General features: G+C 24.9%; 1 protein-coding gene across 3 annotated transcripts; it reads left to right on the top strand.

The window, feature by feature from the left end:
• Window positions 1-29684: 29684 nt before the first annotated feature.
• LOC129605744 (E3 ubiquitin-protein ligase RNF19A-like) lies at window positions 29685-121343 on the top strand. 3 transcript variants are annotated; one of them, XM_055515659.1, is made up of 7 exons: window positions 29685-29840; window positions 69811-69913; window positions 108805-109914; window positions 114722-114884; window positions 115217-115437; window positions 119767-119976; window positions 120648-121343. In XM_055515659.1, the coding sequence occupies exons 3-7, from the start codon at window positions 108916-108918 to the stop codon at window positions 120903-120905; spliced, it is 1851 nt and encodes a 616-aa protein (XP_055371634.1). In that variant the 5' UTR covers window positions 29685-29840; window positions 69811-69913; window positions 108805-108915; the 3' UTR covers window positions 120906-121343. The 3 variants fall into 3 exon arrangements, with proteins under 3 accessions (XP_055371634.1, XP_055371637.1, XP_055371636.1); XM_055515662.1 differs by having other exon boundaries at window positions 29691-29844; XM_055515661.1 differs by lacking the exons at window positions 29685-29840; window positions 69811-69913 and adding an exon at window positions 89055-89362.
• The last annotated feature ends 22836 nt before the right edge of the window (window positions 121344-144179 follow it).

The raw sequence follows: 144179 nt of genomic DNA, 5'->3' as shown, positions 1-144179 counted from the left end.
CTTTGAGGCTTAACAATTACAGTGCTAATTTAATGTCGTCTCCATGGGGTTATGTCAAGTGCCAAGAATGTCCTTTTAAACCTCGAGTATTTGATCTATCACTATCAGTTATTTTTTAAAACCTTGGAACTAGAAATAATTGTAAAATAATAAAAATGTACAGATGTTACTCAATGTTTTTCTACGTCAAGTATTATTTGTACATTTCTTGGAAAGTTCCAATATATTACCCAATTCTTGCCAGTTTGATCTTTATTTACTACTACATTTCGGACAGTTATTAATACACCAATATTTCAATAGTGATTCCCATTGTTACTCTGTCGCTTTTCCCAGCTTTTGTTCTTTTTTCCACATACCTTTTTTCTGTTCAATTTTCAATAATATTTGTTCATTTTTAATTAATAAAAAAAAATTTTAATTTTATTCAAGCTGCTCTTTAAAAATTTTTAAATTAATTAATTGTAAATCTATTAATAGAACTACTGTAAAAAATATTTATATACTTTACATTCTATACGAGTATAAATTTATGGAAAAATATTATAAAATTATTTGGTAAAATTTAATTAAGTTCATTCTTTTATGAAATTCGAATTTTTATTCCCTCAATGTTACAAATTGTATTAAATTTTCAATAAGAGAATCCCGTAAGGCAATATATTGCATAATATACGTTATTATACATACATACATATTTGTAAATGTATGTCAGATTTGTTTAACAATAAAATATCATTCAATTTTATTGCATATTACTGTTGTAAGAAATAAAAATGATGAAGGCGGAATAGATAGTAAGAAGGAGAGTACTTGTAATATTCAAAATGAAAATCAATTTAAACATTTTTTTTCTTTTTATAATCTGAGAATGTAAATTGAAAGACTTTAAAGTGTGCATATGATGAGAAATTTATTTGTGATAAGTAAATAAGATGTTTTTAGAAAAAGCAATTAAATTATTGATGAATATCCCAATTTAAAATACACATACATCTTAATGGAAATTTCTTCATGCAACTGCAGAACAGATGGATGACTTAATCAAAGGAACGAGTTAAAGGCAGAAAAATTATTCATTAAAAAAATTTTTCTCCTCGAACTGGACTTGAACCAGTGACCTACCGCTTTCTAGGCGGACGCTCTACCAACTGAGCTACAGAGGCATGAAGAAATTGCCGACGAAATGTTCTCTACATTGCTTTATACTGTAATTCACATGATTACTAAGTATTTGTTTTTTGTTTACATTGATTGCTACATACAATCCATTGAAACACACAATAACAAGAACATATATATTTATAGGATAGTGCCTACTCCACTAATTATATTATGAATTTTACTAATACAACATTATAGTTGCGGAATCAATAAGAATGTGCCTATTTCTGCCTTTAACTCGTTCCTTTGATAACGTCATCCATCTGTTCTGCAGTTGCATGAAGAAATTTCCATTAAGATAAATTAGTAGTGTAATAGGCACATTCTTATTGATTCCGCAACTATAATGTTGTATTAGTAAAATTCATAATATATGCATACATATATACAGGATGATTATGAAAGGTATACAACAACATATATCATTAGTTAGAGGATCGAAAATGGGTAAAACTTTTGTTCCGGACTTGGTGCCAAATCTCAAGAGTTTCCGAGGTCCAGGGATTTTAGGAAATTTTCACGAAAGTTCCAGATTTTTTGATTATAACTTCGGTGCTGAAAAAGATATAAACTTTAAACAAACAGTTTCAGAAAGGTCCAGTAAAGGGCTTAAAATAGTTATGCTGTTTGATTTTGTATTTTATGTACCTTCGGAATACCAAGCATTCGAACTTTAGAGAGAATAAAATTTTTCACTTCTTTTATTTTTCAGTTTTTTTTTTAACCAAGAAATTTTAACCTTAATAATAAACCTTGAAATTTTTTTATACAATTTTTCCCAGCCTATAATTTCCTATTTAAGTCCTCATAACATAACTTTATTTAAAGAAGATTTTATAGTACAAAAACCACAAATATTGTGAGCCACAAATTCAAATAAAGTCAAACCAGATGTTGATAATTGACTAAAATTAAATTCAATTTATTAATTTTTTATTCAAAAATTTGGAAAAATACGAATTCCTCATCCAAAATTTTTATAAATTTCTCAAAACAAACACCAAATTCTCCTAGGAAATTCAACTTATTCGACGAAAATTCATGTTTTTCTTCTTTTAAATCTATTTCTATTTAATTGCATATTTTAAATTACATAATTGTTTTACTGGAACATGCAACTAAAAAGTGTCTACCATATACCAATTTTAGTTTTTGTTGAAATTTGTTTGATATTTAATAATCCCATTAAATTATTTATTAACTAGTTAGTAATTTTATAATGTTAATACCATATCATTTACAAACTCCATTTTGTACAAAAAAATTAAATTTTCCTATTGAAAAAAAAAACTTTTTTCTATTAGAATAAGTGTCAATATTTGTATGGCATGTCTTTAAAAATTCGCTCTAGTTGGTTAATTTTAATAACTTCAGATGTCAAATGGTGTCCAGATTCCGAAAATTATTTTTTTAAATTTTTAAATTGCACCCAATTTGAGAAAAATGCATTTAAAAATTTCAAACCATATAGGTACCATTTCTTATAAAAATTGGGAAAAATTAAAAACCTATAATTTTTCTTACCAAGAAAAGTTTCGAAAAAAAATTTTTTGATTGCTAGATTTTTTGTTTGTTTGTTTTTCGAAATACAAAGTTCTGGTTTTTCTTTTCAAAAAATTAAAATTTTTTAAAATAATTTTTTGTATTCCAAATTAAAAGTTTATATAAAATTTCGTTTCAATTTTGTAATTATTTGTTACATTTCAATAAAAAGATTGAAATTCAGATTTTTCACAATGTCAACTGTTTTTACGAATGAGTTTTGTGATCAAAAATTAATAATAGTTGGTAGTTACAGCGCTTTAAATCAATAAGAATCAAAAATAGGGCCTTTAAAATCTTAACATAGAAATGGTTTTTGTGCTATATTTTTCTAAATTCTTTCACAATAATTACAGAGATTCCTTATAATATAAAAGATATGTTAATATAATGTCATCCGAGTTGACAATCATCATAATGTTATTCGAAATTCTAGTGAATTACACGAAAGGATTAAAATATTTTCCTATAATTATTTTAAATTATAATAATAACACGGTATTATTACTGAATTTTAATGTATAAATGGTTTTTTTAGGGCTAAAAAATGTAGTTATGTCCCAATAAAAGTTCTTGGTGCTCAATATGTAATAAATATTCTTTAATTTTTTAAAAATAATGAAAACTCAAACGGGCAACTTACTAAAAGTGATTTTTTTGTGTTTTTGTAAAATTTAAAATTTGGTGCAATTGCAATACCTTATTATTGTGATAACGTGAAAATAATTAAAGCTTGTTATTTTGTTATGTTTCCATACATAAATATTATTTAACAACAGCGATCTTAAAAAGAAAAATATCATACCATTATACATGCATAAAATTTAGCATATTTTTAATACTAAAGTAAAATATTTAAAATAATTAAACTATTTACAATTCAAATTAGTTCTTTGCTAATTATACCTTGTTTACAATAAAATTAAGTACCTACATATTCTTATCATAAATACATAGAGCACACGTCCTAAACAAATTTACAAATAAAAATGGTAAACAATAGATTGTATATAAAAAAGTTTGAAAAGGATGAAAATAGTAAGACATAAAGAAAACTTTTAACAATCAAAATGACTACATAAATAAAAGAAAAAAAAAATATAAGAATTTTAATTCATAAAATGTGTGGAAATTGAAATTTTTAATCAATTTTCATTCTGAAACTTTCTACGAAAAAAATTGGACACGTTATTTAGAATAAAAAATTCAACACCAATAAAATTTGTAGTAATTTGATGTGAGTTATTAAATCAAACTTGTTTTTAAGAATGTTTATTCAGTTAAACCGCATGGAACACGAACTCCCGTAAGACGAGATTTTCTTAACGCGATTTATTTTGTTACATTTTACGTCATAAATTTTTTCTTATTCGTACCGCATAACGCGGTATGAATTCTTTCCAACAAAATCTAATTTTGCTGAATGTCCGACTGCATAAAAATTTTGCATAAATTTTGGGGCTTTGCTGTATTATCTTAAAGTGTAATAATTATGTACATAGTTCTATTAAATTTTCTTTTCAAACAATTTATTAAAGAATTTCTTTTATTCACCAGCAAAATTGTAGTGGGAAGTAATAGGCACAATAAACTCTCTAATATAGGCATATTAGCCAGTTGAAAGTTAGCCGTGCTAAAATTAGGGTAATATTGAACTTTGTTAAAAAATATAAGATGGAGATTTTTTAAATAATTTGCTTAGAAAAACCTTAGCTCTGTATTAATTTTGCAAATTTTCGAATTACCAAATAAATTTATGCTTTTTATAGTTTACAAATTAATTTTATATTTTTAAGCTTTTAATAGAAACTTTAAATTCAAAACACTAATAATCTCATTTATTTTACTAGGCCAACGATTTATTATCGAAAATTTAAAAGTTTATTTTAGAATAATTTTTTTTTTTTACTTTAAGGTAATTTTTTTTCGGAATTTTTCCCAAAGGAAATTTAATATAAAATTTATATTCAAAATATATAATTGGTACATAATTATGTGCATAGTAACATTACAATATATGGGTAATAGGGAAGTAGTTACTAAGGAATAATTATAAAATTTTATTAAATTTCTTGTAATTTTTTGCAATTAAAAAGTTTAACGGTAATTCGTTTACCTAAAATTTAATTAATTTATTGTTTTCATTTTTCCGATAGTTTAGCTTTCAAGAATATTTTAGAGTTTTTATAGTTATAGGACGAATTATTCATTTTTGGAAAAAATTAAAAATGTTAAATTAACTTTTGATCTCTGAAGTAAAACTATTAATTTAATTGAATTTTACATTATTAAATTTAGTGTTCATTTTGATATATATATAGAAGGCGATAGAAACAAACCAAAGATTTGTAAAAAGTTTTTCTCATTTTTTTCTAAAAATTATTTAAAAAATCGCAGGCTCATGTATCTGTTCCACGAGGTTCTGTCCCCCGAAATTCATTACTTTGAATTTCTTTGAATTATTTAATACATCTAATTGTATTAGGAACTCAAAAATTTAATATATTAGATTTTTAATACAGAACAGGAATTTTAGTCGACTGAAACTTTTCCCAACAATAATGTTGTTTTGTCTGTTTTCTGCCTTTAATATTTAATCGTATTTTCTATATACATATGCACATTACATACAAACGCTCATATAAAATCTACATAAATTTTTCTTTGAAGAATATTAGAAAAAATTTTCCTTTTTTTTTTTTTGCCTTTTTACAACGATGAATAACAACGATATGATGATAAAAATATGATGAGAAAATATTTTTTTAATAAATTTTCCAAAACGTATTCTTTGCTCGTATTCCTAAAGAAAATTAAGAATTCCAAACTTTGTGTCTTCTATTTAAACATTTTTATTTAATTTAAAATTGGGTGGAATGGAAAGTAACGCATCCAAGTTGTTATTCTAACAATTTTCTCATATTGTTTATTTGTTTTTATAGAAAACGTAAACAGAATAAAAAAGAAGAATTAAATTTCATAAAATAGAGGAAAAATTTGAAAAGTAAAAAATATTGCCTTAAAAATTGAAAATCAACCTTGTTTTTTTTTGTCAAATATTTTTTATATACTTACATATACATATGTATAAAAAAAAAGTGGCAACAGCAATCAATTAAGTAAATACACAACTGAAAATTACACGCTTTTAGATTTGGTTTTATTTTGCCAACTTCCTCAGACTAAAATAAAATTGGTAATAAAAAATGTCTCAAAAAAAAAAATAAGAAAAAAGGAAAAATTTAGAATGAAAATATTTTTATTATTGTCAAAATATTTCCGCTTGAAGTATTTTGTTTACATTCTTTCCCTCATAAAAATAATAAACCGTATTTATGCGATCTTTATTCGCTCGTATAGTTAAAAATTTCCTTTAATTTTATTAAGTGCCATCAGTATACTTTTGTTATGGTGTCCACTAAGTGTGTATATAAACAATATTGACAATTTTATCACTATTCGTCAAAATTTATGACAAGTTATCATTGTTTTTAGGTCTAATATTACATCTATGGTATCATACTGGTACTGGTTAGATATTTGTAACAGTTGCAAAAAGTTTTCTTAAATATTTACACCAGAAATTCAATAAATCGCAAGTAAAAGTCATTATCTATACCATGTTATGGAGACTATACACGCAAGCTCCAAAGTATTATACAAGTATTTGAATTAAAGAATTGCGACAATTTTGTATACAATACGGGAGGTTATGTGGTGGCACTAAATTTCGCATGTCGATTATTCGGTAGAATTGTGTTTCTCCATGCTAGGGAAGAAGAGTAAATAAATTATTTTTAGTAAGATGTCTGTCTTTCAGTCGGTGTGTTGGTCAAACTATCTGCCTGTGATACTCAAGTTCGGCTGAATCTCAATCAGTATTCCAAACTCAGTTAAACTGGTTTTGACGAAAATTTGTATGTGAGTTTATTTTGGCTATGTTACAGATTGATCAACTTTTGCAATTTGTCAGGCCGAGAACTGCACTTTTTACGAGCCCATTTTACATTTTTGACAATTTTTAACTTGAAATTTCAGGAATTTTTTGAAATTAGATATTTGAATTGCTTTAATCTTATACCTTTTACCTTGTAGCATAACCTTATGCATTACTTTCGCTTAATAAGACAATACACCTTAAATTCGGTTATATGCTAACCACATAAGAAAACTTCCAACCCCGTTTTGTGGTACTGTCTTTTGCCTATAATCTAGCTACTTCTTTTCGACAGTGGGTTGTGTTCGGTTTCTTGTGAGAGCTCTTTGTAATTACAATATAGTAAATCAGTAGCAGCATATGATAGAAATCTGTCGAAGCTATATTTTAGGAGATGCTTGAGAAATTTCTTTTGAGAAATTTTAACCGCGTTTTCTGGCTAAACTACAAAAAATTAAAATTTAAAAAATTTCTCTTATTGTGAGAATGTTATCTGTTATACAATGATAAAATTAATCCAAATCCTACAATAATTAATAATTTATACCAGACGGATTTGAGCACAAAAACAACTCATAAGTCGACTGTTTAGTTTCTTATTTCATCTTTTCCTATACTTTGCTTTTTAAAAGCTATGCAATTGAAAAGTGCTAAATTGAATAAAGCGCAAGATGAAATTTGCTTGTAAAAATTTTATGTTTTCCAAATGCTTAAATTAATTAAAAAAATTGCCCAATTTATTTTTTATACCCTGCACTTCGTGAAGGGTATATTAACTTTGGTATGGAGTTTGTAACTACTTGAAGGAGTCATCTGCAGTATGGACATATATATATATTCTTGCTCAGCGTAAAATTCTGAGTCGATTTAGACATGTCCGTCTGTCCGTCCGTCCGTCCGTCCGTCCGTCCGTCCGTCCGTCCGTCCGTCCGATCGCACGATAACTCAAAAACGAATAATGCAATCGACACCAAACTTTCACAAGTTTTTTCTTTTGTGCCAAGGACGAGCCCTATTGTTATTGGACTAATTCGGACAACGGGTTCGGGTAGCTGCCATACAACTCAAAGAGTTTATTTTAAATATTTCAAAAACTAATAAAGGTATAAATATTAAATTTTGTATACCTGTGTCCAATTATATTCTACACTTGCTCTAAAAATTATAATGGGATAGCTGCACCGCTTCGGGTGGCTGCCATACAACTTCAACAGCAAATTTTTTATATTCGGCAAAATAATAAAGTCAGATTCATGAAACTTGGCAGTCATGTGTCCAATTATAGGTCAAATATATTTTTGAAGTTTTAGAGGAATCGCTTGACAGGTTCGGGTACCTGACATACAACTCCAGAAACTAATTTTAAATATTTGGAAAAATAATATAGTAAGATTCATGAAACTTGGCAATCATGTGTCCAATTATGGCTCAAATATATTTCTGAAGTTTTGGTGGAATTGCTCAACAGGTTCGAGTAGCTCCCATGCAAGTCTAAAAGCTTATTTTAAATATTTGGAAAAATAATAAAGTCAAATTCATGAGACTTGGCAGTTGTGTGTCCGATTATAGATCAGATATATTTGTGAAGTTTTCGTGAAATTGCTTGGCAGGTTCAGGTACTTACCATACAACTCCAAAAGCTAATTTTAAATATTTGGAAAAATTATAAGGTCAGATTCATGAAACTTGGCAGTCGGATGTCCAATTATAGGTCAGACATGTCCGTGAAGTTTCTATAGAATGATTTTAGAGGTTCAAATAATTGCTACACAATAACGAAAGGTGCAGGGTATAATTCAATCGGTTTATACCGACTGAAACGTTTTTACTTGTTAAATTTACATAGGAAATCAAAATTCTTAAAAAAAAATTAAATATTAAAGAGAACAAGATGAAATTTAAGATTTAGTGAAAAAAAAATGTGCGATGAAATGTGATAAAGTGAAAAGATATTTTAATATCCTACAAATTTAAGCCCAAAATTATTGAACGTTATTTTGTATAACCTTATCACATTTTCATTTTATTTAAGGATAAACAGCATTCGTTTAGATATCACTTGAGATTACATTGTCAACAGAAATTTTTCTTTGGTGCAATCAATCACTTTTTTTATTGTTTTTTTTATAAGTAAATGTGTTTGCATACTTGTTTATTAGTGTATATACATGTGTAGATGTATATATATGCTTGTATATATTATAAACAGTTAATTATATAAAAAAAATGGTGAGTAAAAATAAGTGAAATATTTTACACCTCTATTATAAATAAATACAACATTTTTATACATAGAAATCGTTTTCAAGGATAATATCAATTTTACGCTTCTACCAATTTTCAGAAATTAAAGAAATTTTAATATTTAAATTTTTAAAATTTTAAATTCATAATTATAATTTTGCTGATGCTTTGCAATAAGTTTGGCTTACAAAAAAAATTTTTTTTCATACTCCAAAATTCTTAAAAATAATATAGGTTATAATAAATTCGTGAGTTAAGGAATAATTTTCCAGGAAATCAAATTTTTGTACACCAGCTTTATTAAAACATTTCTCATAGATAACTTTGGTGAATCAAAATTTAAAAATCTGTTTTTCTCAAAATAAAAAAGTGTTGCTTAATTCCTTCAAAGTTTAAAATGTTCAATATGTTTATGAAGAGAGTATTTGATTTTGCATTCAAATAAATTAATTTTTTGTTGAATAGCCTTGAAATTTCTTTATAAATTTTCATTTAAACAATGTTAATTACTTTTATTTTTTTAAAAAGGAGAGATCACTTATCATCTCTTGTATATTTATTGTATATTTATTGTATTTATGTGGAAAAATTATAATTAAACTTTTAGTGCTTCTATTGTACTTTTTAATACTTAATTTTTCTATCTCATGTTTACTTCAATTTTACATAAATTTTCAAATGGCTTGGAATAAATTAACATCAACCATCCTAGCTCTCAAATTTTGTATAGTTATATTGCTAAAACTTCATAATCTTAACTAATTGAACATGATTTTTGATTAATAACTTTTGTTCAAATGTTCCATTTCTTCTTGTGACAGTTTTGCTTCTTTCTGAAATAAATTTTTTATTGATATTATTTCCTTTAGATGCTCCTCAAAATGCTCGAGAAAATAACCATAATTTACCTCAAACTGTTATGTGAAGGAAATGTGGTAGAACTGATAGAAAAATCACGTCAATATGTGAAAATGTTGAAAATACTTAAGATTTATTTTTGACAGCGAATAATTTTGAAGTACGAGTATGAGTCGAATGAAATTCTCATTTTTATGTATGATCGTTTTAGACATAAATATTATACTTTAGAGAATCTTTTGCTTCATCATTATAGCACTCAAATTATATTGTTTAAATTTTAATGTAAAATATTGTATATAAAGATAGAATGGGATTATCACCTAATTCAAAATTTCTTAAGAATTAAAAAAATATTCAAAGTTCATAGTGAGTTTGCTATAAAAATATAATGCAAAAATCTTTTTAAAGGCTTGTTTTAATAAAAAAGGTTTCATTTTGGTAATAAAATGTTCTAATATCTTATTAAAATTGAAATTTTTGGGGTTGTCATTTAAAAATAAATATAAAATATTACAATAAATTTTGCTCTAACTCCCGCGAAATGAAAAAGTGATTAACTGGTTAACTGGACTTAGTGATTGACTAGGGGTTTCTATTTAATGAAAGGAATATAGATTCTATGTAAATTATCTGTTATCTCAATTTTTCCGTATGCAAAGAGGGCAGTTTTGAAAACATTGTAGTAGGATTTAAAAAGCTATTTATCTCGGTTTATTCAATGCTCATGGAAATATAGAAAGTTAAGATCGTTCTAAATGTTCTTTAAAGCAATCTAGTGCTTATTTGTGAAAACAATAGCTTGTGTGTTGCCGCTCTTTTACATTCAGAATCATTATACTATCATATATCATTAAATTTAAGGAAGTTGAATGTTTGAGGTTGTTTAAAATAAAATTAAAACTGCAAATTGAAAACGTTTTGATTGAAATTAATATAAACTTTGGGTTTCAATGAAATTCTAATCTTTTAAAAAATTCTTCCTTAACTTACTAGTTGCAATTTTTTGAATTGTTATAAAATGTTCAAATTAACAAGGTTATAACGGGAGTTCCTTCATACAACTTCAGGACAGATGGATGGCGTAACGAAAAGAACGAATCAAGGAAGAAAAATTAAAAATTTTTTTTCCTCGAACTCGATTCGAACCAACGATTAACCGCTTTTGAGACAGATGCTCTATCAACTGAGCTACAGAGGTATGAAAAAATTGCCAGAAAATTGTTCTCCACATTGCTTATACTGTAATCAACAAAATTATCAAGTATTGTTTACATGCGATCACTACATAAAATCGTAATTTTCAAATTAATCTCGGTTTTCCTTATTTCATTTTGAGCACAATAATATTAAAAAAGTTAAAAAATAAAATATTTTCTCTTAATTTCAATTAAAATTAGAATTTTCTACTATTTTAGCGAAAATTTCAAGAATACTTTAAAGTTGTAAGCAACAACGTTGCCATTTCTGTTCAATTGTAATAAATTTTGAATTTTTTTTTTTTTTAAATTTAAAACTAAAAATAATTTTTATATACTTAAGTTCATATATATATCTATATACATATGTAGTTGCTTGTTTGCTTAAAAAAATACTTAGAGTAATAAAAAATACTTTTTAGGGTCCTGTACCAATTTATATAACCCTCTATAATACAGCACTCAAGTTATAGAGTAGGTGCTTGCAATTTGTTTTTATTTTAATACGAGTACTTGTGCAATTACACCACTTTATTTTTGAAATTTTATGTATGAAATTTGTGTTTTCATATTTTCATGTACAAAGTTTTATCATAAAAATTTTGAAAGACGTTGATGTAATACGAGTACTAATAAAAAATTCGATTTAAGTTTATTACTATGTTCTTGGGTTAAATGTGTATGTTGTTATGTAAATAGAGTTTAGTTGTCAGATTTCTTTTTGGATATTTGACGTTTGGGACCAGATTGACAAACGGCGTTTATCACGGTTTACTTATTATTTTTTATTGTTATTGTTAACAAGAACAAGCTATATTTAAAAAAGGTTTTGTATTTTTAGCAAATATTCCCGACATTACTCTTTATTTTACTATAGTTACTTTTCAGAATTCATATCATAAAAATTCGTCATATTACCGATTAAAATTTTATTTTTACGATTGCACTTCGTAATATTCCGAATATTTCATGTTTACTCGTATATTCTAAAATATTATCTAAATTAATCACTTCCAAAAACAAAGCAATTGCTGTTCGCTCATTAAAATTTTTTGATAATAGCAGACATATAATACGAAAAAATATTATTTTCTTTCAAAAATTATTTGTATATTATACGAACACGTGGCCTGATTTAATTTTTTCTTACCTGATGGAAAATTTGAGATGTAATGAGCTCATGTATATGAGTTATGTAATTATATCTAGGTATATGTAATTATTTAAATTTATAAGAAAAAACCAAAAATTGATTTAAGTTGCAATCAGCTTTGTAATACTATACCTAAAAATTTTCTAAATCCGAAAGTTGGTCAGTACAACTCATATCCCTAATCAATTTTAAAAAAGGAAATATTTCAAATAAGTTATTTGTTAGGTCTGTAACACTAAACGCTTCAACAAATTTTCCAAAAAAAAATGAATCACTATTTCTTTTTCATTTTTTTTTGTTGTTTGTTTCATCCTTTCATTTTTATGTTAAATTTTTTTTCTCTTTTTTTTTTGATGTAAATGAAAGATATCCCTACAAGTATACAATAACAAATTAAGAAACAAACAAAAAAGGATTCAATTTTTATGAAGTCTCAAGAAATATCGTAAAATGAAGCTTGTGAATTTAGTACTCATAAAATTCAAAAGGAGAATGCTATAATATGAAGATTTTTTCTTTATTTTTCCGTTTTTGTTAACAATCAGTGGCGTATCATCGATTGAGGATTATTGACCTTTAAAATTCAACTGAGAATTAAAGTGTTAAGGCAGGCGACTGCAGTTTCTTTGCGAAACAAGTTCATTTACACGAAGTTTTTAATTTTTACTTTTCATTCGTAATTTAGTATGATTTTTTCTCAATTGCCATTTTTTTGTTTTATGACTGATTAACAAAAAATTGAAACGTTTCTTTTCACGTTTTCCGTAATAATGAATTCCATTTCTTTCATGGTTTGAGGGAATAATTAAAATTTGAAACCGGAAGCTGCATCTTTTTTACAAATAAAAGAGAGGTCCGCCCATGTTTGTAACTCAATTTTCTTTTCTTGGTACACATCAGTCCATAGCTGTTTTCACTCTTTTTTGGTTGGTTTTTTATTATTGTTTTTTTTATATATTCTTATTTTATGACTGATTTTTATTGATTCCTTTTTGTCGTTTGCATGGTTCGTCTATTTTATGCTTGATACGGACATATATGAAAAGTATGTAAAAATATAAAAATAAGGAGATGAGCAAAGAATTTCCATTGTAGGTTAGTTAAAAAGAGAAATTCGATGTATCTTTATATTGATTTTAAATGGTATGAATGTTAAAAAGAAATTGAAATTGGTATTTCATACTTCCATATACATACATACATACATATATGGGTATATGGTTACCATATTTATATATGGTTACGTGTAGTTTCATCATAATTGATACTGAAATAAGAGATATCTGAATTTTAATGAAAAAGAAATTGCAACTTCTGTTTCACGGTGCCTTGTTGACATTGTTTCAGGGTGCCTTGCTGTCATTGTATGACGGTACTTCATTTTAGAAATAATTTCCGGTCGGCCTTTAATTTCAAATTTTGAGAACTCATCGTCCAATTGAAATTTGCAGTTCAACCAGGAATGTTTTTCAATCAAAATAGTTATGGCATTGTTTTATGGGTTTCCAGTGAAAAAAAGCTGTTATACAGTATTGTTAACAGGTTATATGTTCCTATCTTATGTATGGATTAAAAACTGGATGAAAAACATTTCATATATTAGCATTCTTTTTAATGTAACTAAAAATGTTCGATTTTGACCAATTGAATAAAAATATATTTTTGGAAATCTCGTGAAAAATTTGATGTCCTTTGTTCTAAAAAAATTCCAATTTTATTCGTTTCTTTTAATTAATTTTGTTCACTCTTCAATTCAACGTCATATATTAAAAAGGCATAATATTTTGCAGTATCATCTGACAAAATGAATGTTGATGTGGAGTCTTCAACAAAACAAAAAAAAAATTTAATGTATAAATGGAAACCTTTTTTATATTAAATGATATGAAAAAGACAAAAAACAAAAAAATCAACAAAAAAAAAATGTTTTTCACCTCATTATAGTAATTATTTATTTTTTTTTATTCAAAGAACTGAATATAGTACACAAAACATTAAGTTCTTCTTCAGCTCATGTGTTTGGTTAATGTGTACATTCTTTTTTGTACACATAGATATAAAAAATTTTTGGTTGCCTTTAGTTGCTTATACGTATGCATGTACAATATGTTTGTGAGGTAATTTTGTCTTACCAGATGCGAACAACTAATTTAATGTGGTCCGCACTTTTTATGAAGGAAGGTTTTACAATAATTGTCATTTTGTGAAGGAAGATTTTGCAAGCTTAAATGGAAATATAAATTAAAATTATCAAAAAATGAAAATTATGACATTTTAATCTAAACTGGTAGAACAAATCAAGTCTAATATTGGATAAATCTATTCGCTATTAAACCCAAAATGAGGTCTCTGATTTTCGAAGAAGGCATAAATTTAAGTTGTTTGATATTTCTTCGTACTAATTGCAAAATTATCTTTTTAACAGCCACATATGAATTAAAAATAAGTGACTCGTTTGGTGTTGAAACAATTATTGTTTGAGAGAAAATTTGTCTACTTTAAATATCAAAGAAGTCATTTGGTAATATTTATGTTAAACGTCAAGCCTTTTCGTGCGAAGAAAATTTCATAATTATGTGACTGATTTCGGCCTTAAGTTTCTATTAAGTATATTTATAACTTGAATGAAGTTGAATCAAAAAAGTTTTGCATCAAAATTTATTGAAGTCATAGTTGTAGCATAATGTGTCAAGTAACTAAAAAATTTTAATAAAAATTTTTTCTAAACTTGCTTTATGAGCGGTGATTGAAAATTTAAAATTATCAGAAAAATGCAACCCTGTTGTCTTTGTCTGGCAACCCTGTTAATTTTTTTTATAAAAATAAATATTATTTTATTATAATATTGCTCATTGCATTGCAAATATATTCAAAATGTGTCGATATATATGGAGATATATATACATTTGAACAGCCTTATGTAAACATATGCTTGTATAATGTGTTTGTACGTAGATATACAGTTTTCATCTTTTATTCGTTTTTATATTCTACTAATTGGAATCACATTAAAGTTTTATCCTTTTTTGTAGTTATTTTATCATCTTAATGACTTGCTTCTGTTTCAAAACCATGAACACGTATAAAGTTAGTCTTACATTAAGGATTTTTTTTTTAGTAATTCTTTTATTTCTAACCATGTGTTTTTGTTTCTTTTTGTAATAAATATACTTTTTATTTCCCCTATATACATTTACATGCACATATGCAAATAACTAGATTTTTTTTTAAAAGAATGTCAAATTAGAATTGCTGTAGAATTATTATTAAAAACATATTTTAATTTATAGATTTAACTTATATATGTATGCCAATTGTGGAAGGTAGTTCCATGTATACGTGTATATGCTGTATTGTTGTCTTTGTCGGATTATATCGTAATACCTGAGACAAACTAACGATTTAATGGGAAGTGTAAGAGTTCTATGAGTAATCTTGGTAAAATCTTCATTTCAAATGCATTGTAGTTTTGGTGCAAGGGTTTTATATGGTAAAATATATATGTATGTGTAAAATACAGGCTGAACCTGTACGTAAATTTTAAAACCAGTAAATGCAATTTCCTATTTCAAGAATTTTCCACATAAGAAACATTTTGATTGACTCATGCTTAGAAGTAAAATGGAAAATGGAAAGAAAGAAACATAAAACTCTGACATTATTTCTGAAAGTTCTCCATTATATATGCTTTTTATATACCTGGAAGATAATGCTTTTAATAGGGAGATTCTTTTCTTTTAAAAATTTTTACCCTGAAATGAACGATTTAATTTTGTTGCTCCTTGCAGAAGTAGGATTGAGGATAAATATTTCTGTTTTTTTTTTCTTTTTTGAAAATGTCATTATAAAAAACTTGAATATTTTATTCATTTACTCTGAATGCCCGAAATTCTTTAGAAATTATTATCAAAAAGGGACTTAAGAGAACATTCATCCTTTTTATATAGCAAAAAAAAACAAAGCAATGAACAATAGTTAAATGAAAAAAAAAAGCAAAAAAAATTCTTCAATTTTCAACTTTTTAAGAAAGAAACAATTTATCTTTTATTTTATTGTTGGTTGATCTACATAATGTTTACAGTTGCTCTATATAAATATTGCGGTTAAAATTTAACTAATTTTAATAGAATACGAAAAAAATTTTAATAATCGTACGAACTTCATGTGAAAAATCCTGTTTTTTTGCATTTCTAATTGTAAAATATAGAGAAATAAGAATGTATGGCCTTACATATTGTAAAAAATTCATTGAAGAATCTAGTGTTATTTTTCAGAATTACGAAGAAGTTTTATAGCAGTATAAACCTTTTATCAGACTCTTATCAGACGGCTATAGAAAAGAACGTTCTCATATAAACGATCGATATTAAATCACTTTCTTCGATTAGAGTCGAGAATTGAAGCGAATAAGGCAAAATTATTTTAATTGTTAAAATTTTCATAAGTAAATTATTACAATAACTTTCATATGTCAACGTCTAAACAGTCTTCTTAAATATTTTAGTGTTTTATTTAGAGATTATTCAGAACCAAAAAATAATAATAAATTATATGAGCTCTTACTTATGATATCTTAAACTAGATTATTTGGTTTAAGATTTAAAGTAATTTAAATGATTTTGGACTTGAATGATCCAGAGGAATATATTAGAATTGGCTCCTCAATCAATCGCCCATTTTAAATGAAATTGCATAAAAGAGATTTTTATAAAATGTTTAATTTGAAAAAAATTTATGTTTTACAGCTATTTGTCACTTTTCGAGATAATTAATAATTTTTTTGTGTGAAAATAAATTTCCTAGCAGTGCTATGGTTTCCTAGCAATGCTTCAGGATAATTACAATTTTTTATCGTTTCATACAAAATAAAATGAACCTAAAAACACTATTTTTTCTTTATGCTGTGCAAATGCCAAATGGACGTGGTTTAAGTTTTTAACTATTTTCAATATTTTCGTTGATAAAATTTTAATTTCACACTATGGAAAGCATTCTAGTATAAAAAAGTGGATATTTTTGTCATGGAAATTAAAAAGAAAATTTTAAGTATCCGAAAATAAAAATTATTCACGTACGTGTATTTAAAATGAAAAAAAAAAGAAAATGAAATTTCATAAAACATAAAAGCGAAAATAATTTTTGTTTTTTTTTTAACAACTCAATAAAATTTCCATTTCAATAACACTGTAAGCGCACACTGGAGTTATTGAAATTTTCCTGTAAACGAAATCATGAAATATAAAAAACATAAAAACGATTTTAAAATTGTCGCTATAGTCACTTAGCGTAAAGTGACTAAGATAACTAATGTTTCAGTATATAGCATAAGGAATATTTTATATCTCAAATGAAACTATAAATTAATGATGTGGCATAATGTTAGAAAAAAAGTGAGAAGAAGCAAAAAAAAATTTTTTTGCATATTTTTTCATTAACTTTGCACATTTTTTTTTTGTTTTTTTTTGATGTTCGTCTTATCTTTGGCTTCTGTAATAAAAAAATTTTTATGACGACAATAAAAAGTACTGTCATTAGGAGCATAAGATCATCATCATAAGATAAGGTTTAAGGTTATATATAGAAGTGATTCGTTGTTAAACGGTAAATAGATTTTTACACGTAAAAAGTTTTTCATTTTTATCATTTCATGTAATCAATCCCAGCAGCTGTTATTTTAACATTACCTTTTCTTTTTCTTTAGAGATGAAACAGAGGAATGGATATTAAGTCACTAAAATGTTTTTGAATAACAAATTATATCATTTATTTTGCATAGATTTAAAATGAATATTACTGAAAGTGCATGTTGTAAAATTATTTAATTGAAAAAATAAAAGAATTCACGTAATGCAGGAGTAAATAAATGAATTTGAATTAATTGAGGTCTTGGGAAAGAAATCATCTTTATAATTTATAAACATTTGTGAATATAGTCAATATGAACATGAAAATATGTACACTACGTAAAAAATAAGTCATGAAGTTGACAAGTCCATTATCCAAATAAAGTAAACAGATTTACTGTTACCCAATTACTTCAAATTAACGTCAAAGTCAAAAATCAACTTGTGTATTGAGCTTGTTATAATTTCAAATAAATTGTTTGTTAATTAAAAAATACACACAACAACTGCATTTATTTTTAAAAATAAAATTTTAAATTCTATCCCCCTTCCTTTTTATTAAAAAAGAAAGGTCTTATGAATAAAAAGACCTGTGTTCTTATATATCATGATTGCTATTGCTCTATAGGCTTATTATGTATTGCAAATTCCCACAGAAGTAGCGATAAACTGGTGTTAGTTTTGGTTAATTCACCAAAAAACCTGCCTAATAAAATAAGTTGTGACAAACACGTCAATTTTTCAAAAGTAAACTAAATTTTATTATGATATTTTACTTTAAAATTCTGTCAATATTGTATAAGGTTACAATTATGTAAAAACTTTATCGAATAAGATATAACAGGACTGACAAATTTATTAAAATTAATTAAAAATTTAGAGGATCCAAAAAATATGGTTATTAATTTTGCTCAACTAACAAATTTTTCGTGACATCCGCAAAGTATGCAATTTTTTGTATTTTTACTTGTTCAAATGAAATGAGACATTACACTAAAGCTACATATATGCAAATCATTGATTTTATACGAATAATTTAAACTGTGATTCCATTTATAAATAAAGAAGGTGTTATTTAGCTGCATAGGAATATGAAAAATTTTAATAATCGATAAATGAACTTGATTTATATTTTTCTAACTTAATCACAAAATTAATTTTATTATCGTAAACATTCACTTATAAAATAAATAATTTTATTATCGTAAATATTTTATATCGTAAATTTCTTATAAAATTATTTGATTCTTAAAATTTAAGTTTTTAATTTTCAATTGAACTAACTTAATGTACATTAACTTATTTAGATTTTATTTTCCCAGTATTCATTCTATGAAACGAGACGTAGTAAGGAGGAAAAAAAAAACTTTTAAATTTTTTCATAATAAAAATTTTTTTAAATAAAACTTTTGATATTACGGGCAACACTTCATAAAATTTATAACACTCCTTTGCAAATTAGGTGATTAATATGCGATTCTAAAGTGGGAAATGACTCTTATATTAAAAAATTTTTAATAACTTATTTTGTTGCATGCATGTAAATGTCGTTGTCGTGGGTCTCGTTATGAAATTATTTATGAATACAAAGAAAAAAAAAATTAATAGTTATTTCTTACACCACAAAGAAAATTAAAGAAAAGTTTGTTTTGAAGTTAAAAATAAATTTTACTTTAATAATTTTATAAAACTGGTCATAAGTTTTAAAGTTTATAAAATGAAACTTATGTAATTATATTAAAGTTTGACGTTGAAAAGTTTATATATATACATAGAAATAAATAGAAATCAGTGAACCAGTGTTGGAACCCCAGCAAAATAAATAGATGGCTATTATCTGTTTTTTTTTTAAATATCTTCAACTATGTTTGAAAAATGATCTTAATTTAGTTGAATCTGATGAAATGATCTTAATTTAGTTGAAATGATCTTAATTTATGTTTGAAAAAATGATCTTAAATTAGTTGAAACTGTTAAGGTTAGAGTTTCGAAATTTGAATAAATTGTTTATCACGTAGGGAAGCAAAATTTAAAATGTGTTAAATAATTGCTATTATACAATTTTAACGCACCTAAATTTTATTTGGTACTTGACTAATTTATATTTTAATTTTGAAATATTGAGGGTAAAATGCTAGATATCTTGAATTATTCTTTTATTTTATATTTCTTATCTTATCAATAATTTCGAGGAACACCATTTAACACAGCAAAATGTTATTTAATTTAACAATTAAGTACAATTATTTAATGTTATAAAACGCCCCTGAAAACAAAGTTATTCTCAAATTTCATAATTTCAAATTAAAACTTCTTTCATTTATATAGCGCAAAAATTTATTTTTTTAATAATATTTGTGTACATATATACAAATACCTGTAATTTTTGTTTTTGCACAATATTTAACAAATTGTAAAGTTGTAGTGCGCTATCTAAAACTTTAAAGGATAATTAAATTTTTATAATTTTATATATGTATAGCGTATTAACAGTTAAGAGGAAAAAGTTTTACTTTACATATTTTAAAAAATCTGCTAATCTTTATGTAGATACTAATTTACAGTCATGATAACATAACCTTGACTGGCTTTTTTCTTTGTATCTATATAAACTTATATTATTTTATAACAAATTGTTTGATTTCATATTTCAAATGCTGAGTAGTATGAACTTTCAATTGAGAAATATTATAATGAAGTAAAATATAATTGTACTTTTAAAAAGTTGCTGGTGTTCAAAAAGTTATTCCGGTGTTTTTTATAATAATATACCGTAATTAAATTGTGTTTTAAAAAAATATTTAAACAAAAATTCTTAGCTCAATTTAACTTTATATGAAGCACGGAGATCCCTACATTTTTACTGTTTATATGACCAGTTGGTAAATACGATCATTATTGAATATTATAAAATAATTAGCTATGAATAGTATCGCTTTACATAATTGGTTTATGGTATTTTGAAGAAAAAAATTTTTTATAATATTTTCGTCACCAATACTCATAGAGTGTATATTTGTTTGTAACAACAGGAGCGAAACATTTTCGACCTTATTTGGTGTATATCGCTAGCCCACTGCCGAATTTTAATCGAGAAAGAAGAAATTAAAGAACAGAGTAAATTTTTCATGAATCTTAATCTTAACCAAATCGGCATTGAAATTTGGCAAAAAAATTTACTAACTGGAATATTTCCCATTCGAAAATAACACGGTTCAAAAAATTATTCAAAATTATTATTAATTATTCATTTATTTATACAGGTATTCCAAATTTTTTTTATACTTATTAGGTTGTTTTTGCTACCATTGCTTTCGTATATTAATTTTATAGCAGCAACAGTTTTCTGTTTCCGTTTTACAACACTGACAAATGTGCTTAAACATTACAAATATTTTTGGCTTCTAATTTGTCACTTAAATATTAAAATTCTATTTTTGAATTTGGTAAATTATTTAGTTGATGGTGAGTTTAATAATTTTTTATTAATTGGACTATAATCTAAAATTAGCGTCATAGTGTAAACGAAGTTTATTTTTAATAATTTTATTTTCATAGCTTTTATCTCATAAGAAAGTTTAATTTTAACTGGTTTGTTTTATAAATAAATTTTTAATAGCAACTTGCATAACTAATTATGGAATGTGCCTCGTGACGTTATAAACCTGTAATTTAACTTTTTGACTGCTGATAGCGCACATAAGTAAATCGTAAACTTTAAAAAAAAAAGTTTTCTTCTCTCTTCGTTTTTCGCTCTTTTTTTCAAATAACTCTTTTTCTGTAATAAAACATTTTTTATAAATTTTTGTTTTAAACTACCGTTATACTTTCTCTTAGTAAAAATTTATAATATTTTGTAATGTCCGTGAATCCTTTAACGTGTAAAATGTGTTTATTGTTGTTTTAAGTTTTTTTTGTGATTCCTTCCATAATTTATCGCATAGTTTCCTTTTTTGTTTTATTGTAGAAAAAGTTTAGTTAACCGCTATTTTTTGTTATGTTTTTGATGTTGTTTATATAACTGGTATAAAAAGAAGAGAAAACTCATTAGAAACAATGTTTTTTTTTTATTATGAAAAAGAGACCATAATAAAACTTAATGAATCAGATTTCTAAAATACAAGATCAAGCCACTTAATTTTCTGAATACTTTTAACAGATTTTCAGATTTTCTGTTGCCATTCAAAAAAAAAATCCTAAAGGTTTTTATTAGCATGGTATTTGACGAACGTTGATAAATTATTAGATGTAATAATTATCAAAATTTAATATAGTAGAACAATCAGTAAAGTGGAGGTCTACACTATTCATAACTTTTCACGCCTTCGGGAGAGCATTGCACACTATAAGACAAAAAAGCATATGGAGAACGAGAGTGGGGTAGTACCAAAAAAAGTAATAAATATCATGCCGGATTTATATAGTGACTCAGAAATTAGGGTTCTTCATAATAATGAACTGAGCGAGCAGCTACAAAGAAGAGTTGGTGTGAAGCAAAGATGCCCCCTCTCTTCGTAATAGTCAACCTGGTTCTCGACGAGGTAATACGCAGCGTAACATCTACCCAAAAAGGTATATAATTGACCCTATTGAACCGCTTAGAAGATTTGGAATATGCAGACGACATAGTTCTGCTGGTTCACACATGCAGACATGTAAAATAAGCTTAAGAAAGACCAAGCCGTTCCGCATAAATTCAACAAACTCAGTCCCGTTCAATGTCCCTGCTATGCCAGTAAAAGATGTGGAATGTGTGTGTAGTCTGTGCTAGTACACGGCTCAGGGACATGGCTGGCCGAGAAAGCCGCCACTAGCAAGCTGCATGGCGAAATTTTATAACGGCCGACGTGAAGTAGAAAAGATTTAAAAAATATATAATTTTCAAAAAAACAGTCTCTTACTTAATGATTTTGCAGGATTGTGGACAGCCTGACTATAAGTAAGAAAATATTCATTGGAAACCCTTCTCTTCCAGCATTCAGTATCATGCCGTGATATCACACAAATATCCTGATTTTGCACAATTGTTTGAACTTCAAATTTTCTCTATATACTGAGCTGTACTCTATGGATTGGTAATTCGAAAGATATTTTATTAAAAGAGTAGAAAATATATTTTAAGTTCACCATAAAGTAGTTAAATTCATAATAGTAAATAGATTCAACTTACTAGACTTAAATGGATATTCAAAATCCTAAGCTTATGGTATTTACCTAATACTGGGGAATGATAGTTTCTTTGTCTAGCAGTATTCATTATTTCAATCATAAGAAACTAAAAATTTTGTATTTAATTATAATTTTTGCTTTTATTAACACAACATTCCAGTGAGATTACCATATGTATCATGATTTACATCTGGCTACTCTAAAGGTAAATATTTTTGACTTTAGACTAGCAGCTCAAATAAATCGTTCTTTATTTTATAACTTAATCTTTTGTCAGAAAAATTTAAAAGGCAACGTAAATTTTATTTTTGAAAATAAGTTTATCCCTATAGTCCAAATGAAAGCCCAGTATGGTACTTTTAATTTTTTTTTGTTCTTTGTACAATTATTGCGAACAATAACAGCATAAAATAAAAATTAAATTTGTTTATTAACGTTGCGCGCATTTAAAAATAAAAAAGGTTCGTTTTTTCACAATTTTCTTTTTTAATTTTTCCAAGATCCCAAAATAATAGAATAAGATAACAATAACAAAACACAAAAGAACAAAAAAATGTAAAAATTAAATAGATGAACAGCGAAGGATAATAAGAGTAAAATGGCGAAAAAGTACAAAGATTTTAAAATTTTTTTTTTTTTTTTGGAACAAAGAAAACTCTGTGAATAACAAAAGAATGTGGGCTTCCGAAAAAGGTATGAATTAAATGTGGTCCAATAGAATTAAAAATGTTAAACAATTAAAACATTAAAAGTCTCTGAAAGGCGGGTTTAATTTTCGCCCTTTCTCGGCGTTTTCTTTTTTTTCTCTCCTCGTTTTATGGATTGACGATCCATAATTAGATTGACGATTAACTAGGTGCATACTTCAGATGTGGAATGAAATTAATAAAAATGTCCGGCGTAAAGGATAAATTTTGATGAATTTGTAATCAGAAAACATTCCTGTGGGTCATCAATTTTCTCAATTATAATTAGATGTCAAAAGAAAATGAAATTTGTAAAACTAAGTATATATGAAAAGGATTAGATTCACAAAATATAAAAGATTAAGATTCACAAAAAAAAACAAAAATATAAACAAATTCAATTTAAACCAACGTTTTGTAAAGTAGCAATTTTCTCTAGAAATAATATATCAATACTGTTATGTGTAGTAAAAAATTATTGCATGTCATCGGATGAGGGAGAAAAAATCTAAAAAAGCATTTATTATACTGATCGAATTCGACATGGATGTTCCATTTACGGTTTCGGAAATCTAAGATACCGAAAATTGCGACATGGCTATAACTTGGAAGTGGAGGAAGGTAAAAAAAATTATTTTTAAACGAAATAAGTTATTTGTCAATGTTTAACATTTACCATATCAAAATTAAAACAAAACCGGTTGTGTAGTTGTAAGCAAAGGCACAGTCAGAGAGTACAACAGACTAGCAGAAGGAAACTAAAAATTAATTTCTTACCTAATTTTGTTGAAAACATGCTAAAAATGAAAATTTAATCAAATGCTAACAATAAATTTTGGGTTTTTCATTGTATAGATGCAAAACCTGAATAGAAGGTACTTTTTTTTGTTGCTGCTCGAACAGTTTTCTTTCTCAGACTGAATCTTCTAAGGCGTTAAAGTACAACATCCGTTTGAAGACAGAAAAATTAGCAAAATTTTTTAATATCAACCATGTTCAAATCAATGAATTGTCGCGCTTGGTATATGTAGATGTCCTTTAAATAAATCTTATATGGTATGCCTCACAGTTTCCATTTTATCAGGATCGAAGGGAATTTAGGAGGATTAAATTTATTCAGTATTATCTTATTATTTAAGTCTAACTGTATTTTTACTGAAATTTCGCTTGTAAATTCTAAGTTTCATTTACATTTTAATTAAGAAAATAGTTTTAAAAATTAAATTTCGTACTAAGTTTAAACTTTCTAAGCAATCTTATACGATTTTTTTATTATATTTTCGACTTTAAAATGTAATTAGAATTTTATACTTCATAATCTCCTTCGAAACTGTGCTAATGTTAAGATAATGATTCTTTCATATATAAAAACAGAAGGAAATCCCCTCGAGGTATAGGTTTTTCATATTCCACGAAAAAAATTCAAATTTTTTTTTTTATTTAATTTCTAACAATCCTAATATAAAATTCAATTGAAGCGTGAAAAAATAACAAAGTTTATTTGCAATGGTGAAAAACTAACACGTTTCACAGACGAATAAATAAAATTTTTATGAAAAATTTTTTCATTTTATTTAGGTTGAATTTAATTCTCTTTTGTTTTAGTTTTTTTTTTTGGTTTCTGATTATATTGTATACTTGGGTATTCTTTTCACATCAATTGGTGATTGTTTAATTTCAAATTTATTTTTGGTGTTTAAAATATGCAAAAAATGTTGAAGGTCTACAATATATAAACATTATAATGTTACCATTGCCTCTTATCACTTGAATTCAAAATTTGTTTGAAAATGCCCAAATCGAAATTTAAAATCTATCAAAATCGACGAATCTATTATGATCGACGAATGAATAAAGTTCAATATTAATTATTGAAATTCGTAGGCAAATTCTGAGCTAAAAAAGGAAATTTCTTAAAATCTCCGAAGAAAACTTAAAAAAATTGCTGATTGTTTTCATTCTATGTATAATTTTGTAAATCATGTAATGGTGCTCTATATAAAAAAGGCCAAACGAAATTATGAGCCTACTCTTATTTCGCTCAAAATTAAAAACCATGTAATTTTGTGGCTACCGTTAAAGAAAAATTATTTGGAAATTTATAAATGAAAAAAAAAAATATGTATTTGTATGTGTACACTTATGTATATATAATGTGTATTTATAATTGTAAATTTCATAATAAATCGCAATAAAACTCCTTTGTATATTTTATTGATTTTAGCAAATTTTGAAGGTTGAAAGTGACATAAGAAAATTTCTTTTAGAAAAAAAGAAATGAGTATTGCATGAAAGTATTTATTTTTTTCTCCTTTTTATAAGTGCTACAATCATATGGCATACATAGCACACATGTGCTCGTATATCATCCACCTTCGCGTTTTCTTTTCTTTGAAATTTTTTGTTATTCTTTTGTTTATGCAAATTAGTTGTTTCGTTACAAACAAAAAACTTTGTATGAAAAGTGGAAGATATATGTAAGGGGGCACATTAGCAATTGCTATGCCATAAGTAAAAGATTTTCTCTGCTGACAATGCAAGCTCTATGTTTTATGTACATATATTATTCCATGCCCATACTTATTATTGCATATTATTAATATTAATATCTCATGCCGACTTATAAGATCTTTTGTGATTCCCATCCCCTCCTACATTAGCTCTACTCCTAGGCCCCTGACAAACCGCAGTATGGCAGCCACATCAAGCTGCGATGGAGCACACAATAAGTGCTCCATGGTTTCGTTATCTTCCAGGCATAAACGGCAAACTTCGTCCGCCACCCTACCCATCCTTTTCAGATGGACCTCGAGAGGCAGTGTCCAGTGAGAACCCCCACCAATAGCCTCAAATCTGGACGAACGAGCATGGCCAAACCCCGTAAAGACAAACCCCCTTCCCCGCCTGGGAAGGCACAAATTTCTTAGAGTGCGACAGACCCAGGCGGCCGTTCTGGGGTTCAATTCTGGCCCGCTACTCCCTTCGACTCAAGGCACGCAGTAATTAGTGTTTTAGATTATAAACTAATTTTTTTAAATTTTATTTAATTTCATTTTTTTGTTGGTTTTTATTTTTGTAAGACAAATTTTTTTAATGACAATTCCCAAATTTGCTACAAAGAAGCCTTCCAAAATATTCACAGAATTATGTCTAGTCTAATTTTTTTTAATGTTTATTTGAAAATGTTTCATTAACGTAATTCAAGTTCATTTTATTCGGATTTTAATGTTTTATTTATTATCTTTCTTTACAAAATAAAATCAAAAAAGAAAAAGACCATGGTAATCTCTTAGAAAGAGAGTATGTATATGGTAAGCGATGTGTCAGCGGCATACTTACGTATGTGTATGTAAGTATAAATATAAAAAACAAAAAAAAAATTTTTTAATTTCATTATTATAGGGATAATAATTTAAAATTCAAGCAAATATGATTCTTGGAAAGGTGCCAATTAATTTATGTGTATATAGAAGTAATTCTTGAAATTATTGTGAAGTTTTTGAATTTATTTTTTTGTTTACTAAATTAATTATACAAAAAAAAACTTTTATATAAGAGCTTTCACTAATATTTTTTTGTGTTTAAGGCTCATCAGCTTGTTTTTGTAATGTTTTTGGTATTATCTACTAATTCAAGAAAATTTGAAATTTCTAAATAAAAGAAATAAAGCGAAATAAGTGTTAAGAATTCGACAAAGCGTTTTGAACTATATTGTATACGAGTTCCAAGAATTTGAAAACAGTATAAGTAATGCTGAAGAGGATTGGTAAATTTGTAATTTGCAACTAATTACAATCTTAAAGAAAAAATTCTAGAGGAGCAGAAATTAAATACGAAAATTAAATAACAAAAACCAAATATTGCTAAAATGTATAAATTAGAATTTTATAATGTCGTAAGTTTTAAATTTGTGAACAATGTGAGTGTTAAATATCTTATACTAGTACCTCAAGCGAAGTTGAAGCGAATGGTTGGAAAGTACACCACACTACAACAAATTTCGCACTCGAATTTCCCTATTGTACTTGGGTTATTATTTCTTGACTTGAATTAAAAGAAAAAAACAAGCTAATAACAGGAATTCAAAAATCATCTTATATACCAAACAGCATTTCTTGTTATTTTTTAAGCAATTGTATTAAGAATTTCTTTAAGCAATTATAAACAGCCCACATATTGGCTTATAATGAATTATTCTTCTAATAAAAAAAAAAAGTACTTTTATTAAAAAGTAAAAAATTATTGGTGCATTAAAGACCCCAGAAGTTTACAAAAATATTTTATACATATTCTTTGATATAAAAAAAAAACCCGATTTGAACTATCAAATCCTTTATTCTTTCTTCACGTTTCTAATTCAAATAATTGTATATACATACATAAAAACAATACTAGTACAAGATGAAAATAATATAAAAATTTTAGGATAATTATAAAAATAAAAAAAAAACAACCAAAATTACTCTTTTATATTTTGAAAATTTTGCTAATGCACGTGTGCACATTACGTGATCAACATTAGAGTGCTTCTGTAAAGTGAACTTGAATAACTATAATAACAACTTTCAATGTTAATAATTACTTATCTGCTTCAATTTTCACATTACCGCACTTCTTGTACTTTCGAGAAATTAAAACAAAATAATTTTGTTTTTGTTTTGTTTTTGTTGTAATTTTGTTTTTATTTATATTTTCAGAATGGTCGGTGAAGACAGTCTAAATGGCACCATGAATCACGTTAAACAAAAAAAGTTTTCTTTTAATTTATTTTCACCAAGTTTAGTGGTGGTAACCTTCAATTCCTTTAACAGTGTTGTGATATTTTGATTCTGTAACACAAAAACAAAAAGTAAAAAAAATTTTTGTTTTTTCGTTTTTTAGGAAAAACATGCTTTATTTTCCATTATTTTTATTTTAATTTTCTTTTTTTTTATTTCTGAATTTCTAAATTACATGCGAACAATTAATCGAAATTTCTGGTATGATTGTATGTGTAATCTTATATTAAAAAAATAAAATAATTTTTATATATTTTTCCTATAAAAAACAACAATAATAATAAAAATTAATTTTTTAGTTTTTCTTTGTATTTTTTTAATTTTTCTCACATTCTCTTGTTACTCTTTCTTTCTTCTTTTAATAATAAAAACGTTTCTCTCCGCACATGCGCTCTTCTTATTGTCCAAGAAAAATTTTCTATTTAACATTTTTATCTTAAATCACTTAATATCCTTATACGGTTTTTGTTTGTCTATAAAGGAATACAAAAATAACTGAAAAAAATATCATATATTACCGTTATTTTATATAATACGAATGCGATAAATGCTTATTTTTGTTTTGCCTATGTGTACTTCTTTTCGTTTTTGTTTGGTTTTTTTTATCCTTTTTGGAAAGAATAACTAATGTTAACTTTCTTTTAGTTGTTTAGTTTAATTTTGAATTTTGCAATATAATCACCGCCTTATTGATGCTGCGTCGGACGAAAAATTTGAAAAATTTTTAATATTTGTTTTTTCTTCTTTTGTTTTTTTACGGGTTTTTCATTTTATACGTTTGTTAAAATTGTAAATGCGGGTTATTTTAAATTTTTTTGGATTTGAAATTTATAAGTGAATTTGAATAATTTTTCGAATTTTTTTCAATTTTTACCATTATAAAAAAATTACAATTAGAATAACAATTACCGTTATAAGGAAAATTAACATTTTATAAATAAAACGTTAAAAATATTTCGTTATTGATATTATGCGATTATTTGTAACATTTTAACCGAAAACATAATGAAAGAAGAAATTATAGAATTTTCGCAAATTGAAGTTTATATAAATTAAATATTTATTATTAAATTTTTTTATTAATCTGTTAATATATATATATATATATATTGATAATTCAATGATTAATTGTAATAAAAATGAAATCTGAGGAAAATTTAATTGTTATATTGAAAATTACATAAATGACTGATAGTAAGAAGGCGATTCAAATATCAAAAATTTAACAACATAAAACTTAAATTAATAATAATTAAATAACACTAATAATATAAAATATATTGATAGTTAATGAAATTAATGTTGGTTAATTATAATGTGAATGATTTTATTATATAATAACATTTACGAACATAGTGAGTGTTGCGTCTTTAAAACTAATTTGTTTTAATGAATATTGTTGAAGAAAATCAAGTATAAAGTAAAAGAACAATAAATAATAATAATATTTATAGTATAGAGGAAAGTTGGGAAGAATGCATAAATGGTAAGTAAGATGAACATAATTTTATTAAAAATAAATATTAAAATTGTAGAATTAACAAAGGAAAAGCATTGACTAATAGAGTAGTTCAATTTATGCTCAATTTATGTTAAAAAAATGGTTAATGCTTCCTTTAGAGTCGAAATTAATGCTGATTGAAATTTGTTAGTGCGAGTTAACAATCGTTTAGAGACGAATTAACGTTTGTTAGCAATTCACAAACTTGCATTTTATTAATTTTTTTTTTATTTTTCTTATTTACGCTTTATAATCATAAATAAGTTAGGTTTTGAGCGTTTTTTCTATATTACAATTGAAGCGAACTAAAAATTAAATTATTATTTGTAAAACCATATTCCTGGTCTCCTGAATTTTTTAGTAATATGTAACCTAAACAGTAATTTCATTTCCAAATAAAATTTTTTTGCATTTTTAATCATATTTTTGTAATTCTCCATTCCAATAGAATTTTGTTTTTTTCTATTGGAAAATATTTAATTTTTTGATTTTTCGGTTTGTGCCACTGTTTTACACAATCTGATCTGATAGTAACCATGTATGTAAGAATCAATGTTACCCTCGAAACCAAATAAAAAAGTTGAGAAGCCTCTAAAAAGTAAAGAAACCTCTATATAAAGCAGTTGAAATTGATGTCATCTAAGTTTAGCCGTATTTTGTGTTCTGAGATACAGTAGTATATTTTTTTCGCCGAGGGAAGGAAATCAGAGTAGTTTTGCAGTAATAATTCAAGTTTTTCTTTTAGATTTAATACTAATTTTGTATGAATTTAAAATATACCAAAGTGTTCTTAATAAATTTTCATGTTTTTATTAAAAAATATTTGTAGTATATTTCATGTTGAAAATTAACACATGTTGCAGAAAACGTTGCAAAGAATGCCTCATATAAGAAGTATGCATTGTAAAAACTTTTTATAATATTTAAAAAAGAATACTTGGAACAAATATTTTTGAAAAATTTTTATTACATTTTGGTTATCCTTTCTCATACAATTTCATTTTCATGTATTAAAATTAATTCTCTCATACTTCCTACTTTATTTTTCATTAAAATTTTAAAAATCTTAACATTGCTACATTAAACAAAATTAATATTTATATAATATACCCAATGTATATAGTTATATTTTAGCATAAATTGTGAAGAAAAAGATTCAAAAAATAAAAACACCCCAAAGGAGTTTAAAATAATTCCAAAAAACAAAAAGAAGAAGAAAAACCAGGTTATCTTAAATTTTGGTATATATGTATGTGATATATATGATAATCGATTCACAATATATAACAAATGAATATTTATATAAATGTCTATATACATAAGTATAACGTACAACAGATAATGAAATTTAAATCCTTATTTTATGTGAAAAATTATGGAAAAATGTGAATACATCAAAGAGGAAATGTAAAATAACGTTGATTAAAGATAGGTAACAATAATTTGAAATGTCATACAATCAAAATGCTTCTTTTCGCCTTTACTCTTTTATATAAACAATCGCACATTTGCATACATACACATAAATATCCTGTATAAATATATTTATATATACGCTTATGAAATTTGAACATAAATAACAGGCAATAAAATTGTATTTAAGAATATATTTATGCATTTTATTAGAAAATCATGTATAACAAAAGTAGAAGAAGCAAATGCCTTAAGATATTTTTTTTTTTTTAAATTTCCTTTATTGTATTTTGAATTTTGTATATTAAGTATAACAAAATATCTTTAACATGGAATTGATTTAATTTTGTGTCACTTTTGAATGTTTAGTAAGACCTTAATATAAAGAAAATGTACTTTACGATTAATGAAGATTGATTAGAAGTCTTGAATTAACAATAATTGAAAATTTAATAAAAAACAAAAACAGTTCATATTCTGATTTTATGTATGTATTTTAAATGTAGGAATCCGAGTTTTTATTTTAAATTTTTTATTAAAAATAATTTCATTTGTACTTTTTGAAAAAGAAACTAGAATTTTCTAGCATTTCTAGTATTCAATGGGGTTGGCAATTATTTTAAATTTTCAAAATTTGATTTTATTTGAAAATTTTCTTATTTCTTATTGAAGCAACACTTTTAGTTTTAAAAACTGATTATGTTATAAAATTTCGTGTTGTTAAAAACTGTTTGTCCTCAAAAATTTCGTGTTGTTAGAAAAATATAAACTGTTTGTCTTAAAATTTCATGTTTTTTTAAATATTATATGATTTTGAATTCATTCATTTCATTTTAACTCTCAAACACAACTCTCTTTATTTTTGTATGAAACTATCGATTGCGCAAGATTTTAAAATTATGAAATCTGAATGTTCTGGAGTCTAGATCATCTAATGCTTGTTAAGTGATTGACAATATTGCTATAGCGCGTGGCTCATGAATTTGAAAACTTTTAATCTTTAGTTTAAACTTTGACTTTTTCCATAGTAAAATTTATTAATTTTGTAACTAATTTTTGAAATTATAAAGCACAACAACGTGTAAAAATTTAATTCTAGTTTCATTACAACACAAATTTCTTTTCTCATGTAAACTTTTTGAGGGATATGAGTAATACTTTGGCATACCATCTTCAGATTTGTGATCATTTTTGGCATCAAAAAGAAATTTATTAAAATTTTGCTTCTTTTCTATTTTTTTGCTCCCCTAAAAATATGCAATTTTTCGTTAAAAAATCTATTAAATACCTATTTTTATATAAAAAAATAATCCATAGCAAAAATATAAAAACAAAAGTTTATTCAATATTTATAAGAATTTTTTGAATATGATTGCCATATTATATTAAAAAGTCCTTATTATATTTTTAAATCACTTAAGAAGAAGTGGGTTGTGTTACTTTAAGTGTATTTCAATATAGCAATAAAATAATGTTTTGGAAAATTCACAAAGAAGAATATAGTATGACAAAATACAAAATTTATAATAGAATTGATTTTTCAGAAAAAATTATTAAATATAATAAAAAATATTTTTATAACAATTATTATATAACTTTGCAATGAATGGATTTATGAATGAGGCAAACAGAAATGTCTTTTTTTTTTTAAATTGAGAAAAAAAAGAAAATGAATAATACCTTTAACCTTTTGTTTTACTCTTACGAAATTTAGTTCTATAAAATATATACATATATGTTGGTCTGTCTGTATATATACATATTTGCAAATAAAGATTTGTTATATTTTTAGAGATCTTATAATTTTGTATAGAAATTTCAAGGATTTTTTCGCTTTTGCAAAAAAATGTTCTTAAAAATATTTAACATTTGAAATCAATAAAAAGAATTTTTTTTTGTACATTTTTTGATACGAGTAAAGGATTGAATTTTATAAAGTGTTAAAAATTTTAAATTTTAAAATTCAACATAAATTTGGTAAAATTCTCTTAAAATTTTTTCGTATTTCAGTGATTTCGTATGAGTAAGAATTTATTAGGGGTAAGGCGTTTCTTATTAAAAAGATTAAAATTATTGAAATAGATACGATTCTTATTTGAAACTGAAAGTAATTTTTAAGAATTTTCAAGGGGTTGTAGTGCATTTTAAACTCTTCATATATTGATTTTACTATTTTGAATTGTAATATTTGGACACTGCTCTTTTTTGGGTTTGTTAAAATCTAGTTTATTATAAATGCATATTAAAAAAATTTTATTCTGTCTCAGTTGTGTTAAAGTCTTTTTACACAGAACTTTTAGTTTAACTGATTTTAGTTTTAAGTTCACACTAATGTAATAATTTTATAAAAAAAATAGTTAAACACACCCACAATCTCATTAAATTTTTTCAATACAGAGAAATACAATTACTACATGGAAAATTTTTACAGTACTTCGAGATAAATTAATTTATAATTAGTACCCCATTTTTCTTTGCTTACTATTTCTATGTAATTTTTATATAGAAAATCCCTTTTTTTTGTCGTAGGATGTAAAGGGTTGTTTTAAATATGATAAAAATTTGAGAACTGATAAATTATTTTTTAATTATATAAGAATTTTATTAAAATATATTAAGATATTTTATGTGATTTTTAGTAGATAATTTACTTTAAGACTTTAGCATTTGAAGATAAAACCCACGTATAAATTTAAGTTCAATAAGGTTTATAATTATTTATTTTTCGATTATTGCAATGAGTTATAGAATTATAGATATTTATCTGATTATTTGTGACCCCGAGGCAATTATGTTTTTTAAAATTCTTTTCAGAATATTTTCAGATTTAAAATATAAATAAAAAAATCTTAAGTGATCAGCATATTCTAAGCAGCTATTTCTATTACATAGAAATACTAATTTCTAAAAAACACAGTTCCCGAGGCCTGACATGTCCAAAAGTTGATCAATGCAGGATACAACCAAAATAATAGCATATATATAATTTCATTATTTGAACAAAAATTGGTTCAGTAGAACCACGTTCGCACATACGGGCGGATAGATCGACATCTTGCTAAAAACAATTTATTTACACTTTGCTAAAAATATGGAGAAGTGCGTTCCCACCGAAAACACGATATCGGAAATTTGGTGTAAGAACATAACCTCCCTTATTGGATGCAATGCGGTCACAAATACTTTTAAATTTTTTGTTAGTTTCGTACTGTAAGAACTTAAAAACTCTTTATATTGTATTTTTAGGTTTTTTATTTTAGTTTTAGGCCAACAACTAAGTGGGGGTAATTTTTTTTTTGAAATTATAAATATTTATCGGAATTTCGAACATAAGGTTTGGGTATATAATTTCCGTCTAACCGCATTACAAAAACATTGTAGAAGGAATAAAGGAAGTTGTGCCGCTATGCATTTTGTTGCACGCTCCTCATTGTTCCACGAATTGCAAGAAATCCGTTTATAATTAACTTAACCAAAAATTTAGTTAATTTTTAGATTTTTTAGATAGAAAAATCAAATAATTTTTTTAGCATTTTCATTATAATCTACATTTCAGCTATATATGTACATTTTAGTAAGTAAAAATTTTGACATTTTTCGATTGCTGAAAATGGAAGGATTTTGCATTTTTGTGAAATTAATAAGGAAAATTATTTTCTACATTTTTATTTAATTGATTTTTCCTATTTCTTATTTGGTTGTAACAATAAACTCATATTTAATAATACAATCTTCCCAATATTTTTCACACATATACATACAATTAGTAAAACAACAACAGCTTATCTGATTTTTACCTAAATCTAAAATATTTCTTTAATTAATTAAATGTAATTGACTAAGAATTCTTATACCCTACTGCTTACACTCGAGTTTGTATATGCATTTATTTTAGTATTGAGTTTCATTCCATACTAAAATCAACCAGTTGAAGGAGTCATTAATAGTATGAAAACATGCATGTATAAATTGTATATCCTTCATATCCTGCTTTATATTAGGCATGTTCATCTGTCCGTCCGTCTGTTCGCATGATACCTCGAAAACGAAGAAATCACACACCACCAATTTAGAAATTATTTCTTTTCTGCTATAAACAGCTATTTTTGAATAATTGGATCAATCAATACGAGCTACATGTTCAAAGAGTTGCTTCAAATAAAGATTATTTTAAATATATCCAAAAATTAGAACACTCCGATTCAATCTCGTGTTCTTGTCATGCAAACCATATTTCTAAAAGCTAAATTTAAAATTTTCAAAAGATTATAAAGCTGCATAATATGGCCAATTAAAGCTCATATATACTATAAAAGTTTCTGTGAAATAGCTTGACAGATTCGGGTCGAGTGTCATATCTAAATATGTCAACATTTATTTCATACAACTTCAAGATATTTGGTGCCACATTACAATATATACTTCCCTCAAATATTGTTTTCAGTTAGGTTTTCAAATTTTTTTTTTAAACTAGGTTTTAATTTTATAATCTGATTGTTATGGTGCAGGGTATAATTTAATTGGCTTCTTCACCTACTAAAATGTTTCTAATTGTTCAAACATAAGATTTAGGTTTTCTGGTATGACACTATACGAGTATAATATATAAAATTTTTTATCTATAAATTCTCTAAATTACGTTTCCTTCTCCAAAAATTAAAGAAATTATTTTAAAATTCTGTAACAGCAAAAATAAAATTAATTTCATAGCTTTCAATCATTTATACATATATACATAACCATATGTATATATTTATATATTTTTAATAAATCAAAAGTTCTTATAATAATTATATAAATTTTCAATTTAATCTGATTGAAAATATCATATAAAATTGTTATACTCGTACATATTAATTATTAATATTGAATATAGAAAGTAATGAATGGTTTTTTTTTTGTTCAATTTCTAATACAAAATTAATAATATCTAATTTGGTATAGTATAGAGATCTGCATGGTATAATTATCAATTATTATTAAAACAGAAAGAAAAATAAAATAAATAAAGAATAAATAAAAACAGACTTTCTTTTAATTATATAAATATAATATTACTGTTGATTCATTAATTTGAAATTACTAAAAATAAGGACATGAAATCCTGTGAATAGATTCAGTAATATAGAATTGAAAATTTTATACAATATTATATACAAATATAATAAAAAAGAAATCTTTACAATTTTGTATATGAAAGAATTATTACGCTTTTCATAAGTTTATTTTTTACCTCATTACTCTTAAAATGGGTTACGGTATATAATAGTTAAGTTGATTTAAAATTTATAGTACATATACAATGGTATATTATGTAGTTAACAAGTATGTACATTTATAGGAAATAGAAATATAAGATATGTGATTATTATTTAAGTAAATAGAAAAGTATAAGAAAGAAAATGGAAAAGAAAAATTAATATTTAAGAATTTCACATGAAAAATATCATTTTGTTTCCCTTTAATTACAATATTGATATTTCATATATGTATGATGAAGTATGTAAAATATAGTCAAACAAATATGTGGCTTATACATGAATACGTTATAGTTTACATATGTATATTAACATAATGTTATAATTTAAATAGAGAGTAACCTGATAAGAATCCAATGACACAAATTTAAAGTAAATTTTTCTACTTTATTTTTGTATTTTCATCTTATAGAATAAGGATATTCGCGACCAAGAATAATAAAAACTTTCTGTGAGGATAATAAACTATTCATTGTAAAGAATGTTTTAGTTTTGATTATAGAATAGCGTCTTTTCATATTTATACAATGATTTCAAGTTTTTATACTTCGCAAAAGAAAATATGTATGTAAAATTATTAGAGTTTTATATTTTTAATACTATTAAATAATCAGGAAAATAATTTACATTCAGCAGCGGTTTTTGACTTATTCTTGTATTCTTCTTCTTCAAACCATAATTTTGAGACAATTTATCGTATCAAAATAGTTGCAAGAATAATATAAATTCTTCAAATGCAGTAATTAATTTAAAGTGACTAACTATCAGTAAATTTGTAATTATATTAGGTAAATCTTTTAAACATTATTCACTCTCCCATCCAGTACTTTGAAAATTTGTAAAATATCAATATTTTTTTTCAATAACTCCTTTTAAGTTATAATTTTATCAATTCTTTTTCCCATCGGAAAATTTATTCTTGTTAATTTGATTAATTACCAGTGTAACTTAATTTTATTCATTACAATTTTTAACTTAGTAGTCTGTCTTTTAAGCACACGATAGGGCAATAAAAACATTGTTTTGAAGGCCACATCGTTTTCAAGGTTTAGTTGTGCAGTATGTGGCAAAGATTGGTTTTTGACTTAATTTACACATCATTCAATGATTTTTTGACATAAAACTGAAATGAATTAAACTCACAACTAAAAAGCAATCAAATTTTAAAAACGAATTTGATAATCTGATAGTTATGTTTTTTTTATTTCGTTCTTTAGGTAATATTAAAAGGGATTTTAAAGTTGTCAAATAAAAACGACTTGTTTTTGGATCTATGAATTTATCTATTCACATTTTTTCAAAAGAAAGCAAGAAATTTCAAATGTAGAAGAAAAATTATCACAAGAATTCGTAGTATTCCTTAGGTTTAATATCAAGAATACAAAAACAAAATTAATAAGAAACAGGCGATTTCCAATATTACATTCGTAAAATTAATTTTTCTCGCAAACACCTAGGAATTTTTTGCGCTGTAAGCCTGCTTGGTTTTTCTTCCTTTATGCCAATTATTTTTTTCAAAATTTTCGGTTATATGAAAACTAATGATAATGTATCAAAGCTTACGAAAGCTTACCAATTTACAAATTCACAAAAACTTAAAAATTTGAATATTTCGCATTAAAATTGACAAAAGGATAGCAAATTAATGAAACTTAATTTGTAATATGTGGATTCATCAACATCACATAGCAATTTGAGTGTTTTTTTTTAATGTATAAAAGCTTGTGGTTGCGACGCACTCAACTGTAAGCATCCGCGATCAAACAGTTTCTAATTCAAACTCTAATAGTTTACAAAAAATTTGAAATCCAAAAAATAAAATAGAACAAAAAATTAAAGTTCTAAAACTCTTAAAAATTTTATATAAAAGAATTTAGAACTTTAAATTTGCTCAAGAGAATAATGCACCAACAAGTTTTACTTTTTGAAGAAACTTTTATTTATCGGTATAGTTCGCTATGAAATTTTTGCTCTTTGAATTTTTGAAAAATTTTTTATATTATGGCAAAAAATTCATGACAATTATCGTGTTTTCAACAGCTTTGAACACTAATATGCTTTGCACATATTGCAAAAACTACCATTCCTTAAATTTTAATTATGTATTAAAATTTATAGAAAATCTTCTGCTTTATCCCCATCAATATTAATAATTGCATATTTCATTTTTATATTTACGAATTTTACAAAAATCTTTTTTGTAAAATTTTGAAAAAACTTTAATGATTCTTTTAGAAACGATTCTATTTTTGGAACAATAAAAAAAAAATTTAATTTCCTGCAAGTGACATTTTTAATTTATTTAACAATAGAAATTGTTATACACTAGAATATTGTATTTGTATAACATCACATAGTCAGACATTTTACATACCTTTGATCAAAAATATTTTTTTTTTATAAAATTCATAAAATGTGTTGGTGTACAAATGCATAATTCATATTTTCATTACATTATTTAAATATTTTTAAATATTAAGTCTTGAAAAAAAAGAAAGAAAACAAAAATATAAAAAATTCATAATTTTAATAAAAAATATAACCATTAAATTTTTCCCTACAACATCATTGAAGTATATCAGAAAACAAAAGGAGCTTCTTGGTGGGTTCATTATTGCTATTAGAATAAATTAAGAAAAATAAAAAAAATTTTGTTGTCGTTTTCACTTTTTCATATACATACATGGGTACGGTACGACTACATACTTATATAACAAGTTTATATTAAGAAGCAAAAGAGGACTCTGTTACTTCCGTAATAATTAGTGTTTTTTTTTTTGTTTTTTTTTTTCTTCTTTAATGTATCCCTAGTGTTTAATTTCATTGAATTTTAAATTTCTAGGATATGGAATATTCATTCTATTTTGGATGGCACTGCAAAAACTTATTATAAATGGAAAATATTTTTCATTATTATTATATTTACGTGTTTTAATGAAAAAATATATAGGTACAAGAATATAAAAAACTCAAATAATAATAAGAAAGAAAAAACCAAGAACTTAAGAAAAGGCAACATCAAAAAAAAAAAACATTTTGAAAACTTCATATTTTGTTGAAGTCTAATGAGAAATTTAATGCCGGTGTTGAAAGGAAGAGATTATTGTATACGGTCGGAGTGTACAAATATAATGTATATGGGTGTATGTATGGGTATACTATGCATAAAATAATTGTTATTATGAAAAAGGGAGCAAATATTATGAAATTGGTAGCTTTCCCGGTTATTTGAAATTTTGTAAAGCAAATGATTATTTTGTTATCAATAATTTTTGTGGGAATATTATTAAAATATTCAATTTTCTCAACAATCATAATATTTTTGAAAAAAATTTGTCAAACATATGTATGTATGTATGAGTAAAAAAACTCTTTGAATTCGATTAATTTTATTTGGTTTTAAATTGGGATATTAGATTTTAATTACGTAAGAAAAATTTGAACTTAATTTTATAATGCTTTCGTGTAGTATGAGCTACACTGCACAAACTCTACAAATAATTATGACTATAGGAATCACAATGTAGCTAATGAAATTAAATTTGCCGAAGTGCTTATTCCGTGATATTGCCACAGAGCGGACATTTTTTATTTTTACTGATACATAGTTCACAAAATATATCGAAGTTTCCTATTTGAGTAAACAAATTAGTATGCTTTTAAGTGAAAAATCTTATATCGTAAATTTGTTGTTTGTGTCCGTCTTATTGTATATAAGTGTCATATTATATCTGCACTATATGCCATCAATATATTCATGCTTTCTTTATGGTTATGCATCAGCTATTGTAAATACATACAACAAGTCAAATTCAAGAATTTTTGTAATTAGAAATTAAATATATGTAATATTTTGGTTCTAAATCTCCAATTTAACATTTATTAACAATTTAATTTTCATTCATTAACAATTTAAATTTCAATTCTTCAGTGGTCGGGAAAATAAAATAAAATTTTCAATAAAAAGTAAAAAACAAAAGAAACATTTTTTAAGATTTTTGTTTTGGTCCTTTTTATGTAAATTCTAATTAAGTTTATTTTAGAAAAGAAATGAATATTTTTCTCTGTGGTTTGGTTTTCTATGTATATATACATGAAATAAAACAATACAACAAGTGTAAGAAAAAAAAAAAAGACCATATTTTTTGTGTTTTTTTTCTTTTTGCTGTCCCTATGGTATCCTTGCACCCCAGTTCTTCATAAGGTATAATATTTAATAATCTTATAGGTATTTTAGCATGAAATTCAATATTTTTTTAAGCTAAAATTTCAATAAAATGATAAACAAAAAATTTCATAACCATAACCGGTCGCATTCATTAAAATTTTTTTTCTATGTAAAAAGAAAATACATAGGGTTTTCAGCAGGCGAAAATAATGAAAATCCCAGATTATACGAAACAGAAAATAAAAGGAGAAATAAACCATTAATGAACGGAAATTTTATTCTAAAGTTTTAAACAAAATGAATATTGTGAGTTTATTCTTTAGGAATTTAAAAAAAAAATTCTAAAATTGGAACATATTGTACATATTGCATACACATATTGTACATAGGTGTACAATGTCCTAAATTACATACATATTTGGAACCCTTTAGTTTTATTATTGCTGAATTTGTAATTTATTTTCTTTTTTTTTCGGCCTTTTTCCTGTTTTTGTTCAGCTTTTAAATGAGAAACTTTTTTATTTTTTTTTTTGTTTTAATTTAGGATTTTTTCCAAAATGAATATGCAAAATAATTGTGTACAAAAAATTTTCATGTGTATAATTTTAATTCAAATTATTTTAAATGTAAAAACATTATAAAAACATTTCACACCCAAAATTTAAGACACAAACATATGTAGAAATTTCAATAGATTTTAATTGTAAAAATTTCAGATTTTTTTTTTTGTAGAATTTTGAAATTTTGCTATTGTTGTGTTCTATTGTGTTTAGAAATTCACATAATAAATTAAATTAAAATACTCGTAATGCTTAAGAATAACTTTAAATTTGTTTGAAAGTAACAAATTAATTTGTCAATTTTTCTTCATTTCGACAATATTTGACACATAGTTGAGTTTTTATAATTATGTTTTGTATTATTTTTGCATAATTGTGTTATTTTGTTAATTAAATTGATCAAACATTGTTTCTACAACTTTTATTTATGCTCAGTTTCATTTCTCTTCGATTTTGTCTTTAGATTTCAGGCAACTTAGAACTTTGGAAGAAATTTAAACTTTATCGTTAGGTATAAGCAAGCACATTTTTAATAGTAAATCAGGTGTATGTTATATACAGCGTCGGATCTACCATATATGCAGAGTAAGCATTTGTAATGAGCGACGGAAAACCGACCATTTAAAAATTAAAAAAAAAAATAAATTTTAAAAAATAAAAATTGTTTTCAATTTTTTCCAATACGTGCTTTTAAATTTTTTTTCCTAACAGTGAAATTAGGTTGGGAAAATCTACAAATATAGTAAAGGGCCCCCCCTCCCTCTTTTACTATTTGAAAACCGTGTAAGGTGATCAATAAATCCGACCCGGGCCACCTCAAACCAATAAAAATCCTAAAGTAATATAAAGTGAAACAAACTATACAAAATTAAAAAATATTTTTGCAAAATTGCAACCTTAAAATATGAAACAAAATTTTCATTTACATTTTACATTGTATTGCCCCCTGATATTTCTGTTGGTTTTGTATTTTTTAAACAAAAGTTGGCTAAAACATTTATTTATTTTCCCATTATGTAAATTTTATAGTTCTATGGTCTCTTATTTTTTCTTTTTGCATATGCAATCAATTTTTAGCCTGATAAAGTTTTTTGCATTTTTTCCTTAATTACCTTATGGCATATACAACTCTAGTTAATATAATGGAAATAATTTAGTTTAACGATTCATTTATTTAATTGTTTGTTCACCAGAATCATGTTCTAATTATCATACTAAAGATGTCCTGAACAATAAAATTGTCATAATAAATTCATTTACATATACATATAAAGAAAATGCAATGGAGAATATTTTTCATTTTGTTCGTACGATTTTTAGAATAATTTTTTTTTTAAACTGCCACCATATATAGAATATTCAAATGACTATTGCCATTAAGTGCAGGGAATTATTTTAGTTACTGCAAAAATATTAAAATTATAGAAAATCTTATAGAAATAAAAAAAATATTTTTTGTAGTATAGTTAAATTTGCACCGTGTATAAGAAAATTGTGAGATTAATTTGTTGATATCATGTCTTTTCTAATAATACGAGTATAAATGTTTTTTGAATTCAAGTTTTTAAGTTTCTTAATTATTGAAATGAGTTTTTTCTAAAATGAGGAACCGAAACTTTCTTTTCTATCTTGTCTTTATTGAATTTTTTTGACTGAGAACAAAAAACACAGAAGTGTTATAATTCTTAACAGCTGCTGATTTAATTTTAATTTCAAACATAACTATTGACAAGACGGTGAGTTGCAGAAACCTGAAATATACGGTATTCGGGATGGTTTTTAAAAATATACCATTGGCTAAAATTTTAAAATGAGGGTTCCAAACCTCAAAGATTTCCGAGATACAGAAATTTTAAGAAAAATTCAATACCCGCTGGTTTTTTTTGCTTACAATTTGTGCACCAAAAAAGATGGAGGCTTGAACAAATAGTTTTTAAAGGGATAATAGAGGGCTTCGAAATTAGATAACATAATATTATTTGGTTATTCCTGTATTTCTTTTTCATTTGAAGGACAAACATTTGAAGTTTAGAAAAATTCAAAATTTTCATTTCAAATTTATTTATTCAGTTTGATGCCCTCAAAAAGGTAAGATGTACTGTAGTGGCAACTGCATTTATGTGTATAGAAAAAAATGGACAATAAAATTGTACGAGAAGTTACTGTCAAAGAAAGAAATTGTTAAAGTATTTTCTTAGCATATTTTTTTATCCAATTTCTTTTTTCTCATTTCAAATGAAAGCAATTCCAGATGTTGTCTAAAATTTGACTATGGATAAAATCTGTAAATTAATCGGAAGAATTTGAATTATATTTTTGGTATGGAAAAACTTTTCAAACAAAAATTCAAAATTATGTTATAGAAAACTTTTTTTAAATTGTAAAAAAAAAAAAATAAATTTATTTATCCGTAAACTTTTATAGTAAAAAAATTTAATTCAAAACTATGTAGAAGTTTGACAAAAGTTTATTGTATTTTTTGAAGCTATTGTAAAGTTTATAAATAAAATCTATAAAACCTACTTTCACAGAATTTATTGTAAATGTTTTGAAATGGAAATCTTTGAAATTTTCTGATTGTATAATTCTATGGTATTGTTGGTTTTCTTATACTTATATAAAAAAAAATCATTTTTCATTCGTTTCATTGTATTTTAAAATTTTGTGTATTTATTTTTGATAAATTTTGTATAGATTTTGTTCATTAAATGATATATGTTGGCCAAAAAATATGTATATTATTATGTAATTTAAATTAAAACAAAGTTATTTGGACAAAAACATTTATCATAAACTTTTCAATAAAGTTTACTAAAGTCAACCAATTGAATTTTTAAGTAGCAATCAGTTTGCTTAGATTTTGAAAATTCAATATTCAAACTTTAAAATTTTTAAATTATCATTTTATATTAATGAAATTAAAATAAATTAAAATAAATTTAAAAAGAATTTTTGGAATTTAAACTTTAAAAATAGCACACCTATAGAAATAGGATTACTAGGCTTAATTTCGTAAATTCAACTGAATGATGAAAAATAATTTAATGCTCCACGTTTGGTATTGAAAAATTTTTCTTAAAAATGAAAAAAACCTTAAAGGATTTACGAAAAATTGAATTATAAAAATCCAAATGAAAAATTATTGTACTCGTTAGTTACAAAATTACTCGCACTGCACCATTCACATCGAAATTGTTTTAGGAAATTCTTTTTATCTACCGCATGGAGGAGGGGAGCTACCATTTTCGCACAAGTATGCAAGTATACTGAAAATTTTACAAAATTCCTTTCCTTTTTATAGGGAAAATTGTATCAAAGTTTTGGCAGGATATCGCGTCAATCTTGTATAGTTTGTAAAAAATATATTTCCTAAGTTTGACAAATTTTCCTCAACTAAATTAACTTTTATGTTTCACCAATTTTACTTTTATGTTTTGCCAAATTTATAAAACGTACGTACATATTTTGGAATTTCGAGAAATCTAACGATAAATTTTTTAAATGAAATGTACATACATCTCAACTGAATTCCCTGATAAAAGGAATTGAAAAATTCATCAACAAAGTATTCTATAAGAAATCATTTATTGCTCGTATCAACTTACTCGTTTTCAAGCAAGATTGATAAAAATTTATGTACTTATTTCGCGGTCTATTATATGCCGATCAGATCATCACATTTTTTTCCCTTTAAATTAAAAATAAACTCTTATAATCATTTAAATATTTAGTCTCAAACTAAAATCTTAAGATAAGATAAAAATTATTAATCTGGTAGTTAGGCAGGCAATGATCGTTCCATAATTAGTTACACTAACTTTAAGCGATTATTAACAAATATAGGAATTTAAATATTATTTGGGTATACATTTGAATATCTTTAGAATTTTATGAAATTAGGATAAGAAAAAGGGAACCGAAATCAAATAGACTTATTGAATTTTTGGGGAAAATTTTAATGTATTTAGGAAAAGAAAAAAAGGAGCGAAAAATGTTTTTTTTTTCCACAAGATTTCCTTATTAAAAATTGTACATAATTGCTTTTTAAAATTCCAACCAGAAAAACGTTTGTATTATTCGTTTTCGTTCTTTTAATTTTTTTTTTTTTGTTTTATGTTCAATTATAGAAGCCATCGCTTTCATTAATATAAATAGCGTCGAAATTTTTCAAGAACATAAATAGACCACCAGATTTCCTAAGGGGTTTTGTTGCGTATATTTTTGTCTTTTTTTTTTTTTAATTTTGGAAATATTTAAAAGAAAATTTATTAAGAGATACCATTTTTTAAGGCAATAAAACTTTTGTCCTTTTTTACCCACAAAAATGTAAACATTAACCAAAGGCAAAGCATTCGAAAAAAAAAGAGAAAAATGTGGGAAAATAAGCAAAAAAAAAGAAAAGCAAGTAAAAATGGCAAAAGGGAAATTGGGTGAATTTTTATTTTTTTTTATTTTTTTTTTCTGTTTTTTAATCCTGCTTATGTCTATTGAATATTTTTTGATTTGCAATTTTTATATTTTTTTTTTTGTATTCATTCTATTTCAAAGCCACACTTGTATGTTATGAGAAAATAAAATGAATAATGCAAGAAAAGAAAAAAAAAATTCAAAAGGAGCAAAGAAAAAACCATTTTTTTTTTTGGATTAAAAGGAAAAAATTCCAACAAATTAGTTATGTATTTGAAACCACAATATAAAACCATCCAATTTTAAGTTAAAACGAATGAAATTAAGTCTTTGTGTACAAATTTTTGTTTTTTTTGTATAACGATAATATGACAATGTTGTATACAAGTACATACATACAAATGTTCACATTATTTGTTGTGGTTGCATTCTTTCGAAATCTTTTAGATGTTTTGATAAAATTTTTCATAATATTTTAAAGTTTTGCAATAATTTCTACATATCTACGGACTTTACCTGAATCTCAATGTTATACGATTTTATATGCACACATATATGTGATAAGAAAATCGAAATACTTAAATCATTTGGCTATAAATGTCGGTAAGACGTATTTCAATACAAAGTTTCTAACTTTTGTGGTGAAAATTTGTATAATGTGTAATGGAGCTTTAAGAGTAACCCGATTACTAAATTACATTTAAATTTTTATAAAAAATATCATATTTTGCGTTGCTAAATTTGCAAGTTTCATTTCATTTGAAGCTACACAACCTTCCGACTCATTTCAGGTCTCTTGTTATATCACTTCAGGCCACACCGTTTGATGTTACCTCACGTTTCACATCATGTTACATACCACGTCACAGTCCCCTCAAACTAGACCACGCCCCGATTCATTTCACGTCTTATGTCATATCAATTCACGACGGGCCGTATCGCGTTAATTCTCGTCTCATATCATGTCATGTTAAGTCACGTTACGAACTGTCTAAGGATCCAACACCGGTTTTCTACATTTAACAGTTTACACATTTCAGTCATTCAAAAATTGTGAACTACAGCCAAACAAATAACATTAGGTTGTTATGATAATGAGATTCATCTTTTAAAAAATTTCTAATTTACTAAGTCTAAAATCTAAAATTTATTAAGTGTAGTAAGTTTTGTATGAGAAAAAGGACTAAATAGGATTTTAATATTTACTGATAATATCAGTTTCCATTCAATTTTTTACAAACTCATTATGTCCTAAATATCATGTGTATATTAATTTGCATCCTCATATTTCATTTTTGTCGTTTTTAACGTTGAAATAAACTATTAGAAGTAATGAAAGGATTAGTTACTAAAGCATGAGAAAAATTGTCGATTTTTACAGATTCTTCAAAAATAAATGATATAAATTCAAACTTCAGGGCTTCCGAAATAAATGAAATCATTAAAATTATTTAAAAAATTTCAAATGTAAATGAATTTTTAATACTTGCAAGCTTGTCATATCTAATTAAGTTTGAAATTGAACTGAATTGCAAAACAAATCCAAAAATTTTATACTAGTTCAGAATTGGTTTAGACTTTCAATAGGTACATTAACTAAGTTCAAGTACAAACTATTAAATAAATAGTATTCCTTGCAATAAATATGAAATTAAGGAACTTTAGGTAAGTTTAAATAAAGTTTAATATACTCAATTTGCTTAAACTGTTCTAAGGACGTAAAAATTTGAAAATTTCTGTACCTACACTATATTTATTGGATATTTTGTGCTTTAGGACCAATGTATATATATGCTTTTACATATGTATGTGTGCAGTATAAAAATTTATACTCGATCTCCATTTTCTTCATAAATTTGTTTTAAAAGATATTCTATGCACGAAAGAAAATTGTTGGTTGTGAAAGAAATTTTGCATTACACATTCATTTTTCAAAAATAAATTAAAATTTATTAACGGAATTTTTTTTATTATTCAAAATTTTCAATCGTGTGGAAGAACCTTGAAAGATTATTTAGGAAAATCAATGCTTTATTATCATTTCATATTTAATTTGAAAATTTATCTCAGATATGTATGTACAAGGGTAATATAATTTTCAGATTTCTCTTAAATTACTATTCATAGCTTTTATAAGAATATATTGTATTTGCATAACAATATGTACATATTTATATATTTGGCGACCATCGGCATCACATCACGTAAATTCTTTGCATTTTAAGTAAAAAATTATAAGCATTATTGATATATGTACCTCATCATAAGTGTTATTAAATTTTCGAATAACATTTTTCTAAAATTTTATTGCCAATTTATATAAATTTTCAATAACACCATGGTAATTTTAAATAATATAGAGAATTACGCGCAATATGAAGGGTGTGGATTTTCTGCGAAAAAAATGTCTTAATAATTCAATCACGAGGGAATAAAAAATTTTATAATCATGCATGTATTCTAAAGGGAAAAAATAATTTTAATGAAAATTATGTGAAGGCAACAGTATTGATAAGAATTTTTCAATTAATGTGAGAGCTTAAAATGCTGAGATAAAAGTGAAATGATTTAAAAGTAGTAGATTTAAGAGAAAGAAGAAGCCGAACATTTTAGTATTTTATAATGAGCGACAAAAAATTTTGTAGAGTGAGCGTTAGAAATATCATTTTTTTTATATCGTAAGTTCTAACGTAAGTAACAAATTTTTAAAGCGTATGCTTCAGTTCCATAAAAAATACGTCTTCACTACAAAGTTCAAATATTTTCAAAGTCTTCTACAATGTCAATCGCAAGTTACAAGGAATTTCAAAATTTTTGACTGCTCTTGTTAAACAAATTATTTCAATAGTTTTGTATGTATATATTAAGCTTTTTAGTAAAGTTTAAAGGCGGTATAAAGGATTTAAAACTTTTTACAAACTCTAAAGGTATAATTTTATGCAACAACTTTGGAATCAACCTAAATTTATCATGTCACCCAATAATTTATCCGATTAGCTAAAACGGAGTGCGGCAATTTAATTAAAAATTTATATAGACAAAGTGCAAGTAGAAATTTAAAATTTTTTAAGTCTCAAATATAAGCTTTTTCCTGCTTAATAGCATTTAAAACTTTTTTGAACATTCTGTCGTTTAAAAAAAAGCTATGTACATTTAAAAGTGTATTGCTTCGTATATGTTTTTATGACAAAATAATGAAAATTACAATTTTCATTATTTTGTCAAATTAACATAAATTTTGTATATGAGCATTAAGACATACAATCTCATACTTGTGTATGAATGTATTTCAATCGTATACTTTTCTATATTTCTATATGCAAAAATATTTCAAACCGATTACATATTTGTGTTTAACTTTATAAAACATTGCGGTTATTATTTAAATATAAGTGTGTATTTGCCACACCACAATGTTTTCATGTCAAATTAAATTCTGTTAAATATTTTGTGAATGGAATTAAAATATAAGAAATTTATTTTAAGAAAAATTAGATGCTATGTTAAAGATATTTTACAAAATAATTATTCTTGTTGAATAAATGTTGGGGAGTAATTAATTTGATGCTTACTGCAAATTTATGATATCGCGAAGTAGAAAATTATAGTAAGGAAATGTAATTAAATGTTAGCAAAATTTATTCGATTTTTTTTAAGGCTGGCCTTCAAAGGTTATTATATACATAGGTGGTACAAAATTTTACAAAACATTAATTATATAACATTGCATTTAGATATATAGTCCACGTTCTTTTATTATAAAAAAAGTTTCTGAAAGGTTTTTGCATTAAGAAGACCAATTACTCATTTTTATTGCTAATATTGATTGATTAATTCATTTTGAGAACGTAATTTTTAAATACTTTAAACAAGTAAGAACGTAATTTTTATGTTTTGTAATTAATTTTCAATTTAACAATTTCAAATTTCTTTCATTGGTGAGAGCTATTCTCTCGTTCGACAGAATGTGAATATTTTATATAAGTTTAGCAATTTCCAGTCTTCCAGTTACAATTTCTTTATATATATTTAATACCGATTGTATTGCTTATAATTAGGGAGGTGTCTTCAAATTCAACATTTCTTGTTATTAACAGAAAGGCATAATAGGCCATGATGGTAAAACTTTTATAAAGATATTTATTGACGTGTCTGTCTGCGCACTTACTTCTTTGTTCCTTAACAACCAAAAAACTTAAATTAATTATTAATATATTTATAATTATTAATATATATATTAATATATTTAATAACAGAAATATGTAGGTACATAAATAAAATGTACCCATCCAGCAAATTTTTATAGTGGGTAATAAAGTGGGTAATTGTTAGTTTAAAGATTCTAGGAATGTAAATAATTTGCCTTTATAAGTCTTCGTTAAAAAAACCATCGATCACATCTTTTATGCAATTAATCAATATTTTTTTAAATTCATAATCTCATTTGAACAAATTTCTGTAATTCATTACTTCTGCAAATTTTGAATTATGAACAATTTTTTCCAAAATATAAAATTAAATAAATAAAATTAGTACTGCTTTTATTGTCCCTTTTTATCCTCTTACTGTTCTACTCGTTCTTTTATAAGTGCAATATACAACTATGAAAAATTCGTTTTTCTATTATTTTCATAATACGACACCGAAAAACACGCCTTTCCTTGTTCCTATCGTTTTAACGTTTTTAATCAATTTCTATATAATAAAGCACCTGAATTCCAATTTTTAGGTTATTAAAAAACAAAAAAAAAATTTAATTAATTTTCAATTTTTACGACTAATAAAAAAATTAATTAAGAATTGATTTTATACTTTTCAAAATTACATCCGATCGGAATAGCTGAAAATTGAAGGTACATTCATACTTTATAATATATACCTAACGTAGACCCTTCATTATTTTTATTTTCTTATACGAGTCCATGTATAATTAAAATTTCTATAAAAATAAATATGGAGCACCTGGGTATAATTTTATAATTAAAGTGTCAAAATAACAAGTAAGCCATTTTCAATTTATTTTATTACATTGCAAATTAAAGGATTATTGTATGTCTTTCATATATCCTTGAATATTCAATTACAACACTTGTAGTAATTACATTTATAGTGTCTTATCTGTATAGTATGAAATTTACAAATTTTTAATATATTTAAATTAATTACCTTACATGAAAAAAGCAAATAGGTAGTAAGATAAACTGAAATTATGTGATCGTCTTTTTCACTTACATATCGTAACTAACATAAAAGCAAACATCGCATAAAACCTATGAGGAAAAAATAGACATACTTAACTTTAATGTGTATTGTGCAAATAAATTCAATGAAAACCCGCTGTGCAGTCCTTTTTTCTCACATTCACTACAAGTTTATAATTCGCTTTAAATTACTTTAGTTTTGCTCCTTATTTTTTTTTTTGCTTTGTTTTATTGTGACTGTTCGAAAGCAATAACAAGCCATCAAAAACTCAAAATTTACCTATTATTCTGGTAGTTATTAAATTTAATGGGTACTTTTGTACACTGTTTAATGTATTTTCATTTCTTGGAAATTTTTATTAAAAAGATATTCTAAAGGTATTCAATGTAAAATTTTTCCATTTCTAAACGGTATTTTCATCGTAATCTTTTTTCATCCGTTATAAGAATATTAAATGGGAATACAATTTGAAAAAGTTTTTTTTATGCAATAATTTTTCAGGTAGGCCATCATAAGCAAAAATTAATCCCGCCGTCTTTATGAGTTTTTTTTTTCACTCCATTCACAATTCGTTTTTATTCCATTTTTTCATTTCCTGGCTTTAAAACAAAATGTTGAATAGTATAAAATGGTTAGGGGGTTTGTCTAATATTACGTTTTAATATGAGTAATAACTATAAATGATTTATAAGCATAAAAAGGTATAAAAACAAAATGTCTGCTAAAGTGATATAGAAATAAATGTGAATATTTTTCTAACCTGTCGTGGAAAATCTACAGTCTATTTTGGATATAATGCTATTCAAATGAGGCGATAAATTCAAAGTAAAAGGTTTTTCAAATAAAAATATAAAAAAAAACTTTAATGTGTTGAATCGCTTAACCTGTTAATACTATAAGGTTTGAAGTGATGAAAGTTGATCAAGTAAATTCTTAATCTTTATGTAAGTTTATAAAAATTATGTTATAAAGTTGTTATTAATTGCTTAACTTTGTTACAATGCTGCTTAAAACTTAAAAAGCATAAACGTTTTGAAACACGTGAATTCCGATCTTGGGATAAATAAAACGTTTATTGTAATCTAAATTAGTTTGCAAGACATTTTTCGTAACCCTATATCTTACTTTGCTCAAAAAAATTTATTCAAATTCAAATTACACTACTGTGTCTGTACATTTATGGGAGATATACAACAATGTATTATTAATGGACTTACATATACATATTTATGAACCTTTACATTCTAACAATATAAATATTGGATGTCTATCTATATAATATGTATTTTATGTGTATATGTCTGTATAAATAAATTTTAACACTATAACAACAAATAAAAGCTATAAAAATGTCAATTATGTTAGATTTTTTGTAATTGTAGGGCAGACAAAACTAATTATCTATCATTATTTAGGCGTGTTACATACACATACAATATGAACACACCAATATGTATGCATATGATTTACAGATAAGGGCAAAAATATATTTATCGCTTTGAATTAATGCTATGGGAACTATTTGAATGGTTTAATTATACAATGTAAAAAATTGAAAATGAAAAACTTGTCTGGCAAAGATATTGTAAATGTTTAAAAAGAAATTTTAATAATATGTATATAGCTCATGAAACAAAGCTTACAATAGGTAATTAAATTTTAAAGAACATTGTAACATTTTTCATGTTAATTAAACGTTTTCATATACATACATGTATGCTTTAGAAGCAATTTTAAAAACTATTTAATAAGCTATTCTAAAAAATAAATATTTCTTTGAAAAGAATTGCTTTCATTGCTGATTAATATATGTGTAGATTTGCTTTTCAATAGAATACTTGTCCTGATTCCTGATTACACTTTTAAATTAGCATTGATTTCTAATAAGCACTTACATATGTATATATATATGTGCAATGTATATAAAACATTAGTAAGGGTATATGTGTATTTCGAGCACACAAAAAAGAACCCATATAAGACGTAGTGTTCGTCATTTCTGCGTTTTGAAGAAAGAGCTTAACCAAATTGAAAAAGTAGGTTTTGTATAAATTATTTGCACCTATGTACATATATTAATTTATTAATAAGAAAAGCTCTAGCAGACCATATAAACACTGTGATACCACAACACCTTTAGCCATCCCGGAATTTCGGATAACCACGGTTTTTTTAAATTATGATTTTGTTACTGAATTCGTCTACATTAACAATTTTAAAACATTAAAGCTTCTATAGTTTTTGAGATATTACTAGATTATTTTTGAATTTGTGTTGTTTAGCAAATCCCAGCTTCTCAATTTACTCAAAAATTAATTTAATTAAGCTATTAATTTATTTCAATTTATAGCGATTGAGACCATGGCTCCGATACTTTGACTTAGGCAAAATATTACAAAATTTAATGCACACGATCTTAACGAAATTAAGTCTTGTTACAAAATATGTCAAACTGAAATAATAAGGTAATTAAATGTAAGTTGAAGTGAAAATTGTACCATTACAACAATTTGATTGGTAAATAGGGCCGGATCATTGAACAGGGCTACCACATTGAAAACTTAAAAAAAACTGAATTTTTACAAAATATATTTTTGCTTTCCATTATTTTTCAATATGAGGTGTTTGCAAAAATTTTTTCCTTTTGAGTGTATATATGTACTTGCAGAGATCATATTTTATTACTAAAAATATAAAAAGTCAGCATGAAAACAAAGTGTTAATTATTAAAAAAATGACGATATGGATCTATAATTTCCTTCCAAAAATTCCACAATAATTTCTGCCACTATTCAATGTAATTTCGATTGCACATCTTGAATGTATGTAGCTATATTATTCTTCAATGATTTTATCTCAACTCTTTCGTTTTATATGAACACAACTAATTTCTACAATTCTATCGATTCTTTTTGCCAATATTATTGAATTCATTGCATTATTCGAAATTTTCTATTCTCAAATTTGATAATTTCGTACCAGTATTCGAAATTTTCTATTCTGAAAGCAAAAAATTTGCTTTGTTATATTCAATAATTTTTTCAAAATGTTAAAATTTGTATGATGAAACTTTTAATATTCATTCCTGGCAATTACTTTCAATAATTTTAGATGCCAAATTATGCCTTTTCTTTGAAAATATTTTTTTTGAATTTTTAAATTTTACTCAATCCGAGAAAAATTTATTTGAAAAGATAAAACCATATAGGTACCATTTTTTATGCCAATTGGGAAAAATAAAAAAACTATTCATTTTTTTTACCAGGAAGAGTTTCGAAAAAATAATTTTTGGAATACTAGATTTATTATTTTTTTTTACTAGAAAATTCTAATTTTTTTGTGTAAAAAATAGCTTTGAAAATTCATGAAATTTTTAAAAAATTTCTTAATTTTAAAAATTGAATCTAGTTTGTTTTGTCAAAATTTTATTTGACAAATGTTATTTTAAATAGCATATACGTAATTAAGGAATCAAACTGGAATAATCTTTTTAAATTGTACTCATTCTTTATCGACAAATCGTGAGGCTAAACAGTTGAATGGTGTTAAGATATTAAAAACTTTAAAAAGCTTTGGTTTGCCTTCGGAAACTGCCTAGAGCGGGAAACAAAGTTGGAACCGGGCCTGTTGGTAAATACAGAAAATTTGAATTTATTGTACTTAATAAAATTAATTAATTCATTAAAATTTTTCACAAACATATGTGCATATGGATATTGTGCATAATATTAATATGTTAGTGTATTTACCTATGGATTTTTCAGTATACATATGCAAATATATATGTATGTACCAAAGCAGTGAAAATATCGAAATTGAAAAATCTGTTAAAAATCCTTATAAAATTATCCTTTATTGATAGTAATTAAAAGTGGTATTGTGAATATTTTTTTATTTTAATATTATTATTTTGTTATTATTCTTATTTCATTTTACGAGCATCATTGAGAATGAGTTTCCCATTTCATCTTTTGTGCATAATATAAAAAAAAATACATAAGAGTGAGTATAAGCATAAATTGGTAAATTTTTTTTATTTAATGTTTTATTTTTGCTTTTTGTCACAATGTCTGAAGCATTAACTAATTGGAGGAAACAAAAGGATTGAAATTGAAATGAGAATAAAATAAAATAAATCTTTTAATGATATCTGAAAATGTCATCTTTAAATTCATTTTTTGTAAATTAATGCATTCAATATTCAGATAGGTACGGTACGTAATTGAAATCTATCAAAATATTTTGAAGTATTATAAAGAAGAAAAAAGTCCTTTGTTCCGTCTGGTATTCTTTTGATACATTTTGAATACTTTAATTTCAGAGAACCATATTTCATGGTTACGATACTACCTGATACTATAATGGTTGTATGCTTGTATAAGCTCATACTTATTTATGTGTGTATGAAGTTGGCTTCGATTTAAATTCATGATGGATATAGTATCTCAATAAAATATAAAATTACTTTTCATACATTTTCAGCATATTGTTGTTTTGTTATCTGTTTATTTTATTTTTACATTTTACATATCCTTTTTGGGTTTTTATTCAATGATCAATGAAAATTAATTTTAAATGTAATACATTCAAATGATGGAATAAAAGTTTCATTAGTCATAAGGTAAAGAGTTTAATATTTTGGTTTAATGGTTGGGGTTCAATTGTTTAATATTTGGGGAAGCGTTAAAATCAAAGTAAATCTTGCAATATTATAAATTTTATCAGGTTTTTTAGGGTTCTTCTTCTGATGAGACCGATAAGTTTAAAACGAGAAACAATCTTATAGTTCGAACTAAAAATACTATTTTCTATTAAAATAGTAATTGTTATAATATAGTGGGAGCACCACCACTTGATAGTCTATATACATGCAATATAGAACTAAATTAAATTTTAAAAATTTTTCGGGCCTGAAGTAATGTATTTATTACTTAGTAAACTAGTTTTGATACTGATATACTTATAACAACTTTGTGTTTGTATAAAATATAAAAACATTAAACACCAAAGGTAGGATATATATACATATAAATTATATATGTATACATATAGTTAGAGTATACCAACACTATTACGTATATAGATTTCATATTATTGCAAGAATATTATCACTATATAATTAACTATCGGAATTCATTTCAGATTGTATAATGAACACAAAGGGTATCGAAAGTTGTTGTTTGATGTTGTTTCATAATGGTACCCTTAAACAATAAATCAAAGTTTCTCTATTGTGTCACTGTCATATGCTTAATTTTCGTAAGTATTTAGAAAAAGGATTGACAAGGATTAATATTAAATGAAAATATTAAATTATTATTGAGAGAAAACCCCATAAACGTTTATTTTTAAATGCATGAATTTCACGTTATGACTTAATAATTTTATTTTTCAAATAAAATCACACGACAATAGAGTAGATGGGAAACATGGTCAAACGAAACAAGTCAAGAAGAACAAAAAATTTCAGTTTAAATTAAGCTTGATTTGGTCTGACTAATTGGTCTTTCTAGATGGATTCCTTACTAAATCTACCTAGTTGGTTATAATTGATTTGTAATTTCATATTAAAGCGAAAAACATTTTTCAGTAAGGGGGGGGGGGTGTTGTACTTTTTTAAAATAATTTTTACTTATTCAGAGAAATTTCTTCCTCCCTATGAATAAGAGATAGTAATGTTAATTATTACTTATTCGAGCTAAATCTAAAGAGATGCGAGTGAAATCTACTAAGGCGGAATAGTTTTGTAAATCTAAAAGAACGCAAAATAGTTAGAATAAAAAAACCAGCCTAGGCTAAGTCTACATTTTTCATTCTCGGGTTTAGTCACTCTTTCTAGGAAGTTATCCTTTAAATATGGCTTTAAATATTTTTACTTCATTTACACGACAACACTAGTTCTCAATTCCAAACGCAATTTTGCGTCATTGCCACGGATGCTTGTGATGCTTATTCAAACAAAGGATTATTTTATAGTACATTAATTATTAGTTAACAAGTAAGCTGAAATGCGATTAAGTTTCTAACAAAGCCTTTAATTTGAACAAAGTTAAAGATCATGTCTTTTCTATAATTTAAAGTAAATAAAAATGTACAAGATAACCATTCTTTTATTTTTATATTAAAATAAATTTATGTGTCTACATTAGCTATATTGTAAAACATAAAATGAAAATTGATAATTTCAGAGAAACTTAAAATTTCAACACAAGAAACTTTTTAATAAAATTTGCTTGTTGAAAAGTAGTTTTCATATAACAAAATTGAATTTAAGAATTATGTTGCCGTAAGGATATGCAAGGATTTTTGTTTTCTCCCTAGAATTCTATTCTATTACATAATTTTAAAAAATTATTTTTAGACATATTTTACTTGTATGAACACAAATATCCATTTTTACGTGTACTTGTGTATACTGTGCATTGTGCATTACAGAAACTGTAATGCCTTTATGAATTAGGCTATAATTTGTATTCTAACATTTTGCTTTTCATATGTTTGTAGTTTTTTCTTTCTTATAAGTTTTTTCTTATGAAATTTTCTTTTACAGTGTAAAATTTCATAGTTTAAAAGTTTAGTTAAATTTTATCAAATTTTGTTTTGGGTTTCAAATAATGTTGTTAAGAGCGAGGTTGAATTTTTTCTTTAACATTTCAATTTTTTACTTCTTCTCATTTTATATACGGAAAAAAGAAGGGAAAAATGGTCCTCTTTCAGTATTGTATCTTCATTTTAAGAGTTGAAGGGAACAAAAAAAGGATAAATTTAAGGAATGTTCTTATTTCTTATTTATGAAATTGGGGAAAAGTTACTTTACAAATTGAAATTTAAATTTTTTTTTTGAGATTTGAATAAAGTTTACTTAAAGGAATTTTAGTTTTGGTATAGAAAGAAATAGAAAATTTTAAATTTATTTAGTCTCTCTTCACTTTATACATGTATGAAAGTGTGATGGTCATTATTTTTGAAATTTATGTTTGTAGCTTTAAATACACTATACATTGTTTAAAGCTTAAGCACTTGCTGAAAGTGAAAAATAACAGATGAATGATTGCAGAGAACATTTTTCATTAAAAGCTTTAATAGTCATGAAACGAACATTCATAAAATTTTATTCCATTTATTATTTGAAATTGAAACAGAAGTGAGCAAATCATGTTCGCGACTAATGTGTTATTCGGAAAAGCAATTTTTATGGAAGGGTTCAACTCACGATAGGTCTATATTTTTTTTCTTTATAGTTTGAATTCTATGATTTAAATTAATAGACTTGTTTATATGGAAATATATGGAAAAACAACAGAGCAATTGGAGAAAATTAAAAAAAAAAAATTCTGAAATAAACAATTTTTAAAAAAATGTAGGTATTGAACGTACTCGTAATAGTTGAACATTCTACAAAATTTCTTCAAGAAACTACAATAATTTTCGAGTTTATTAAAACAAACTTTCTTAGAATTTTTTTACTTCAAAATCAGTTCTGTGATCGGTGTAAAATAAAAATTTGTAAGTATTTCAAGCATTGGAATAAAAATATAGTAAGAGTTTTCGAAATTTTCCATAGCATGATTCGACACAGAAACTTTATTGTAATAACTATAGTGTTTGAAATTTAAATATTAAAATATGCACAAACTTGTTTAAAAGAGCGATGATCTTAGAGTATTTGAAATTTTATTTTGATAATCTTAAGAAAAAATGTGATTTCCTCTTGACAATCTAAAGATATCTTGGAAAATATATCATTTCATCTCAGACTATTGATGTATTTATTCTCAATATATTGCATTGGTTAAGAATGTTTTGAATTCATAAAATATTTTGTTAAAAAATTCAGGTAACTCAATTTTTTTTCCCACAGCATTGCAGTGTAAAAAGGAAGATTTTGTATTGTAATGGCATCAGATTTAATTGTGGAGTTTTCAACGGAATTGTATTTCTTCAAATAGTATATTATAGTATTGTAGCGAAATTTCAGACTGGCTGTGAATTTCTTTAACTTAATTTTTAAACCGATTTTAATAAAATTTTCCAGTTAAGACAACCTTTCAGCTTTTGGAGAAAGCTTTGGATAGAATTTGGAAGTAACGAATAAATCTTACATATAATTTAGCTTTTTCCAAAAATAATTATACCAAATTTTCTTTAATTCTTTTATCTGCCTCATTTCTTGTATTTCAAGCTTTTTATTTAAAAACCAGTTGTTAGCATCTAAACCTTTACAAACGCTTAAATTTATACTCCTGCCCTTGTATACTGCTTAGAAAAAAATTTATAAATTTTTCAGAAAAACCGAATGCTAGAGATTGAAGGTATACTTAAAGCCTATATATTTAGTTAGTAACTCCCTTAGAATTAATTAGGTTTTGTTAAAGTTATTCTCAAAGTAAACTATACGATTGGTCAGATGTTGACAATTTTTGATTTATTAATTATTTTTTAAACTTAAATTTAAATTAAAAATGATACTTGTTAGTTGAATTGTTTGAGAACAAGAGGCTTTATATTATTATAGATAGGGAGTTAAGGATTTTCTACTCTTTTTCTCATCGTTATTCAAATTAGATTGAATTTCTTTCTTTATTTATTAAAACTTCGTCTTTTAGAGTCGTTCAAAGTATAGAAATAGGAATTTAAATAGAAATTTTATAAAACTATAATGGGAAGAATTTTTGTAATCCCCTGTTGAGAAAAATTCTGGTATCCCTTTTGTCTTTTTAAATTTTCTTGATTTTATGCCTATTCTTAATTCTCACTCCTTTATTTTTTTTTAATTACTTGAGATTTCGATAGGCTTTTATTTTCGAAAGGGGTTTGTACATATATGCCTTTTTCAACGAACCATTTTCGGTTTTGTTTTCTTTTATGCTTTGTTTTGTGTTTTTATTAAAAGAAAGAATTTACAAAGTTCAACCTGAAAATATGCAAAAGTTTTCCAAGCAAAAAAATGTGTAAAAGAAAAAAAAAATTTGTGTTTTTTTTTATCCTACCATTCGAAGGTGGAAAAAGTATTTGAATATCAAATTTCTTGTTAGGTGGATCGGGTATCAAAAAATAAGATTAAGAAGAAAACTTTTTAAATGCTGTTTTTTTGGTAAATTTGATTGCGTATCACATAAAAAGCTTAAACTTATTTTTGTAAATATTTTTTTGCTGTTTGATTGTTATTAAAAAAGTTTTCCATATATTATTCTTCTTTTTTCTTATTTTTGTTTCTTTATTAGAAAGTTTTTCTAAATGCAATTGTATACATACACATATGTGCGTTTATGGTATATAAGCAACGCCATTTGTCGCAAACAATTAACATAAAATGTGATTGTATTAAAGGATTTGTGGTTAAATGATGATTTAGATTTTGTTTTTAAGCTTTTTATAAGCATTTTGTAGAAATTTTTCATCGTTCAGAAAATTAATTTTATTTTTAGAACAAATTAAATTGTTAGTTTTGTTAAGTGCTTGGAATTTTAATTTCAAATTTCAAAATGATTTGTTTTTAAATTAAAATAACAAGATAAGTGTTATGCTCTGAACAAAACCATAACTAAATATAAAAAAAATATTAAGAACTCTGAATATTCGAAATTTTGAAAAAGGGTATAAAATGTGAGGAAAATATCAAAATAGTTCTTGTAATGTCTTATATGTATCAGTATATCTACTCGTATCAGGTCACCGAGTTGAAATTATTTTCCAAAGTATTCCGAACTAACAAATTCCGAATAACAAATTATTCCGAAGTTATGAGTAAGTATTCTAAATAAGTTTTCAAAAGTCTCTTAAAAATATTTTAATTATTGTTTTTTTTTTTTACCTAATTAGAATTTTTAATTTTTGCGTTCAAATTCGCAAGTTAATTTTGTTTTAAATGCATGTTTCTAGTAAGTTTAACAAAGTTTGTTTTTAAATTTGAATTAACGTTTAATAATTATAAAGCAAATTCAACATATATAAATAAATATGTAGAATCTACTTGATATTCTTAATTTGGAAATATTAGTCAATTTCCTTAAAACAAATATTTTCCAACAGCAGTTGTGTTGTTCATACCAATTAGGAAACTAATTTTGATTTATTCCCTGAGCTTGGTGGCCTGATAAATATACATATGTATATGGCATCATTCCGTGCCTTCAAATTATTTACATTCAGAAATATTTGAATTATGTTTGTACAGAATTTATTAAACGCATATTACCACACCACTCAGAAAAATTTTAATGTAATAGCTTATTCACAATACAACGAATAACATGTTATGCATTGTGTTAAACTGTAAAAGGTCTGTCAGCGGGAAACATGATTTCCTATTGTGAATGTTTTATTTTTGGGATTTTTTTTCAAATCAAAGGAAATTTTGAAACAAACTTCAAAAATTTAAATCCATAATAATCTTACATAAATACATACATACAATATATTAAATTCATTTAAATTTAATTTAAATTTTCTTTAGTGTTGGTCGAAAATAATTCCACATTTATTTTCTCTTATTCATAATTTTTTAGTACCTTTTAATTTTATACAAATTATTTTATGACTATATTGCTAACGCCTTAATATATGATAATTAATTGTACGTGCTTGCATATACATATGAACAACTATAAATTTACATATCTGTATAATAAACATTAATGTGCATGTACATATACGATTATACATGTTTACATAGTATGTGTATAGTACGACCGAAACATTTCATTTAATGTTCGTGTGAATATTTTCCAACTTTTATGTTATTATGTCATAGTAATATTAAAAGTAATTTTTATTTGATTTTTTTTTCTTTTCTTAAATTTCTCTAACATTTTTATCTTTTTGATAAATACAAAAAGCACAAAAAAAAAAGAAAAACAGAAAAGTCAAAATAAAGTTTCTTTTAATATATCTGTTTTGTTTTTAGGCGGTTTCTTTCTCATACCATTAAGGATCAATAAAATAATAAATTTTTTTTCTCATACAGGCTGAGTCAAAATTAATAAGTATGGCATGATTTATGTGAACATTGTTTTTTCCAAATTCTTTTTGAATAAATTTTTGAAAATATTTTGTTTAATAAAAATTTTCAATATTTAACTAAAGTAAGTCAAAAATTATAGAACTATGCTACAAAGTTTCGTGAAGGCAATCCTTGTAAGATATTCAAATTGTTAGGGGCAGAAAATTTCGGGGTTTAAAAATTTGTGTTACAATTTTTTTGCTAAATGAGTACAAACAAGTAAAAACGTTTCAGTCGGTATGAACCGATTGAATTATACCCTGCACCTTTTTTCATTGTTGTATAGCAATTACTCAAACCTGTGAAACCATTCTATAGAAACTTCACGGATATGTCTGACCTATAACTGAACACACAACTACCAAGTTTCATGAATCTGGTTTCAAAATTTCCGAACCTGCCAAGTAATTCCACTAAAATTTCGCTAATATATCTGATCTATAATTGGACACACAACTGCCAAGTTTCATGAATCTAACTTTATTACTTTTCCAAATATTTAAAATAAGGTTTTGGACTTGTATGGGAGCCACTCGAACCTGTCAAGCAATTCCACCAAAACTTCAGACATATCTTTGACGTATAATTGGACACACAACTGCCAAGTTTTATGAATCTGTCTTTATTATTTTTCCAAATATTTAAAATTAACTTTTGGAGTTGTATGGCAGGTACCCGAACCTGCCAAGCAATTCCACTAAAACTTCGCAAATATATCTGATCTTTAATTGGACACACAACTGATAAGCTTCATGAATTTTACTTTATTATTTTTCCAAATATTTAAAATTAGCTTTTGGAGTTGTATGGCAGGTACCCGAACCTGTTAAGCAATTCCACTAAAACTTCGCAAATATATCTGATCTTTAATTGGACACACAACTGCAAAGTTTCATGAATCTAACTTTACTACTTTTCCAAATATTTAAAATAAGGTTTTGGACTTGTATGGGAGCCACTCGAACCTGTCAAGCAATTCCACCAAAACTTCAGACATATCTTTGACGTGTAATTGGACACACAACTGCCAAGTTTTATGAATCTGTCTTTATTATTTTTCCAAATATTTAAAATTAACTTTTGGAGTTGTATGGCAGGTACCCGAACCTGCCAAGCAATTCCACTAAAACTTCGCAAATATATCTGACCTTTAATTGGACACAAAACTGCTAAGTTTCATGAATTTTACTTTATTATTTTTCCAAATATTTAAAATTAGCTTTTGGAGTTGTATGGCAGGTACCCGAACCTGTTAAGCAATTCCACTAAAACTTCGCAGGTATATCTGATCAATAATTGGACACACAACTGCCAAGTTTCATGAATCTAACTTCTTTATTTTTTCAAATATTTAAAGTAAGCTTTTGGACTTGTATGGGAGCTACTCGAACCTGTCAAGCAATTCCACCAAAACTTCAGAAATATCTTTGACCTATAATTGGACACACAACTGCAAAGTTTCATTAATCTGACTTTATTATTTTTCCAAATATTTAAAATAAGCTTTTGGACTTGTATAGGAGCCACTCGAACCTGTCAAGCAATTCCACAAAAACTTCAGAAATATCTTTGACCTACAATTGGACACACGACTGCCAAGTTTCATGAATCTGACTTTATTATTTTGCCGATTATAAAAAATTTGCTTTTGGAGTTGTATGGCAGCCACCCGAACCGGTGCAGCTATCTCATTAGAATTTTTAGAGCATATGTAGAATATAATTGGACACATTTATACAAAATTTTATAATTGTACCTTTATTAGTTTTTGAAATAATTAAAATAAACTCTTTGAGTTGTATGGCAGCTACCCGAACCCGTTGTCCGAATTGGTCCAATAACAATAGGGTTCGTCCTTGGCACAAAAGAAGCAACTTGTGAAAGTTTGGTGTCGATTGCATTATTCGTTTTTGAGTTATCGTGCGATCGGACGGACGGACGGACGGACGGACGGACGGACGGACGGACGGACGGACGGACGGACGGACGGACGGACGGACGGACATGTCTAAATCGACGCAGAATTTTACGCTGAGCAAGAATATATATATATGTCCATACCGCAGGTGACTCCTTCAAGTAGTTACAAACTCCATACCAAAGTTAATATACCCTTCACGAAGTGCAGGGTATAATAATTGCTTTATTCAAGACCTGTAATGTTTAGCATAAAGCGATAAAATAGATTTTTCTCTATCGATTGCGATGCCATTACCGCAAATCCTATTAAAACTAATACAAATTTTCAAATATGATTGAAATTGAATATCCGTAGCTAATCCGGCCTTTAAACATCAAATATGTAATTTTAAATTGGCACCGATAAAAAATTTTTCTGAAGAGTATGCGTCATTTTGTGTTTTATTTTGTGTTTCAGAGAACTTTTGAAATAAAACTAGAAAAAAAATAGAGTTGACCTTGTCAACTCTGTGATACCCGTACGAATTTGTTATCCTATGTGCGAATAACTAATTTGCCATAACTAACTATGGGGCAGAATATAACTTTAAGTTTCCGTATTACCATATTAATTTATCCAAAATTTCAGTACTATGTGTTTTTCAAAATACTGGTTGTGCCAATCTACTATTGAAGTTGTATGGCAGCTACCAGAAAGAGCCAAGAAATTTTTGCGAATTTTGTCAAGCACATCGGCCCTACTAATATATTCGCTTGCGTGAAATTTCAATACCATAGCTTTTAAAATTCCTGAGATATAGCCAAATAACTTTTGAAGGTGTATGGCAGGTACCAGAAGGAGCGAAGTAATTTCAACGACTTTTATGAGACATATTGGCCCTACTAATATATTCGTTTGTGTGAAATTTCAATACCACAGCTTTTATAGTTTCTGAGATATAGCCAAATAAATTTTGAAGTTGTATGGCAGCTACCCGAACCGGTACCCCGATCATGTCCAATTTAAATAGGGTTCTGGCACTTACTACAATAAATAATTTGTGAAAATTTGGTGAACTTTGGCTAAATCAACTCAGAATTTGACGCTGATCAAAAACATACACTTGAGTCTATATCTAACACCGTTATTTCTTAGCGTCACAAACGGTAAGGCAAATTTAGTATACCCTTCGAACATACGTTCGTACGGGTATAAAGATAGTCATAAGAAGTATGGTTAAAAATAATTATAAAAATTTTTGGAACTGAATTTGGAGCTGAAATAAAATATTAAAGAAAAATTAAATAAATTTCCTGAAATCCTTAATTTCCGATCTAAATTTGAGTGAAATGTATCATGAATATTGAAGCATGATCACTATAGGAATTCACAGATTCTGCCAATATATGATAATAGGCTGTAGTAAAAATATTTTTTGAGATATTTAAAAAAATCTTTTGCAAAACTTTAAACACGTTTTCTGGTTAAACTAGAAGAGCCAGAATGATTCTAAGTGTTTTTTGTTTATTATAGATAAGCAATCAAAATAATTCCTTGTCTACGGGAAATCTCACATAATATTTAGGTGATTTTAAATTATTTTACACCCTATAAACGAAATAGTTATGGGATACACTTTCTCTGTGTTATCATGTTTTCTGTCTTGTAGACCGGTTTCTTATCATGTATAAAAATTATATATTTTTTTCCCTTATTCTTATTATTTTGATATTAGAAAGTTTTTCTTTAAAGTAATTTAATTTTGCTTTTGTTTTTGTTATTATAAGGATAATTTTAATAAGAAAACAAAAAAAGAATAAAAGACAAGGAGAAAAAAGGCAGACGAGCAAAAAACAAGAAAAACAAAATATAATTTGAAGGCGGACTAAAGAAACTTTTATTGCTCAGAAAAAAATTGCTTTCATGTAATTGTTTTGTTATTTTTGTTGTTGTTTTCTTTTATTTTCGTAAAAAATTTTGTTTTTCTTGTTTCAAACATCTTCTTTTTTTGTATATTTTTTTTTGTTAATTAATTTTGAATTTCTATTTTGTGATTTATTATTTTGTTGTACAAGTGAAAGAAAATTTTTATGCGGGAAATTTTTGTTAATAAAAACTTTACTCGACATATTCAATCTGCGCCAAACAACTTCATCATACTTTTAACATAAAATTTTATCAATTTTCGTTAGCAGCAAAAAATAACAAGAACAAATTAAGAAAAAAATTGCAGCTTAAAATAAATTTTTTTTTTGGAAAATTAATTTTATATTTTTTGAAAATTTTATTTATATTTTTTATAAAATCCCGTTATATTAAAGATGTTCATCTTAATAAAAACAATAAAAAAAACGAAAAAAAGTTTTGTTTTAAAAATATTTCCGTAACTACCCCAAGTCGTCATCATGTTATCGTCTATATACACAAATTTTAAATGATTTAAACAGGGAAATGGGAGCAACTTTTAGCACGTATTTTTTTTAAATTTTATTTAAAGTTCCAAAAATATGGAACAAAAAAAAATAAATTAAAAAAAGAGAAAAACTTTTTTAACTTATTTCTAAGAAATTCATGGAAGGAAAATTAAATTTAAACTGATATTTTTTGAAACAGAATTGGTTGGGAAGGGGGCAGGGGGAGTAGAAGTTCATAAAACGAAATCAGATCTAAAACATTATTTCTAAGGAAATTTTCTTAATTTAATTGATATTTTTTACATTAACGCTTTCAAAAATTTATTTTTCAATTAAGTTTTTTTTTATAAGGAACCAATAATAAGAAAAATGAAAAAAAATAACAAAAAATTTAAGAGAAAAAAATAAATAAAAAAAAGTAAAGCAATGGCTATTAGTTTGGTCCTTCGTTTTCTCTTTTCCGCTAAATTAATTTTATACAAAGTGTGTAGGTATAGATAGAAAGAGAATTTGCCAAATTAGTTGACAGTTTTTATTTTATTTTTTTAATGTAATTTGTATGAAATTTTTCCAAAATTGTTATGGCTTTTTAAAAGTTTTTTCTTTTTTATGAATTAAAAGCATTGCCATACAATAATTTTGGAATTTTATATTTAGTTTTTGTTTACTGGGAATTTTTTTGAATATATTCAAGTTATACTTTTTTTCTCAAATGTTCTTCATATGGCTTAAATAACCTATAGCTAGAACTTTTTAGAGTAAATCTAGTTTGAAATGTAAAACTAGGATGGAAAATGATTTCACAATGATTAGAGAAAATCTCAAAATTGTAAATAGATACTTATTACACCCTCAAATATACAAACAACCCCTGGTTCATTTAAAATTTTTAGGCGGTGAAGTATACATACTTAAAGTGGAAAGAAGTATTCACTCTTATTCGGCTACTCACCTCACTGACATCATTAAAAAATTTGTCACGTTACTTCACCACAAAAATGCCTTCTTCGTCATTAATAACTAAGCTAGCATAGTGCTGTTTAGTACACGTCTCAAGCATAGTTCTATATAGCGAAATTTCATAAAATTTGAAGAACGAAATGTGTTTGTTATTTGCAATATGTACGTCCTATTTAAACAACTTTTACACCCTCAAAGAAAGGAATCCGAAGCTCAATACCATGGAAATGAATTTTTGCGAAAAAATTTATGTCTATAAATGAAAATTTTTTTAAATACCACGTTTTAACAATTTGTATTTTTAATAGTGTAAATAATAAACAGTTGTCTTCCACAGTAGAAATAGGATACGCTTCTATTACGATACTAAGCCATCACTCCTCAAATTAAACAAAATTTTAATTTTAGATGGTCTATTTTTCGGAAACTCTAAGCTTTCTTCAAATTTTAATTTAAATGTCTTGGAATCACAAAATACCATACCGGAATCATAAAAAGCCTTACCCGTCGAATTACCCGTTGAATTCGACTATTATGTATTAACACTTTTTTTTAAATTTTAGTTTTCACCACCTAAATTTAAAGGATGTCAATGGATAACTAGAAATATCATCCATTAACAATAGTCAATTAATTAATTGATTTATTAATTTCAAGAAAACTAAATACGAAATCATAAATTTAATATATTTTTTGAAAAACCGAATTCCAATGTCCGAGAAATATTCAACAACGAAGATTTAATACTAAAATCGAAAACTTAAATAAATCAAGTCAAAAAATTTAAAGAAAATAAATAATGTCGAAATTCAATAGAAATTCATAAGAATTTCACCATAGTACCAATAAAATATTCGTCACTGTGAAATTGAAATGTCATTTAAAAAACATAGACATGGCAAAAAACGAAAATAGAAAAAAAAGTATAATAAATTAAGTACGTACGGGTTTGTGTACAATTACTTATTGTTGAAAATATGTAAAAAGGACTTTTTTTTTAATTTTCTCTTATTAAATTATTATCCTGTCAGAACCAGCCATAGAACAACTTTGTTCTCAACAAGAAAATTTTTATTTTTCAAGTCTTTGAACTTCTGGTAATAAAATAAAAACCCGAACATTGTGTTTTCTGTTTTTTTCTTAATTTTTTTTTTTATTTTCTACCAAAATTTCAATTCATCTGATGTTGAAGTTGATAAAGTATAAGGCTTTAAAGGAGAAAACATGGAAAAAAATTTTTTTTTTTGGATATTTAACATAATAACTACAACCGCCAGAAAAAAAAAATGCTAAAATGGTAATAAATTGTACTTGTTGTATGATGCCTGCCCCAATATTTTTAATCTATTCATTCATGGTGCCCATTTATTTTATACAAGTAATGTAATGTTAACGAAAAAGGTCAGTATTAAAAGGTAATGGATTGGATTATTTGGGAATGGCATCGGTTTACAATTTATTTATGATTTTTATAAGCAATTATAAATTTTTATGCCAGTAAGGATAACAAAAGGCTTATTTAGCAGAATATTACACAAAATTTTGGTAGGTACAGGTAAGATTTAGGTACATAATATAAAAATTTTTTGAAAATTTTAAGAGTAAACAATTATGTTAGGTGCATTAAAATATCCACTTTTGTTTGTTTTTTATTAAGGACAACATAAGAAGAATACAAAATTTTTGATTTAAGTATGGTGTTAAGAAAAATTTAATTGTAAAAAAAAGTATTTTGTAGCGGTTATGATAATAAATTTATTTTAATTATAATGTAGGAAATTTCTTTGAAAACAAAATGGGTAATAAAGCATTTTATTTTCAGTGAGCGTTTTTTATACCTTTTTAAAAAATATTGTTTCACATTAAATTGAAGAAGGCACAGTTGAATTCAGATCTTATAATGAAATTTATTAAAATATGGAAATTGTAGTAAGTTTAAATTGTTTTGTTTTTCTTGCTATGTTATTTGAACTATTAAACAATTGCGTGCTGTATAAAAACTGTTGCATGATACAATCTAAGAAAATTGTGCTTCCAGAGAAATAGCAGTTTATTATCTCCTGTTATCAAACTTTCTCCCCCATTATGAGTCTTTTTAAAAAAAAAAGTAATTATATATAAGCTACAAATATTTAGAGGACATTCGATAAATTTTAGTAAGGATCGCTCGAAACAATCCATAATTTAGCAATGTTAGGAGTTAGGTTGCGTAGTAGGTCGTTCGAAGTTTGTGATTGCATTTTCGGAGCGGTTTTAAAGAGCACAATATAGGTGCTCAAAAAAAATATTCTTGCAACGAGCTTAACAATACACAATTTACAAGCAAAGCTCGGAACATACTTTAAAATCGATTTAAGATGACGAGGAAGGACTTAAATATTAATAATTATAAAAAGTTGTCGGACAAAGAAATATATAACTTTTTTTAAAATAGTTAAATAAAAAATTTGCGTGCATCATCGCCTTCTCAATAATGAATAAGTCGACTTATTCAAGTAATCACGATTACAATTTATCTATGTCATACGTACATTCAATAAACCAATTATCGTATTTGACTTTTGAGAATTAAATTTAGTCATAATAGAACAAGTGTAGCACTAATTAAAAATTTTTTATCAAATTTTATAAATTCTGTTAAATATTGTTAAATTGCAATTTATATTTTCAGATGCTATTTGGAAAATGAGTTTGTTGATGGATTTTAGGAGAGTTTGTTGATGAATTTGGAGAGCCAAGTTTATTAGTTTTCCATAATCAAATTTCTATAATTGGTAAGTTAAGCAGTTATGATTTGCTATTATTAATTATATACTTACTCAAACCCTGTTCTCGCTTCTTTGGCGACTTCCGCAGTTTCCAAAAAGTGCGCATTTTAATATTAGATTTTAAAATATTTTTCGCACAATTAAATTATTACATTGATTTCAAATTAAAATTTTTTTTGTCGAAATTAACTGCAATTTAGAATTATATTGCATTTATTACTTAGGTCTTAATTTAAGTTTTAATTTAAATAAGGTTTTATTTTTAGAAATTCGAAGAAAGTTGAAAAAAAATTGCACGAGTGTTGCCGGCAGTTTTAATAGTTCCTTCGAAATTTTTGTTTAAATGGTTTTGACTTTACTTAATTCTAAGAAAATTTTGTGTATGTCAACAAAATATTCCAGATCATATTGGTTATTTATTTTTTTGCAAATTTTAAAGACACTATAAAAATTTTATATTTGATTAGGATGAGCTTTATTAGAAATCAAAATTTAATATAATTTTATCCACGTTCTACACATATTTTATAAAATTTTATTTATTTTTTAAAATGCCTTATTTTTTTTTTTTTTTTTAATATTTATTCAGGATTAAAAAGCAGAAGAGAAACTTTTGTTTTCTTTTGAAAATATTTTGATTATATTATGTTAAAAGAACTTATATAAAATGTTTTCATTATACGAGCAATAATTGAATAAGACCGACAAAAGCACTTAATTTTAAACATGTTTTCAAAAAATTTATTAATGGTAAGGAACTATAATGTCTTATATTCTAGCAATTTAATTCTACATAATTTATTATATTTGAATATATAGTTGAAAACTCATGAAGATTTTAAAATGTTGGGTTGTATAATAGTTCTTCGGAATCTTACACAAGAATTAATAATAATAATTTGTTAAACTATTTATGTCTGGAATTTACCATAAATATGAGAAAAAAGGAAAAACCATTCATAAGTTATGAAATAGCAATTAGTCGTAAAGCATCCTATTATTAGGTTAAAAAACCGTTCAATTTTTCCGGACTTCCTCAAGTAAAATAGCTATCATTTACAAACATTTTCATTTTTTAGTTTCGTTTAGTTTACTGTAATGAAGGCTAAGGTTAGTAGTAAAGGCTACTAACTTTGCGTAAATAATGTAGATCCATATTCTATTTTGCTATCATACCTTATTAGGGGAGAGCAAACTCTTTTAATTGCCGTATCGAAAATACCGGACAAGGACCTTGAAATAGCACAGAGATCCATCAAAATATAGTCAAGAACAAATTTACAGAATGCTATTGTCATAAATCTGTTACATAATATGATAAAACTGCGTGTCTTCAACAAAAGTGTTTTGTAATGTATTCAAAAAATAAGTGTGGCATATCGTAACGAAATTCATTCAAAAAGGATATCATTCTTTCATAACGTGTTCCTTTATTTGTCATATTTATTTTTTATTTTTTTGGAAAATTTTTAAAGCAACACATACTCGTACATACATAAGTAAGTTATTTTCCGATTGTTATACAAATAAGTTTTCTTTATTTCTTCTTAAGTATATTTTTGTTTTTTCTTTTTTTTTTAAATATTGTTTTTCATTTAGAATCCCTTTTGAATTAAGTTCTATAAATCATTCATTGAATATTGTATGCACATATATTTACGTATGTGTATGAATGTATGTATTTAAGAATATTTATTAGATGTCAATTTTATATAAAGAAATTTTTTTATTTAAGATTTATTTAGCTATACCAATTTGATTTATGCTTATTTTTCTTGCTCTTAATTCTTATTTTTCTTATTAATATATTATTATGGTCTGATTTAGATTTTTTACAAATATTTCAATTTCAAATGAAATATGTGGGTGGTATTAAATAAAACTAAATTGCTACCACAACGATAAGCTAAAACATTCGATAAAGCTATCGATTTTATTATTTAATTGAAAATTATAATATTCATTTTGAAGAAATGGTTTCTTATTCATCCAACTGCATAAATTATACTATTAAGGAGCATTCATGTATAACATAGAAATTTTTATTCATTTTAATCATGAGTTAGCATGAGAAATTGGAAATGATGTTCAGCTTTGCTTCTATTTCAATTAAACAAATTTATTTAGTAATTTTAAATATATACGGTATGGATGGTTGTAATTTTAATATAAAGTTGCACATACATTGGTTTTCAATAATTCATTCAACCAAAAATTAAAAATAACCTCAATAACTGTTTAATTTTTTTTATTTGAAAGAAAATAGTCAAATAATATGTGTTATAAGTTCCTTGTTATTTGAATTATGTAATCAATATACTTAGGGATTATGGTCGACTCGATAATTACTTATATTGCGCCCTTATTCTGTACCAGTATTGTGTCAAACTTCGACATTGTGAATTCATGGGAAGAGACCAAATTTCACATGCAGAGTTTAGTAAGAAAGCGTAAATAATCTTCTTTTAGAAAAATATATGCCAGTTTGTCCGTCTACCTGTCAGTCTGTCTATGAAGATCAGTATCTCAAATTGTTGGATCAGCTTTGAAGATGAGACGGTTTGGTCAAATTTCAGTGGTTGTCAGTCCTCAAGAACTAGATCTTTTTACGAGTTAATTTTACATTTTTGAACTTACAAATAGAAGTTATCAATCAATTTCCTTGAAATTTAATGTATAAATTCGGGATGCTAAAGCAAAGAACTTACAAATTTTTAAACCTATATCTTTCCAAAATTTTTTTTTGTAAATATCAGAGTTCGGAATCCGAATTAGGGGCCGATTTTACATTTGTTACCGTGTGTACGAATTTTTTGAAATTTTTATATCTGAATTCTGGTTGCCATCAAAACTAATCGTCGAATTTTTCAGGAAATTCATATTGCAAACGAAAATCAAAACTAGACAAAATACAATGCGAATATGTGCTGACCACATAAGTTTTTTGTTTTAGTAAATTAATTTTTATATTGTATTTTTCCATGAATACGGTTGTAAAATATACTCTAATATTCTAAATAATTGTACGTTTTCCACAATGCTTTTGATCTTAATTTTTAAATACTTTAGAATTATTCATGAACCCAAAATCTAAATGTTATACTTTAATATTGATTTTTCTTCCTTTCAATAAATTGAAATTGAGCAAAAAGCTGCTGGAATGTAATTTAATCATCAAAATTAAAAAATAAGAGCATAAAAAGAATAAATAAAATTCCACTATCTCTGATGGTTTTTATATACATACATATATATATATATATTTTTCTAAATATAATATCTGTTATATAATATCAATTTACATAATATTAATAAAAAAATTTGAAATTCCTGTAAATTTAATGTGAAACATAAAAAAAATTTTAAAACTTTATGAAGTTTTTTTTTTTTTTTGTTTTATGATCTCAGAATGCATTACTAAAATTACATTACCATAATCATGGTTTTTTTTCTTTTTACGACAAATAAAAATCTTAAAAAATATCGTAGGGGTTGAAGAGTAGGAGTAGAGGTGAAAAATTTTTTATTTCGCTTTAAAATATTAAATCTCAAATTTTTAAATCATAAGTTAAATGTGATGTCCTTTTTGACATTAGAAATCTTATTTAAATTAATTTTTATTTAATATTTTTAAAAATTTTTTTATTTTGTATGTTATTTGAAGAGAAAATTTGAATTTCAAGTAAGTTATTTAATATACGCAAGTACGGAATCTAATTTATAAACTGAAAAATTAATCATACTGAAAAATTTCGACATTATATTAGAGAGGCGCGATTATGTACAAGTAAAATCTAAAAACATTAAAAATATGTGAAAAGATTTCACAATGGTACTTCCAATAGATTCACAATGGTAAAATATTAAGACCATTAGTTTGGAAATTTTTACAAACAATATGAAAATGAGGAACATTTCTCACTTTTAGAGTTATGAGCATTAAAGTACGTGTATTTTAAATTTATAATATAAAAATGATCTTTTCAGTTCATTGCCACATTAGGTAACTTCATACTTTTGTAAATCGAATATAACTCGTTCAATAACATGATCACAAAATGTAATATATAAATACAATAATCCTTGTGTAGTCTTTCATAAAATATTTTTGTGGTTCATTCTAAGATTCAATATGATTTTTCTGAATTTTGGAAGAAATTGTAATGGAAAAACTCGATTTGAATTTTTGTTCTCACATTAGAAACTTCTTGATTAAAACAATGACACAATATTTTGCATATTAGACTGTTTTCCATAAATATTTCTGAAAAAAAATTTTTTTGGCAGTTTCTTCCTCCTGCTTATCATATTTTTGTCAATGGTAACGCAAAAAAGGAAAAAGATTTTGTAAATGTTCGCACTTTTTTTTCTACTACTTTCTTTTTACTACTATGTTGTCCTTTTATTTTAATAATTGTTTTACAAAAAAAAAAAAAAATTAAAAAGGCAGGAAAAAATGGAAAAAGGAAAATAAATATAAAAATGGTTAATCCTTTTTAATTATATAATAAATATATCCTGGCAGTTTAAATATTTAAACTTTCACTCGCTATGGTTACGTTAGCATTCTAAAATATTTACCAATGTTAATTAACAAAGAAATTCCGAAATGGAATAATACAATCGGTGAACCTATGTAGAACTTGTTTACTTACATGCAAATATAAACTTTTCTATATACTTACATTTAATGTATAAAATGTACCACACCTGTGGGGTTGCTATTGTTGGGTTGCTATTGTTGTAAAAAAAAAATCATGTCATATTATATAACGCTAATTAATGTTAAAAAATGAATTTTACTGTTGAAAAAGACAGTTACATAATGTTTATTTTTGTTCTGTTTGTTTCACACACACATACACTTACATACTTATAAACAAATACATGTTAAGAGAAAAAAGAACAAAATTCGAAAATTATATGAAAAAGGAGAAAGAAACGCGTTTTGTCAAAAGGATCACATAGAAAATAAAAAACAAAAACCTACTGCTGAGTCTCTAGTGATTTTATAATGTTAGATTATGACACGACATAATTAAATTTATTATAAATTAGAATTTTTGTTTTTATTTCTATATTCAGAATTTAATTAGAGTTAATGTAATTTTTATTTTTGTACTTTTGTATACTTTTTTATAACCTAAAATTGTAATTATTTGTAATTTTTAATTAATTTAGAAAAAGGGTGTACACACAGTTATTCATTAATAAATTTCATTGTCATTTTATTCACGAAGGAACTCCCATATTACAGGAATTAAATAGTAATTAAAAATAATTATGTACATACATTAAGTGATATTTGACTATAATATTTTTGAGTATTTTTTAATTTAATTTATTTTGCACTTGAAATGCACTCCTAAATTATTATATAAAGTTTATTATGGCAATTCGGAGTTGTGGACACAAAATTTTTTTTTTTAACATTTTATTAATAAACGAGTAATAAATTTGCTTAATGATGAATATTAAAGAGGTTCGCAGAGAGAGAAGGTTATGTAAAAAGATATGTGAATCACATATAATAATGTAAAAGTAAGAGGCGTTTTTATAAATATTAGGATTGGAATTATTGTAGTTTCAATAATCAATTGAAATAGTCTTTTTGAAATAAATATAAAAATTAATATGAAAATTAAAAATTAAGTTTCTCTTTAGCATTTTAAAAAATTAAGCCTAAGAACTTTTGTTGTATTAAGATTTGATTGTGTATCGCATCCTTTCCTAGCTGGGACGAAAAAAGCCAGGTGATTATCATGTATTCGATAATGTAATTTTCGATAATTCGTATGAGGTAAAAATATTTTCTAAACAAATGGCCTTTTATGATTGCCACAAGTTTATTTATGTACATTCAGTATTTGATCGAAAAACGATTTTGTGCCATTCACTTTCAAAAGTTGTTCCAATATAGTTGCTGAAATTATTTAGATTACAACATTGAAATTTTATACAAATAACTAATAGGACTAATACTTATGAGAAAGTTTTATTAAAAAAAGCTGACGCTACATGAGTAGCGGTACTACGCTACCCTACAGCAACACAAACTACTGTTGGAACAATATTTAAATTTCGCCACTAGGGGTATGGGAATAAGGTTATTATTTTCATTACATTAACGATTATTACGTCATATTTTAATCAGTTATAACGAAATTCCTTGAATCCCTCATCAAGTTATGTTGCATTTATGCATGCAATATCTGAATTAAAAAGCTATAACAAAAATGTTATTTTATGAAAGTTTTTCAAGTTTTGGAAGTGGAAAATGAAGATATCTAAGTATATTTACCATTTCCTAAAAGTCTGTCTGAATGAGGCATTATGATAAAACTATTCAAATATTTCAATTACATTCGCGACTATATATGAGATAGAACTGTGAAAATCAGTAAAATAAGTTTATTTAGCGCTAGATTATTAAATTTTCAAAATCTAGTGAAATTTCAAAAAAATTTAAATGAAAGCTCTTAAAAAATTTTCCACTTCAAGCTGATATTAAGCAATTCTATAGAAACGTTCACCTGAGGTCCGGTTGTAATTGTAATTTTTCAAATTTTTGCAAAAAATTTTTCAAAAATCTTATCGTGATTTATTGTCAACTATGAAGAGTTCTATTAATTTATTGAAAGTTTGACCTTATTGCCCACAAATAAACTCATTCTGACAAGAAACCAGTGGATAACATTGAGTAAGAAGTAATTTGGAAAAAAGTTTATTGAAAATTTTATTTTTTGAGTTTGTGATTCTACCAAAAGATTGTTTTTCATTTTCCTACCACTGGCATTTTCAGTATAAGGCCACGGCATTGTTCATACCATACTATACTTAAAATTTAGTCACTCCTCACTGCACAATTTCCTCTCTTTTTACCACTTTTTCAAAAACAATTTTGAAAAAAAAAGGGCTTATGAGTTGCACTCTGTCCGTTCGTCCGTCAGCGGACATGTTTACAAGACAATCTATACTCTTGAAGATAGAAAGCTAAAATTTCATATACGATATTTCTTTAGTATAAACTTATTTCCGCAAATTTATATTTTTGCCTTGGCTCTTAAAGTCCTAAAAGAGCCATTTCGTAAGTAATTACTGTAGTAAAACCAGAAACATTTTTTAAATTCTGAACTTTAAACTTTATAAAAACGGTCGTTAAAAATTACCGTTATCAAAAAGGTGCTTTTCCCAAAATTTCGATATTGTTTTTCCTTTAGACGGCTGCAAGAGTCTGAAATTTTAACAGCTTTTAGACACATAACAAATAGTTTATAAATTCGAATTTTGGGCACCTTATATTTCCGAAACTGCAAACTTTTCCAAATTTCCATAAAGTTAACGAAAGTTAACAAAAAGTTAACGGAAAATTCCATATTATTAAAAAATATAATTATTTTTCTTAACTCACGTAATTAATCCTTTAATTCGAGCATTATGTTGACGCCTCTTTCAATTTTTTTCGTTTTGCTTCAAAAATCGTATGTATTGCTCATCCGAAATGTATGCAATTTGAAATATATTCGAATTTCATATTGGTAACTGAAAATAATTTTGATAATGCTGTTGAAGGGGAAAAGTGCTACATTACAAATCATTGGTTCGACCCGACTTTATTTTCTCTTTCTCTCTTTTATTAAGAATTTTTTTATTTCAAACATTAGTTTAGTTTGTAAATTGAGCACGTAACATCTCATTTTTATTCTTTTATTTGGCGAAGTAAATAAAAACACCTTCAATTTTTTTTTTACTGAATTGCAAAATATTTTTTCCTGGAATGTGGGGAACCTACTTTTTCAGTGATATTTAAGATTCAGGTGTGCGTTTTGGTTTTTGTTTCTTTGTTTTTGTACTATGTATCATTTTCAAATATATATACACATAAAAAATTTTAAAAAATTATTATGTAAATGACACCATCACCAGTTAATTTTATTTTTTTATTTTTGGAAAATATTATTAGAATGTTTACTTTAAAAAATATTTACATATTTGAGATATTTGAGAAGACGTCCTAAAAAATGGGCCTTTGGAAAATTAACAAATATTTGTTTTAGCAATGTTGTACTCAACTTAAAATGTTAATTAGAATGGGTACCTATAGCTCTTTAAAGGTTTGATTTGTTCTTACGAATTTTTATAGGTTATTAACCATTAATATCAATTTCATTTATTTTTGAATTACCTTCTCTAGCAATATACAGTTATATACAAAAAGAGTATCAAATTTAATTATAAACAAAAGAGTTTACTTACTGAACTTGCTTCTACAGGATATTGTCGAACAGCATTTACTTGCACTGATTTAATTTTTTTAGTGTTCAAGTATATACAGTATAGAGCTTTACACTATTGTTTTGCAAACTTAGAAAAACCAAACTGAATAGAATTAAATAAGTCTAAAGACGAAAACATGCAGTGAATTGGTCGCTGCAAAAAAAGTTCTCTTTGTGTTTAAAAATTCGCCTAATATTAAATCAAAGTGCCAATCACAGGCTTAAGTATTGTTTATTGTCGTCTTATTGAATAACCTACCTATATTATGTACGTATAACAATTTATTATTCTAAGACGGTCTATGATACTTTTATGTTCAGTAATCTCTTCCAATTTTATATACTTGATATTATTATTTGCGTACTTACTGACTATTTATAAAATAAGCACTTAAGACATTTAAATGTTCGAGTTTTGTGCTTTATACCTTTAATAATAAACTTTAGAGCTCCTATTATATACATTAAATAAAAATATATACATACACATATAAGTACATACATTATGTACGTTTAAATATAAAAAAAATTTTTTATATATTCGAAATTTTTATTTTTAATATTCTCTAAAAGTAACAACACAATGTCATTGAATTTAAAATGGAGAGTTCTTTGTATTGTATGCATGGGTTAGTGACTCTTATGCCTTTCATTCTCAATTCCTTAGAGAGATAATTTTAAAATTGACTTTTGATGTTGGTGTATGGCTGATGTTGGTGTTGTTGTTGAATTTTCTCAGTTCCCTATACTTGTATACATATTTTCCATTAAAAAAACATCTATGTATATTTTTAAAATGGAAAGAGCAACAAAAAATTTCAGTGAATAAGACATGAAGAAGGACTCAATGAATTCCAAAGATTTTTTTTTTTCATTTTTTATAAAATTTTTTACACGCTTTCAAATTCATGCAAACTTAAAATGAATGTTTATGTTAAATATTCAGAAAAAATGAAATAAAATAAAAATGTTCTTTTCTTTGTTGACACGAGACTCGAATTTCTTTAACTTAATTGTTGTGCTCATAGACGCGATATGATGCATGAAAAAATAGCGACATCTGAAAAAATTAAAATTAATCTTGGAATTTTCTTTTCACAAAAAAAAAAAAATAAAAATAAAAGAATTTTTGTTTTGCTTATTTCCTTTTATTTTTGTCCTCAAGGATCCTTAGATTTGTTCTTTTTTTTTTATGTTTGGTGTTTTAATTTTTTGTTGTGCTTTTGTAATAACAAAAGTAATTTGTATGTGTCGGCGTGCTGAGAATTGATATGTTCACATTACCATAGGTACTTTAAACTTGAAACTAAATGCTGTAAAATTGCGCGTTTTTGTTTTTCTTTTTTGTTTGTTTTTTGATGTCTGAAAACATTTTTATATTCATTTGTGTTCATTTTCTCTTACTTTTTCAGTTTCACTCGTTTATTTTCACATAATGATCTCAATTCCATTGGAATTTTTGGTTTTTCTTTTTCATTGTTTTCTAAATTTCATCATATTAATTTTTGAGTATAGGTTTGGATTTGTTATTAAAGTTAGTAATAAAAAATGTTATAACGGGACAGGACATTTAAGAAATATATGAAGTTTAAAAATGTAAAGTTATTAAGTTTGAGGTCATTTTATAGTGTTCTGCAATCTTAGAAACATTACTTAGTAGTCAATTTCTACGAAATACTGAGTTAGAAATTGCCTTGTATGCCTCCGTATTTCAAATTTAATTTTTATAGGAAAATACAGAACTTTCACTTTTGTGACAACGTGTTTCTTGAATTTTCAGCACAGATTTGTTACATTGTAAGTTTTGTATCCTATAACAACTGGAATATACACACGCGTACACATTTTGTGTGCTATAGAAACCAAAGGGTAGGCTGCTCTTTTAACTATTCTTGTTATTATACTATATGCACTAAAATTATTTTGAAAACTATTACGAAAGTGATAATATAAAATTCTCTTTATGCAAAATTATTTTCCATTTTCTTCCTGTAAGAAAAGGCTTGTGCTTATATAGTAATAATAAGAATTTATGTATGTACGCAATTACATACAATGTACTTGTGCTATCATAATATATCTTGTATGTTATATAACAGTTAAAAATTTGTGGTGGTTATAACATATGTAAAGGAAACATTAATTATTATTAGTGAATAACATACTGGTAAGCAGGGCTGTCGTTTGGCTCCAATTTGAAAATTTGTGTCCCCGGCTCATCTTTTTGCATTTTGGTCCAGTTTTATTTCTCAGTCAGACTCAAAAACAATATTGATAATTATTCCTGAAAAAATTTTTCTGTTGAAACTTTTTTGCAATATTTAAAAATTTGTTGACAAAACCTTGGCTAACGAAATTATTTACACACACCATTTTCTGCTAATTCAAAAGCCGGCACCCAGCTTTTTGTAGTCAAGTTAATCAATTAGTTTGTTAAAGTGTCAAATAACCAAACTTAGAAAAATTCGTTGACGTCATCATATGAAATATGTTTGTAAAGAAATTTTTCAATAGACGATAATATTCCAATTTTGACATTTTAATAAAATTTATTCAAAGCTCCCTCAGATTAGCGCACTGTAATGTGACAGCTGAAAGGGTATTTTCTTCTGTTAATTTGATTGAAACTAAATTGAGAAACTGAATTTACATAGAAGTGGTAAGCAAAAGATTAATTCATTAAATTCAAAAGAATTATTTAAAAATATTGGTGCGAAAAGCTAGGAATCAAGTGTGATCTTAGAGCTAGAATCCAACTTGTGTAAATTGTTTTTCTATGAAATGTAAGAATTGGCTACACTTTTTTTAGTAAGTCAATATTATTTTATACATATAATAACTGTATGTATATATGTAATTATTATACGTATAACAAAATAACGTTCGAATACATTTCTCACATAAAAATAATAATACATCTATATTATGTGTATGAGAAATTTGTTCAAATGGTATAATATCTTTGTTGTTTCGTTTTTCTTGGTAATTCGTTTAAGAATTAACATACTACATGCGTATGAATTTAAACGTTTATTACATTTACAGTATGTAAATGGCAGGATTACTAGAAAACGTGCCAATTTTTTTATAATTTTTCAAATTTAAAAATATTTTTTAAATGTTCGGTTTTTTTCAATTTTAATTAGAAATGCTTATGTATTTATTTTTAAAGAAAAGTTATTACAGTAATCCCTGAATATATGTACGTCGTTTTTGGTTCCCAATGTCAGTTTTTAAGGCAAGTAAAATGTAATGTAGCAACTTTGTAGATTTGAGTGCTAATGTACTACAAAATAAAAAAAAGTTTTTCCTCATTGCTGTATATCAAATCTGAAAGGATGTGTATTAAGAACGAGGAACAAAAATTTCGCCAACGTATATCGAGGGACAACTGTTTTGTAAAAAAATAATCAGTTAACGAATTGTTAAATAGAACTAAAAAGTTGCACATTTTGATTCAAAATACTTAAGAAATTAAGTTTATGAACTACGTAAGTACTTGGCATTGATTCTAAATTCATTTACCATATGGCATATGGTATAGGATTTATATATACCTAAAAATTTGTATATAACAAAGCTTAATTAAATTCAGTGCGAGAATAATAAGGTTTCCAAACAAAGTTCTCTTTATTGTTTTAAATGTCCATTTTTGATAACGGAATCAATGTCTGTGTTGTGACATATGCGACGCGTATGTTACCCTAAAATAATATAACGCAATTTTATGTACATAATAATGAATACGGCGAAAATGTGTTTGTACATATGTATAGGTATATAACGTTAATAAGCACATATTATATAGGAATGTGTTTATTTAAATTTATTTTTGTTAAAATTAATAAAAAAAACATAAAATACTTTTGTTGTATAATTCAAATTTATTGGAATTTTTATCAGTGAGTAGTGGTTTTTACTTAAACTAGCATAAAGCATTTATTGTTTTATTAGGTCCTTAATATGTTACTGCATATAATTTCCTGTTGAGGTAAATTGATACACACTTCATGTATACAAAAATTTTAATTTGTTTATTTATTTATTGTGAAATCTTGTATAAATTTACGTACATGTGTTATACAAATGATTTTTAATATATTGGCTTTAAAGTGAAACTTTATGTATAACGAATAAAATATAAAATAAATGAACATATTCTGGTTGCGGTTTTTATTTTCGCAAAAAAATCATTTGGATAAAATATATGGTAAAAAGGATTATTATTGTATTTGCTGTTTATATTATTAAAAAAGTTTATTCAATTTTATTCATCCTATATTTATTTAACTTTATAAATTTCCGAAAATTTTATAAAATAAATTAAAATATGTTATAAGTTGAAAAATAATTTTTCATATTATTTTATATCGGATATTTTTATTTCATTCAATGTTTGGTTCGAAAGATCAATAATTATATATTTCGTATGAAAAAATAAATTTATTTCAAATTTAATTATGATAAATATAGTTAAAGATAAATATTTAATTAGAACTCACATGTGCAAAAATTATTCTAAAATGATTAGTAGGGAAAACATTAGGAAGATGATAGCATCGCATTTTGAGTTTCTAGGAAAACAAAAACACAAGTGTACCTGAGTACTTGTACACTTTTATAGACAAAATTGTGTATATAAAGAGTCATGCAGTTATTGTAATCTCATCAGATTCCACATGTTTTATATTTTTTCTTCTTTTACTGAGGAAGCGAAGAAGTAGACTTTTCTGTAAATTTGGGCCCCAGGAATTGAACCGTTTCTAGAACCCCATTTTATATTTTTAACCCCAGAATATTGTATTTGAATAAGAAGTATACAATTTGAGCGATTCTGCGTTCACCGAATTTTTTATATTGCTCTTGCGTATGAGGTTTTGTTTCAATTTAAATTTTTGTCTAATTTCTATGTACATGAATTTTCAAGGTTTCCTAATGATTCGCAAATATTTTGGAATTTCGTAACTAATTATGAGATAAAACAAAACAATTCATATTTGCTGAATGTTCTTTAGCTAAATATTGAATTTAATTTTTGTATAAATAAATTGTAAAATAACTAATTACATATAAATTTTTTTTAGTCTTATATTTTCCATCGGAATCTTTATTTTTATTTTGTTAGATTCTGATTCTTAAAAATATATGTACGAGTATCGAATTCAGAATTTGGTCATAATGCCATTTAATTATTTTTTCTGGAAAAAACAAAAGAATTTTATATTAATTATTGTAATCCCAAAGCACTTACAAAAATAAGCCATAAATGAACCACATTATCTGCAGTATTTAGACATACATGATTTTATATTATATATATACATATATAATATAAATTCTAATACACTATAAATCTGTCATTAATTGCGACTGAATCCTATTTTAAGAACGAATTTTAAGAATTTCTAATTAAAATACATAATAAATTCCAAAAATAAAATTAGGAATTTTAGGAATAAAATTTTGTCCATTAATTTTGATTTCATATGATGGTATTCTTAATGTTAGAAAACAACTAAAACAAAACATAAATGATTTAATATTTATTTTCATCCGTTTTTAAATTAATTTGAATTAAATTACGTGATTTTCCCTTTAAAGTCTCTTGACAGATGACAGTCTCAACTTAAAACAAAAGCTTCGAAATAAATGTATATAGAATTATCTTTGATTGATGAAAAGATTTCCGGTAATTTACAAAGGAAAAAAAAATTTTTTTTTCTTTATTTTTCTCCACATGTGTCATACATTGATATATATCACATACTTACAGACATTCATGCATGCATACATATATGTTATAGGTATAGAGAACAATATGTAAAAAAGGATATTTCAATGAATTCAATATAAAAACGTGTGTATCTATATACACTTTATTTGAAATACTAAATACGCAATGATTTATGTAATATAGAAGTATGTATATACGCTTGCATAACGTATGTGTGTTTATGTATATGTAATATAAAAAATGAGTGAATGAATGCTAAATCCTGACAGGATTTTGTAAAAGTGTATATAGATATGTACTACGTCATTATGAGTACAAAAATAAAATCGAAATTTTTACGGATTTTTGTTAAAAATTTTTTTTTTTTAAATAAAATGATAAAATAAAACAGCACTCTAAAATTATAACAGTATCATATAATTACATACTACTTCATTTAAATATATATGTATATATACATAAGTCTATATACGTACTCATATAAATTTTTACTGTATAGATATTTTGTGAACATGTAATGAATTTTAAAGGTTGAATTTCCTTTTTAGTGATTTATAACGGTAATGATGTAAAATTTGTAAAGGATTTTATGGAATTGTGTACATATGTAAATGAAATAATTTTTATAGATATAAATGTATGTGAATATTAAAAATAATTACATACATATATATATGTACTTGTATGAAAACCATTAAAAAATATTTTTCATATACAAAAATAAAAAAATAAAAAATTAAAAAAAATATATATGTACATATAAAATTCTAACAACCCTCAATAATTTGAAACATTTATACTTTATATGTTCAATTTAACTATGCTCTGGCGTTAATAAAATTCTTTTCTCAAGTGTATAACATAAATTAAGCAGTGATAGAAAACCATAAAATTTCATATTATTTAAAATATTCGCATATCCATGTGGACCATGGAATCGTAGTTGATCAGGATGAAATTTTAATCACATACCATTTATTCGTTCAATTTTACATATATATATATATATATATATATAAAGTTATTGTATTTATGAAATAGTAATGCAGCTGTTCCATGCTAATGTATAAAATGTGAAATGGTGTTATCACGTGTCAATAACTCGACTATTTCATATTTTCCGATTACTCGTTTCTATTAACTTCTTATGAATTAAATAAAAATTTTTGATTTTTGTTGTGAGATTTGAAGGAGAAGAAGAAGAATTTTGATTTTCTTTTATTGAGAGAGAAATTTAATCTTATATTATAAAATAAAAATTAATAATAGAATTTCAATTGAAAATTTTGAATTTTTCTTAGGATTTGTACAAAAATGCTCTATTCACATATATACATACATTGCTTTTAATATGTTTTTGTTTTCTGATATCAAATGAATATATAAAATGCTTTCAATTGAACCACAATATACAATGAACTTTTGGTTAAACGCATAATTGAATTGATTAAGCGCACAGTTATTTACACAAAATTACCAGAAAACTTGTGCAATCTAATTCTCAAAAATATTAGCACTTCTTGACTTCGTTATATAATATGAAACTTCATAATTTTTGTAAAATTAAACATTTTTTTGATTATCTTAAAAAAGGTTTACTATTACTGTTATATTAAATATGTATGTATATGTAGGTATATTTTGCAAAATCATACAGATGAACAGGAAACATAATATATAAAATATTATTATGGAAGAATGTATACAGTTGAATATAAAATATTTTTGGGAGAAAACATAAAAAGTAAATTAGGAAATAAAAGACCGCCTCAACTCAGCAGTAGTTAAGGTATTTATAATGTTCCCAATATATGGTTGATTGTTGAAAAATAAAATGTCATAATTATATACAAAATTCTTTTTATGTAATATTCATTTAATAAAATTAAATTTATACTTATGTAATTTATGCTTGGATTAATATTTTTTTATTTTTATTATTTCCAGCTAGCTATATTATTAATAAAAAGGAATTATTATGAAGCTAATTTGTTTTTAAATTGGTAGTAACAATTTTATGTTTCTTTCTTATTCCTTGAATCTTATAAAGTTAAGCATTTTTAAACAATTATATATTTATGCTTTATTTTAATAGTTTATAGTATGTAGTATAATTCTCATCTGATAAAAAGAAAAATTCATACGCCGCCTAAAAGTATGCTAATTTAATCAAATGTAATATTAATTTCAATTTTCATTTTTAAAAATTTTAGAAGCAAATTTGTTAGGTATAATATCAAAATTTTGTAACAACTGAAATTTTCTTACCCTGAGATATTAGTGCAAGAGTTAATAAGAGTTATTTTCTTCATTTCAAGGGAAAACAAAATCAACTTTAAATCAAATTTTGCAGTATGTATAGTGTTGCTAGTGACAGAAAGTTCATGAAGAATACTGTCGGTATAAGTTTATAATAATATATGTGTATATTGTGTATATCGCAATACATGTTATTATTTTTCTTTTTTTGAATTTTACATTTTACCAATTACCTTCTTCATAAATATCATTATTCCCTACATGTTATTAATAATTCAAACTGTTTATTATATTCTTTAAAAAATTCTCATGAATTTTTTTTTTATCAAATCAACAAACTTAAACATAATGTATGTATATAATATATTATATTATAGGCGATTTCTAAATTCCAGATAAAAATTATGTTTTTTTTTTGCATTAAATGAGGTATGATATTTATTTAATATAATATGTATGCATGTATGCTTGTATATAAGCGCTGTTCTGTTTCACAATATGTACATGCTATGTATGTACAATAAATAGAAAAATATTTGAAGAAGATTAACGATAATTTGCTTCTATTAGATAAAATTTATGATGTAAACACGTAGGTATGTAACGAGAAAATTATTTCCTAATTTTCATCTGTTTTTCAATAAATTTATGTACCAATTTATTTCTGAAGATGAAAGAGTTTGTTTACCATACCAAGCGAATTATAATTAAATTAATAATAATGGTGTTATGGAATACAATTTGAATTCTTTTTATAAAATTTAAATTGCGTAGAGAAGAGTTGAGGTTATTATAGATTATTTTAATTACCTGGAGAGTTTTATGGTAATTGGGTTTATTCAGTTTTCGCTGCGTTCAGCATTATTTGAAGATGAATGTGTATGCGCAACAAAATTATCAAAATTTAATTGACTTTTGTATTCATTTTTTAGGTTGAATGCTGAAAATATTTCAATGAAACCCCAAATTTTTAGTGCATGTACTCTGAAGTTTGCGTATTCACTCCCGACATTTTTAAATTTTTTATAAAATAAATAAAGCTTTTTGTCTATAAATGATTGCGATCGTTCATAATGTTGTAACAATGATCTTCTATAATAAACTTACAAAATTTATAATGAATTTTATTTGTTTTGATAAGCAAGAAAGTAACTGTAAAGTTTATTTTGTTCTCTAAACAAAGAAGAATTTTAAAAAGCTTTTCCCGCTACTACATTTTCTCTTTTTTTTTATATAGTATTTTTTTTTTATTTACACTAAGCTTTTTATATTTTGGTAAATTAACACTGTTTAGTACTTACATATTATCATTATTATTATTTATTATGTATCTCTTTATGTACAAAACTTAATGATGGGTATATAAAAAATGTACACAGATATAAGTATTACCGTTTAGGTATAAATATAGAAGAGTAGTTTAAATTTGAGTAGATCATATATTTTCAATTTAAAGTTGAGTAGATCTTATTATATTTTGTTTGCTATTCTCTGTAAATAAATTGTATTGATTTTTTGCTATTCTATGAAATTTTCATTTTAAAACTTTTATAAATTGTAAATTGTCAAAAAAATTGTTATACAATACTTAAGTACTTTAACTATTCTTTAGCCACTATAATATTTTCTTGAAAAAATCGAAATCAGACTTTTCCACTTAAATGCATTAATGACAATTAAATTGTTGGAATGTTTGAAAATGGCTGGAACCAATCTACACTGTAGACTCTAAGAGAGTATAACAGATAAGACTCTATGATGTATAACAGATTAAATTGAATTTGGCATAACTCATTAATTTTGTTTAAAATATTTGATCGACTTGTTTTAATAGAGAAATTTGTATAACTTGATTTTGCATGAAAACAAATTAATTTTTCTTATTATACAAGAGTGGAACCGAGTTGAATATGTAGCATTTTGTAATATATTCATAAATTTTTTAATTCTTAATTTAAGCTTAGTACAATTTTGAATTAAATTCTTTAATTCTACTCTAATATATTTTACTCAAAACTACACTGTTTTTCAATTTAAATAGTGAAAATTCTAAATATCAGATAGGTACATCCCATACATATATAGTTATATTTATTTATATCTATATATTTGTATGTATTACATATTTATTATAATACATACAAACGCACATTTGTTAACATATATATATTTTATTTTATTGATATGAAAATACTAAATTTATATGAGATTCTAAATCTTAAAAAAAAAAAAATTGTGATTACGATTTCCCAGATTTCTATCTATTTCATTTAGAAGAAAAAAAAAATCTTATTTAGTCGCTAATAAAACGTTCAAATGTGCGGTAATCGAGTAGCTTATAATGAACTTGACAAAAATGGAAAAAAAATATAAAAAAAAAATTTGAAAAGCTTAAAAAATCTGCCCGATAAAATTTTTTGAATATATGTATGTCGCGACATATGAGTTAAGAAAGTTAAATGGAACAACTAATAAATAAGCAACCAAAAAACGAAAAAATTAAAAAAATTAAAAAAGAAAATAAATAATAAAAATTTTTAATAAAGAAGTGAACATATAAAAAAAAAATTATTCAATAATATTAATTCATACATACAAACAAATACACAAACACCTTAAGGTTTTATGTAGAAATTTGAATGTACACGCATCTATAAAATATTTTTGTCAAATTTTAAGAATAAATTGTCTTGATTATATTATTGACAAATAAAAATAAAAAAGTTTTCTTATTGGGACCATAAATAATTATAAATAGCGGGGCTTTTTATAAAAAGTTCATTCGTTTCTGCTAAAAATAATTTTTTTGACTGAAGATCCGAGAATGAAATGAACTTTTAATTTTAATTTGTGAATTGTGTTTAAAAAGTGCTTTTCGTTGTTATTTTTCCATTTATGTTTGTACATTTTACAAATATAAAATTTTCACCTTATTATTTTGTTGATAAAAATCTTTCTATCTACAAATTATGTAATATTAAGTGGAAATTTTTTAAAAAAATTTAAAGAAATTTATAAAAGTAAAAAATTTGAGAGAAAATTTTATTTGAAGAAAAAAAAAATTTGTTATGAAAAAGAAAATTTAAGAAAAATTTTGCAAATATTTGGAAAATATTTAAAAGTATATTTTCTGCAATACAATTAACAAAATTTTACCAAGAAGTAAATATGACACTTTAGATCAACGTAAGTTTTCATACCTTTTACATTACAAAAAATAAATACATTCATGTAATTTTTTTCATATACACAGTTTTTTAATATAATTAGACAGGAATATTATAGTATTCATTTGCACATTGGAAATTGAGAAATTATTTGTAAGTTACGGAGTGAATTACGATCGTTCATATAGGTAGTGTTTTGATAGTTTACATTGTTTTCATTTAAAGTTATTATAAATTATATTTATACATATAGCTGGCAAATAAATTCAGGGATGATCAATTTCCAGCAAAAAATTGTATTAGTGGGGAAGAAGAGTGCAACTATTTTCGTTTCCGAGCTACAGCCTGTTATACGGAACTATGCGACCTAGACTAACCATCGGTAGGATGTTTTTTAGAAGATTGATTGCTCTTTAGTTTTGGTCTTCAATAAATTTGATTTGAGCCATAGTTTTCGACATAAAACTCGGGAAATTAAGATTTTTTGTTTTATTTTTTGAAATTTTTTTTGCTTTAATTCGAAGTTTCTCCAAAATTTGTGTTTTTTTTTCTTCTAATTTTTGTTTTTTTTTTTTCGATGCGCCTTAATCAATAATAAGAGCTCAAAGGTTACCTATAAAATACTTTTCTCTATCTCTAATGGTTTGGCCAATAAAACGTGAAAGAAAAAGAATTTCTAGGAAAGTATAGTTGATTGACTCATTTACATGATTTATGACTGTTCATAATTTACATAGGTAAGTTATAACACATCGAAGACCTTATTTGTCTACATATATTTCATATTACTATCAAGCGAGGTTTACGGCAAAAAAAAAGTATGCAAATATTTATAAATACCCAGACTTTTTACAATTAATTTTAATGTTGAGTCATCTTTTATATTATTGAATATTATAACTACTAAAATTTTTTGTTTTGTACACATTTTTCGACAAGAAAATTAATTGGCCTCTATTTTTTTTTGCAAAATTTCTAATTATAGCGCGTACTAATTTGATGTTTATAATGAAATAACAAAAAAAAAAACAAATTGAATAAATTAATTTTGTACAACAAACACACATACTCATTATAATATATTTAATATATCGACGAATTGTACAAACAAGTACATATTTTTCTGTTCAAATTTGTAAAATATTTCGTTTACCTAAATAAAAAATGTCGAAAAGAGCTGACTTTGAAGTAAACAATAGCTGAAATTAATTCTTAAATTTTATGTGTTTTATTTTTCTAAAAATTTTTATTAATATGTAGATAATTATTAACCATATGTACATATATATAATATGTATGTATAAATCGAAGTTGTTATAATTTTAAATGAAAATTTTAATTTTATTTTTTATATTTTAAGCAAAAACAAATACTGAATCTACTGAATTATTATTTACTCATAAACTCGGTATATTTGTTACCAACTGGATTCGAATAAAATAAAGTCTATAATTATTATATTAAATGATTGAAGGCTTTTATTTTCCTAGAATATAACAATGAGTCGCATCACAAATTTGAAACTTCAATTGTCACAGTTGTACTTTAATTTTTGTTAATATTTCTACGGGAACAATATGGAAAGGGATACTTCACCTAAATTGATGCAGTTTTTACATTATAGAAGACGAAAGTCATTAAAACTCTTGTTCAAAATTACAAAACCAATAAGTATTTTATGTAAATAAATAAATTTATTTTTATTTAGAAGCTAAAATGAAAAAAAAACTGCAATGGGAAAGTGAGTCATGAAAAGAACATAAGTATCTGAATCGATCATTAAGTTGCGATGCCTGTTAGTTTTGTTCAACAAACAATACACTATATATAAGGCTTCAATGTTTATTTGCATAGTTCCGAATTCTTTGACGCTATATTTCGCTTAGGAACTATAATATAAATTGTAGCTTATTATTTCTTATTATTTTTGTATTGAAACAAAAAATACATGATAGCCGGCATACAACCGTATAAAAGTTAATAATGTGTTCGAAAATTTCATTGCATGCTATACTTACCTTTGATATTTTTAAAGTAATATACAATTTAAAATAGATTCATCATGCAATTTAATATCATTATGATTGAAAAAGAATTAGGTACAATTATTAAGACATTAGATTTTAAAATGTCAATTTATTATATTTGCATTATTTAAAATTTTTGTCATTCATATGGCGTGTCTCCGTTAAATTTAATTATTTTATTACATTTACTTATGTGATTCTAGAAATAATGACATAACTATAAATTTTTTGTTGTGAAGAAAATAAGGCTTTGACAAAACATGTAACAATGAAATTATTATTTGTTATCTATATAAATTTAACGCACGCAACATAGCGCTTTATTAATTTTCTGAAACCAAAGGACTTCTTGTTAGAATCATAAAACTTTAATTTGTCAAAAATAACAACCTTTCAATAAATTTTTTTATTAAAACTTGATTGAGGAAAGCAATAATATTTGACTATTTTGATATTGGTGTTTATTCAAAATTGCTATTTCTAAAAACATGTTAAAAAATTTTCAATCAAATCGTTACAAAACCCATTTTCCAATACTTGCTTTTTTGAGGAGATTAAAAGGAAAGAATTTCTAAAACATAAAAAGGCAAACTTATAAAAATCAGGCTGCAAAATTCCTTCTTTTTCTAATTAATCAAAATGTTATTTAACTGATTTATTTTTTAACCTCTTCAATTACCTTTAAAAATAAAATTCATGTTATTTTCGATGAAAAGTTAATTACATAGTAAAATTTAATATCAATAAATTCTAAGTAATAAAAATCAATTCAAATTAAAAAAATTGGGCAAAAAAAAAATTTATTTTATTCAAATAAAATTCTTTAGAAAACAACGTCAAATTTTTAATTGATTTTGAATAAATTTGGGTTTTTAAATCCTTAATTCTTTTAAAATATTAAAAAAAAAACCGGTTTTAAAACCATCTTTTTAATTAGAATTTATCGAAAGATATTATTATTTTTATTAAGAATTGACTGAGAACATAAAGAATTAAATGAAATAAAAAAGTCAATCAAAATGTTCTTTGTTATACACAAAGCCCTCGATTTTACACATACAATAATAAAGTTGCTCTGTCAATACTTTCGAAACTTTCATTTTTAAAGTCTAATTACATCTTCATTAATATTTATAAGAAAAAAAGCATTACCATAAAAAAAATGTGGGTAATTATTTTACACTTAAAATTCTACATATTTTGATGTAAGGAACCCACAATTGTGCAAGAATTTAGTATTTACACAATATGTACGTATTAAATTCCAAACGGTTTGAAATGACGTATTTAAAGCTATGTGTATATAAAAATATCTTTGTTTCGAACAATTTGGTTTAAAGCGCACAGAAGTGCACAAATAAACAAAAAAAATTTTTTTTTTGTTTTTAGCACATTATACGTTCAACATATGTTATACCTTTAGTACATGTCCGTCCGTCTTACTGTTCATTCACAAAACTTCAAAATTCATTTATAATAGCAAATTTTAAATTTTCAAATAAGAACAATTATTTTTCTTAAATTAAATTTTTACCTGTTCCCTTTTCTCTTCATGCTTTAGACGTTTAAAGTAATGAAAACGCAATTTTTTGGAAGGCTGTTGCGAATAAAACAAATTTTATTTTAGAATTAGGCAACCACAAATGAAGAAAATAAAAGTCAAATTAACTGTGATCTTAACTCGGTATTTCGATTTTTCAGAAGCAGTTTTTCTTCTATACACAGCATTTTGTTAACAATTTGTTTAAATTAATATAAATAATTTAATACATTAAAATAATATTTCTTTCATATTCTATCCCCTTCTGAGTTATGAACCCACAAAATTTGAAAAATAATTAATTTTTAATAAATTTTATCTTCGAAACTTTACAAACATCGTTGATTTTCTATTAAAGGCAAAAACAACCATCGCCTGCTTTTACAACTCGTTTTTATATTGCTGCTTCAAATTTCCTCCTAAATATATGCTACATAAATTGGTAATAAGAAAAATTCGCTTAATAATATAATTGATGTTTCGGTTTATAGAACTAAATTAGTTTTTGACTTAGATGCTTAGATTCTTCGAGAAAAAATGTGCTATTTTTCATTCACAAACGACTGTATTTTATTCACAATACAAAAAGAAATTATTTTATTGTTATTGGAATCTAAGCATTAATTTTTATTCAAATTAAAACTGGAAATTTTTACAAATACTCTTAAAAAAATTTATTTCTATAACAATAGCTAATTATATTGTTCAGCGTTATAAATCAAAAATTAATTTCTTGAAAAACATGTTCAATTTCGACAGCGTTCGAAAAAAAAATAAAATAAAAATTTGATAAATTATTTTGATTTAATTTTTTTTTTTAAATAACAGGAAATTTTCTATTTATTTAAATTTAAAAAAATTCTTTACCTCAACTATTCTCTCTTTATTTTACATTTAAAAATATCTTTAAAAGAAATCAGATTATTACATGAAAATCTCATTGAACTCATAGAAAAATATCAATAAAAAGTTCTATAGAAATTTTTTTTTGTTTATTTTGAAAAACAATTTTTTCTTTTATTTTCGTTTGGTGACCTTTTTCTAAATATAGATATTGCAAAAGTCTTGATCGTTGTCAAAATGTTGCTCTTCTATAAAGTTAAAAATTAAAAACTTGTACATACAAACACACGTACCTATAATGTTCAATGTAAATTTACTCACATGTGTGTTTGTTTTGTAACATTCTGTATTTGCTACAAATTCGTTAATTCTTCTGCTCTTAAATAAGGTGATTTTTTTATTATACCCTGCACTTCGTGAAGGGTATATTAACTTTGGTATGGAGTTTGTAACTACTTGAAGGAGTCATCTGGGGTATGGACATATATATATATTCTTGCTCAGCGTAAAATTCTGCGTTGATTTAGACATGTCCGTCCGTCCGTCCGTCCGTCCGTCCGTCCGTCCGTCCGTCCGTCCGTCCGTCCGTCCGTCCGTCCGTCCGTCCGTCCGTCCGATCGCACGATAACTCAAAAACGAATAATGCAATCGACACCAAACTTTCACAAGTTGCTTCTTTTGTGCCAAGGACGAACCCTATTGTTATTGGACCAATTCGGACAACGGGTTCGGGTAGCTGCCATACAACTCAAAGAGTTTATTTTAATTATTTCAAAAACTAATAAAGGTACAAATGTAAAATTTTGTATACATGTGTCCAATTATATTCTACACATGCTCTAAAAATTATAATGGGATAGCTGCACCGGTTCGGGTGGCTGCCAAACAACTCCAAAGGCAAAACTTAAATAGCTAGAAAAATAATAAAGTCAGATTAATGAAACTTGGCAGTTGTGTGTCCAATTATAGGTCAAAGATATTTCTGAAGTTTTGGTGGAATTGCTTGACAGGTTCGAGTGGCTCCCATACAAGTCCAAAAGCTTATTTTAAATATTTGGAAAAGTAATAAAGACAGATTCATGAAACTTGGCAGTTGTGTGTCCAATTATAGGTCAAAGATATTTCTGAAGTTTTGGTGGAATTGCTTGACAGGTTCGAGTGGCTCCCATACAAGTCCAAAAGCTTATTTTAAATATTTGGAAAAGTAATAAAGTTAGATTCATGAAACTTGGCAGTTGTGTGTCCAATTATAGATCAGATATATTAGCGAAGTTTTAGTGGAATTGCTTGGCAGGTTCGGGTACCTGCCATACAACTCCAAAAGCTAATTTTAAATATTTGGAAAAATAATAAAGTCAGATTCACGAAACTTGGTAGTTGTGTGTTCAGTTATAGATCAGACATATCCGTGAAGTTTCTATAGAATGGTTTCACAGGTTTGAGTAATTGCTATACAACAATGAAAGGTGCAGGGTATAATTCAATCGGTTCATACCGACTGAAACGTTTTTACTTGTTAAAACAAGATTTCGTTATTTTCTTTGTATAAAATGAAAAAAAAAAAAAATAGTAAACACATGCACAAACAAATTTTGATTGAGAATCGAACAGTATAAACAATTTATTATGAGGTAAGCGTATTTAATGAAATATTCATGCGTTTTAAAGTTGCGTTCTTAAAACGTGCATTGTATTTTATTATTGATCAAATTTCAAAAAAATATTTCGGACAATGGAAATCAATTTGAAAGTTTTATTTTCGGAATGTAATTTGAGTTTGTTGAATAAGTGTTTTCAATAGCACACAATTTCAGATCACAAAGCAATTTTTTAAAACTCATGAAAACTTTTCAAAATATCGTTGAGTCTGGCCCTAAACTCAAATTTATAGATAATTAAGAGAAAAAGTCAGGTAAAAAAGTTTACATTATACTCTATTCTTGTTTTTAATCGATCGGAAATTTAGATGTTAGAGCAATGTCTTGTACGCAATTTTCTTTTCAAATACAAGATTTTAGACTTACCATGTTTGATTAGTAATTGCTTAAACATAAGATTTGAACTAGAAAACTGAAAATTTTTCAACAAAGATTAATAATCTTAAAAAAGTTCGCTGTTATTTTTATTTTGATCGTTTTCTACAACTTAATCATACAAAATTTTCTTGTCACAACCATCTTTGGCGAGGTAAAGTAATGAACTTCTCTTTTCTATAGATAATATCTGCCTGGCAGCGATGTCTGTTTTATTTAATTTTCAAGAATCGTAATTAAATTATTAATTTTACAATTGATACTCGTATTGAAATTCAATTTTGCTACTTATATCAAATAAAGAAATAAGCAACTTGTTCAGTAACTTACCTTATAATATTTACTTTGAGTAAATATTTTTTATTTCTTTATAATTTTCACATATAACATTATAGTGCATTAATAACTTTAATTATTAAATAAAAATCATGGATTTATACTATTATTATTTTTTGTTCATTATTAATTATAATTTATGAATAGAACATTTTATTACTATATAATAATTGTAATCCTATGTACTCAAAAATTGTTCATATGTACATATGTACTTACATACATACAATTATATCTATGTATACGTAATTAAGTTGTAAGATTTTTGAAAAGGTTTTAAAATTGTAATTCAAATATAGATTTAATGGAACTTAAAAAAAGCAAATATTTTCAAATTACTTGCAATAAAACTGCAGTACTATTGAAATTCGAATAAGGAAAATTATTTCCTTATCTTATGTGTAGATACTTACATAAACTTATCAAATAACATTTTATATATTCTTTTATATTTGACCTCATTGAAATACAATTCATTATAAAATTTCATATAAAAGTAATTACGTATTTTTTTTGTGTGTTGACTCACGTTCACGTCTCTTGAATATGGCAAATTACTGCAATCATAATTTAGTTTTTTTATTAAGGCAAATATTATTATCTACACATAAATATAAAGAAATAAAACTTTTAACAATAAAACATCACAATAAATTATTTTTTTCAAAACAAAAGAGGAAATCTGAGGTTATGACTAACTTTTAAGCATATACTGTGCTTAGTAAGGTGAGCTAAAATTAAATATTTTATAATGTTGAATCCTAATTTCATATTCAACTAAAACTAAATTTCTAAATATAATGTTGAATCCTAATTTCAACTAAAATAGATAGTAAGAGTTGAAAAATTTTCAATACATACATATAATCTAATTTCTTTACTTTGTATTTGAAAATTTGATAATCGGAGGTTTTTTATACTTCATGTGTAAAGAGAAAATTCTAAAAGTTGATTGTTGAAAGTTCTAGGTATGTAATTTTAACTTCCTTTCAGTTAAGTATGCAAATATGACTTGAAATCAATGGAGGTGATAATTACAGCTCGCGATTTCTTTGTAATTTCTAGAGATATTTTGCTCATCGTTTCAAGTTAAAGTCATTCAATCAAATTCAATTGAAAATTCCATGGCCAGTAGAAAATTTTTATTGTTTCCCAAGCTCTAACTTAAGTTTTGTGAGATAAACTATGCATTATATAAACAAAGGTTAATAATTTTTAATTTAAATACTGATTGAAAACTTGAAATTTTATTTAAAATTTTTTTGTTTCGAAACCGGGCTCGTATGATTACTTTTAGAAACTTAAACTAGAATCTAAAAAATTCTTTTCATTTTTATAAATTAATTTTTAATTTTGCTTGTTATTACCGCATTGTAGGTTATAAATTTATAAAATGAGATTGCAGCGATAAAACGAAAATGAATTAATAATGAATTTAGGAATATGCGTACTTTTGCATTGTGAAAATTTCACATAATGAATATTAATTAACATAAGAGTGTTCAGAACCTATATATGTAATCATATATATATACATATATACATACATAGCCTATTATTCTGCAACAATTTATCAAATATAGGCACAGCTAAGTTATAGGCATGTGAAATAATGAAATCGCTCCTCTTAAATAATTAAACGTGCTTTAAATAATAAGTAATCTGATTTGTGTCTATTATAGCTCTTAATTTATGAAAAATATCTTTGGAATTGGTATACTTGCTACGTATACAAATATATTTTTGCATATTATTGATGCTAAAAATAGAATATGGTAAGAAGAAAAATTGCGAGCTACCTTACTAAAAAACTATTGTGCTGGAACAATATTTAATCTTTTCTAAAAATGAATTGCAAAAAATTTTTGAGTAAATAAAGTAAAAATCTTAAAGAATTGGAAGTAATACAAAAATTTTTTGAATCAATCACCTGTCACAATTCATTATTCTTAATTATTATTTTGTTAATAAAAATGTTTTTAAGTAGCTTGTACAGCAAAAAAAAACGGCGAGACATACAAAAATAAATTTCTATTAAAAAAAAAAATTTAAAATTAAAAAAGTGTAGTTAAAAGTTCAAGATCGCAAAATTTCGCAGTAGTTTGCAAAAAAATAAAAAAACACAAAAAACAAAAGAAAATTAGCGAATTCTGTATAACAAAAAAAATTCAGTAGGTGTTTTGAATTTTTACTTTTTCTCACAAATAAGTTTATGTAATGAAAAAAGATAGTTTTTATGTAAAACAACAAAATATAAATAATAAATTTATAATTTTTTAATAATTATAAATTTTAAATAAAATGAAAGCTTTCAAACTCATTGCTTTAATAATTATTATCAAATTGCGCAAGTAATTTTTAATAATAATAATGTAATTAGTTATGCATTGCTAATAACAAGGTATTAAATGTACTCGTTCAGGTATAAAATCATTATTGTCTATGAAAAGTGTGTTGTCATCTAATTATGGGATCAAAAATATGCTGACAATTTTACAAAAAAATTTTTTTTTTATTTCTTCTGATAATTTTTACTTACTTTATATTTTGCTTCCTCACTTGACTTAAAAGTGCTTAGTATACAAATTCTTAATGATTAGAAAACTGTTTTTGCAACTGCTAATGTAAAACTATACATGCTTTTGTAAATATATAATAATATTATACATAATACATAATATTGAAGTGTTGTTATTTATTATTTTAGTTTGATATGACTTTTTGGTATACTTGTAGATTAAAATTTCTAGATCTCACGATGTACGTATATAGAATGAATGGTTATACGATGAATTTGTTCACGATATATGATTAATTGTTCTGGTGTGTAAGAAAATTTCATATGATAGATGGAAAAATTTAATCAGGTGAAAGTAATATTAATCTTATCATTTTATGTTCGTTTGTATAATAATCACCTGAAGTTTGTTTAAATTGTATCAGGAAATTCATTTTTTACATTCATTTTGAATTCTGATTAAAAAAATTTGTAATATTAAGTGCTTACATTATAGATCTTAAGGGCTATATTTTTTATTTTTTTATAATTTTTTATTTGTTGAGAAACTGCCCAAGAGTGTTGTACAACAGTGTTTATAACATTGTACAGATCGGAAAAGTTTGTAATAAAATAAAATATATTGGATTGTGTATAAGTATGAAGACAATGAATCATTTTTTGTATTCACACTTCTTTCTGCTTGAAACAGACCTCATAACTCTATTAGAAATCTTGGGCTTACCCACGTTTGAATGGTTATACGAAGAGTGTGCCATTCTGAGGCTAGTTTTAATAATGCGGTAATTTTCTGTTTTAAGATGAAATGTCTTTTATTTTAAATTATACGCGGTATTTAAAACAGTTTCATGAAATAAATGCCGAAATTCAGCTCAAAAAGGATTTTTTTTGCAGTTTTCTCATTGAACATTGCAATATTTCTTATCTAAGTTTACTGATCTAGACTTCAACATGAAAGTTGAATTAAAAATACTTTCCAATGCCATACAATAGTATGACTATTATTTTAAAAAATTTTATACCAGCAGCTATATAAATAAATAAAAAATTAACAAATGATTATTATGATTATTATAGCACGTGTGTTTACACTATATCTCTTAAACTTTTTAGACTTTTGATGATTTAATAACATAAATTTAAGAAACTCATATTTTCCTGCATTCCATTATCAACCCGGATTATTTTTCTCAAAAATATTAATAATATGACGCGTAAGTATGTAAGATTAAATTATCCTATAAATTATTTTCGAAGAAAAATGCATTATGGAAATTCTAAAAAAAAACTTCATGTTTACTTTTCCTTTCTTGTTAATTAAAAAACGTTGAACTGTACGTTTATATTTTTAACATTTTAAAAAATTCTGACATACGCGATGACAAATTCATGTGAAATTTGAAATTCTATTTTTAATTTAATTCAGTGTTTTGTTATACATACATATAAAATGTTAATTAAAAGGATTAAAACTTTTCAAAATGTTAAGATGTTTGTGTTTACTTTAAAAGAACGACAATAAAACTGAATGAAAAAAATAAAATTTGGAAAATTTCGTTTTATTTTAATCTTAAAAAAAAAGGATTTTATTATTTAACTGTTTTAATGCTTAAGGCTTTTGCAAAATAAATGAAAATTTTTCTTTTTTATCTTCTAGAAAACAGAATTTGTAGAAAAATGAAAATCATATTTTAAAGATCTGCCAGCGTCATATTGTTAAAATTTATTTCATAATTTTATAATTTTTAAAATACGATTAAATTATTTTCATGATTCTGTAGTTTTACATTTAAAGTCCTTACTTGTCATATAATTATTATGCCGGAGAACAAATAGATTTGAAATTTTAAAAATTTAAAAATGTCATAATCTGATTGTTCACATAAAATTTTGAGTTAATTTCAAAATTCTTACTGTCAGTATTCTTAAAAAAAAGGTACTTTGATATTCTCAAAATATTTATAAAACAATAATTCAAAAGTGTACAGTCGGCCAAACCGGTTGTTTGTAATGTAGCACATTTCATTTAAATAATATTGATTTAAGTCAAATAGTAACTTGAAAACTGAAAATAGTTAAAAAAAAAATTGTTCTAGAATCTTTAACATAAAATCAAATTCGGCTTCACACAATTGGGAGAAATATTGAACAAATAAACTTAAAAAATTTTATTGAATTTAATTAGCAAGATAAAAAGATGGATTGAGTCAAACAAAAACATAATTTTCCAAAAATATTTTTATAATGTACTAAATCACAAGAAATTATTCTGAAACTGTGTTTGTAAAACAAATCATATTGCTGTAAGAAACGGTCCTTAATAAGAAAAGGGAAATTCAATATTTTAGGAACTTTGCAAACCGTGCGGTGAGCATTTCCATGTGAGAAGAATATTTTTCATCTCTATTGCCCCGAACCATCGGGTAGCCATATTAATCGCCTTGTATTGAAAATTAAAAATTTAACAATTTCCTTTAAGGAAGGTTGAAAAATTAACAAATCTGAGAAGAAGGGAATCTAAATGAAAAAATAAATGAATTTATTTGAGAATAAGAGATTGGGATGCATAATGACCTTAGAATCATGAAATATAGAAATTAATTTTAGAGAAGACTAATGTTATTTTCAAAAATTGGATTGGAAGAAATAAATACCTTGCTAGAATAATTTATGAGAAAATTTCTAAATTAGCATGTACAGTGGATATTTAATTCTGCACCATCTGATTTTCTCTTATAATAAAATATTATAAGAAGTTTTTTTCCCAATTTACATAATCCAATCTTATCACTCCTTCTACATATTTCATTGAAATAGAAATTAACAATTTAATTATAATTTTAAATCTTAAAACCTTTTTTTGATTTAAATTGAAATTTTGAATTAATTATAATATTTTAAACGATTAACCACGAATTATTTTTTTTATTTTTTTGGTATAGACACAATTAATCGAAATAAAGCTAAAATATTTTAATTTTAAACGTTTTGTGCAAAAAATTCATTACTCATTGCCGTAATTAATTTGATAGATATTTTCTATTTATTTTTTGAAAGAAAATTTTATTTTCAGATACATATTTCATTAAATGTATAGATATAAATACACATATAATTTTTTATTTACTTAAAATACCTAATTCTTCACCAAAATCTATTCGATTGAATTATTCGAAGTATTCAATAAACTCTTATAAAATCTTATTGTGATTTTCATGAAAAATCCCTTAAGCGGAATTTTTTTTTGGTTTTTCCATTCTGTTCGCTACTTTATATTTAAATTTAAATGAAAATTTTCAGTTTATTAAAATTTTCTTTTATATAATAATATGTATATGTATAGCTAAAATAAGAGTAATGTTAAAGGGAAAAAATTCTCTTATCTATTATTTTAAAGAGTATATACTTTAAGAATTAGAATACTAGAATTTAAAAATTTGTACGTGTGTGTGTAATTGTGTGAATATATATTATGCAATAAATGTATATTTAAGTTTTTATTGTACATATAAGTACAATAAAAAAAGTAAAAAATAAAATAAATCAGAAATAAGAAGCTTTACAATAACTAGAATATTTGAAGAGGAATCCTTTCTATTTTCTTGCTAATCATAGGAAAAATTCTTAGAATATTTATTTTTAATATTTTAATGATTTCGATGGAAAATGTGTAGGTATTTTTTTAAATTTTAATTTAAATTATGAATTTAAATATTAATATTCATCTTAAGTAGATGTACATATAGAAAATAATTATGAAAACAATTTGTTATTTTTCAACTGGGTATACTTATGTTACGGCTTCAAAATTTCAAAAAACAAAAAAAAATTTTTTTAATAATATTCATTTCTCCCCGTTTTCGAATATTATTGTAGAATCGCATTTAATAAATGTAACATTTGAAAGAGCTAAAGAATTTTACATCATTTAAATTCAACTAGAATCAAATTGTTATATAAGTAGAAAACTTATTATTTAAAAAATTAATTTCTTTGGAAAATCTTTCAAATTTTTCAGTAAAAGACTTAAAGATAATTTCTTAGAAAGCCGTTTAAATAGGTATTAAATAATAGGTCTAAAATAAGTATTAAGTATAAAATGCCTTAAACCTTGATAAAATGTTGATAAGAATTATGTAAGTACGTCACAACTAATTTTGAAAATTTCAACAAAATTTTGCAATATTTAATTAAATTTAATTTGTGTTCAAAGTAGGTTTTAAGGTATCTTGGTTTTCTTTTTCATGTAGCATAAAAAAATATTCTCTAATGTAACACAATTAAAGTTAAATAAATAAATTTTATTCAACATATGGTGCTTTGACATAGGGTTTTCATAAAAAAATAATTAATTTTTTTTATATTTCGTTAAAAGAATACTCATGTGGTGAATTTGTTTCGTACAGTTTCCATCTATTTTGAATTAAAATAATAGTCTCATAAGCATAGAATAACTCTGTTCTAAACTAATTTACAATATTAAAATGGTAATTTTAAAAAATATATTTAAAATTATAAGTACTTAGGTTGTTGGAGAAATTTCGGAAAAAATCTAGTCTTTCGATTATTGTTAAAAAAGAATCATGTATAATATTGGTGACATTGTGTATTATTAGTGATTTATTTGGTAATAACACGAAATTAAACATAATTTGCTGATTTTATTTTTGAAAATTATTTTGAAAATAAAATAACAATTTAAAATAAATTTATAATTAATTCAATTCAGAAATAAGTATAATCGTAATCAAGTGAATTTTTATTCATTTTTCGGCTTTTGATAACACCAGATTGCACAAATGTATCGCATAGCCGCTATTGTGAAAAGATGTACACACAATGATCGTCCCAATCTAGATTTTTTTAAGAAAACATTAAAATATTATAAAAAATATTAAATTTATAAAAATGTTATAAAAGTTATAAAAAATGTTATATAAAAGTTATATAACTTTATTTCCATTGCAATTTCAAATGTATTTTGCCGCAAACTTTTTAACCAACATTCTTACATTCGTAAATTTTAAAGTAGTGTATACACATATCATATTGTATAATGTACTAAAATATTCTTAAAATAATTTATTTTAAAATGAAGAAAGAAACTTCAAGTATATACTAAAATGTATATATTCAAATACTTTTAAGTGCTTTCATGATTTTTTCACTATTCAGGTGCCTGTTGTTGAATACTATACATTATAACTGGTGTTCTATATTACTACATAAATCATATATTATATGTAACTACGTGTATAAATTTTTAATAATAATATTAATTTCAACTATACATATAAAGAAGCATTATATTTCTTTTATTTTTACCAAAAGAATTGAGCAATACTTATAAGCACTCATATCAAAACTTACGTATTGTTCAAGTGAACAAATTCTATAACTATCATTCAAATTATTGGCAATAAATTTCATTGGAATAAAATCTCACTAAAATTTTCAAAATTAAATTTATCATAAAGGTTTTATAACATTGTTTTCGAACTTGATTCAACTCAACTTATTATGGAAGTTGTTATAGTTTACAAATCAACGATAGAATCCGGCTTTGTTGGAATAGTTGTTGTAATAAATAAATCAAATTAAAATATCATTAAAGCATACTATTTTCTTACGTATTGTTTTAATTGGAAAAGTAATTCTGATTGTTATATATTTGATCTTGAGTATTATTTTGATAATTTAATAAAGTAATAAAAATTGTTAAAATCAAAGTAGGTTAATCTCCTACTGTTAAAATTCGAAGTTAAATTGAAGTGTGAAAAAATAAAATTTAAAAAGCAAATGTACATACATGTGTTATTGATATCTCCAAACCTATATAAGGTTCAAGTTCAAAATCTGTGTTCTTTCTTTAACATATCATGTGGGATTTTAAAGTCTTATATTCAATTGCAGGAGTCCAAGTATACTAATAAATTTAAATTGCATAAATAGTTGAACTTTATTAAACCAATGATTGTAAATATTTTGTATTTTAAACAAACATAATAAAATTACCTACATACATATATACAAAATATTTTTCAATAAAATTAATTTTTAAAATAAATTTTGAGTTTGTCAAAACAACAACAACAGAAGCAAAATATTATTTATTACTCCTCTTGATTTTCAAATATTTCATTTTTAATTTTTATTTTCAATTGAACGATATTTCAAGAATCTAATTGATTTATTTATCTCTGGCCATTGAAACAATTTTTTTTTTTATTTTTCAAAAATTGTAAAAATATAAAAAATGAAGATAAAGTTCAGAAATTGAGAAAAGGAAAACCAAAATAAATAATTTTTTTTTTTATTATTTTTGTTTAAAAAAATTCTTATCCTTTGTAAAAATATTTAGCAAATATGGAAAAGAAAATAAAAAATAGAAAAATACATACAAAGTAAGAGAAAATTCCTGATTACAAAAACTTTTTTGGAATTTTTAAAGTAGAAACGTAGAAAAAGAAAAAAAAAAGAATTTCATTTCTCAAGAACCTTTTCTTTTCCTTTAAGATAATAGAAGATTATTGGACCCTCATGGAATCTTTTAAAAATTTTTTGGTTTATGCACTTACTATGTTGAGAATCGAGACACATAGAGGAAAAAAGAGAGAAAACAGTATTGCCATTTTGGCAATTTTTGATGTTGGTAACTTTATTCAAATTTTGCAATTTGGTAATTTAAATTTTAATTATAATTCTAAAATTTCTTTACGTAACTACAAAACAAAAATAATTGTTTATAGGTCATGCATTCTTTTCATCAGCTTCATCGTTTTTTCTGTCCCCCTATTTATTCTCTTTCAAATCAAATCTCTCGTTTCCTTAATTTGAATAATTCATTTTCCCATAAGATAACTAATTTTCAGTACTTTTTTCAATCTGTTCGTTCGTTTCAATTAGTTTCAATCTGTTCGTTCGGCAGCCCGTCCGTCCGTGGACCCGCTCACAAAACTTCTACACTCTTGAAGAAAGAAACTTGTTTTCGTTACAACAATTGAAAATGCCAGATTTTTTTTAATTTTTTTCAAATTTTAAAAGGAAATTAGTAGTTCTTTTTTTCCGTTTGGTGGCAACCCTGGTGTAGAAGTGCAAAGATTTCTCTTGAAATTCTTTATTCTTTACAAGAATTTTTAGTTTTTTATCTTAAAAAAAATTTTTGATTATTTTTTCTTTTGTTTTTGATTAGTTAACTTTGAGTTGTAAACCAATGATGCAGGTCTTGTTCTTACTTTCTCTTTAAAATTTCCTTCGTTCAACCAACCGCAAATGACTTAAGCGATTTTATTATACTTATACCACTATATACACACTTGTATTTATGTGTCTATGTTTGTCTATACAATTTCTATTTAGTTACGTTAATATTGGTAAAACAAAAGTTAAATTCTTTTTTACACAAATGTTTAATTCCACTTTAATACCTTGCAATTATTTTCTTTGTTATGTTCTTCCATGTTGGCTTTTTTGTTCAACTTTTCAGGCATAAGGTTAAAATAAAAAATATTTTTTTTTGTATATATAATAGAATTAAAGAATAGGCAAAGATTCGTTTTGAAAATGAGAATCTATTGTTTTATAATTGGAAATAAAATTTTTTAAATTGAATAGAAAAATTCTCTAATTAAAAAGTTTTGTCAAATTAGGTCTATGTAATATAGTAGATCTACTTACTTTGTGTTTATGAAATTATTTCTGTAAGTAGCTAATTTAAGCGATTGAGAATTTTGTAAAATGTTGTTTTGTTTATTCTCGTTTTCTTTGATTTTGATATTTTCCTGTGATAGAAGAAATAGAAAAAAGAAACTTTAATATTGAACTTAACGTCCTATTAAATTTAAATGCTGCAATTAAAATCAAAATGTGAATGCTTGCTTATTAAGAACATTACAAAATTTAAATTTATTGTAGTTTTTCGATTATTTTAATCTCTTTTTGGAATTTTGGAAACTTTAAAATTGCAACCAATTAAACTTAAATTTTAAAATGAAAAATTTCTTTAAGAACGAGTACAATTAAAGAAAATTTATACTTTAACGGTATAGATTAAATTTTTCAACCGAAAACTAAAGTTTTAATCGCAGTATAACTAATTTTATCTGGATTCAAAAATAATAATTAAGCAATAAGCGTGGTATAGAAGTAAGAAAATTCATAGAGAGCCGTACCCCTGCTTTGATGAACATGTAGACTTTGATAACCTCGTAGATTGTAAATTTGTACGACTGGAGTAACAGTGCATTGCGACCACGAATAAGGATCTTCTACGCCCACATGGCTCGGCACTCAGCACAGAGTGACTCGGTTACGCGTGCCCAATTTATGGAGTTTCTCAGGACAGCCCCATATTGCCGCGGGGAATACCGAAAACGAGTTCAGCGCTCCAAATGTAGCCCTTTTATCCGACACAATAATTATCTTCGGTCTCCGATATCCCTGGCTAAACCGTACGCATAATTCAATGGCGTTTTCCTCGGCCGAAACACGCTTGGGAAAGTTTCCATAGGTACGCCTGTATTCTGCCGACAGTTTGAGATTTTTCCTTCTTTGAGTCTGGAGCCAGCTCACTTTTGATGTGGATATCCGTAGCTTGGTGATCCTCGATCTCTTGCCCTTCTGTTTTCAATAAAAGTAATTAATGATATTACATATATAATAATATCAAGGCCTTTTTATGTAAACTAAGTATGCATTCCTAATTATACCTTATAATTGCTATGGACAATTGAAGGAAAAGTGCTTTCTTCCGAATAATTAATATAGCGAACCTTCTTCCTTTCCTGATTTAGAATAGAAAAATAAGAAATTATTTTTGGAAAAGTTTTTAATTTTTAATGTCTCAGATTTTAAAAAATTCTCCCAAAATGAAGAATGCGTTGAATGCGAAACTTTAATGTTTCTTATACGCATTTTCTTTTTACGTTCTTTAAATTTTATAACTGTTTAATTTCCCAGTTGAGTAAAGTTTTGTCCCATTCAAAAGTGTTTAAATGAAAAAGCAAAGTTTAAAAAATTTTTTTCTCAACTGGTTTTTATAAAGAAAAATAATTAAAAGTGTAAATTTTTAATTATGTCAAGAGATGTCGGTGTTTAACATTCATATTTTGATCTCTTATCTTTAACTATCTTTTCATAATTAATTATCACCACTTTAATGATATCTGAGATCATAGAATGAGATTTTTTTTCCAATTTATATTATGGTTTCTTTTTATTAAAGGGGCGTAAAATTATGTGGTGCATATTAAGTTTTCCTTAATGTCTCGATTAAAGCAAAGACTTTGCAAGACGTTTTATGTTTATATTTTGCATTCCAAAGATATTTCTTTGAAGTTCGGTACACGGTCGGTTCATGGGGACAGAGAATATAATCATAAATTTTAAAATATTTTTTTGTGATAATAAAAATTTTTATTGCATTATGATTGAGTTTATCTTTATATGATAGAATGAAAATAAGTTATGTTAAGTACATTCAACTTAGACGACAAATTTGAGAAATTGTTAAGTTAATTAAAACTGAATAAGTTTTTGATTTTTTTAGAAAATTTATGGATATTTGCATTTTTATTCAATAGCATGTGTGTGCAAATTATTTTCTATTTACGGCTGATTCGATATTCATGAAACTTTGGCAAGCTTTTTAGAACAATTTAACGATGGCTTCTAAAGATATTTAAAAAACCTGTTCGCTCAAAAATTGCATAAAATATTTCAAGCCTTTTTAAGCCCTGTTAGCCTGTCAAAGTTTTCAAATGTGATCATATAAGGTTTTGTACGAAAATTCTCGGAGAGATCTGCCACTTTTGTTCCGTCAGATATTTGGATATCAGTTCTGTAAAACCTCAGAACACAAAGCAATAGTACAGATTTTGTCTATTTGATATTTGATAGATGTTATAGTAAGTTCAAGAAGAAATTTCAAAAGGGTCACTCATGACAATGAAAAAGGCCTTAAAGTCCTCGGAAATCTTAAAAATGAATAATACATTAGTATAAATGAATTAATACAATCATTATCACAAATTAATAAAAAAAATAACGTCACTTCCATATACATCAATTAATTAAATTATAATTACTTCCATATACATCAATTAGTTAAATTCATCGATTTTATTACCTTATTAATCTTTATCAATTATTATTTTATATTTTCAGATTAATTAAGATGCCACCTACCTGCCTATAGTGTAGAATTAACTAAAAGTTTTACTATAAATTTTTATATCGAAAAATAATTTATAGAAAAATAATCGTTTAAATTTCATTATGGACAAAAGATCAAGTTTCAGATTGGAAGATCAATTACTACAAGAATCACCAATTAATAAGAATTCATTGAAAAAAACAAGACCGGTTCCAAAACGTAAGCGTTTTCAAAATTTAATTAAAAGTTTTATTGGTCGTGGGAAACAACAGACAATTGATTCACCAACTGTTGATATCACAGATGCTACTGCCACTACAACTATAGCACTTGAACCACAAGCAAAAATTGAAAATGATGGAATTAATAAGACAATTGAACGGCAAAATATTTATGAGAATAATGGTTCAAATATACAATTATGTGATAATCAAAAATTAACCGAGAGTACATTATCTTTAGTGACCGTTCAGCAAAAACTCTGGAATGTTGTGCCACTTTTAAAAAGAGAAAATAATCGACAAAATTCTATTAATGGAAAATCAAATTCTGTTGTTAAATATACAAGTATGAGAAAATGTGAGACTGTTTTAGCTCTTACTAGGCAATTTTCCACTTATTCTTATATACCAGAAGATGTTGAAATTGAAAATTATAAAAGTCCCGGAACATTTTATAAAAGATCAATTAGTTTAAATGTGCCTGAATTAAAACATTTTCATAATATTGAACCAATTCAACCATTAAATAGGCTTAGAAGTTGTAAATCCATTACAAGTAATACAAATTGTTCAAGGTGTTCTAGTATTTTATCAGAATCTCAATCACAATCTTCAGTTAAAAATGAAACACAAGAAAATGATAGTAGTGAAAGAAGATTTTCTAATTTCGAATCAATAAATAAAATTAATTACATTCCTCGTACGGATTCAGAAGAAATTCATCAATTACGTAGAACAAGTATAAAAAGTAATCGGAATTCTAGTGAAAAAGATTATGTCGATGGTAAAACTGAAATAAATCCAGATCAACTTTTTATTTGTAAATTGTGTTTAACTGAAACTGATTCAAAAACAGATGCAACAAAAATTAATTATTGTGGTTGCAATTTTTGTACAGAGGTGAGTATTTTTTTTGTTTACCACTCGCGTTCAGACTGAAACTTAACAGTCAAAATTTCTTATATAATCTAGTGATTTTTTTGAAAATTGAATACACAAGAATTTAATTAATAATCTATTTTTATAATAATTTATTAATCTGGCTCCAGTATAAGAGGCCTATCCAAAAAAATTTAACAATTGTTCAACTTGTATTTCTAATTATTTCACTTGAAGTCATAATATATTTTTACATAATGGTAACACTCAATTAGAAATTGTTTTTTTTTTATGGAAAATATTTAAACATACATAATATTAAAATACACAAAGGAATTTTGAAAATACTTTAATACCTTGTATAAACTTTTCAAAGAGAAACTTTGTAAATTTAAGTAAATAAAGTAATAATTGATTATACATGCTCATACGTACAAACGTATATACTATAAATATATTTATTTGTTTTGGAAAATACTTTTTAACCCCATATTTCTCTATATACATTTTTAAGCACGCGATTTCTTTACGTGTGATTATAAAGAAAATTTATTTACTTTATTATCTTTACAAGTTCCTCATTTATAACATTATGTTAAAAGGAAAAAGGCAATTTTGATAAGGTATTGTTAATGTGCAAGTTAAATTAATTATACTTATATTAAATTTGTTAGTATTTGTATTTCAAAAATATATTTGGATAAGGAATTAGTTTAAAATGGGCACAATCGTTACCGACAAAAAATTAAATACATTATGCAATTTTGTGTGTTTCTCCTGTTTACTTGGTTTTGAAGTCTGAATGATATTTGATGCTAGTTAACAACAATGAAGCGAAACAATCTTTTATTTACCGACTTATTGTAAATTCTTAAGTTGATTTGAAAGACCAAATATTAAATGATTTACGTTTACGTAAGACATTAGTCACATATGATCGTAAAATCAAAATTTAATATTCCATTCCATATTAACTTACGATTCCAATTTCAACTTTAAATTCAACAAATTTACGCCATATTCAGTTCTGCTTTCTTATTCACAATATACTCGTACAAACATTAGATTTACATTTTGAATTTTTCAAATTCTATTCTTAACTATTAGTACATTGTAGATCCTTCAGGTTAAAAAACGTAAACTCTACAAATTAACAAAATATGAAAGAAAAAATTTTATTACTATTAAAATTTAAAAGGTCTATTATAAACGTAACAAATTTCCGGATTGACTGCAATATACTTTTCAATTCAATTTTATATTTCTAGAGTTAGAAGCAGAATAACAAACCGAAAATAATTAAATTGGATTCTCTAAAAATTTCTAAAATCCTTTTTTTTTTCTAAATAACATGCACCCTTGCACATACATATAAATTCTAATTTAACTCATTCTTCAATAATATTGAAGAAGATAAGTTACATGTACTATTTAAGAGAAGTTTTTGTAACATAAAACATTTTAAAACAATGGAAGGGTTGACAGGAAACAGACGGAAAAGGCGAAATAATAAAATTACAAAAGGCTCTTTATATAGAATTTTTATATAGAACTGTACATATGCGTATATAGATGAGCTCTTTCTATAAGTTTGTATAGGTATTTATGATCCTGGTGAATGTTCTTTTATAAAATATTTGAAGGAAAATCTTTTTCATTTTCATTAAATTTTTTTTCTGTTTTTTCTTATATTTGTTTTAATTGTCTGAAATTTCATTTTAAATGAGCAAACAAAGGATTATTTAGTTAAAATACTAAATACTTATAATATGTGTGTATGTACGCATATACACATATACTGTGCAATGTAATTAAATTTTATTATTTTAAAACTTAGATGGATGTAGACTTTATATATTTATATATCTGTACATATTTTATTTATATTTAAGTATTTCTTACAAATTACTTTGTATTATTTATAAATGTAGAAATTTAAATAAATTTCTCTGCTCTATACACAAAATAATGCTTCTATATTTGTCGAACGGATTAACTATATACTTTTGTAATTATAGAATAAGTGAAGAGCTATTAAATATATTTTTAATTGAATTCGCACTATATAGTTGTTCCCTTTAAATTTCAGGTTTGACAATAAGAGATATCAACTCTTACCTTTAAGAATGTAAAGAGAAATTTCTATTGACAATATGAAATTTAAAGTTTATAAGCGGTTTAACTAATTGTTATTGTAAAAATTAATTTATGTTGACAATAAAGTAAACCGAAAATATGAATTCAAATGTATTGCTCATGTAGAATAAAGAATTTTAAGGAAAAAAAACTTTGAGTCAAGAAGAATACTTAGAATATTTAAGTGAAATTGTATACGAATGCGATTTTATAGAAATAAGAATGATAATTGGGAAGGTCTATTTATAATGATATTTGTAGGTATAATTATACTAAAATAAAATCAGGGTGATATGTTTGTGAGTCGAAGTGAAATTTTGTGCAGTTTACTCATTATGGAATTGGTTGCTGTATGGAAGAAAGATAAAAATACATAAACGTATGATAAAAATAATTTCATATTAGAAATTTGTTAAATTTTGCATATTTATAGGTGATTTGTTTAGCTATTTTCACAAAAATTTTTGAGGAAATTTGAGGGGTGTGGTAGAAGCTGGACACTGCGGGCTGAATTTACATTTTTGTTCATGTATAATACATTGTTCATCAATCAATTTACTTGAATTTTCATAATTAAAATTTGGTTATTTAAAAAAATGAATCGGTTAAATTTTTTGTAAATATCAGGGCTCGGAAACAGAACTTACTCACCACGAGTCGATCCTATATATTTGATCAAATCTTAGGAACTAATTTACGGAAATACTTCAAATTTAATTTAAAAAATTTAATTTATAATTTTCATATAATTTATTATACAATTGCCTTTCATTACACATTTTCTTTCTGATTTATTATTGTTAGAATTTTGGAATCCCATTAGGTTTTGGCTTTATTGAACAAATCTGCCTTTGTAATCTAGATGCACATATTTTCAAATATGTGTTTGTATATAAATAAATTATTATTTCTCAAATATATTTTTTTCTTTTTCAAATTTAATTTTAACTTAAACTTTTTATATCCTGTACAGGTTTCATTTATGATTTAATGAATAAATATGTTTGCATAATATATATATTATATGTATAGCTAGAGAGAAAATATAGAAACTATAAATTTTCTATTTTGTATTCAATCTGGTTGAATCCTTTTTACATTATTATTGCTTTTATTTCATAAAACGATTTAATTTCGATTTGCAGGTTGTGTAAAAATATTTTCATATTTTTTTTTTTTTGTTCCCCGTATCACTCTTTCTCTATAAAATAAAATATTAAATATTGGCACGTGTCTATATCGCGTCTGAATACTATAGTATATGTTATTATTTTCTTGTGCTTTTTTTGTTATTGTTGTTCCATAAAGACGCATTAAATATTCAGAAACGGTTTTATTATATCCTGACAAAGAATAGTAAAAGGTACTCGCCACAAAATATTAAAAATAATAAGAAACCAAACAAAAATCTTTGCTTTCTTTTGTATATGTACGAGTATAAATAGAAATGAAAATATTTTATGGCTTTTATGAAAATAGGGCTTGTATTAATCCATAAATCTTTCATTTCATTTTTATTATGTTTTTTTTTGTTTTTCTATTAATTATTAAGTTTTGCATAAAAGCACAAAACAAAAAAAATAAAGGATACCAAATGAATAATAAAATGGTGTAGTTAAAAGGAACAAGACAAGAAATTCATTGTATACGTTGAATATGAGAGAAAAACAAAAATGTTTTTATTCGAAATTTTTCACCTCATATTTTTATGAAGTCACAATTAAACTCGTTTATAAAAGCGTTTTTTCTGTTTCTTTTTTGCTTTTCTTGCTCATTGTATTTTATGTCAGACATTAATTTTCTAAATTATTCCGGAAAAAGACCTGAGAAAAATTCATAATCGCTTTTAATACTTTTATTATAGTAATAACTTGAATATTATTAGCGTATATAGACTTTAAATTTCCATTTAAGAAATGATTGCAGAATTTTTGTATTTTTTATATTAAAGGACATGAAATTAAAATGAAAAAAAATTTTTAAATACGTACCTATAGTTTTAAAGGAAATTGTACAAATGCCAATTGTAAAATTTTTATTTATGTCATATTGTACGACTTTTTCCATTTACATATTTATTATAGTGAACTTGTAAACTTGGTCTTATCAGGATTGGTATTAAAAAGTTTTTGATAGGAAAATTTATAGAAATTTTGGTTTTTAATCATAAAATTAAATTTCTATTTTAGCATGTTTTCTTTATGTGCGAATACATTTTTTTTTTGAATATTTTTTTATTATTTATAGTTGGAATAATTTCGGTAGGTCCTGATATTTTTCGTTTATTAACACAAATTTTCTGTTATAAGGTTTGAAATTTGGAATTAAAAAATTTTCTTGTAATTTAAATATCAAGGCGGTTGAGTTGAAACGGTGAGGGCGGTTGTGCGGTGAGTATTATAAAATATGGAAACCTTGTCAGGAGCATAAAATTTACAATGGCTAAATTTCATGAAAATTTTATTGCTATTCGAATATTATACAAAATTACTTCAAGAATAGGTACCAGTTAGTCGTTTTCTATAAGTTTTCTTTATATAAATTTGGTGAACTATTTTGATTTACTCAAATTGCATACTATTTTTGACAAAGTCCTTTGAGTTTTACATTATTCTTAATAAGAAAATTAATAAAATACTTTTTTTCTATAATTTTCAATTTAATTTTTTATAAATTTAATTTTTGTTTTCAGTGCATGAAATATTATGTAGAATTTGAAATAAAAGAAGGTGCTTATGAAATATCATGCCCAGATGCACAATGTCCATTAGAAGGTGTACTTAATTTAACAGAAATTTCAGCTTTAGTGCCTGCCGATATAATGGAAAAACATCATAGATACAGATTCAATAGAGGTAAATAATAATAAATTATATGAAAAACTCATAATACCGTAAAAAAATTGCATTTATATTTAATCAACTGATCATTTACAATAACTTAAATAATAATTTGCATCTTTAAAGAAAGAATTTGGAAATTTAAATTTTAATTTCTTATATAAATTATTTTATATTTAATTAATTTTAAAATAATTCATAATATTAGAGTTAAGGATTTAATACCGTAAATTATGACATTATGACCTGGAAAATCACATAAATCTGATTTATAACAGAATAGTTCTCATATTTTGTAATTGCATCTATTTACTCTAAAACTAATAGAGATATTTTTAATTTAATAGAAGTTGAACTGGATAAATTTAGGACATGGTGTCCACGTGCTGGTTGTGAAACAGTCTGTTTAATAAGTCCACAATCAACTTCAACAACAACAAATTGTAAAACAATGATTCCAGGATCTTCAAGCTCAACGAAATGCAATAAATCAAATGAATCCATTATACCATATGCAGTTCAATGTCCAACATGTCAAGAAGAATTTTGTCCCGAATGTAGAAAACCGGTAAGTTTAAATAATATCAGCACAATACACACATATACATTATGTATATTTCTTTATAAATAAAAGATTATTTTTTTTTATGAAAATTTTTTTAAAAATGAAAATAGAAGAAAAATGTGTGTAAAAAAATACAGTTAAAAACAATTTTCTTTTTCCCGTTATGATTTTCATCTTTGTTTTTATGGCTTTATTGCTTTTTACTTGGATCTGAAATGAATTTTTTTGCTGTTAAAAAAAAAAACAAAATAAAGAACACCTTCAAGAGAACGAAAAACAAATTTTCATTTTATTAAAACTTGTGTCAAGATGAAGAAAATTGAAAAAGTTTAATTTAAAAAAAAAAAAGGAAAAAAGGAAATATTAAAAGTTTTATTGGAAAATGGAGATGAACGACGAATATCAAGTTACTTAGGGTATACTCTGTTTGTCAAGGTTTTTACTTTTTTTTTTCTCTGTGTATCTTTTTTATCGCACGTTATCAATGAAGTTATTAGTACCAATGATTTGTTTGAATATTAGTTTTGAATTTAAAATAAGAAAAATATTGTAACCGTAAAAAGTTAGAATATTTTTTTTTGTTTTTCCTTAAAATAATTTCAATTGAAATTCTATGCGAAACTCTATATATAAAATTGAAAATAGAGCGTTATTTCTCTAGGGAGATTGATGATATCAAATTTTCCAAATTGAATTGTATACAAAATGATACGCGAGAAAAGCAAAATTTATTATTTGTTGACCTTAAGCATTAGTTTTAAATTTCAATATTATTCTACTTGAGGAATATCCGTGGTTTCCTGTTGCCTTTGTTACTTTCACTTGAAAATTATGTCTTTTATTATACCAGGACGAACGTATGTTCAAAGGGTATACTAAAATTGCCATACCGTTTATAACGCTAAGAAATAATGGTCTGAGATATAGACTGTATGTTTTTGATCAGCGTCGAATTCTTAGTCGATTTAGCTTTGTTTCTCCGTCTGTCCGTCCGAACTGTAACTCAAAAACTAATTGATGTAAGTTCACCAAATTTTTACAAATGATTTATTATAGTAAATGCCAGAACCTTATGTAAATTGGATATGACTGGGGTACTGGTTCGGATAGCTGCCATAAAACTCCAAAATTCATTTGATTATATCTTAGAAACTATAAAAGCTATGGTATTGAAATTTCACTCAAACCAATATATTAGTAGGGCCAATGTGTTTGATAAAAGTAGTTGAAATTGCTTGGCTCTTTCTGGTACCAGCCATACATTGACTTTGTATCCTAGAAAATATTGAAAACACATAGAATGACAAATTCGTGTGTGTATCACAGAGATGACACGGTCAACTCTATTTTTTCTCATTTTCTTTATAATGTATAAATTTCTATAATTGAGAATCAAAGTTTTATGCAAATACTTGTTCGTTTTTGTATTTGAGGTCTCCTACAATTATTTACGCTGATAAAATCAGCTATACACGAAATTGAGAGTCGTTACGGTTGTACTTTAAAATTTAATAATTTTTTATTTTAGTGTATGCATGGTTAAATTTTGGCACATTCCATTCTCACACTCAATTGCAAATCATTAGAATCAATAGAATAGCTTCAGCCATATTTTTTATGCAAATGTCATTATAAATTACATATTTGCAAAAATTACATTTATTTTCATATTTACTTAGAAATTAATCCGAAAAAAATCATCTTAACTGTTGTATACTATAATTATGAAAAAACTCACCCATTTCTATACAAAACGCTAAACAAGTGCGGTAAACTTTCCTATTCTATTACATGGTTGTCATAGCAGCAATGATTTAATTTTGAAATAACTGTTGGATAACCTTCGAGAACTTTAAATCCAAGTTTTGTTTGATGGTGTTCATCCAACTTTATGTTTTCAAAGAATTTCAGAATTTTGTCGCAGTTATTGCAAAATTTTATCAGAATAGGATAAATGAACAATTATAGGTTCAGTAACGAAAAGGAAATAATAGGCAAAATGGCATTTTATTAAAATTGCAAATACAATGAACTTTACATGCAATTCTTGTTAAATAATTTTGTCATTATTTTTTAATGAATGCTTCAAAGGAATTATTTGTACAACATACAAAAATTGTGTGTGTGTCTCTTTGATAAAATACAAAATGCAAAATGGTTGACTGCTTAATATTCTTTTGTATGTAAAAAAAAATCGTAACATTGCTGTTAGATACAGAAGTTTTTTTTACACCAATGTGTATATGTGCATTCATTAGTATTTAAACGTCGAAAATTATTATGTTAGTATAGTAAATTTAGTCACAAATTGTTCAACAAATCCATTATTTTTTATGAACATTTCAATAATTTTCTATATAATATTTTCTATATACAAAATGCTTATACATAATAAACAGGTTAAACATAAATTCGCACATTATTCTCTTTATACGATGAATACATGAGAAATAGTTTTCTATACATACCAATGCTTGATGTATTTGCCGTCTATGTTGTAATTTCCGTAGTAAAAACTTGAAAAATTGTTATATTATGCTATCCTATAAAAAAATAGAAATTTTTTTGTAAAAGCAAAAAAAATATAAGAAGAAAACAGAACAAATTAAAATAAAATATATTTTCCAAAATAAATGCTTAAATATAAAGTAGGACCATTATATATATATATATATATATATATGTACAAAATGTATTTAGAACAGGTGTCTGAATGAAATAAAGGAAATTCGTCAATTAATCTTTCAATTTACTGAAACAATTTATAAATTGTTGATTTCACGCCATACTTGAATACCAAAAACAAAAAGAAGAAAAAAAGGGAAAAATAGCATTTACATAATAAAGACGGATAGCGTATTAAAAAGTGCTTCGTTAATTTATGCACATAATATAACCATTTTGTCTATTTTTCATTAGGACCCAGTTTATATTTATAAAATAAATTTTGCACTTTAGAAAAAATCAATATTTTACTGATCTCGTATTAATTTATTGGGTAGTATACATAGTAAAGTGGGAAGTTTCCCTTAAATGAATTAAACTATTAGAAATTTTTTAATAGAAAATTTTAAACGAGTTGGTATGTATTTTGGGTACTTTAATTGCATATATCTAGGAGAAGATTTAAAAACGCGATTAAGAACTGGCGTATTTTAAGAATAATTAGGCCGGTTTAATTATGTATTTAATATAGTAGTTTTAGCCTCTCAGTTTTTATAAACGTTAAAAAAAGTATTGTAGCTTTAAAGAAATGAGCCGCGGGAAAACTGGCAATTCCCTGTAATTTGTCAGGAATTATTTTGTTAAAAACCTGTCGCATGTATATAGAAATACAAAAATTGTGGAAAGGAAACAATTACTAAAAATAATTATTAATATTGACGGACATTTTGAGTAGCGCCAATTTTCAAATAAAACTTTTTCGCGGGTTTGACATGATAAATTTTAAAAAGAAAAGACATTAAGAGTTTTGGAGACTCCAATTGTTTAAAAAAAAATATGCCGAAAATAAATATGAATTTTGTTCTGGAAATTTTTAATTAAATTACGTTAATTTACTTGTGTCTATCAGAAGCTTGTTTCTGATAGATACAAAGACAGTGAATGGACAGAGAATTTTTATAACAAGTTTATATTCTCTATTATTTATAAAATTTGTTTTTATGTAATTAAAGTGATTAATATGATGCAAATTTCTAAGTCGTAACAAATATGAAATATTTCAACAAAAATAATTAACGCTTGTAACTAAGCAATTGAAGACCATTTTTTCTTATCGGAATAGAGTTATGTCTCATTACATTAAAATTATCAAGGGTAGATTAATTGATTATTTCATACCAATAACATTTAAAAAACGCTTACGTCTACACAAATTTATTAAATTTTAGGCATAGTTTAATGGTTCGAAAATCGGCATGTAATGATAATAACTCCATAAGTAAACTTCATAAAAACTCCCCGGAAAACTGCATAAGTAAAAGTGCTTCCGAATCGCAATAAATTCAATAATAAATATTTTTTGTCATAAATTTAAAGGAATTGAAACTGAAAACAGCAAATAATTTTTTTTACTTCATTTGAAATTATCCTTGCGACTTTGTCCCACAATAAATTTAATAGAGTTTTATAAAATTTATAGGAGAATATTACAATAATGGTATAACGTATGATTTCTTGAAAAGTGCGACAATATTAAAGTATGAAATATTGCTTCAGAATATTTTCGAATAAAATAAAAATATAAAATTTAATATCTTACTATAACAATAAAAAAAAAAAGAAAATAAAAATTATTTTTATTTTTAAATTAAATTTTTTGTTTTTCAGTGGCACCAAAATTTATCATGCGAAGAATATAGAAAACGTTTAGTTGAAGAAGGACTTTTAGAGGAAATAAGTGATTTTCCATATGAAAGTGATTCAATAAAGTTTTGTCCGATGTGTGGTGTTCCAATTGAAAAAGATTCAGGATGTGCTCAAATGATGTGTAAACGATGTAAACATGTTTTCTGTTGGTATTGTTTAGCAAGTTTAGATGTAAGTAATTTCTTACAATAGATTATAATCTAAATAATATTGAGTCATGTCTCCGGCAGTAAGGCTAAGGTGACTAAGTAGGTTGAATGACTAAATGATTGAATTTGTAATTAACTAATATAATTCGGTTCTACTCTAATGTAGATGAATTCTTTAATTTTTTCTAGTCAATTGCGATCTAAAACTAAATGGTGTTAGTTCGCCAAAAGCTTTTTTAAATGCCATACTTTTCGGACAAAAATAATAATAATAATACGCCTATAATAAGGCGAAAATTATACGAAATTTAGCATTAGCGGCACGAATGTTGTACGAGGTATATACGACATTTCGTTACATTTTTGCTTTAATATGCAGTACTTTTCGTCCGAATGCAGTAATTTAATGTAGTAATTTTTAACTTTAATATGCAGTCATTTTTGCTTTAAATGTGAAGTACGTTTTTTTGACCGATGTTGTGTCTTATGATCCAAAAAATACTGCAACTTTCATCATTTCAAAAAAGCTTATGATAGAAGAATTCTGAATATTGATTTTAATCAATCAAAATCTTCTTTTCATTAATACCGGCTCTAAATGAATCTATATGACTTTCTTACATAATTTGCATTAAATTAATCTTATTTCTTTTACATTAATATTATAATTAATTTGTTTATTTAAATTAATAGGATGATTTTCTATTACGACATTATGATACCGGACCATGTAAAAATAAATTGGGACATTCAAGAGCATCTGTTATATGGCATCGAGCACAAGTTATTGGTATTTTTGCTGGTTTCGGAATGTTATTAGTTATTGCTTCTCCGCTTTTACTATTAGCTGTCCCTTGTATATTATGCTGTAAATGTCAACCCTGTTGTAATGGTGAATCTAAAACCGAAGATGCTGATAATGATTTTGATGAAGTGCCATTAGGAAGATAGAAATACATTTTACTTATTTCATACAATTTCAAAATATAATTATTATATATACATAATATTATATTCTTTTAATAAAAATTAATATATTTCAATTGCACAATTTCAATAAAAAACAAAATAAAACAAAAAAATATTTAATATGTATCAGAAAAAAAATATATATATAAAATTTTTTTTTTAATTTAGAATCATTTTATTAACAATAATATTATATAAATAATTCTATATATAAATTATAATTCTGTTTATTTTTAACAAAGTATAGATTTTCCAAATCAAATTTATCATTATTTCATGGTATATGAAACATTAGAAAACAATTAATATCAAATAAAATCAATAAATAAATGCAACACTTTAGCTAGAATTTACCATATCTATACTCTTAATTATTATAATTATTATGAAAAGAAAAACCAATGTTATAAAGCTTAAGTAAATTTATAATCAAAAAAACAAAAGAACATATTTATAGAGTTTATAAATTTATAAAAATAATTATTATTAAATTTCTATCATAAACTATAATATAAATTATACATTATTTATACCCCATAATTATTACATGCAATAAATTTTCTGTGATACATTAATACATATGTATAGAAAAGTTAATAAATAATAATAATAATAAAAGAAAACAAGTTAGTAATTAATAAAATTAATAAATAAATTTATTCTTAATTATTAGAACAAGTGTCTTTTTATTGAAATTTTAATTAAACTGAACATTAACAATATTGAGATTGTGTATGACCTTACATTTTGCTGTAACATACTATTTTTCTATAGTTCTATGTGAAAGTTGAATATTTTAGTGACTTATATAGTGCTGGGTATTTTAAAGCAAATTTACGGAGTTTTTGCAAAAAGAAATCTCATATTTTTATAACAAAAATTTTGCTTTAAAAAATGAAACCGTTTAGTATATTTTTTGTACCAGTTTTGTTGGAAAAGAGTTGAAAATAAATTGCAGTAGCTTCCACGTTGTATGAAAATTGTGCAAGTTTATTTATGAATACAAAAATTTACGCTGACGGGAAATTGTTTAATGTGGCAATTAAGACAAAATATCAAAAATTTTTTAACAAATAGTTCAACCAATACCGTACATACATATACACACATTTGCATATCTATCAAATGGAATATCTGAATTTTCCGAACCGTGCTTAATGTTTTTATAATTATTTTGGAATAATCCGGTTGAAATATTTTCTTTTTCGTTAAATTTTTGAGTATTCTCAGATTATTGTAATTATTTTTTTAGATTTGTGTGTATATGACATTAGATTAGCTATAGGTTTTTAATATAATCTACAACACTTTTGATTTCATCAGATTTTATCAATCTATAAACATTTTCAGATGTTTTGATCAAATGGTTTATTTTGTTTCCTTAAACTTGCATCATCTTGGACATTTGGACTTTACAATTTGGGCGTATTGTAAATATAATATACTAATTTATTTAATACAATCCAATAAATGCTTATTGAAACTTAAATTGTGTTAAAATTCACATATAAAAGCATACGCATATTTACTTACAATTAATTACTTTTTCTTAGTTTAATTTAGTGTAACAAGTTTTATATATTATTCACTAAATTAAGAACCTATCCTCATTTTTATAAGTATCTTATAAATAAAATTATTTGGTTGGTAATTTTAATATAAGCTCCTAATTTATTTAGGTTTATTTCTTATTCTACCGCAAAGGATATGATAAATTTTCATCTTATACGAATATAATGTTATAATGTAAGATTAACTGTGTCATACAAATGATTACATAAAATCTATTAAATAAGAAGATGGGCAATCCTTAACCTTCATTTTATAAGTTACAAGTTTTTTTGTACATAGGTAAGAAGAGAATTTTGATTTGTTGATAATTATTTAGGATTAACCTGCGAAATAATATAAAATTTAGAAAAGTTTGCAAAAATTTATATTTAAACAAGGACATATAAAGGTACTCAAGGTATTTTTTTTTTGTTTTTGAAAAAAAAAAACATGAACATCCGTACGGAAAAAATAAGAATATTTTTAAAACTTTTACACATCTTAATCATCAATATTCTCTAAAAGGAGAAGAAAATTTTAAGAATTTAGAAATTTCTAAAAGTTTTTTGCCCAAAAATACCTACATAATATAAAATTTGTATATGATCTCTGAAACTCTGTATATTTAAGGTTAAAATGTTTCTGTTGCATTATTGAAGAAAATAAGTTATTTATATTCGAACGAATTAAATAAGCACTTCATATAAGCCCATAACACTTTTGAGTACACCATCTTCGTAATACGAAGTATGTTACTTGAGAGTAGTAGTGATACTCGTACATACTTGCTCTGGTTTTTTTTTCGATATTTAAATTCTAAATTCAAATCCTGATTTCAAATTTTAATTTTTATTCGGATTTCTACATAAAAGGAATTTTTCTCAAAACAGTGCTCTGTGCTCTATCAATTTCGGAAGTGCTCTTTAGGGTTATATACATAATCCTTAAAAGGAACACAAACAATATGGCATTGAACGCTGAAATCAAAATTTTTGTTAGTACGCCATTTTAAATTTAGAAATTTTGTGAATTTTGAATGAAATGAGTTCAGTAAGTTGTTTTACCTCCTGTAAACTTATCAAAAATAATATGAACTTTAATAATAGATAATATATTTGGGAATAGATTCTATATCCTAGAAAACAAAATACACTTTAACGAATTTACCATACCGTCGTTTCATAACACATAGAACTACATAAAATGCTTTTAATTTGTTACAATGGTTTTGCATAAAAAAAAAATTTTTTTTCATCAAATTTTTCACCTTTATTTGGGCCAGGACTTTTAAAGGTTTATCATTGGGGATTATACCAATTTCATCCTTATTAGCTTTTTTTCCAATAAAATGTTATGGAAATATAAAAATAAAACAAAAAAAATAAAAATTTTCTGTTTTTATTTTTAGAAAGTTGTTAAAATTTCTTGAATGTTCAAACATGTGTAAAGAGAAGCAAAAATATTAAACCGTACATAAATAAACTTTGTGTTTCATGTTCATGGTACGGTCATGTAATCAGTACAATGTATATTATGATGTGTGTGCACATCTATATTTGTATAAGGTTCTTATGTTAAAATAAAGTATTTAAAAAGCATTTAAAGTTAGTTGAATGATTTTTGATGTTTGAATGTATGTTTAAATAATATAATATTGATTTTTGTTTTTAAAATTGATAAAGCTTTTAACTGGGTGAGAATTAGAGTATCTCTACACCATACTAAATAAATGGTTATTAATCGTGAAGGTTTTTCTAACGAAATACTTTCCCATTTAGACTAAAATAATATATAAATGCGCTGCAACATTTATTATTAGCAAATTTACTCTTTGCTTCATAATTTTTGCATACTGTTAGGATGAGAATCTATATAAATCCAAAAAGCGTTGATATGATGGTCAAATTTCTTATTTTATATACTATTTACATATTGTTTGTTACCCTATATTTAAATATAGAATGGATAACAAGGAAAGGCAGTGGATAAATTTTTGTGCTTTCAATAAAATTGTTAGAAAATGACAATTTTAATTGGAGAATATATTAATTGAATAAACCCATTATACAAGCTAATTATTTTGGTATAACTCATTCAAAACCAGTAATATATATTACGTTTTGTTCATTATTGTTTCAATGTTAGAAAACTTGCCTTTCAATTATATATAAATTTTGTTATACATAGTAAGAGAGTAAAAACCACGAGAACTGTTTTTATTTTAAAAATGCTTGATCGTAATATAAGAATTTCTTAATTTTTTAATGTATTTTCTATCCAACTAGTTCTTGACTTAAACTTTAGAAACAACACTGTACTTGCTTTCTCAAACATCCTAACTAGAATTAAAATTTAAATGAACGACAGTGATTTGAGGACACTTGAACTAAAATCAAATATAATAAATAAAGTAATGAAAGACAAGGTATGGTAACAATATAATAAAATTTATTTAATAATTAATGAATTTACTGAACGTATTTTATAATTTATAAGTTATATTTACATAAAAACTATATAAGGATACTAAATATTATAATGTCCTTGAAGTTAAAAAGCAAAAAATTAAAATAAAAAAATAATGTGATAATTTGAAGAATTTTATCCTCTGCACTGCACAAAATATCCTTTAATTAAACAATGTTGTTTTAATTACGTATAGAATGCAGATCTGAAAATGATGTAGCGTTACATATATATAGATATCTATACATATATATATAATATTCATGTATATATATAATAATTTTATATACGTACTTACTTAATTATGCTTGAAACAAATTGATTTTATTTCACGTAATGACATGATATAATTTTCTATCATGCGACATAAACCGAATTCCATTATAAATTTCTGTAAAACAACAGAAAATTAAAACGCATGCTCTACAAAAAAAAAAAATTCTTACAGATTTTACAAATGTCACACTTCAAAGTGGAAATGTCAAATAATATCAACAATATCGATTATCATATTTGTGGGTAAAGTGAACACAAGTCTTTTTGTTTTATAAATTAAATAATAATTTATTTATTTTATTAAATTATTTAAAATAAAATAATGTCAATTAAAATGTTAAGTCAATTTTAATTTAAAAATTATTTTATTAAAATACATAAATGTTTTCAATAATTCTTGTTGTGTTAAAGTGAAAAATAATTCATAGGAATATTTCGAATTTGTTACGTAATGATGTTTGTATAAAGCAATAGCCACTTTACTAAAAACTGTTGAATATTTTCATTAAAATTTATTTTGTATTTATTTGAAAATAATTAATATTATAAATTATGGCATTTAAAATGGCATTAATTAGATTATATATAAAAGTATTCTGTTTTATGGCTGTGCAAACTCTTTTATTTCTAACGATAAAATTATTTTTGGTTAAAAATCCTGAAGAAGAAAAATTATTAGAAAAACATAAAGGAAATAAATTATTGTGGCCTAATAATATAGAGTCTTAGTAAAAAAAAATATTAATGGAATATTGAAGAAATGCACATGCTGCTTAAGAAAAAGAATTTAAAAATTTTTAAAATAAAAGTTTCTTCGCAATTACTATTTTTGTATTTAAAATGATTAAAACAGTGATGGAGCAATATACCACCTATAAGTATGCAACTATAATTTCAAAAAATTTAGTTTGGAAAGTGTTATATTGTATTGGTGAGTATCTTATATTATAATTTATATCAAATTATCTTAAAATTATTTAGAACAGTTTTTGTATGTTTAACCGCCATTTGATTATGACGATGTAAAAAATTTCAATTAAAATAATGTCAGGAATATAGGAGCGAAAAGTTTAATCGCAATTCTAGAATTTTAAAATGTTATGAGAATGTACCGTTTTTCAGGAGCTTACAATGTTTGTTATTTATAGGGTAATGTTAACAATTGCAAAATTGAAATTTTTTGCTTATTCTTTAATTTTAACGATAATGAAAACATTTTGCCCCGCGAAATATTTATAATTTTACACAAAATTGAAATCTAAATTATTATAACCATACTAAAGGCATATTTGAGGCCAAAAAGAGCTATAAATTTCGAACAAACTTTATATAAATTTCTCATTTTCTGAACAGACATAGTTTTATTATTTTTCAATTTTTTGTGTCTCGGTCACAGAGAACATTTTCACTGTCTGGGAATATCTTCGTAAGCAAGAACTTGATTTCATGAGGCCAACTCCAACGTTTGTAATTATGCTTTACATTAAATTTAAATTTTTTATGCAATATAAAGAACTTTCGGCATATAAAGAACATTACATTCTATTGTAGAATAATTATTTTGCAAATTAATTCATAAAAATTTTCTAGTATTTTTCTAAAGTAATTTTTCATTAACTTTTATGATAGATAATTGTGTACTATAAAGTAATTATTAATGTAATAACTAATTATGTATAATAATTACAATACAATTAGCAATTTTGCCATATTAAGTAATTTCAACTATGATCATTTTATAGTAATAATTAAAATAAAAAAATAATTTTTTAATATTTCTCTATAAAATATTAATGTAGCCTACTTGTCTTACATATGTAAGTCGAGTGTACATTTAATCAATTATATTAAAGAGATTTTATGAAGAAATAGTATAATGTGAGTGTATACTATGCTGTTAATAGAGTTACCATTTAAAATTTTTTAGAACCCTATAAGATCTTAATATTTCACTGAACTTCTAAGAAATATTGAAACATAAAGTCCACTTCAGTGCCTTCATTATTAAATTTTATAGAATTCATTTTCCTTTAAAAACGGTTCATATTACGTCCCCTTGCTTAATATGCATATCACATTAAACTTGAATTTCATATACTAGAAATATAATTCAAAAGTTAGTCAATTAAAAGCCAGTATAAAATCTTAATTAATTTCTTATTTTAATTCACAATTTAATTTCATATTTAAATTTTTTTGCGTATATTTGAGCTAAAAACTGATTTTTTTTAAATCCTTTTTCTAGATTTGAGTGCCTGGATTCGTTAACATCTTTACGTCAAAAGCTATATAAGCAGATGGATTTTATGGTGATAAAGAAAGTTATTTTAGAAAACACACTATTTATACAGAAGTAGAAAAAATAAAATGATTTCTTTTGAAGAAAATTGGAATTCTATGATTTGAAATAATTTTTCGATAAGTCTTCCGAAATCTAGAAAATAAATTATTTTAAATATTGTTTAAATTTAAAATAAAAGCTAATTAACACAACTTAATTAACCAAGCGCCAATTATTTTCAGGTGCAAATTAATATAACTACATATTACCGTTACATAGATCTATTAAGTGAGAAAAAAAGTTGCAAACAATACATTGCTATGGCTTTGAAGCTGCTAACGGTATTTGGTCAAACAAAATTTTTTCAATCTGATTTTTTTTAAAACTCCGAAACGAACCAATAAATGTTCGAATTTCCCTCGCACAACGAATATCCTTTCTCCAAAATAGCTGCAAGAAATTACCTCCCACTTCTTCTAGAGCTTGAAGACTATAGTTTCGGACCACATTGAACACATATTTACATATTAAAAGTACTATAATAAAATTCATTCTCTTTCTCAATTTAATCAGAAAAATAACTTTATAACAATTACCCTCCAACAACAGCCATTAAAATTATAGAATTTCTTGAGAATCCATATGTTTTCATTCATTTATATTCACATATATCCTCAAAGAAATATATTTTATGTTATTACCTTAACATACCAACATATTATTCTTATATTTATGTATTAAATTTCGATAGAAATTAGAGCAAATCAAATTTACAATCGTCATACCAAAAATTATTTTTGCTATAGTATAGTTTTCGTGTGTGTAAATGAATATCCTTTATTTATGAAAAATTTCCTTATTGTCCGCCCTGAAATTAAAAGCACTTGTGCTGTTTTCTATTAAAAGCTTTTATCTTATTAGGACTTCTTAAGTAAAATTATAGGCCATTATGACCATTTTGGAAAAATAAAAATATTTAGGACGTACAATAACATATGTAGGTAGGTATGGATGAATATACATAATATTTTTTTGAATATACAACATGTTCCATTAATAGTGTACAAAATTATTTGGAATCTTAGTAAGTATTTACTTTATTTTACTTTATTATTGTATAAGCAATTATGTGATTTTATAATGTATTCAATTTTAAAGGGAAAAGGTTTGAATTGCAAAAAAGTAATTATAATTAATAGTTTTAAAAATACAGAATCGCGTTCTAATTTTTACATTCAAAGAGCCGTTTAAAGTTAAACAACAATTACGTTCAATACTAAGGTACTTTGGAAAGCACGATGAGCAGAGTTCATTTAACCAAGAAGAAGAAGCCATGAGAGTCTCATAAAGGTGTCACCGTGTAAAAATATGCAGTTGACGTCCGTGAAAATGTACTTTAAAAATGTTATAAAATTTTCGATGGAGTTAATATCTTCGCATTTGCGGTAAATCTTGAGTTTAAGTTAGCTCATGGTAAATTTTGAGGTCAAGGATAAATCAGTGATCCTTAAGTAAATAAAATTTACTTTTTTAATAATTGATTTAATAAGCTTGAACTGTTATTCTTAAAATTATTTGTTACAAAGAGAACATTTCGATTTTTGATGCAGAATCCCTTTATTTACAAACTTCAGCATGTTTTGCTTGAATATGATTTTGTGCCGTTGTCCATGCAGATAAAAAAGCGTTAAGTGTAACAGCAAACAAAAATTGCGTCCATTAAATGAAATAGTGAAGGAATTTTTTATTCCCATACAATCAATGGCTCAACAATTTGAGCCAAGACACAATTCCATTTAAACTAGTAATAATTTTTATGTGTTGAAGAAAGTGGGCACCTGAATCAAACATATACTAAATGTTTCAGCTACCTATTAAAGGACACTCTGTTTTATAATAGTTTTATAAATAGAAATTTCTATCTACATCATTATATCATAGTATAATTAAACTTTTTCAAGTACATAAAAAACAAAAGTTTGTTAAGCACATTTTCTTTTCTATACACCCATAAAATAATCGAGGAAATAAGACTCTGGAATAATAAAACTATACTATGAAATTTAATTTGACCATTGTTCCATCTTGGGTTCTGGTATAACTATATGTAAATAAGTATATATAAGATATAGTTACATGCATTAATAGTATAATGAAACTAATTGCAATGAATAAATAAAAATTTTCTACCGTTCTGCTTAACATTAAATTCTGAGAAACATTTAGGTTATAAGGGAGTGCTCACAATAATTTATAATATTATAATGAATAAATATTGAAGTCTGATACTGAAATAATTAATTTATTACTATTGTTTTGGGCTGGATAAAAATTTTAAAGAAAGAATTAATGAAGGAAAAATTTCTTTATCCTTTTTATTTTCCCTATAATATTTTTTTACTCTTTCACAATATAATTTTGGATGTTATTTAAGGAAAATTTCTTTTAATGAAATAAATCTTTTCTCTTATACTCATTCAAATAATTTACATTTTAGCATTAATGAGTATGAATTTTCATTAAAATTTAATTATATTAAATTTATTTTACTGTTATTTATTTTATGAATAATTGAAAAAGATTGCTTTTAACTGTTACAAGGAAAATCTTTAATTTCTTATTCATAAAAATCTTAAAAAATATCTTCATCCACAAATGTATTAAAATATTCCATAGGGCAACTGAAGTAGTGTATTATCCTTAAAAAATTAGGTCAAAAATGAAATGTAAAATCTTGTAAGATTTTATTATAATTTTGTTATTATGTAGATATTATAAACGGTTTATATTTTGGCTGTTTTATTTGATGGTAGCATAAAGTATATGTGACTATGTGAGAATAATACGATATATATTTGGAGGGGTTTCAGGGAAAATATCAACAAAATATTATAAAAAATATTAGAAAAATATGCAATATTAAAAAATAACAATATTTTTATTCCTTTCACAAGAACTGCGAAATTACGGTTATGAAATAATTTTCATATACTCTGTACGTCAAATGAGAATTAATTTTGATTGTTCCAAAAAAGTTAATTAGTTTATAACGCCGTTCTAGTTCTTATTAGACTTCAGTAAAATAGAAATTATGGCCATAAAAATTTCCTCTATATGTTCTCTTCATCTTATACTATGTCCTTATAGATCAAAATAAATCAGTTGAGACTGACTAAAAATCATGTTCTTTGAGGTTGATCTGCTTACAATATACGACTGACTTCACCCTGACAAATTAATTTAAGTGATCAAAACATTAAACTTTTATTAAAAAGAACACTAAATTTAAGTAACCACATAATGTTAAATTAAAAATCTTCTTTATTTAACAAGAGTTCGAAAAGCACATATAATTGAATAAACATTATAATAAAAGTATATATTTACGTAAGCATATATTTTCAGGAGATGAAGATTAATAAAAATTGTATATAACTTTTAAATAAAAAATATTGCGGGCAATTAAATTCCGTCTTTAAATATAATTAAAAACTTTCATATATACACACGTACATACGTATACATATTGTGCAGTATAGTGAACCAAAGAGAACAATGTTTGTGTGCTTATACTATATATAATATCTTTATTTACTCTATAAAATTAAAATGACATTCAAAATTAATTTATATGAACAAAAGAATGTTAACTGTTTAATTAAGGCACCTTTTATAATATTATCGTGACATTTAATAGCTTTTGTAATACTATGTATTCATTCAATGTTGGCAAATATGTAATTATTATATTAAGGATATTATACAATATAAAAAGAAATTGATAAATTATAAAGGATGAAAAAAAAAATTATAAAATGATGACAAATTTTAATTTAATTTTACCACACTGACAAATTTTCAATCTATAAATTTGTTTTCAGATGCCAAAAGAAAATTAAAATTTTATTGTATACTTGGTTAAAATAATTAATTTTGGATTAATAACATTTTTATATAAAAATTTCTCTGCTTAAGAGTACACAAGCCCTGCATCATATTAATTCGTTAAATAAATAGGTAATAAATGTCATTAATTGGTATAGTAAGTACTCTGAATAGGATTCCTCTTCAAACTAGTATACGAAGAAAGTTTCGTTTACGATATTAAACTTCGGTAAAAATCGTAAACTAATAACAACTGCATTGTTTCATTTTCGAAACATTTAACCGTCTGAAATTTTAAGAGATAAATTTTATTTAATTTGTTGAACAAAATAGCAGTTTACTTGCCAAACTTTAGAATTTTTCCAAAAAAATTTTTAAAAAAACGTGCTTGTTAGTTTCACTCGTTTCATCTATGGTCCTGTTTAAAAAAAAATTCTACACCCTTGAAGATAAGAAGCTGAAATTTTATAAGAACATAGATCTTTACCAGAAACTTAATTCCGTAGAAAAAAATTTTTACTTATCTCCCCCCTCAAATTTTGCCAACGTAGAAAAGTAGTGATTGGCTTGTTTTACCGTAGCATAACATACTTAAACTTTAAAAATACAAAATGGTCGCTAAAATTTGCCGTTATCTAAAGTCTGTTTTTCCTCTAGACCTGATGTTGTAGGAGTAGTACATTTTGTTAGAAGAAAATTTTTTTCTATCTCCACTCCGTCTGCAGTTTATCGAACCTCGAAATTTGTAAAACTTAGTTTTCAGCACCTTATATTTACGAAACCAAATTTTTGTAAATGCGGAAAGCTAACGATAAATGCTATGCCATTAAGAAATATAATTATGTTAACGTTTCTTTTAAATTTTTTTTTGTTTTATTTCAAAAATTAGACATAGTATGTATTTTCACCCTGAAAGTATGCAATTTTTAAAATATGTTCGTATATGAATGGGAGTAATTTTATTAATGTAGTACGTAGCTGAATTATTTTTAACAGCAGTTTTCACTTGCTGAAGGGAAAAGTGCTTTATTACAAACCATTGGTTTGACCCGTTCTCAATATTTAACAATATTTTTTTTTTTGCTTTTAAGCATTTCAATGAAATTTTTGTTTTCCGACACTTTTATTTGTAAAATTTTTATTTTTCCAAATCTATTTTATACGTACATATATCTATATATAAATATATATATATATATATAAATATCCAAATATGCATATATATAGAAATGCTTCGAAACATTTATTAACTGTCAATTATTTTACTGAAAATATTTCACCTATAAATAGCAATCAAATTCTTACAAGGAATTCAAACAACTAGAAAAAGAAAACAAACAAACAATTCTACATGTATGTTGCTTTTGTATGTCAATATGTCAATTAAATTAAACTTCAGGTGAAAAAAAGTTATTTTTTTTTTCAACATACCAACATACATACGTAGTCAATAATATACTACAACCAATATATGATTTATTTACATTTACCTATACAACAGGACTATAGATATGTGCTTACATGTATAATCGCAAAAAATAAACCGAAATATATTTGTATTTTTGTTTCGTTTTTTCCTCTTTTTTTGCGAACCTTTAACTTTTGTGCTTATAAAGGCGGCTTGTTGAAATCTATTGTTAAGAAATTTTTTCATAAACATGTATTATCCAAACATAACTAAATGTGGGTATTTAATTTATGTACAAATACAAACATAATATCGAAATATAGCCTAATATTAAATATGTACAAACTTTACTGAAAAAAAATATATGTACATATATCTACATAATATGTGTAAGCAGTTAAATATTTTTTTGTAAAGGTACACAATATAAAAAAAAAAATACCTTCTATTTTTAGTGATAAAACGATGAGAATTATAAATTTTTTCTTGGATTTTCTGGGATGAATAAAGAAATTAAAAGAAGAAGCCAAAAAAAAAAACAAGAAACAGAGAGAAAAGAAAAGTACGTGTTTAGAAAGATATTAAAAGGATTAAGCGATAAGAGATACATTAAAGGTATTGACGAAAATTAATTTATATCCTTGTAAAAAAGAAGAAAGTTATCATTATCTTCTGTGCGTTTTTCAAAAAGGTGTCAGTATACTTATGTATGTATACACTAAAAAACTGAACAAAATATTTAATTTTCTTTTTTCTTTATTCGAATTTCTTTCACATTCGAAATATTGAAAATGTATTGGAATTCTGTAAGATTTTGGTTTTTATATGAAAATTTGAATAAAAATGTTTAAATTAGGCTTTTCAAACTTTAAGATCGAAGTATAATATTTAGAAAACTATATTTGGACATATTTAGTAGAACTTAACAAGAAGCTGAATGATGAACTCTTTTCGTTTTCTCTTGATTTAATTTTTTATTCTAAGTTAGATTTTATTTTATTCTAAGTTTTAAGCGATTTTTAAAATTATAAATCCAATAGTATGTAAAATTCCTGAATATTACATGTGTTTAACATTTATTACAATCACTTTCGTAAGCCTAGTATTTATTATTACCCAATTAATGTCATATATGGGTAATATTAATAATAAAGTATATTTAATAATAAAGTAACTACAACATTTATTAAAAATTATTTAAAACATTTATTAAAAATTATTTTGTGTGGTAAGTCATTTCAAATAGATGACATTTGAAGAATGAAGTTGTCACTGTATTTTCACTGTAAAAAAATTTCAACACTGTATTTCTTTTATTCAAAGTTTATCAATATCTTTTCGATTCCAAAAAAAAATTGACATAATTCAAAATCCGACTATTCGTCAATAATTCTGTAGTATTACATGTTATATCGTATGTTATCTTGCATGTTATGTTATGTTAGAAAATAATACTTTTAAAAACAAATGTAAGATGTAATTTATTACTATGTAAATTATCATTTATATTACATTCTTACATTCATTCATTTACCAAAATTTGTATATCAAATTATTGCATACATTCAGGATGATCACAAGAAAAAACTTTAAAGAATTAATAGCATAATGGTCGAATTCGACTTTTAAGTAAGTAAGTCAATACATATATGCATATTTCTTGATGGCATGACATTTTCCGATTACTTTTTGCTTTTATAGAAATTTGAAAAAAGTTCCAGTTTCGCAGTCTACGGACTGATAAAAAGGATCCTTTATATTTTGTAATTGAATATTCTATAATGGAACAAAAAACTTTTCTTCTAAAAAGCACTCTTACTTCTTGAACTATAAGAATATTAAGGATCAACTATATAAATCTAATACAAAAGCCGGAAAGTTGTCTTTCATCATTTTCAAAAAGTTAAAGGTCGACAATATTTTTTCCTCAAAAATTTTGTGATAATTTTTGTAATATTGCAGAATATGCAAAAGGTAATTTTTGATTTAATTTTTGAATTTTAATTTGAAAATATTTTATATTTTTTTTCTAACAGCAGTGTTGAAACAATATTAAAATTTAATTATAAAATAGTAAAAAAACCAAATAAATTTTAATATTTTTGAATAAATTTTTATTCTATAAAATGAATTCAAAATTTTTCTTTGTTTTTCCATAAATTTATAAGGTAAGAAATATTTAAAATTTTTGATTAAGAGTTTGTTAAATTGAAGATAAATTGTTGAAAAAGAAATTTAATCTTCAATCTTCTTAATAAAAATATCCTTTTGCCAAAAATTTTTTTTTGTAATATTTTATTTTATAAAAAATTTATTTGTATGTGTACAGGTTTCTGTAAATATAAACATTTTCCAAATTAATTTATTTGATACTTTTATTGAATTAAATTTTTCAAATTTCTTTGAAGTAAATAAATAAATGGAATAAATTATTTTTTATAGAATTTTTTATTTAAATTGTGCCTTAGTTTAGTGCGCATAATATGAACATCAATTCCAGGTGAGTTTAATATTTAAAAGGAAATGCAATAATAAATTAAAAAATAAAATTGTTTTGTTTTTCAGAAAATTGTGGGAATGAATACCTTTATTTATATTTTTCTCTAATATTTATATACATACATACATATATTATTCATTGGAATCATTTATGAAATTTTATGACCAGAGGATTTTTGTTTTATAGAATTATTGTTCTCTTTATTATTTATGAAGCAATTCATGTTTACTGTTTGTTTTCATAAAATTTTAGTTTGTAACACCAATGAATTTATTGCCTCTATGTGGATAAAAATCGTAATTGAAATTCAAATTAAAAATTATAGCTGAGTTTCGAACGTTTTTCATATTTGAATTGTGACAAATAAGAAAGTATAGATAATATTATCGCGCAAGAAACTGACGGTTTCAAATAATTTTCTCATTTTATTGGAAAAAATTTCCCATTTGCTGGAATACCTTATGCGTTAGCCTCTACATTGCCTTTTGAAATATTTACATCAAATCTCTTAACATATTTCTCGCAACAAGTTGATAAACGAAACTAATATTGGAAGTCAAATCATCAGAATGCAGTGTCCTAAGAAATAACGCAAAAAACTATTCACATAAGGTGGCAAACTAAGAGCATGCTTCAACTCAAATAATGAAACGTGAAATGAAGTAAAATGGTAAATATATTCTTAAATGGGTTTCACAAGAAAATTAAAAAACTTCAACTCGTCACTAGGCGAGTAGATTATATTTTGTCTTAAAGTTGTTCTGTTAAGATCAGTCCCAACATAATAATCAAACAAAAAAAAGAATCCAATGTTTTTCTTGAGTATCTCACAGTTGTCAAGTAATTCAAAATATTTTTTTCATTCATATTTTTCTTATCATTTACTGTACAAATTTCGATTACCCCTTCCAAAAGGCAAAAATAAAATGATAAAGCCTACATAAATTTGAAAAAAAAAAAATTGTTTTTTTTTTTTATCCTGACAAAAATATTCGAAAATAAAACAAGACGCAAATCGAACTCTTTTCTTAAACGAAAAAAAAACACAGAAAAAAAAGAGGATAACGCAACGGTAACAATAGAAACCTGCAATGTTTTACAATATTATTTATGAAATTCAGGTTTTCTCAGGTGAACGGAATTCGAAAATATTTATGGAACAATATAAAGGTAAAATGTAATAAAAAAAAAGACAAAAAGGAAGCAAAAAATGTGGAAAAGAAAATGAAGAAAATTTCGACCTTTTCCTTTTATTTTTCTTCAAAAGGTATTGAAAAGCATAATTTGTATTTTCTTTTCTCTTTAGAAGATTCCTTTATCAAAAATGAAGATTTTCCTCTAATACCAGGCGTGATAAACATTTAAATTTCACGAACGAGTTTTAAACTATCTTTGTGCGGTTGACCTGTTGTTACTGCTACTATCGTACATTTTAATTTTTGTTTCAAATTATATGGTCAATTATTTGAACAGTTTAATATGATCACAAAAAAACATTGCTTCCTACCAAGCTTACTAATCAGGAATACAAATTAGTTTTTCTCTAAAATCTTAGAGCTCCTTCATTTCTAATTGAAGATCTTTGAATGACGTAAAAAAATTTATATGAATTTATGATTTGCGAAGATTTCCAAAATTGTTACGCAGACCATATCTTTGCATTTTCTGCTTAAATACAAATTCATATGTAAAAAATATACGTATGTACGTACATAATAACAAAACAAAAAAATACAAACATAATGTGTACATACATACATTTTAAAATAATTTGAAATAAGAAATTTAGATGAGAAATTTTAAAAATAGCCGTAAGGTTGTTTTTACACGTTTTATAGTGCCCATGATATCGTGTTATATTTGACAGATGATTCTTAAATGTTGTCAAAATTGAATGAACAATTTTATGTTTTAAATTTGTTTCAGGCATACTGTATTTATTCATGCTTTCATTTCAATGCCCGTCATAATTAAATTACATGTAAATCAAGAGGATATATTTGAGAGTATTAATAAAATTTGTTAACAAAATCCAATTAAACTCAATACTAGTTAATTTATTGAGTTAATTTATTAAGTGTTTAGTTGGAAAAATTATGATTTGATTGTCGGACAGTTAATAGATAATGGGTTTTATAAATGTAATTCAACTGATCCCAGAAAACCTTCGCATATGAATATTTTTGAAATTAAACTATGGTCATATAAAAACATTGGGTTTAAAATAAAAATTTTCTGAATAAAAATAAGATACAGATCCAGTATATTCTCTGAAACACTCTTAAAATATTACAAGTGGCATCAAAGATAAAGGGGTTTTCGTTTCGGCCATATATCACTTTTTTTGGAAAGTAACACAATCGTAGCATAAAATATGCTTGTATTTATGCAGTTATAGAGTTGACCGACTAAGTGGTAACAGTTTGCTTTGGAAAGTGAAAGTTATAATACAACATAATTAATCTCGTCCCACACATGTATGTAAAACCACTTTAAGGTTTTCTAAATATTTTTGGTGATAAAAACACACATACATTAACATTTCTGACCGATTTGTTTTATCTACTGTAAATTTTTTACTCCGAATAAAAAAAAAACCCTAATTTATTCAATCTCTTTTAAATTATAGTTTATAAATGAAAATGCATAATTTAACATTAATATATATTTCTTCTACTCCTACAAATTGAAAGAGATAATTTTTTGTTTCCAAATAATTTTTTCCTTAAATAAATTGGTATTCAATATAAAATTTATTTAGTCTTTGAATTATAGAAAAAAATTTATGTTGGAAATATCGGATCTCTTAGCTTATACAAACAATAAAAAGGTAATAAAGTTAAAAGAATCTGAAATTGAAAAATTTCTTGATGCAACTTAATTTCGGTCAAGTTGGAATAAATATAAAAAAAATTATTTAATGTATAGAACAATTGCTCTTAATGTTTCTGTCCAACAATAATTTTGATTTAATTTAGTTTAATTTCCGCTCGTTTTGATTAAGTTGAACGAATTATGACTGTGAGAATTAATTTGAGAGAAAATTTTATAATATAAAGCTTTCAGCGGCGTTGTTGAGCAATGCAATATAATTATTTTTGAAAAAACGGGGGCCAAATGATATGTTCCCCCAAAATCCCTTATAACTGAAAATGGAATACTCTATTATGTATAGAATAACTGAGAATGGAATACTCTAAGCGAAATGGCTCTACTATGTATGAAGAAATGTCAGAAATACTAAAATAACCTATAAATCGTTAATATTGACAGTAATCGCATAATGTAATGCATATATAGAACACAGAAGACATTATAAATGAATAGAGAAAGACATTATAAAAATATTAACAATAATTATTTAAAAATATTTGATGGAAAAGTTATTATGAAAAAATTTTGGATTTTAAAAATTGCATTTTATTTTATTTGGGCTCGTCCATTTAGTTAGTTTTCATTTCAAATCACAATACAAAGAAATGTAAGTAAGTGGTCAGCACAAAACCGACCGCAATGTGTCTTGTCCAGCTTAGTGTTACAGAAGATTATAAAAATGAATTTTAAACACTTCTTTACAATTTAGCTCTTAGTAGAATTTCGCTTTGTGTCATTCGAATTCCCTGAAACGTTCACCAGTCAGTACAACCAGTGGTCGAATATAAGTAAAAGAAATAAAATTAGCCCCCAGTACGGTTTCCGAATCCTGATTCATTGTTTTAACATCCTGAATTTAAATATTAAATTTTAAGAAAATCAACTCATTATTTCTCTTTCCCGACCCCTGACATATTCCAAAAGTGGATACACCCATGGCATAGCCGAAATAAGCTCTAATATTCAATACGTTCAAACAAACTTAAAATACACGCGTGACGCATACTGACAAACCAACAGATCGACGTCTCTCTAAAAATAGTTTATTTAAGCTTCCCAAATATGGAGAAATGCATTTAAATGGATATTCGACATCTGAAATTCAGTGCCATCACAAAATCTCTCTTTTTGTTTATACAATTTTAATTATATCAATTTATACAATTTGTTTATATCAATTTATGTTCAATGTAGCGTTTATACAAGTTCTTTTAACACACATTAACATATACGTCATACATATATTAAGATATTTTCTAATATACTTGAAGGAACATTAAAAAGAGCTTTACTGTACGTATATAAGCGTTCTTACGAGATCACGTTTTCCCGTGCCAAGATGAAATTTTTCAGACAGGAAGAAGAAAACAAAAAAGTTTTCAAATTGAAAAAGCTAAAAGTTATAACACGTTTAAAAAATTGCGTATATCTTACAATAGCCTTAGGGATCACACTTTAACATCTAGTGTTAAAGTTGGGGCTGGTTAAAAAAATAGCTGGAAGAATTATTATAAAGAAGGAACACATTTATAATAATATAAAAAATTTGAATCTGAAATTTTAAAAGAAAAAGAAAAAAAAATAGAAAATAAACACAATACACGCAACTTTGTTTTTTAATTGATGACATTAAAAACTAACTAAGGCGTTTGTCTTCCTTTTATTATTCATTCATTCATTAGTAATAAAATCATATGACACGCGAATAACCAATTATAAAATTCTTTTTCTTCCTTGACAGTTTTAATGTTGCAATAAAAAGGCACAAAATGGAAAAACAACAAATAAACAGTTTATATATTTTGCTCCTTATTACTTGGTTTTTAGTAGAACAAAAAAAAAAAACAACTTAAAATAAAAATTATAAAACCGATCCCATCCAATTAAATGCTACAAAAGAATTTCTTTTATGGTTTATAATCTTAGATTCCAAAGATATAAATTAGTTATTATGTTTGTAAGCTTTTTAACCCCATAATTAATTAAAAACAAACTTTAAGGAATTCGCAATTTCTCACATTAATTTACTTATTAAGTTGGAAGCAAAAACTAACAAAAACTCATTGAGAAATCTTAGAGTCTGCTACTTTATTACACGGTTTTCAAGTAACACAAATTTCTTTTTAAAATATCAATACCATTTTAGTTAGATGAAATTTTTTTTTCTTTAAAAAGTTTTGATACACTTTTCCACCTCGATTCTAATTCTTCAATTTCTCCTATTTAATTTTGTACAGCTCATAATAACACTTTAATCTCTTATCATTTGAATTAAAAAAAATCCTATTTGATTCTATAATAATTTTCTCAATATTTTTCCAGAAATTTTTTTTGTCAATTAAAATTAACATTAAAAATATAAACACATTAAAGGCGTATAGTTGATGAGTACCTGATTTCCTCATCAAATCATAGTGCATTTTGAAGTCAACATTAAATTAATGCAAACATCAAATGATGACTATTTACCTTCGCAGAATAGGATAGAATCATATTTTATTTATATTTAAAAATTTCATCATCATATTCTATGATAACAGCAAGTACACCTTTGCAATGCATATGCAGATAAAATGGTATAGGAAATTAAAAATTTCAAAATAGAAATTTTATTTTTTTTTCTTTTATTTTTGAAAATGTGTCAATTGTCATTTTCCTTTTATTATCAGTTTCAATTATCCTTTTTGTTAATAGATACGTAAAATTCAACTCTATTCGTTGAAATTAATCTTTACTCTTATACATATATGTAAACATGTGTATATAATCAATATTTGTGTAACAAAATAATTTTTAAGTTCGTAAATATGTACTATGTGTATATGAACAAGGAAAAACTTTGTTTGTTTTTATGACAAGCCCTTAAGTGAAGTGCTGATTTTCCCTTGAGCTTTATTGCATAAAACTCACATCATTTACAAATCATCAACTCTAATTGTTAGTAGATGTATATGTGAAGTTTACAGTAATAATGAAAATTTAGGTGTGGTTATATAAGAATTTTTCTACGTTGTATATTTGCCTTACGCATAAAAATATTTTTATCATGTAGAAAATATCGCATTCCATTTAGAAATAAATGAGGTCATGTCCTTTTTGCTTTGTGTTTTTATTTTTTTTTTTGGTTGGTTATGTATTTCTGTTTTTTTTTTACAAAAAAGAGTACTCGTTCCATTTTTTATTAATATTTGAAATATTTGTTTTTATTTTTGTTGTAAAAGTGGGATATTTTAAAAAATTTAATTGAAATGATCGGTCCTACTTACTAGCATATTTATAAGAGTTTGTCAATCAAATATTTTACAACACAAAGGGCATTCAACTTAACGCTTTAATATCAGTTGTGGCCATCCAGTAAGTAGTCAGTAAAGTAAATGCATTCAACACATCATTTTTATTATCCAAATGTACAACGTTTTTTCATCATTTTCAGCATTATGTTTCTGTCTACGCCTGTTCTTTTTTACGTAACAAAAAGTAAGACTAAGACAAAAAGTAAGGCTCTTGCTAAAGACGAGTGCTATTTTACAAAGATATACTCAAGAAAATTTTCGTTATCATATTCATTGAGAATCCGTAGAAATTCTGCCAACACTAATAATCTCCTACTTTACTTCACAGTTTAGACCTAGACAGGTCTTACATATTAAATCAGACAAATACACATTCTGTTATGTAGTGGCCACTAGAAAATATGAACCTTTTGTGAGCACCTCCCTAATATTAAAGAAAAAATATTGAAGTGCTCCGGGTATGTATATAATGGAATAGGAAAGTACAGGCGGATCTTCCGCAATAAAATATAAGTACGTACACTCCCCGCAATTTACTTTTAGTAATTTAAACAGACACTTAAAAAATATCATTTGATATAAAACGCATTTCTTATCTATTTTAAAAAATATCAATTTTGCTTCAATAGACTCAAAATAATATTATGTTTTAGGTAAAGGAGAGCTTGTGTTGAAAGACAAATGCATAAAAAGGTTAAAAATTTGAAAAAAACAAGATAAGAATACAATTTGTATGTACACATGTATTTATCATGATTTTAAAAGAAAATTCAAAGGATTATTTAAACTCATTAAGTACAAGAGGATTTCTTTCTGTTCGAGCATAGCCAAGAATTATGGGAAAATATTGAATAGAACAATGAAAACACATTTTCCTATTGCATCCTTTATCAAATATATAAAAATTTTGGAATTTAATATTTGTTTTTCCATTTTGAAAAAAAATACTATGACGAGCATGTAACATGTAAATTATGATAAAAGGATTTCTATGTATACTTTAAAATTATTTTGAGTTCCTGGGTTCATAATAAGGAAAAACAAAAAATTTTGGTTTAAATTCTTACAATAAGATTTTTAAATAAAACAAACAACTCATCTGATTTAGAACATTTAAATCAGTTGTATATTAAAATTTCGAACAGTATGGCAGTTCATTAACAATGTTGTGGGGTTATAAAAAATTGAGGGGTATACAACATAGCTACATAAGTATTCAAGTTGGACTTTTATAAAAAAAATTGTGAAATGAAAAAGCAACAAGTAAAAATGTTTCAATCGGTATAAACCGACTGAATAATACCCTGCACTATGACAATCTGAGTTTAAAAATTTGTTTTTGAAATTTTTAGAAATAACTTTGATTGCTTGAAGTGTCAAACCACTAAATAGAGACTTCACGGATATTATGCCTGACCTATGCAAACGACTGCTGAGTTTCATGAATCTAGCTTCATTATTTTTCTAAATATTTAAAATTAACATTCGGAGTTGTATGGCAGCTACCAGAACCAGTGCAGTCATTCTATTAAAATTTTCAGAACATATGTTAGGTGTCATTGGATACATCTTTGCAGCATTTGGTATAAATATCTCTCTTACTTCTTGATATATTTGAAAAGACACCTTTGAGTTGTATGGTAGCTACCCGAACCCGTTGTTCGAATTGGGCCAATTACAATAGCAGCCGTCTTTTCGACAAAAGAAAAAACTTGTGAAAGTTTTGTGTCGATTGCATTATTCGTATTTTTTCAGCTATCGTTTAATCGGACGGACGGACGAACATGTCTGAATCAAAGTGCAGGGTATAAAAACGAAATTAAAAGAAAGTGAAGAAGCTCTGAATTATTCTAAAAAAAAATTCTTTTTCGTAATGAGATATGAAATTTTTAAGAGATTATGTCTTCTATTACCTTCGTTGTTTGTTGCATATTTGCCAAAGTAAAATAAAATATAGTTTTTTTCATGAAATTCTTCTAAACTAAACCTCGCCTAAAAAGGTTTTATCTCAACATTAATCGCAAGCACATGGCAGACTTCTTTTATGATCTCAAAATTTTGTCGACTTCGACAAGCCTTCAAAAACTCAACACACAATTTCAATAGTTTGCAATTGTTGTTAATAAGTAGTGGAAAAACTACGAAAGAAAACTTTCATTTCTGTATAACAATAATCAGAATCACTTGGGAATTAATCCTAATAACAATGTATTTATAATTAGAGCATTTACCTTATTTCATAGTAATAAGAACTGTTTACTATGCAAATCGTTTTATTTTAAAAATTTTTAATTAATCGTACTGTTAATTTAATTTTAAAACAAATGAGCTTTTCTACCATCAAAAATAGCACAAAAATAATTTTAAATCTTGTATTCCATTAGGAGAATTCTCAAATAATTGTGTCGTGTAAATGTTAAAGAATTAAAATGTTCTTAAATGTAAGATCAAATAAAAGGTATAAGAAAAAGTAAATGGGTTTCATACAATGTTTTTCTTATTTTCTCAATATTTTGAAGGTCCTTTGTTTTCGCTTCTTTTATATCCTTGTAAAATCTTATAATTTTTTTCTAATTTTCTAAAAAAGTAACAAGAAATTTACTTTATTTTAAAACCTCTGTGAATAAATTAATATTTTAATGAAAAATAAATACAAGTTGAGATACTTATAAAAATGACGGAATAAGAAAATTCTTTTTTTGTTTTTAGAAATGCGTTTATA

The sequence above is a fragment of the Condylostylus longicornis genome, unplaced genomic scaffold, assembly GCF_029603195.1.
Source record: "Condylostylus longicornis isolate FDR11 unplaced genomic scaffold, ASM2960319v2 ptg000014l, whole genome shotgun sequence".
NCBI lineage: Eukaryota > Metazoa > Arthropoda > Insecta > Diptera > Dolichopodidae > Condylostylus > Condylostylus longicornis.
This window is presented reverse-complemented; position numbering and strand designations above follow the sequence as displayed.

Bases quoted from the DNA above. Each gene is read 5' to 3' on its own strand.
- LOC129605744 (XM_055515659.1), top strand. From the start codon at position 108,916: ATGGACAAAAGATCAAGTTTCAGATTGGAAGATCAATTACTACAAGAA. The intron at 115,438-119,766 runs GTAAGTTTAAAT...TTTGTTTTTCAG, and splicing joins GTCCCGAATGTAGAAAACCG to TGGCACCAAAATTTATCATG. The intron at 119,977-120,647 runs GTAAGTAATTTC...TTAAATTAATAG, and splicing joins ATTGTTTAGCAAGTTTAGAT to GATGATTTTCTATTACGACA.